The 144179-nt window shown below is 38.7% G+C and overlaps 2 protein-coding genes and 2 non-coding genes across 5 annotated transcripts; 2 read left to right on the top strand and 2 right to left on the bottom strand.

Moving 5' to 3' along the window:
• Positions 1–9080: 9080 nt before the first annotated feature.
• Positions 9081–88347, bottom strand: MSH2 (mutS homolog 2). Its single transcript, XM_061155464.1, has 16 exons — positions 88070–88347; positions 81560–81714; positions 77966–78244; positions 76948–77094; positions 74374–74523; positions 73635–73768; positions 63657–63856; positions 43866–43975; positions 24425–24548; positions 22595–22745; positions 19869–19966; positions 16091–16336; positions 14609–14813; positions 13103–13350; positions 11330–11505; positions 9081–9532 (listed from the first exon to the last, which is right to left on the bottom strand). The coding sequence occupies exons 1-16, from the start codon at positions 88278–88280 to the stop codon at positions 9362–9364; spliced, it is 2805 nt and encodes a 934-aa protein (XP_061011447.1). The 5' UTR covers positions 88281–88347; the 3' UTR covers positions 9081–9361.
• On the top strand, positions 59132–59238 carry LOC133065664 (U6 spliceosomal RNA). Its single transcript, XR_009694935.1, has one exon. It is a non-coding gene; the product is annotated as a U6 spliceosomal RNA (small nuclear RNA).
• A 5886-nt stretch (positions 88348–94233) lies between the features above and the next one.
• LOC133065774 (U6 spliceosomal RNA) lies at positions 94234–94340 on the top strand. The gene has a single exon (XR_009695021.1). It is a non-coding gene; the product is annotated as a U6 spliceosomal RNA (small nuclear RNA).
• A 4371-nt stretch (positions 94341–98711) lies between these two features.
• On the bottom strand, positions 98712–109300 carry EPCAM (epithelial cell adhesion molecule). Of its 2 annotated transcripts, XM_061155465.1 has the most exons (9): positions 109002–109299; positions 106431–106538; positions 105913–106153; positions 104989–105054; positions 103885–103948; positions 102613–102714; positions 101566–101766; positions 99875–99919; positions 98712–99164 (listed from the first exon to the last, which is right to left on the bottom strand). In XM_061155465.1, the coding sequence occupies exons 1-9, from the start codon at positions 109075–109077 to the stop codon at positions 99123–99125; spliced, it is 945 nt and encodes a 314-aa protein (XP_061011448.1). In that variant the 5' UTR covers positions 109078–109299; the 3' UTR covers positions 98712–99122. The 2 variants fall into 2 exon arrangements, with proteins under 2 accessions (XP_061011448.1, XP_061011449.1); XM_061155466.1 differs by lacking the exon at positions 98712–99164 and having other exon boundaries at positions 99875–101390; positions 109002–109300.
• Positions 109301–144179: the final 34879 nt, after the last annotated feature.

A 144179-nucleotide genomic window follows, 5' to 3' on the forward strand; every position in this document is an offset into this window, starting at 1 on the left:
TAGACATTATCTTACAGATAGAGTGGTAGATTTATTCTCTTAACACCCTTTGTTCCAAACATAGGTTTTTTAAAACAATTTTTCCTTAAATCACTTATTGGTGTTTAACTTATTATAACTAAATGATGTAAATTCAGTTAAGGTAGGCAGTGTACTGTCATGATAGTTTTGGTATTTCTGGAGTTACCCTTTCTTCTCAATTGTTTTCCTATCATTAATATTAGCTATTATTAATTCGCCCCCACACTCCCTTCATTGCACTCAAACACAACAGGTCCATTTCTTCCTTGCATCCATCCTTCTGGGGATTCCTGTCCTTGATCTGGTTGCTGTCTGGGTTTGCTTCAATCCTGAAAGTTACTTCAGTCATAGTGAATTCTGAAGGAAACAGCCTGCTTTATCTTCTTAACCCCACTCTCCGTAAAACCTAGACTTAAGCTCATGGAGCTGAAAGAGGCTTGGAAGTGCCACTTTGGCCTGACTACCTTGCCTTTCCCTTCTCAGATAACCTGACATCCTCACCCCACTCTCTCTGCTTGGAATTCATTGGGCCTTTTCTCTCCATGTCTGATTCAAGTTAAAGGACCACCAGAAGGTTTCAGGGAGGAGCGTTATCAATGAATATTCTCAAGCCCCAACAAACTTGGGTGCTAAGATCATAGCTAATAATACAAAATAAAGCAGAAAAGTGCTCTGTTGCTGATTAGAGAATGAGCTAGATTACTGACATGGCCCTCTGAGGAGAAAGGAGGGTGGGTACCACCTCGGGGTGGCTCTCTGGATGCTGGCTTAGATCAAGTGCAACCAAGGCTTATACCCTTTCACAGCACCTATGAAACAAACTATTCATGTAATCAAGAAACATTAGTGGCCACCCAGAGTGTACCAACTGGCAGTCCTAGGACCAAATCAGACCTGCAGACATTTTCACGGCCTATAGGGTTTTAAACTTCTCAATGTTTTTAGGTTGGGGCATTCACCTTAACCCTCCAGTCTCTGTATTCTGCACCTGCCTGGCCTTCAAGGTGTGGCCTTTGAGATCTGTAACAACCCAACCCCACTAAATTACTGAAGAGGTGAAATCCAGAGGGGCTGTTTCTAGTCCCACAGCTCGGTGGCAAATCAGGGGCTAATCCAGCGCAAGCAAGCTTTCTGATGATCCTCTGCTGCTCAGTTTAACACACCCAGATCCTGACCTGTGAAGGTCAGCCCTTTACCCACTTACCAGCCCTTCACCCACTAAGCACGAATTCAGAGCTCAGCAACGGAGCAAACTTTCAGGGTTATTCCCCAGAAGCTGGATAAAACACTCCTGGCTCAACACAACATATACAATCTCCAAGTCAAGTGATCAAAATATCTAAGTGTACCAGATTTGGTGTCCTGCTCCAAACCTGATGACATTTAATTCCACCTCCTCATTTTGCAAGCCTCTGGCTGACTGTCTCTCTTCTCATTTAAACCTAATCCTGTGTCCAAACAGGGTTCAATGCAATCCTTTGGGCTGGATGTCAGCATTTGGTGACTGGTGAACTTGTGAAAGGATGCAGTTGCTGAACTGCTGTTTCTTTTGGGTGATCAAGCCCCAGAGAGCAGCCCAGTAAGTTGCCATGAGTCAGATAGACAGCAGTGTGCTCGTGGATTCCTCTTGCTGTGTCCACAGCACCGAGAGAAGCCTCCTGTAGGAGAACCAGCTTCCACTAGAGAACTAGAAATAGTACTTCCTAACATCTATAGCACATCTCCTATTTTCCTTAACTCCTGCTATGCTGCCTACATCACTCATTCTGACACTAAATAATATTTTCAGTTCAATTGCTCAGTCGTGTCCAACTCTTTGCAATCCCATGGACTGCAGCACACCAGGCTTCCCTGTCCATCACCGACTCATGGAGCACCAACTTGATCAAACTCATGTCCATCGAGTCAGTGATGCCATCCAACCATCTCATCCTCTGTCGTCCCCTTCTCCTCCTGCCTTCAATCTTTCCCAGCATCAGGATCTTTTCCAATGAGTCAATTCTTCACATTAGGTGGCCAAAGTATTGGAGCTTCAACTTCAGCATCAGTCCTTCCAATGAATATTTAGGACTGATTTCTTTTATGATTGACTGGCTTCATCTCCTTGCAGCCCCAGGGACTCTCAAGAGTCTTCTCCAACACTACAGTTCAAAAGCATCACTTCTTTGGTGCTCAATTTTCTTTATGATCCAACTCTCACATCCATACATGACTAGTGAAAAAACCATAGCTTTGACTAGACAGATCTTTGTCTGTGATGTCTCTGCTTTTTAATATGCTGTCTAGGTTGATCATAGCTTTCCTTCCAAGGAGTAAGCGTCTTTTAATTTCATGGCTGCAGTCACCATCTGCAGTGATTTTGGAGCCCAAGAAAATAAAGTCTGTCACTATTTCCATTTTTTCCCCATGAAGTGATGAGATCAGATGCCACGATCTTCATTTTTTGAATTTTGAATGTTGAGTTTTAAGCCAGCTTTTTCACTCTCTTCTTTCACTTTCATCAAGAGGCTCTTTAGTTCCTCTTCACTTTCTGCCATAAGGGTGGTATCATCTGCATATCTGAGGTTACTGATATTCCTCCTGGAAATCTTGATTCCAGCTTGTGCTTCATCCAGCCTGGTATTTCGCAAGATGTATTCTGCATATAAGTTAAATAAGCAAGGTGACAATATACAGCCTTGACATATTCCGTTTCCTATTTGGAAGCAGTCTGTTGTTAAATTTATCACATGTGCACATCTCAGATTCCGAACACTATTTTAAGGCTTTAAAGGGAAAGAAAAACAGTACAGATTTTGGAGACAAGCTGCTTAGAGTTCAGATCCCAGTTCTGCCACTGACTGTGTGGCTGGGGTAAGTCACTGAACCTGAGCCTCAGTGTTCTCACCTGTGAAAAGCAGTACCCACCTTTCAGTACTGCTGAAAAGGATGAATCTTTTGAGGTACCCAGCACCACACTTTGCCTTCTTCAGATGTCCATAAAGTATTTAATACTGCCCAATCACTCACTGATGGAAAGCCCTGGTGGCTGAGTGGTAAAGAATCTGCCTGCAATGCAGAAAACTAAGGTTCGATCCCTGCGTTGGGAAGATCCCTGTAGCAGGAAATGGCAACCCACTCCAGTATTCTTGCCTGGGAAATCCCAAGGACAGAGGAGCCTGGCAGGTCATAGTTCATGGAGTCACAAAGAGTCGGACACGACTTAGCGACTAGACAACATCAATCACTTACCTATTTTGTAATATTAAGGATTCAATGTGAAACTCACTTTCATGGTGGATTTAGCTGAGTCAGACCATGTTTAGCAATAAAATGTTACATTAGAATTGATAATAAAGTCCTGATCATTATGTGAAAAAAAAATTGATAAACCACGTCTTGCTAGATAGGCAGTGCACCATAAAATTTCAGATCAGTGGCTGAACTGAAATTAGTTCATTGTCTTAGATTTAACTAAACTTTGTTTGGTTTTAAACTATCTCCATTCAAGATTATTCATAAAATTAAGCTGACTGCTAATTATAACAGATAAGTGTCAACAAAATTCTAGGAAATAAATGCAATAGTAATAGTGTGATAACACAGATGTTAATCCTTATAGTCGGTTTCATTTACTGGTTGATTTTAAACACTGAAAAATTCACTGCCATTGTTCTTTTGTTAGAATAAAAAATTATCCAGACAGAATTATCCTTCTTTCTAAATTTAACACTTCTAGGGAGTTTATAATTTCTCTTTACCTCTTTGAAGTAAAGCAAGGCAGCAGCAGCCTGGCCCTCTATTTACCAAGTCTAGAAATAGGATTGTGATGGTCCAGTGAAAGCCGCCTAACACCTTGTAGTGTTCATGCCTGCTGAGTTGCCCACAAAGCTGGATCAAAGCTGTGCGTGGGCACTTCTATTTGGGCAAACCACACGCTGAAACAAAAATATGCTAACATACATTGAATTTGGATCATGTTCTGAATGTTGTCTGTCACATGACACGCTGTTGCTTCTAGGACAGCGGGGAAACTGCTGTGTCAAAGGCAAGACGAGGGCTCCCCATTTTCCTCCTCAAAGAACAGGAGGCATTGTTACCTACAGTGAGGTGCTCTGCTAGGGACTATTTCCTGTGGATACCCTGGCTCTCTACCACAATGTTCACAGATACCTTAACGCTGGCCAAATAGGTAAACTCTAGAGCAGAATACAGGAGAAACCAGCAGCTCTATCAAGGGGAGGGGAGTGGGGAATGAACACATCAGGCAGAAAACTACTGTTTTAGGGACATCCCTGGTGGTCCAGTGGCTAAGACTCTGCACACAATGCAGAAGACTGGGATTCCATCCCTGGTTAGGGAACTAGATCTTACACGTTGCAATTAAAGATCCCACGTGCTGCAACTAAGACCAGGTGCAGCCAAAGAAATATGTGCAGTATTCTGGGTGCTTTCACCCACTTTCCCTGGCTACACCCTATTCCCTTATTCCAAACACACTGACTCTAGGAAGGCAATAATAGAAATTTTCTTTGTATATGAAAATTCTCTTTACTCATTTGTTCTTCTCCATAAGCTGATTAACATTAATTTATTTCAGACCAGGCACTGGTTTTCCTTCTGACTATTTTGCACACCATCTTAATCAACAGAATATACCAAGCTTAAAGAGCCACTCAGTACTGAATCAGCAGCTCATACCATATGTCGTGGGTAAAAACATACTTCCCAAAAAAGCTAAATGCAGAAAGACCAAGGATAGAATATATATTTAATACTCATGAAGTCTAACAGGATGTGCTTAGTATGTGGAACACTGAGATTTTACAGGGAAAAAGTTAGTCTTTAAATATATCCTAAAACATCTTTCTTCTGTTCTGTTACAGTTTTTGCCCTCAAAAGAGTATTTTAAGGGAAAAAGTCTAATTACAAAAACAATTGCATCTTGGATGGATTCTTAGTGCTAACTTTTTTAAAATGTAAAAAAGCTATGTATTTTCTCAGAAATGTGGTTATGTGGCCAACAGATTTCATGGTAACAGTATGGCTGAGTTCTAAATCTTGGATAATATTTATAGATTCAGCTTTATTCTGGCATTATCCAAGTTCGCGCTTGAGTGGAGAAAGAAAACCAAACCACACTGCAATTAGAATTTTAAAATGCAACTGTCTTTTCTCAGGTCAGAAATTAGTTTATCTTTTGCTTTACATCTCCTATTCCAAAAGGAAGGAGACTGGCTGCTTCATTAGCATATTCATGTAATAAGCACAGCTTAAGTCTGAAACATCTTAAACTACAGGTCTATTATGAGCTTTCTCATTTTTCAAAAACATCTTAGAACTAAAACATTAAGTCTCTTTTAGAAAAATGAAAGCACCCTGATTTATCAGAGCTTGAGAGACTACATGTTTTCTTAGAATCAACACCTCACCCCTCGCCCCATTTCCTGTAGCCCTAACTAAAACCACAGACTGATTTCCATTTTATACATGCTTTTTTGTACAGCAATCTAAAAACACCTGATCACAGCTTACCAAGGGATGAAATGTTTCACTGGAATTTAAAAACTGCCTTTTGAATTGTATCAAAAAGTCCTCCACTTATAAGTAGCCACAAGATTTTGTAGACCAATAAAAATGTACACATCTGAAGTTTTTCTCTGTAAGTCTGCCTTCTCTCCAAGCATTTGATAGCCATAAAAGAAAAACTAATGTAACTCACTCCAAATTATCAATGATGATGAGCAAGAGCATGGTAAATTAAGATGAACATTTTAAAGGGCTTATTGGTATTAAATTTTCACGTGCTCTCATATCAAACAGAAAGTGCTTAAAACATAATTGCATAGCTTGACAATAATCATAAATCAAGCACCTGCATAACCACCACTCCGGTCAAAAAACAGAATACTGTAGCACCTCAGAAGTCCTCTAAAAGCCCCTTCCCATCAGCATCCCCAACCACTCTCCTGACTTACACAGTCACATTCTTGCTCTTCTTCAGTCTCATCCCCTTAAGTGCACCATTAAATGGTATTCTATTAATAGTTTTCAACTTCGTATGATTGGGAGAAAAACTGTATTACTTGTTATCTGTCATTTCTTTTGCTTACTGTTTTAAAGATTCCGTTTATTTTGTGTAGCAGCAGTTTGTTTTCACAGCTGGGTCATTTCCAGTTTGGGTCTATCACAAACATTCTTTTATACCCATCACTGCACAATATGTACAAGTATCTCTTGTACAGAGTATGCACCGAGGAACAGAACTGCTGGGTCACATGCAAATTTTCTACTTAACTAGATAATTATTCTCACTGGCAGTGCTGTGCCACATCCTTATCAATAATTGGTACTGTCACATTTTAAAGGATTATCAGTCTGGTGAGGAGAGAGGAGTTGGGAGGGTGTAACCTGGAATAGTTTTCATCTTCATTTTTCTGACTAGTGATTGAAGATCTTTTCATGTATAAGATTTCCTCTTGGGTAAAGTGCCAGAACTTCCTTTAAAATGAGTGTTACTGGAGAAAAGGGTTGGTGGGAATGTAAACTGGTGCAGCCATTATGGAAAACAGTATGGATGTTCCTTAAAAAACTAAAAATAGATTTGCCACATGATCCAGCAATCCCACTCCTGGGCATATATCCAGAGAAAACTATAATTCGAAAACTTACATGCACCCAAATGTTCACCGAAGCACTATTTACAATAACCAAGACACGGAAGCAACCTGCATCCACCAACATATGAATGAATAAAGAAAATGTGGTACATGTATATACAATGGAATATTACTCAGCCATAAAAAGAATGAAATAATGCCATTTGCAGCAAAACGGATGGACCTAGAGATTACCATCCTAAATGAAGTCAAAGATAAATACCACGGTATCATTTATATGTAAAATCTAAGATACAATACAAATAAACTTATTTATAAAACAGAAACAGACTCACAGACATAGAAAACGAACATGGTTATCAAAGGAGAAAGGGGATGAGGGAGTGAAAATTACAAGCTACTATATGTAAAATTGACAAATAAGATCCTACTGTATGTAACAGGGAAGTAAATTAAATACCCTGCAATAAGTCATAATGGAAAAGAATATGAAACAGAATCCATATATATGTATAATGAATCACTATACTGTACACTAGGAACAAACACAACATTGTAAATCAACTATACTTCAATACAAAATTTTAAACTTAGAAAAGGTTTTATTGAGATATAATTGACATCATACAATGCACCCATTTAAAGTATATGATTCAATGGTTTTTAGACATATTCACAGATATATGCAACCATTACCATTTAGAACATTTTCATCTCAAAAAGAAACCCCAAATCTTTAAGCTGTCACCTCCCTAGCCATCCATTCCCAGCCCCCCAGCTCTATGCTAATCTGTATTAATACTTTTCTTTCTATAGCTTTCCCTATTCTGGACTTTCACATGAACTGAATCACTTATTATGTAGGCTCTTGAGACTAGCTTCTTCACTAATGTTGCCAAGGCTTATCCTAGCTTTAGCATGTATCAGTCCTTCATTCCTTTTATAGTCAATTAATAGTCTATTGTATGGATATCCTACATTTTGTATATCCATTCATTAATCCCTTGATGGACATTTGCGTACTTTCTACTTTTAGCTATTATAAATAACTCTGCTATAAGTATTTGTGTACAAGTTTTTGTGCAGACATGTTTTTCTTAGATATATACCTAGAAATGGAAATACTGGGTCATCTGGTAACTCTTGTTTAACCGTTAAAGGAAAAACTGTTTTCCAAAAGTGACTACACCATTTTACACTTTCATAGCAGTGCAGGAGAGTTTCAATCTCCCCACATCCTCATCACTGTTTATCTGGTTGATTTTAGCTATCCTAGTGGTAGCTCACTGTGGTTTTAGTGTGTGTTTCCCTGATAACATTTTGCATCTTTTCATGTGCTTATTGGCCATTTGCATATCTTCCTTGGAAAATTATCTATTCAGACCTTTGCCTTTTAACTGGGCTGCCTTTTTGTTAATGGGCGGTATTGAGTCATGTCTGTTTAGTGATTTTTATAGTTCTTTGTATATGCTGAATACAAATATTTTATGTGGTACTAATATGTTCTCCATTATGGATCTATAGCTGACCCTTGAACAACACTGATTTGAACTGTGTGGGTCTGTTTATACTTGGATTTTTTTCAATACATACTGCAATACCATATGATACACAGCTGGCTCAATCTATGGAGGCACAACTGTGGATATGGAGGGACTGTAAAGTCCTATGTGGATTTTTAACTGCACGGGGGCGGGGGGAGGGGGCGGAGTTACTGTCCCTAACCCCCATGTTGTTCAATAGTCACCTGGTCACCTGTAGTCTTTTCACTTTGTGACATCTTTTAATGAAAATCATTTCCCAATTTCAATATAGCTAAGTGTATCAAACTTAATGGAACGTATTTGACTTAAGAAATCCTTTCCAAAGCAATTTTCATATTTCCCAAATAGTCATAAAAATATTTCCCCATATCATTTTCTATAGAACTACAACGTAAAAAACTTGGTTGTGTTTCTATAGACATTTAGGTAGAAATTTCACTGAAGTTAATTCTTATATAAGATATGGAATAGAGATCTGATTTCATTTTGTTCCTATATGAATACCCGATCATCCTATCACCATTTATTAAAAAGGCTGTCCTTCCTGTGTTCAGCAGGACCAGCAGTTAAACTCTATTAACCTCTCCCTTAAATCAGGGTTCAATCCGAAATATTTTGTTAAAATCCAGGTTTCTAAGTCTCATCACAGACTGGGGGTGGGAGAATGCCAGATGGGATGGAGGATCACACCAGGACTCTGGATTTATAAGTTCCTTAGCTGAGGTGCGAGCAGCCAATCTGGCTCCTGCCAATAGACGGACACTGCGGAAACATTGGAAATGAGTTCCAGGAGTTCCTTCCAGCTTTAAGATCCCTTGCTTTTTTACAAGTCTCCAGCCTACTTGTTTCTTACCATTCAGGAATATGGAAAAATGTGTAAAAGTCTTATTACAAAGGAATACAACACATTATCAAATTCTAAAAACTAATACATGATTTTATTTATAATATTCAACATATTTGCCTACTATTGCTCATGTCCATTTACGTATTCCTCAGTTACAGCTTTCATTTTTCAAAATAAACATTTTTGAAAATATACTCAGGGAGCGCAAAGTATACTAAATATTTTACTAATTTGATACCCCATGGGCATCAATTGCCAACAGCATGGAAAAGGGGTTAATATAAAACAATACAAAAGCATTACAAACAATAGCTTATCAATATTATCTTCATTCCATTAGTGGAATTGACTCACGCAGTTACCTTTATTCGGGAAATGATTTCATTTACAAAACTATTATTCTTTGCGATCACCTCAGCTTTTAGCTGTTTTAACTTTCTTGTGATGCTTTCTTCTGACATTTCAGTAAAGGGCACTTGCTTTACCTTGGATAGAAACTCTTGAATAATTTTTTCACCTTGCTGAAAAAACATGTGAACATTTCATTAGTCTTTTAAAAATGACTTTTCTAGAAGTCACATTAAATAGTCATGACTTGTTTCATTACAATTTCAATCTAAACATACCACCCAATATTTAAACAACATTCTTTAAAATGCACACCATTTAGAATTTATAGCAAAGCCCTCAGTTGACTGTATTTCTTCATGGCAAGTCATTAAAAGGATATTTATATTTTCAGCTGCTAATGACAAAGGGACTGAATATTTTAGTAGTTTCCAAATCCCTCAGGTTTTGTAATTGATACATAACTTAGCCTTCTGGGGAAAAAAGAACTCAAGGTTTACAAATACTGTGAGGCATAAACAGTCACTGAAAATTTAGTAATCATACACACACACACGGGATGTTTCTTCTTTGTTTATTTTACTGCCTAGTTATTGCCACTCTAAAGAACACGGTTATTACTTGCTCTGTGAACCACGGGCAAATTCCTTAACACATAGTCCTCATCCATAAAATAGGGACAATAATATTATGAATACAGGGCTGCTGCGTGAATTAGAGTTAGTATGTGCACGATGCTAAGAACGGTGCCTGGCAAAAGGTATAATGTTTATCACTACGTATGAAACAGAACTAAAGTCTGCTTCTTACCAGGCAGCCAGTTGGCCATATATACCTTAAAGGTGAAAGGTAGATAATCCAAATGAAAAGATAAAGAAGAACTCTATCTCTGTTAAATAAAAAGTGCCTTTCCCCCCAATAAAGTAAAATCTAGACTGAGTAACATTGATAATTCTGTGTTATATGTCTCCATTAGCTTAAGAATTTTTAAAAAATTCATTGTAAGTAACGTTATCAAATCTATGATTTCTGTTCTAATTGGAACCAATTACATAAAGGAGTCTACCTAATCCTGGATCGTGGATAGCTGTGGGGCTGATACTAAGACCATTTCACATCCAGGATGGCAATCTTCCCTAGGTAAAACTATTAACAAGTTATAATACATTTCTCCTGCTGTACAGACACAACAGATATAAACCTTATCTTTTAAGTTCAAAAACCATACACATCATCTGTTATTGTAACATCTATCCAAATAAGAACAAAAATTTCACTGGGTAAAAGCTAACAATGTGACAAGAAGTTGTCACAATGCATTATCACAGCAAATGCTGCCTGAAATAAATTAAGATTCTTTTATTTTTGTTATTATAGAAAACTATTAAAAATAATCCTTCAATTTTTAAAAAATACACTGGGCAAATAAATGCTTATACCTTTCTGTGTGGACATCTCAATTTCACCCACCACTCAGAAGGTCCAACCTAAGATCCACTTCTCCCACAAGAACTGGAAAGCCCGCCCACAGAGAGCTTTCCTGAGTAAACACCTGTCGCATTCTCTATGACATGTTCACTATTACTACATCCCCAACGAGTTTCTAAACAACTGGAGGGCAGGAACTGTGTTTATTTATTATCTTAACTAGTAAGCATTTGAGTAAATATGTAATTTAACGGGACTTGATCTATTTGTTTATAGGTAAGTCAAAGATGTGTGTGGGCTTCTGTAACTCCTCTGAATTACATATTTTAAACCTACACTAATATTCCTATCCTCCTACTTTTGAAATCTGGAACTAGAAATGATATTTTTATTTATGCTGATATGTGTAGTGATGAAACCAAAATGATACAGATGGATTCTTTGACATGCAAAGAAATGCAAGTAGAAACCAATAATGAATGATCAATAATTAAATAGAATCATACAGGGGAAAAAATAACTACAAGAACAATCTGACAAACCTCTCTTTCCAGATAGCACCTCTTTGCTGCTGGTTCCAGTCCATCACATTCTTGTGGTTTCCCAATATTCTGAAACTCCTCCAACTCCAGGGCTTTCTGTTTAGCACACTCTATTACATGCCTGGGGAAATTAGCAAGCTCAGCAACATGAATCCCAAAACTTTGATCACAGACACCTACAAGAAATTTGGGGAGTAGGAAGAGAGGGCAATTTATGTAAATGGAATTTATTTTTCTCACTCTGTCAATCAGGAAACTTACTCTTGCATTATTTCAAATGCATTAGCCAAATGTTTCAGTGTTACTTAAAGGAATTTTATTTAAGCCTCCAATGAAAAATGATTATGACTTGGCATACAGCACTACATTTTATCCTTGACAAATGGGAATAGGAAAAATTACAAAAACAGAGAAAAGGCTTGATAGATAATCCTCAAAGGTCTAGACAAATAACTGAAACTGAAGAAAAATTAATCAACACAATATCTCTGAGGTTTTCTTATTTCAAAAGGGAGGAACTAAAGTACTATGAAAAAAAAAAAAGAGATAAATATAAAGTGTCTCTAATTAGGAGCAACATTTATTTCAAAATATACTTCATATGACAATGAAATTTTTGACCCAAAAGTAGACTAGTAAGTTTACAGACGAGGCATGTTATCTTCACCCCTGTGGGCAGAAAATAACTGACTTAAGAGATTCCTTCCAAATGTTTAATATCAATGATGCTCACAGGGTTATCATGGAGCTCCCATTTTTGCCTCAACTGTAAATTTTCTTTTGGCCTAGTAGACATGCCAAGCATTCTGGAGCTGGATATTTTACACAACTTAGAGAAACAAAAATAAAATAGAAGCAAATGTTTGATAAACATCCACAGTGAAGGACAAACCCATTCCTATCTTCACCTGATTTTCTTCAATATTTTGAACCCATTTCTTTATCACACAAAAAGACTTTTTAAAACCCAAACCTCAACTTCATGCTATATGCCAGGTCTAACCAAGAGTATCTATATTCTCTATCAACAATAATGATGCAAATAGTAACTCAAAAGGATTCCTACAAACATAAGCAAAAAAGAATTAAAAATAGTACCTCATTTATGTACAACCAACAGGTAACAGAAAAAACACGTTCACGGAAAATCAAAAAGCCATCTGAAAAAGCTATTCTGATATCTAATGAAATGTTAAAGCAATAAAAACTTGTATAGTACGTTCATCTCATCAATGTCAGTCATCTGATTAGTTGCCAGACCCACTAACGACGAACTTTTCTGAAAGGTTGAAATACCAACACATAAGTCGAAACTACCAATAATTTCAAGACCTCTGGAAACCCCAACTTTGAGCTGCTTATATAAAAAGGAGTAGGAAATGTCAACCCACTCCAGCATTCTTGCCTGGGAAACCCCATGGAGAGAGGTGGGCTACAGGCCATGGGGTTGCAAAAGTTGGATACAACTTAGTGATTAAACCACTACCACAGCTATTTTGACAAGAAAATATGGTGACCTGAGAAGTAGTACAAAATCCCTGACAATGTTCAAGAGTATAGACCATGCTTTTGGTGACTGCTTTAAAATGAATGGTTCCATTATGAGACATAGAAATGTAAATAATGTACCCATGTCCCTGTCCCTACACTGTAAAGAGGTAAACGTGTTCTGTAAAAACATTGATAATTCATCCTACCGTAGAATAAAGCAATTACTAATGATTCCAAGGGCAGGAACACTGGATTTACAGTATACCAGTGGAACATGCTCACCTTTCTTCACCTGATATAGCATAGTTAACGTCTCTTCAGTAGTTAGCGCTGTGACATGTAGATTATTAACAGTTGGTATCTGATTGGCCAAGGCTGTAAGTTCATGAAAATGGGTTGCAAACATGCAAAAAGCACCGATCTTTGTTGCAATGTACTCTGATATAGCCCACGCTAATCCAAATCCATCATAGGTAGAGGTTCCTCTTCCCAATTCATCTATGATTATTAAGGAATCTTTGGTTGCAGACCTGAAACATAAAATTACATGAAAATTTCCCATGACATAGCATGTGGTAATGCAAGAAAAAAAAAATTAAGGCAATACAATGAAAAAAGTGTGCCACAAACGTTAACAAATTATAAAAGGAAACAAATAGTGAATAAGTGTTTTTTAAATTACCAATCCCACTAGTTCTAATCTAAGAATTTCCAGATAAAGCACTTCTTAACAATCAAATCAGTCAAGATTTAAAAAAATAATGCCCAAAGAATATGGGACAAGGCTATGGTGATACTCACATACACAGCTGATGGTCACATAAATTCTGTGTGCCTGCTACAGCCCTGCCAACACCATGTATTAGCATTTTCTTTTCTCTTTAACCAAATGTAAGAAGGGGAACTTTACCAATTACTATACTGAATGTCTGTACTGCTTTTGTAATTCCCCACAAAGAATAATCAATACATAATTTATTAAGGATCTACTATATGCAGAGTACTTCAGAAGACTCCAAAAAACAGAAGGCATAGCCTCCCTGTCTTCAAAGAAGCTCCTAAAAATAAAATAAAGAAAAGAGATTTCATAACCTCTCAAATAAAAAGCTAATAAATTACAGGCATGTCAAAGAGTCTGAAGAAACACTTGTGACCTTAGGCACATGAGACAAAGAAAGTCAGCGAAGAAGTGGAATTTCTGTTAAGGGCATGTAAAGATTAGAAAAGGAAACAGCAAGGAAGGACCTGTCCAGGCAGTGTGGCCAATGTAAGCAAAAGCATGGCAGTGGGGAGACTTGTAAGGTGAACAACTACTAGAAACCTAAAGAAGACAACTTTAAAAATCAAAGACAGGCCTTCCCGGGCGGTCCAGTGGTTAAGACTGTGCTTCCACTGCAGGGGGCATGGGTTCAGTCCTGGGCTGGGGAACAAAGATCCTGCATGCCACACGGTACAGCCAAAAAATAAAAAATAATAAAAGAAGCTTTCCACAACCATCTCCCTTTTAAGATAATATAAAGTGGGACTTCCCTGGTTGCCCCAGCGGTAAGGAATCCACTTTGCATGCAGGGGTTGCAGGTTTGATCCCTCATGTGGGAAGATTCCTCATACCGCAGGGCAACTAAGACCCAACACAGAAAAATAAATAAATAAAGAGTTTAAAAAAAAAAGACAATATAAAGTGCATAAAGCTCACAGGAAAACTATTAAACTAAATAAAAGACTGCAGATGTTTCAAAGGACAGAGACATCCATATCTACTTTCAAGAGCCTGGGAACTGTACTCACCTGAGGATAGAAGCAGTTTCTAACATTTCAGCCATAAACGTGGAGACTCCTTTCAACTGACTGTCACCAGCCCCTACGCGGGCCAAGATGCAGTCCACAATGGACACTTCTGCCCACTCACACGGCACGAAACACCCAATCTGGGCCATGAGAACTACCACCCCAGTCTGGCGAATATATGTTGATTTCCCTCCCATATTGGGACCTATAAAACAAATTATATCACAACAAGAAGGTTATTAACTTATTTTTGCTAATAATAATAATTGACTATTAGCCCTAAGTTGCACATTGATGACTCTCTTGTGATATAACACATGAAAAGCAGACCACAGGCTGCCCAAAGGCATGAACAAAGTCCCTGCCTTACACTAGTCTCTGAAACTATGCCATTTTCTGTTCAGACAAACCTACGCTGTGCCCTTCTTCAAAAGGACCCATGAAAAATATATCTTATCTATAATCTGACTATGGTCTAGGAAGACCATATAGATACTGCCCCACAGCTCACAAAGCTGCCTGCAGGATAACTTTATGACATTCAGGAAAGCAGTACTGGCCTAATTGATTAATTAACTAAACACTATTAATTCATTAATAATGGATCTATTAGAGAATGAATCAGTGTGATCAAATCCTTCAAATCGAGTAAACTCCACACTAAAACCCAAGGACATGACCCACTTTTGGAAAATGTGAAATTTACCAGTCAATGGGTTAGACCATAGGTCCCCAACCTCCGGAAACTAATGCCTGGTGATCTGAGGTGGAGCTGATGTAACAACAGAAATAAAGGGCACCATAAATGTATTGGGCTTGAATCACCCCCAAACCATCCCTTCCCCCACCCTGGTCCGTAGAAAAATCGTCTTCCGTGAAACTGGTCCCTGGTGCCAAAAAGGCTGGAGATGATGGGTTAAGTTATAAGAACAACTCAAAAATCCAATTAGGGGAATAAAATATAATCATTGACTGTTTCCGAAACATATTTACCCAAAGACTCCTACCACCCCCACACCCTAACACTTCTGTTTTCTAGAATCTGGTTAAGATCTCTCAAAATGATTTAGTCTGAGACATGCTACATTGGTCTACACACAAGTCCAATTTTTTTAGTTTCACTTGAATATAGTATTGTGTCTTTAAAAGAACTGCTATCTGAAGCTGAAGACATTCCAGCAGCTAATTCTGCTTGACCTTCAATGACCTCACTACTGAAAGGTCTGGCCCAAAGGTGCACTTTGAGGATGAAGAGATGTTTATTTTTAAATGCACTGAACCCCTGGAACAGCAGTTTCATTCTTGTTCATTCATATATTCACTCACTCACATATTATTAATATATTACTAACTAGTAAGAAAAAGCATTGTTTTTCTACCATCAAAGACTAGGATTTTCTACATCAACCTAAAATAAACATCTGCTCCAACATAAACAAGGGGAAACACTATTCCCCAAAAGCCCATAAACAAGGTTTTTACCAGTAATGATGTGGAACATCTGTTTATCTTTTTCAAAGTGAACATCATTAGGAATAAATGCGACTTCATCTTGAACTTCAACACAAGCATGTCTGGATGCTTTCAGTGTAATTCTCCCTCGTCCTTTTTCCAAAATGACTGGCCGTACATAGGGAACAGGTGCTGCATTGGACACATGAGCAAAGCTGACAACAGCATCCAGCTGAGCTAACACATCGTTGAGTGTCTGCATCGGTTCTACATAGCCTATGTGGAAGATGGAATAAGAAAAAATACAGATAAGCAGCTTTAAGAATAAGCTCAACCTGACTCCACTTGTGAATTCAAAGTCCATTTCCTAATTTATATGCTTCTAAAAAATTAACAGAGGTTTTTGCTATAACTAAACATGAAAGAACACCTAAAATTCAACAAGAGGTTAAAACGTCTTGTCACATTTTTCTCCCTACTATCAACAGATTTCAAAAATCCCTTACCAAAATCCATTAAAATACAAAAGCACATGGCTGCTTATATAAAGAAATGAGGCAGAGGTTTAAAAAAAATAAGAAAAAGTTTTCATGGAAGCACGTTCATGATATATTGCAAGTAAGAAAAGCAGGGTGAGGCACACTTCTAAATTTTAAGAGTCTGAAACCAGGATGGCATTTCACAATTGCCTAAGAAACCTGCAAACACCAGGTAATAAGATATAATGGGACTGTCAAGATTGTTACTTGAGGTTTTTTCCTGCCTTGCAATTAAATTTTAGCATCAACTTAGATCAATAATTGTCACCTAAAACACTTTCAATAAGATTCCACTCTGCTACAGCAGTAAAACTAAAAGTTATTACATACATTAAACAGTCCCTCACACATGCTAGGCAAAGCATGATTAGCCAATAAAAACGGTCCAAATTTTTAGAACAGATTCTAAAATTTTAATAGGTTGGAGGGGTTGGTATAACAGGCGCCTGGGTCATGTGGAACTATCACACGGATATCAACATGTCCAGAGCCTTAAGAGACATTCAAGAGAACACTGTCTCATTTTAGAAAAATACAACATTATGAGCTTAATCAAATGGCAGGAAATCTGATTCATCTTTGATTCCCTTATCCCCCATAAAAGTGAGAAAATAAAAATTCATGTATAAGTGGCCAAATACAAATAATTCTTAATGTTTCACTTTATTTACTCCTGTTTTACCTAACGTATAAAACAGGGGGGAAGGGGGGAGTTCTCATTACCCTACCATACAGCAATAGGAGCTTTTGAGAATTCCTTAAATATTAGTGGAGTACTTATATAATTCTCACAAAATTTCTAGCATACTAACATGAATAGGTTTATAATAAAAGAAAACAAGTCTCTCAATCAAGAGTAAGTATTTGGTATCTCACATCAACTGGTTCTTACAGCATCACCTTTTCTGGTTTAAGAGTATGATAGAAAATTAGAAAAATGATCTATTATTTTTATTTATTTTTATAAATTTATTTTTATTTATTTATTTGGCTGTGCCAAGTCTTGGTTGTGCCATGTGAACTCTTAGTTGCAGCATGTGGAATCTAGTTCCCTGACCAGGGATCGAACCCAGGCCCCCTGCATTGGGAGCACAGTCCCAGCCACTGGATCACCAGGGAAGTCCCTATTATATTTTTAATAAAGATAGTTTACAATGTATATATTAGACCAAGAAGAGATTTCATTTCAATTCAAGGTGACTCCAAATACAAAACCTTCTTTTCAAACGTTACAATCTAACAGGTTTAACCTACTAGGTGCTTAACGAATATTAGTTAATATTATTTTGGGGGAAGACTTCCAGTTTGAATTTATGCAGTGTATTTTTAGGGCCCTTACAAGTGTCATCTAGGAAGGAACATAATTCAACTAGAAGAAGATAACCATGCTACAGTGATCTGATTAACACCAAACAAAAATGTAATCTTTACAGATCTCATTCATCTCAACACAAATATAAGGTATAATAAAACCCTTTAAAAGTATTATGCTTCTTTCTAATTCACTATAAAAATTTATAATAGTAAAAGAATTTACAAAATTATACATGCTTATACTTTTAAAATGACCTATTACTCCTAAATAACTCAGTACCCATATCCTGAGAACAAGTAGGAGGACATCCTCCTACTTAATCATAGTACATACCCAAGAAGTATGACACCAATACCTTATTATCTTAAACTTTGCCAAGTTGTCCCAATGGTGTCCTTATAGCTAGTCCCCAGGTCCAACCCCTAGTCCCAGATTCAATCAAGGATCATCTTCATGTCTTTGACTGTCCTGTTGCTTTAAGTCTCCTTTAATCTGCAGCACAATCTGCTAATCCCTTCTTTGCTTCCACGAAACTGACACGCTTTTTGTTTGCTATGTTTTGGCCAAGCTACATGGCACATGAGATCTTAGTTCCCTGACCAGGGATAGAACCCTTGCCTCCTGCACTGGAAGCATGGAGCCTTAACCACTGGGGAAGTCCTGACACTGACATTTTTAAAGAGTGCAGGCCTTAAAAAGTTTGTCCCACGATCTAAATTTATCCAACATTTTCTTCTTGTTACTATTCAGATTAAATTTTTTTTTTTTTTTTGGTCAGGAACACTACAGGCCTATCTTGGAGATATTGTAGGTTCAGTTCCAGACCACTGCAATAAAAGGAATACCACAATAAAGCGAGTCACACAACTGTTTTGGTTTCACAGTGCATACAGAAGTTATATTTACACTATACATTGCTAAAGAATGCTAACCATCATCTGACAAGGCAGAGTTGCCACACACCTTCAATTTGTAAGACAAAATAAGACAATACCTGTGAATACAACGGGGTATACCTGTACACAAGTGATATCATATCTTTTCCTCGACATCACATCAGGAAGCACATACATATAAAGTCATTTGTCAAAAAAAAAGTCATTTGTCATTGGTGATGCCAACCTCGATCAGTTGGCTAAGGTAATTCTTCGGTGTGTTTTTTTTAAGGCACAATAAAAGTTATGCTCAATATACACACACGATGATAGGCAAAGGCTTCCAGCTTAACACATCACTACCTACCCTGTGCTATATACATTCATTCCACACTAACGGCAATATCATAGAGCCAAGTCAGGCTGTCCTTTCAATTATATGACAATCATCTTGGGAGCTCCCTGGCAGTCCAGTGGATGGGATTCAGCACTTCTAACTGTTGTGGTCTTGGTTCAATCCCTGTTCAGGGAATTAAGATGCCGCAAGCCACAAAACATGGCCGGGAAAAAAAATAAAGACAATCATTTCTAACAGGTGTCCTCAAGAACAGACTCTGAAAATCTATGAAATGGCACACAGAACTCAAAAAAGCTTGCTGTCTATGCAATTTCTATTTGCTTTTCAGTGATCTGTATCTCCATAACCTACAGCATGAGCCCCTAGATCTAAGGTATTAGTGCCTTACAGTCCCTAGTGCTTCTTTTCCTTGTTATAACTACAAGTTTTGTGCTTTTCTGCCTTTGTTTTACAGAATATTACAGAATATTCCCATTCCTTAGCCTGCACTAGTTCATCTTTCTAAGTACGAGAGCAACTTCCAGTTAATTTTCCTAATGCAACACAGCATGCATTCCTTCAGAGGAAGCGTAACACAATAGTCACAGTGTGCCGTAGCTTTAAAAACAACAACAACAACAAAACAACAAAAACCCACTCTTCAAACAGCCCAATATTATTTCTGTTACCAAAATCTAGGTCATTTTCCGAACATCTAATGTATCAGTTCTATTAAATTTACCTGAAGAAATATTGACAATTTCTTTAACAATGGCATTCTGGGCTTCCTCATATTCGGTTTTATTTTTGGTATACTCTTCATTGAGAGAAGTCAGTTTACTGCAAATCAAGATAATGGTATTATTAGAAATATTAAAACATCCACTGGAGGTAATGTGCACTACCTCTGAAATATATCCAGATTATTCTATAAAGCATCAAAACAATAATTAAAATGGAAACATCAGTAGAAATTGGACAACTCATTAGGCGTGGATGTGACTGGAATTCAGTGTGTTAACATTTATGTTGTTTGGAATGGCCCACTGGCACAATTCTTGCTATAAAAATTATTCCCTTGAGTAAAATTCTGATCTGTAATCTTTTCTAAAATATTTAAATGGAGTAAGTCTTCATCCCTATTAGGATAGAGGCCATCTTCCCTTTTAAAATACACACACAAGCTGCACTATTTACAACACCCAAGATATGGAAGCAAATCAACTGCTCATCAACATATGAATGGATAAAGATGTGGTATGTGTGTGTATTACTCAGCCATTAAAAATAATGAACCACTTGCAGAAATGTGAATGGATCTCAAGAATATTAGGCTTAGAGAAATAAGTCAGAGAAAGACAAATACTGTATGATATCACTTATATGTGGAACCTAAAAAATAAAACGAATGTATACAGAAAAACAGAAACAGATTCACAGATAGAGAAAACAAACTATTGATTACAGTAGTGAGAAGGAAGAGGGGAGGGACAAATTAGGGGTGTAGGATTAAGAAATAGAAATTACTATTTTAATAGATAAGGAACAAGGATATATTGTACAGCACAGGGAATTAGAGCTATTACCTCATAATAACTTGTAATGGAGTGCAGAACTATAAAAATATTGAATCACCTGTACTGCTGAAACTAATATAATATTGTAAATCAACTATACCCCAATTAAAAAACAACACACACACACTCCACACAGTTTCTCTTATTACTGTAGGAAACTGTCTTTTCATACTGAAAGTTGTCAAAGTAAGGAAAATGTCTTGAAAACAATCTTACTGAGTGGTTTAAAGAGAAAATAAAAATTTCAGGTTGAAACAAAAAATGAAGAAAAATGAGAATAGAGAAAAAATATTCACTGGTATCAATGGAAGGGAATTAAGTTAAAAACAAAAAAACAAGGTGAGGGGCTCACAGTAGATTCAAGAAAGAGGCGAAGTTCTTATAAGAAGGAGGAAATTAGTCAATCAAGGCAGGAATTGTGAGCATGATGCAATCAGCCAATGACATAACACACATATACAGCTCAAGAACAGTACAGGAGCACTAAAAGGCTACTGTGAAACAGGCAAGTGGAAAGAATTAAAGGAAAAAAGAGAGAAGCAAAGACACTATAAAAGTGAGATTGCTGTGTGAAGGGAAGAGCTGCCAGAGAGAAAAGGGGTGGGCAGGGATCAGACTGTATAGGCTACGGTACAGATTTTAGATTTTTCCTGATGACAGACATCAGAGGTTTCTAAGAAAGACAACTGTATGATCACAAAGTCAGACCCACGGCAGCATTCAATCTGCGGACACAAATCAATGAACGAATAAACAAATGAACTTCTCACAGCTTTTGGAACCACCGCTGCCATTCAGTTCAACTTCTGGTATTTATATTTTGGTTTGGGTAAGACAGAATTTCTTCAAATCACTCACTGGTCAGTTATAACATATATACATTTCTTGAATCAGGAATACAGTGTGATCAACAAATAGCAACTAATAAATCTAGCAACAGAAGATCTAGGTCTGAGTATCTATGGTTGCTAGTTGTCCGGTCCTGGGGAACTGGAGTTTCAGTTTCTCCATCTAAAGTTGAGAACTATAACCTGTCCTATTTATTTCAGAGAGTTGTTATGAGAAACAAACTAAACAGACACACTGTTTTTCATTACTAGGTTGTTTGAACACCTAGAATAATGTCTGCATATAAGAGACACCCAAAAACACTAAATAAATGGGTAAAAGAGGGGTATATATACAAAAGCTAACTGGAAATACTAAGAATACCCAAGAAGGGCGGGAGTGAGGCTGGCCATAAGTTCTAAAATAATACAGAAGAGAAAGGATATAATGACCTTACTCTCCCAATTACTTTATTTTTAAATAATTCTTTTTCACTTGTAATTTGCCTCAGGAGCTTCCTAACATCAGCAGGAGAAAACACATAAAAAACTACTAAGATTTTTTCCAACATTAACATGATTAAAAAAAAAAAAAACTTATAGTCTAATGAATGGCCTCATTAAAGTTGGTAGCATCTCCCTAAACTAAATGACACATCAATTGATATACCAGAATGACAAAGTTTTCTTAGAAAAAAATAAATATGTGAAAATAACTAACAGAGATACGAAGGGAACTAACTCTAACAGATATGGAAACACACAAAAATGTAATATAATCTATTTCATATTGATAAAAGGATAAGAGAAATACATGAAAGAATAATCTTAAAAACTAACCCAAAGTGCCATTTCAGTGAATGAGGAAAAGCTGAATTATTCAACAAGTAGTGTTAGGATGCCTGACCAACCTCTCGTTAGGAAAAAAACAAAAAAGCTTCAATCTTATTTTATGCCTTGTATCAATAAATAAAATAAAACTTCCTTATCATGCAACATTCACATTTCATCAAAGAATAGTTTATGGAACTAGTAAAGATTTCATTTAACATAGGCTTACAAACCTGTTTGTAAATTTAACACCATTCTTCTGGATATCTACGGTACTGAAATTTTTATTATTACGAAGGACTTTTTCTTCCTTGCACGTTACTCGGAAATAATAGCCAAACTGTGTGCTGGAATCCAGTTTAATCTGTTTGCCAGGATCTAAGCCTTCATGATCAGGAAAAAAAGAAAGAGTATGTCATAGATATGTACAGCCATTTTAAATATAAGTGTTTAAAATAGTTAAATCTAAATAGTGAAAAATATACTTTTATCATTTACATGACAGCATACTGGAAATTATTAATACTATCTGACTGGGAAAGATGAAAATCCTACTTCACTCAAAAAACTACATGAATTAAGGATATCTATAAAATATTTAAATCCCCCTTTTAATGTTAGCCTGTGATGTGGAGCCCGTTCTGGGTAAACCCATCCAAGGATGCAGGGCACCAGCAGTGGAGTAGCTCAGTGTTTCAGATGCTGTGGGCACGAGGGTAGGTAAGGTATGGTGGTTACCCTTGAGGAGTTCTGCTGAAGGTTCTTTAGTTAACCAAAGCCTTTCCCTGGAACTAATGTAGAGTATAATTAAAGAAAACAAATACACTTTCCAAAGAAAAATGTGAGACTCTGAGACTGACAACGAAGCTCTAGAAAAACACTAGGCCACGTACTCTGTTAAGTGTAGGGAGCATCACAAAAAAGGCAATGATCAATCAGCTAGACTAGGCACCTAAGATTTTTTAATTTTTACATTTGTCCTCTCCTCATTCGATCATCAATGTGATCTTTAGACCCAAACCAGGAGAGATAGTATCTTAAAACTTAAATAAATTTATTTGCTGAAGCACGACTATGGAGTACTAGAAACAGCAAACAACTAAAGCCAGATCTCACCTGACCAGGGAGGACAGACATAAAGAGACCATGGAGAGATCCATACAATGAGGATGGTAAATTTCAATATCTTCAAGCCAAAGATTAAATCTAGGATCAAGTTCATATATAAACTCTCCATGGAAACCATTTTTTAAAAAATTTTTATGTGTTGGTATGGGCATATACAAGGGGCTTCCCAGGTGGCACAGTGGTAAAGAATCTGCCTGCCAATGCAGGAGACGCAAGAGATGCAGGTTTGATCCCTGGGTCAGAAGATTCTCTGGAGAAAGAAATGGCAACCCCCTCCATTATTTCTGCCTGGAAAATTCCAAGGACTGAGGAGCCTGGTGGACTATAGCCCACGGGGTCGCAAAGAGTCAGACACGACTGAGCACACACGGGCATATACTGGAGTGATACTGCTCGGAGGGGTCTTCTAATATGCTAAGATTTACTCATTTAACATAAAAGTCAAAGATGCTCATTACAAAGAGGTTTATACACTCAGAGCAAGACAGAACAAAACAGTGTGAGACTAATTAGGGAATAAGCAAGGGAATTTAAAACAATTAATTTTTAAAGTTGATATTAATGAAGTGCTTGGGAACCCCAAAGCCCAATCAATGAACTATTCCTAATAGAATCAGGCTTACAGAGGGACTGTCATTTAAAACAGGTCTTACTTAAAAGATGCTGCAAGGGCAATATGGGGTCATTCGTTTGGCAGGGATGTGGGGTCATCCTGGGATTAGAGACATTGGTTAAGAGATGAATCTGAAGGAGAGGCCAGGCCCCAGATGTAAAGAATCTTCTATGTAAACTTTACATGACTGTAATTTTAGTCAGTAGAAAACAGGGCTTGCACTTTAAACAAGAAAGTGGCATGATCAACTGTGTCTTCTAGCTCCAGTGTGGATACTATGTAGACAAAAGAATTATTCAAACTTTCAAGGACCCATTCTTACCTAGATCTCTGGCTGCACTTATTAATGTTGACTGCATCTTCTTTTCTAAGTCATCCATTATTTCTCTTAATTCACTCAAGTTAGGATCAAATGAAGGTTTTACAAGGAATTCATGGTTTTCCACCTATAAACAGAACAAAGAGTAGCCAAATTTTATCAGTGATGGATAAAGATGGAAGTGATGAAATTCTTTGCTTATTTAAAATTCACTAATGTTTTGAGTTAAATGATTCACTATCTATAAGTTATTCAGTCACAACTGTAAAGGAGTTTTTATTGATTAACAGATGTAAAGAGTTCTATTTATTAGGAGCTGAGACCTCTAGATACACAAAGAATTATTCATATGAAACAGCCTAGTGCTAATGATGCTTTTACCACTAACAGTATACATTATTTTTATCTATATTTTTCCCTAAACAATGTTTAGACTGTAACAGAATGCTTTTTGCCCAAACCAAGGATCTATCTTAGGAATTTCGGAAAGTTAGCCTCTTGAAATCCTTTTTAGAAACAAAACAAAATGACTAAAATTTGAACAGACAAAATTATGAAAGACTATTTTTTTTAAAAAAGAATGAAGTCTATCCACACATATAATAACTATTAAAAAGACCTAATTTCATATAAAAATATGAGTCAGTTTTCTAAAATGAGGAAATTTTTAAAAACTCAGTATGTGAGATTGATATAAATTCCTAATTACTATCCATTTAATCAGAGCATACCTTCTTCACATACCAAAATTGAACACAAGAACGAGGAAATAAAATATTACAGAAAACTAGCAAAAAAGAGAATAAAACATTTATCAAATAACTTTCTCCAATTTAAACCAACAAAAGACTTTATTATATACCAAAATTTTAAATTTCAAACAAAACTAACTTTTTTAAAGGCAAAAGATTTGTAAAAATAGCTTTGCAAAACATAAAAATGTAAAGGTTGACATTTTCTTTTATAAAAAGGCACTCGTTTGCATGTATGAGAAAAACATCAAGTCATTAACTGGGCAAGTATAAAATATACAACTCACAGATGAGAAAATAAGTAGTAAACTAAAGTCATAGAAAAATGCTAAAGCTCCATAAAAATAAAACGCATGAATACTTAAGCACCCTTAAGATATTATTCTACAGCTTTTTTTTTTTTTTTAAGAAAAAGAAACCTACTTCCAAATACTAATGAGGCTACAGTGAAATTAGTATACTCATTCGTTTCTGGTAAGAATCTAAATTGCTATAACCTTAAAAAAACAAAAAAAGCAATATGCAACAAGACTCAAGAGATATTTGTTATCCTCTGACATAGCAATTCTACTCCTAGAAATTCAATCTAAGGAAATAATGCAACAGAAGCAAACAACACATGGATGAATAAGATCTCTACAGATTTATGTTATAAGGCCTGGAAATAATAGAACTCACAATATTTGCACAATGGTACATCAATAGAATATTATACAGATATTAAATAGACAATGGAGATGATTTAGAAACAAGGACCAAGACTTATGATAACTCCAAGGGAAAAATTAATGCTACAATGGTGGATTGACAGTGTTACAGAACTGCCTTCTTCCAACAAAACTTAAGAGAAGTGATGCTGAGCCAGGCTAAATTCCTATCCTCATTCCCACCTTTCAGAAATCCATTGGTGAGTCAACAAAACCCTGAGAAAGCTCACTTAATAATCCCAATCTGGAGAGAAGACCCAAATGAAGCAAGGGAAAGTAATCACTGAGCTCTAACTTACTAAACAGTATTAGGCCACACCCCAGATGGAGTGCCCTTTGGTAATGCTGTACTCCTCTCAAACAATGGTTAAGAAAATATACCACCGAACTAAGTGTTCTAACTTAGAACTGAAGTATTCCAACGAACATGACACAATGACTTCTATGAGTTGTTTTCATATCATCAGCCACTTAGTACCAGAAACACACAGCTATTGCCCTAGACTACACAACAGGAAATATTAATAGAACAAAATAAACCCAGGCTTAGAACTCCAAAATGGTATAAAAAATCAAGAAAAAAGATTAAAAAAAAAAGGAAAGGAAAATCAGATCCTAGCAGTATCACTAAAGTAAAAATAAATACAAATAATACACAAATAAATATACAAATAAAAAAAACTGGCTTAAGACTCAACATTCAAAAAATGAAGATCATAGCATCTGGTCCCATCACTTCATGGCAAGTAGAAGAGGGAAAAAGTGGAAACAGTGGCAGATTTTATTTTCTTGGGCTCCAAAATCACTATAGATGGTGACGGCAGCCATGAAATTAAAAGACGCTTGCTCCTTGGAAGAAAAGCTATGACAAACCTAGACAGCATATTAAAGAGCAGAGACAACACTTTGCCGACAAAGGTCCATAGAGTCAAAGCTATGGTTTCTCCAGTAGTCATGTATGGATGTGAGAGTCGGACCATTAAGAAGGCTGAGTGCCAAAGAATTGATGCTTTTGAATTGTGGTGCTGGAGAAGATTCTTGACAGTCCCTTGGATAGCAAGATCAAACCAGTCAATCCTAAAGGAAATGAACCCTGAATATTCATTGGAAGGACTGATGCTGAAGCTGAAGTTCCAGCACTTTGGCCACCTGATGTGAGGAGCTGACTCAGTGGAAAGACTCTGATACTGAGAAAGATTGAGAGCAAGAGGAGAAGAGGACAAGAGAGAATTAGATAGTTGGATGGCAGCACTGACCCAATGAACCTGAGTCTGAACAAACTCTGGGAGATAGTGATGGACAGGGTAGCCTGGCGTGCTGCAGTCCATGCAGTTGTAAAGAGTTGGACATGACTTAAGGACTTAACAACAAATAGATATAACACAACAGCGAAGAGATACTGTTGAATCAAATTACCTGTACTGACATAGAGGAAAAGACTTGACATAATCAGAGACAATTCACAAGACAGAGATTAAAGTAATTAGAGAGGAGGAAAAAAATATAAGGAAGATACTAGAAATCTTCAAAAACAAAAGCAAAAACTCCACTATCCTAGAAATACTAGATAAAATATTACAAGCATTTTTTTCAAATACGTTTATAGTTAAGAGAAAACTAGATACCTGAGCTCCTACAAAGTAGAGTCAGTCCCCAGCATAAAGCAGGCCACAGGGCCATTTTAAAAACTTACCTCATGAGAAATGGTAACAATTAGAGAAACCTGCCTCCAGCAGCTTGGGCCCTGCCTTTACTATATACAGAGTAGGTGAAGTGAAGTCACTCAGTCATGTCTGACTCTTTGTGACCCCATGGACTGTAGCCTACCAGGCTCCTCCATCCATGGATTTTCCAGGCAGTAGGTAACTGTTAATAGTTTGAACCTACTGTATACAGCACAGGGAACTCTACTCAATGCTCTGTGATGACCTACATGGGAAAAGAACCTGTCGAAGACTGGATACATGTATGAAGTGAAGTGAAAGTTGCTCAGTGGGATCTGACTCTTTGTGACCCCATGGACTATACAGTTCATGGAATTCTCCAGGCCAGAATACTGGAGTGGGTAGCCTTTCCCTTCTCCAGGGGATCTTCCCAACCCAGGAATCGAACTGGGTCTCCAGAATTGCAGGAGGATGCTCTACCAGCTAAGCCACAAGGGAAGCCCAGGAATACTGGAGTGGGTAGCCTATCCCTTTCTCCAGTGGATCTTCCCGACCTAGGAATCCAACCAGGGTCTCCTGCATTGCAGGCAGATTCTTTACCAACTGAGCCATCAGGGAAGCCCAGATATATGTATATGCAGAACTAATTCACTTTGCTGCAGAGCAGAAATTAACACAACACTGTACATCAACTATGCTCCAATTCAAACTAATTTAAATAAACAAATAAATGCCTTCACTTGGATTGGGATCTCAAATGTCTGCTATTTATCTTAGCAATGCAAAAGGCTGCTGGTTGTGGCCATTTCTGTGATCCCCTCCTTCTACAGTGATAGAACTGACAATTTTTCATAAGACATGTTAACTACTAAGAACAAACACTACATTTTCCAGTTTCCCTTGCAGCTGGTTTGAGCATATAATTAAATTCTGACCAAAAGACTGAGCAGAAATGATGTGTACCATTTCCAGAACGTGACCTCCTCTTCCCTCTTTGTCCTTTGCCATTGGCTGGAATAAAGATAAGGAAGTAAGCAATCCTGGATCTTGAAGGAGAAGTAAAGGAGAAGACAGGCTACAGAGATAGTGAGCCTGCCCTGCCAACCCTGTGTTGCTATGCCCACACAGTCATGATAGAAAATTAAACCCCTATCCTATTAAAGCCATTGTTATTTATTTGAGGTTTCTTTTTCAGCAGCTAAGTCTTTGCCAGCAGCCTAATCTTTGCCCAAACAAATGTAGAAAGCTCCAGACTGAGAAATTAACTTAAAAGTGTTCCTGGGCTAATTACATTTGTAGGGTATAAAGCAAAAGCAAATTTTATCTGAGGGGATATATGATTTGCCTGTATAACTTGGACAGGAGGAAGCCAGATAAATGAGTACTATCTAAACATACATAACAGACAAGGAAACAAGACACCATGAGTAAGAGACTCAAAACAATAACAACAAATGACAGCAGAAAGAAGACAAGGAGAAGATTTAAACCCAAGAAATTTTAGAGATGGAATATTAAATATATTTAAAACATTTAAAGAATGAGAATAGAACATGTGAGCAAAGAACAAGATATTACTTAATAAAAGAGTAGACAGACTTAGAAGTGAACCAAACAACTTTTATAAATGAAAAATATAATGATTATTTTTTTTAAATGGACTGTTAAACTACACACCAGAGTTGACAAATTAGATTATCTGAAGTAATCACAAAGCAAGCAGCACAGACACATGCAGAAAAAGAATATAAAAGGCCAACACATTTCTAGTCATAGCATTAGAAAAAGAGAATGAAGAAATACAGTATTTGAGGAGATAATGACTAATAACTTTTCAGACCTGACAAAAGACAAGAATTTTCTGATTAAGAAAATGCAGCAAATCCAAACAGGAAAAAAGAAAGAAACCCACTTTTGGACACAGAGTAGTAAAAGGAGCCAACATCTGGAAACAAGATGGGTAAACAACACAATGGTGCAAGCCAAAGGACAGTGCAACACAATTTCACAGAAACTGAAGAAAAGCAGCTGTCAGTGTGAAATTGTACACTCAGTTAAAATATACTTCAAGAACAACTTAACCCTGTATTTCACCCTTGCTCTTGCACTGTCCTTTGGCTTGCACTATTTTGTTGTTTATCCATTTGTTTCCAGATATTGGCTCCCTTAACTACACTGTGTCTAAAACTGGGTTCCAACAAACAAAATCTGACTAACAGCCCCCCAGCCAATAAAGGAACGCCTAAAGAATATCCAGGAAGAAGGAATGAACAGCAATGAAAATGATAAGCATACAGGTAAATCTAAACCTAACACTGACTACAAACAGTGGAAATCTAAGGAGCATAAAGATAGAAATAAAATATCAGCCAATAATGAAGATATGTAATCTGATCTAAGGTAGTCTAAGGTCCTGATATTTGAGGGGAGATTTAAGAAGATGCTGACAGGTTTTTCACTTTGATGAGCTATGTATACACACCAAAAAAAAAAAAAAAAAAGTTTGTGAATAACTTCAAACCAGTACATGTTTGATAGAATGGAGGAGGAGCATGAGAGGAAACAAATGGGAATTTTTAAAATCCAATCAATATAAAAGAAAGAGTGGGTAAGGGGAACCAGGAAGAATAGGGATCACAAAATAATTTGGTAGAAATAAATCCAAACTGCCCCTTAAAAAAGAGATCATCAAATTAAACTTTGAAATAAATGCATCTATAAGTTTTACCTAAACCAAAAGAACTCACAAAGGATTGAAAAAGATATACTATGTAAAAAAACAAAAAATAAGGACGCGCATTGCTTTATTATCAGACAAAATATATCTAAGGCAAAAAACATTACATAATAATAGGATTACTATTATCAAAGTGTCCCTAAAGATTCAATTCACTGCAAAAAAAAAAATAACAGCTCTGTGCCTTGAAAACGTAAGAAGCAAAATTTCTTCACATTTCTCTTAGTAACTCAGTAGATTAAAAGTGAGCAAGTATCCAATGGTGAAACAGATCACCAGCCCAGGCGGGATGCACGAGACAGGTGCTCCGGCCTGGTGCACTGGGAGGACCCAGGGGGATCGGGTGGAGAGGGAGGTGGGAGGGGGGATCGGGATTGGGAATACGTGTAAATCCATGGCTGATTCATATCAATGTATGACAAAACCCACTGGAAAAAAAAAATAATAATAATAATAAAAATAATAAAATAAAATACATAAACCTAAAAAAAAAAAAAGTGAGCAAGTATCCAGACAATGTGAACCAAACAACTAAAGTTTTATTTAATGGACATATAGAGAACTCTGCAACCAAATTAGGGAGCATTTATAATCCACGAATACATGGAGAATTTTATGAAATTCACACATACCAAGCTTATAAATTTAAAAACTATTTCCAAGCAAATGACAAATCAAAGAACAAGTGATGATGGGAATAAAAGACTCAAAACTGAGTAAGAAATTATACCTCTCAAAACATATGGGATGCATTCAGCTAAAACAACACATAGAAAAGTATAATCTTAATTGCTTACTAAAAAAGGCTGGAAAAACAGAGGCTGAAAGACATCAAAAATAGATGACATATATACGTAAGACTGGAAATTAATGAAAAACAAAACAACCCAAAGGAACAAGGAGGATTTAAATGCCAAAAGTTGGTCCTCTAAAATAAATAGGCTATGCAAAGGATGGAATATCAGAGGCACAAATTATATTAGAAATAAACAGGAACTCTACCTGCAAATACAGCAGTGCTTTTAAAAATAATATAGCAATAGTTTTGGAAGTTTTGGCCACAGCAATCAGAGCAGAAAAAGAAGTAAAAAGAATCCAGACAGGCAAAGAAGTGAAACTCTCGCTGTTTGCAGATGACATGATCCTCTACATAGAAAACCCTAAAGACTCTACCAGAAAATTACTAGACCTACTCAATGAATATAGTAAAGTTGCAGGATATAAAATTAACACACAGAAATCCCTTGCATTCCTATACACTAACAATGAGAAAACAGAAAGAGAAATTAAGGAAACAATACCATTCACCACTGCAACAAAAAGAATAAAATACTTAGGAGTATATCTACCTAAAGAAACAAAAAACTTATACATAGAAAACTATAAAACATTGATGAAAGAAATCAAAGAGGACACAAACAAATGGAGAAATATACCATGTTCATGGATTGGAAGAATCAATATTGTGAAAATGAGTATACTATCCAAAGCAATCTATAGATTCAATGCAATCCCTATCAAGCTACCAACGGTATTTTTCACAGAACTAGAACAAATAATTTCACAATTTGTATGGAAATACAAAAAACTTCAAATAGCCAAAGCAATCTTGAGAAAGAAGAATGGAACTGGAGGAATAAACCTGCCTGACTTCAGGCTCTACTACAAAGCCACAGTCATCAAGACAGTATGGTACTGGCACAAAGCCAAAATATAGATCAATGGAACAAAATAGAAAGCCCAGAGATAAATCCACGTACCTACAGACACCTTATCTTCGACAAAGGAGGCAAGAAAATGCAATGGAAAAAAGACTACCTCTTTAACAAGTGGTGCTGGGAAAACTGGTCAACCACTTGTGAAAGAATGAAACTAGAACACTTTCTAACACCATACACAAAAATAAACTCAAAATGGATTAAAGATCTATTTGTAAGACCAGAAACTATAAAACTCCTAGAGGAGAACACAGGCAAAACCTTCTCCGACATAAATCACAGCAGGATCCTCTATGACCCACCTCCCAGAATATTGGAAATAAAAGCAAAAATAAACAAATGGGACCTAATGAAACTTAAAAGCTTTTGCACTACAAAGGAAACTATAAGCAAGGTAAAAAGACAGCCTTCAGAATGGGAGAAAATAACAGCAAATGAAGAAACAGACAAGGACTAATCTCAAAAATATACAAGCAACTCCTGAAGCTCAATTCCAGAAAAATCAATGACCCAATCAAAAAATAGGCCAAAGAACTAAACAGACATTTCTCCAAAGAAGACATACAGATGGCTAACAAACACATGAAAAGATGCTCAACATCACTCATTATCAGAGAAATGCAAATCAAAACCTCAATGAGGTACCATTACATGCCAGTCAGAATGGCTGCTATCCAAAAAGTCTACAAGCAATAAATGCTGGAGAGGGTGTGGATAAAAGGGAACCCTCTTACACTGTTGGTGGGAATGCAAACTAGTACAGCCACTATGGAGAACAGTATGGAGATTCCTTAAAATACTGGAAATCGAACTGCCATATGACCCAGCAATCCCACTCCTGGGCATACACACCAAGAAAACCAGATCTGAAAGAGGCACGTGTACCCCAGTGTTCATCGCAGCACTGTTTATAATAGCCAGGACATGGAAGCAACCTAGATGCCCATCAGCAGACGAATGGATAAGGAAGCTGTGGTACATATACACTATGGAATATTACTCAGCCATTAAAAAGAATTCATTTGAATCAGTTCTAATGAGATGGATGAAACTGGAGCCCATTATACAGAGTGAAGTAAGCCAGAAAGATAAAGACCAATACAGTATACTAACGCATATATATGGAATTTAAAAAGATGGTAACGATAACCCTATATGCAAAACAGAAAAAGAGACACAGATGTACAGAACAGACTTTTAGACTCTGTGGGAGAAGGCAAGGGTGGGATGTTCAGAGAGAACAGCATTGAAACAAGTATACTATCAAGGGTGAAACAGATCACCAGCCCAGGATGGATGCATGAGACAAGTGCTCAGGGCTGGTACACTGGGAAGACCCAGAGGGATGGGATGGAGAGGGAGGTGGGAGGGGGGATCGGGATGGGGAACACATGTAAATCCATGGCTGATTCATGTCAATGTATGGCAAAAACCACTGCAATATTGTAAAGTAATTAGCCTCCAACTAATAAAAATAAATGGAAAAAATAAATAAATAAAGCAAAAAAATAATAATAAAAAATGAAAATAATAAGCAATCACTATGAACAACTTTTGGCAATTGAAAAACTCAGAAACATATATCTCCTAGAAAAAGGTTTTAGTATTCAGAATATAAATAGAATTCATAACTCAATGAGCTTCCCTGGTGGCTCAGATGGTAAAGAGTCTGCCTGCAGTGCAGGAGACCCGGGTTCAATCCCTGGGTTGGGAATATCCCCTGGAGAAGGAAATGGCAACCCACTTCAGTATTCTTGCCTGGAAAATCCCATGGACAGAGGAGCCTGGCAGGCTACAGACCATGGGGTCGCAAAGAGTTGGACACAACTGAGGGAACATGTCCCATCCATAATTCAACAACAGAAAGACAAATATCCCAATTTAAAAATGAGCAAAAAATAAATAAATAAAATAAATAAATAAAAATGAGCAAAAAATCTGAATAGACATTTCTCCAAAGATACAAAATGGTCAACAAATATCTGAAAAGATGTTTACCTTCAGATACTAGGGAAATGCAAATCAAAACCATGATGAAATATAACTTCATACTAACTAGGATGGCTATTACAACAATAAAGAAAAAACAAAAAACCCACAAGTGTTAGAAAGAATGTGCAAAAACTGAAATCCTCATATATTGCTGGTGGGAATTTTAAGTGATAAAGGGACCAGGGAGAACAGTGCACTGATTCCTTAAAAAGTTAAACATAAAGTTACCATATGACTCAGCAATTTCACTCCTAGCTATATATCTAAAAGAACAGAACAAATAGTCGTACACGACTATTCAAAGGCGTACTATTTATACTAGCCAAAAAGTAGAAGCAACCCACATGTCCATCCACAAGAGACTAGATAAATGAAACACGGTATACCCATCCAATGGTCTATTACTGATCACAAAAGAAGCCAGTCACAAAAGGTTACATATCGTATGATTCCATGTATAAATGTCTAGAATTGGCAAGACAGTAGAGATGAAAAGTAGGTTAGTGGTTGCCAGCAACTGAGGAAACTGGGAAAGAGAGTAGCTGCTAATGGGTATGGGTTTTCTTTTGGTAGTAGTGGAAAATATTTTAGAACTAAGTGGTAGTGACTGTACAACAATGAAAATGTACTAAATACCAATGAATAATATGCTTTTAAAATTTTTATGTAAATTACCCTCCAAAAATGTAATCATTGGAAAGAAAAAAAAGGGAAAAATAAAATATTCATGGATAGAAAGACTCAACATTGTAATGATGTTGATTCTCTCCAAAGTTAATCATTAAATGCAATTTTAATCAAAATATTGGCAAGACAATATTATTTATAAAGTTTAGAAATAACCAATAGTACCTATTATAGTAATAAAATGCATGAAAATTATAACAATAAACACCAGTTCCAGGATAGCAGGAAGGATGTATGAAACAGGACTTTGTCGTGAGCATACTACTATTATGACAAGTATTTCCTAATTAAATGTTAAGATTTTTAAACACCTCAACAAGAAGGAAAGTGGATGGAAAAATTAACAGGAGAAAGGATGTGGACAGAAAGAGGGGGAAGGAAGGACAGGGGTTGGAAGAGAAAAGGAAGGAAACAGGGGTTGAGGCAGGGAGGATGGTGAAAGAATGGAAGTTAAGGGGTGAAGAAAAGAGAAGAGAAAAAAAAAAAAGAAAAGAGAACAGGAATGAGGAATTTTTCAGACATCTAGGCAGGAAGAGCAGATCACCTGAAATGTGGGCATGGAGAGGTGGGTGGGGAGGAGGAGGCAGTTGTAAATCAAAGTAGTAACAGACATTTCATTAGTACTGAATGTCAGAAGATATAGTGATGCATCCTGGAAGTTTTAAGAAAGCATTAATTATAATAAGAAAGATCTGTTTGAGAATAAAGCTAAAAGACAGATATGTTTATCAAGCATGGGGTAATTCAAGGCCTATAATAATATTTATCAACCTTTTTAAAAAAAAACAAAACAAAATACCTGAAAAACAAATCTGGCCAAATAAAAGTCGAATTAAGCATTTTAAACCCAGGAGTGAAGAAGCCATGGTAAAAGAACATGATGAGCACCGAATTCATTTACAAATAAAAAGGAACGTTAAACAGCCTGGAAATTGGAATTAAGGTTACAGACATATGCATATTTTAGACCTGGCCAGTGCAAAAATAGAACTATTTTTGTATGAAGGGAGTTCTGTAGAAGCACATATGAGTGAGTGGTTAATTGCTCAACTTTCAGGGCACGTAATTAATACTCCAAAACTGAAACATGTTTGTCAAAGAATCTTTAATCTTTTCATATTTTTCTAATTTAAGTTTCTTTAACCTATGTTTTAGATTATTTTCCCTCTCTTATGGTGAAAAATCATTCATCTGAAGTTAAACAATTCCCTCCAGTAATTTTTTTTTGTTACACTGAAAACCATTAGGTTAGACCCTTTTAAAATTAAAAGATACATCTACAGTATGAGTTTCCTGCTCTAATTTATCTATGCATCTGCCTGCACATAACCATAAAAAGACCATTAGCTATGTCTCAATGGGGGCACTACTAGGATATTGAATAGGACAGCACTTTATTGTAAGGGACTAAAATGCAAACTTTCAATGTCTGTTCTCTAAACCTTCAATCCTCGCCTTCTCCCACAGAGTCTAAAAGTCTGTTCTGTACATCTGTCAAGGGTGAAACAGATCACCAGCCCAGGTTAGATGCATGAGACAAGTGCTCAGGGATGGTGCACTGGGAAGACCCAGAGGGATGGGGTCGAGAGGGAGGCGGGAGGGGGGAGGGGGGATCGAGATGGGGAACACATGTAAATCCTTAGCCTCCAACTAATAAAAATAAATGGAAAAAAAAAAAAAATAAACCTTCAATCCTGCTCATGCTTGAGAACAAACTAATTTTAGTAACAGTCATTTCTGGGTGCTCGATATGGGGGATATTTCTAACTTCCATCGCTCTACCTTTCTGCACTGTGTGAATGCTTTATATAGGTATCGGTTTTACAAAACCAGTGTTTTATTTTTATTTTTTGGCCATGAGGCATTAGGGATATTAGCTCCCTGACCAGGAATCAAACCTGCGCCCCCAGCATTGGAAACAGGGAGTCTTAACCACTGGACAAAGAGGGACATACCCTAGTCCTGTGTTTTTTAAAGTACAACTATAAGAAAAAATGCCAATAGGTTCTGACAGTTAATTCTAGGTGGGAGAATAATACTTCCCTTTTTTGTATTTCTTTCTCATTTCCAAGTATAAAAACTTTAAAGTATACTGCATATAAATGCAGTATCTTTATAACTTCTATATACTCTACAATGATATAGCTGTATCAGGACTATTCAACTGTGGCTTATTAAAAATGATTTCAATTTTTTGTCCCAGTATTTTCAATAAAAATTTATCTAAAGTCATTACTTTTCCAACAGTAGATGAAATATCAGTAAAGAGTATATGTGAAAACTAAGATTTAAAGATAAAATGGTCCAAATACATATAGACAGGTTTAAAAATTTCATACATCCCACTCAATCATACATTGTTTACTTTTTGTGAAAAATCATTGTTATTTTTGAACCCTGCTTTATAGTGGTTTTGCTCTACATTTACTTCAAAAACAGGAAATCATTTCATAAAATTTATGGAAAGCAGCCACAAAAACAACTGATGCATTTATATAAAAAGCTAAGCCTAGGCAAAGATAAAAAGTAACCCAACCATTCACATAAATGACTGCTCCCCTCATCACATGAATTCCTAAGTGCACAGCTAGAAAATGTGAAATCATACATAATACGACTGATATTCTCTTGAGGTTTTCTCAAAGTGGTTCTGAGTCATGTAATTGAAATGCCTAAACTCATCACAAATATCCACAATGACAGTGAAGGGTTGAAATCACCTTATAACCCAAGCTAAGTTTAAAAGTTTGTAACTGAGAATAAAGAAGATATTATACTAAGTCACCTCCCTAGAGACTCTAGACAGGCTTTAACTAGGAATCTGATTTATTTGAAAGACAGTATCATACTATAAAACAGTAAAGTCTACAGATACAGGGCAGAATCTTAGGAGACACTCCTGGTGGTCTTACAACAGTAACTCCGCTTCTTCCTCCTCCCAGCAGAGCTCTTACTTTGTGAACCTCCAGCTAGAGAAATAACGTACCCTTGGTTACCTTAGACCCATCATCACATTCTGTTTCTCTGGCCACACTCACTGCTTAAACAGTCCCATCAAGGCAAACTGCAGGACTCTTTCTTGGAATATGGCATGAACTTCTACGGGTAGGTAGCCATCTTAGAGCCAAAAGAGAAACCAGCCTTAGGTTAAAATTTAAATCATAAAAAAATAGGAAAGATCAAGAAATGAGGTTCTTTGGATGGGCTCACAGAGCTTCTGAATAAAAGCAACTCTTATGAGCCAAGATGTACTGAGTTTAGATTACCTGCAAAAAAAATAGGAGTCCTAACTGATATTAAGTTTAACCTCAAATTATTTACTCAGAAAAAAAAAAAAAGGAAATCCACAACTCACATCTTACTGGCAAAGAACTTAATGTTGAAAGGGTTCACAATATGTCACTGTGGCATAAAAATTATACTGAGACAAAAGTACAAGAGCAGACCTTGTTGCTGAGCCCCGTTATTTCCGTAACAGCAGAGCACCCCCAAAGAACTCAATTGTTGTTAAGTCCTCTCTTAGAGAGTTTCACAGCCAGGGAAATCAAAACTATTGTATCTTCCATCTGTTCTCCAAAGAGCTCACTCATCTTCCCTAAAAGCCATTTGTTTTCCAGTAAGTGCCATTTCTCCCTCTCCTCCTTCCCTATTAAGATAGGATATAAGTCCCAAATCCTAACAGTTTCCTTGATTAATATTTTTCTGTGAACTCAAAATCTGTGCTCTTGCTCATCTGGTATTGCAGTACTTGGATGCAATCTCAAAACCGACAGAATGATCTTGGTTTGCTTCCAAGGCACACCGTTCAGTATCACAATAATCCAAGTCTATGTCCCAACCACTAATGCTGAAGAAGCTGAAGTTGAATGGTTCTATGAAGACCTACAAGAACTTCTAGAAGTAATACCAAAAAATGATATCCTTTTCATCACAGGGGACTGGACTGCAAAAGTAGGAAGTCAAGAGATACCTGGAGTAACAGGCAAGTTTGGCCTTGTAGTACAAAATGAAGTAGGGCATAGGCTAACAGAGTTTTGCCAAGAGAACGCACTGGTCATAGCAAACACCCTCTTCCAACAACACAAGAGTCGACTCTACACATGGACATCACCAAATAGTCAATACCAAAATCAGATTGATTCTTTGCAGCTAAAGATGGAGATGCTCTATACAGTCAGGAAAAACAAGACCAGGAGCTGACTGTGGCTCAGATCATGAGCTCCTTATTGCCAAATTCAGACTTAAATTGAAGAAAGTAGGGAAAACCACCAGACCATTCAGGTATGACCTAAATCTAATCCTTTACAATTGATCATACAGTGGAAGTGACAAATAGATTCAAGGGACTAGATCTGATAGACAGAGTGCCTGAAGAATTATGGACAGAGGTTCGTAACACTGTTCAGGAGATGGTGATCAAAACCATCCCAAAGAAAAAAAAATGCAAAAAGGCAGAATGGTTGTCTGAGGAGGGCTTACAAATAGCCAAGAAAAGAAGAGAAGTGAAAGGGAAAGGAGAAAAGGAAAGATATCCATCTGAATGCAGAGTTCTAAAGAATAGCAAATAGAGATAAGAAAGCCTTTCCAAGTGAACAATGCAAATAAATAGAGGAAAACAATAGAATGAGAAAGACTAGAGATCGCTTCAAGAAAATTAGAGATACCAAGGGAAAATTTCATACAAAGATGGGCACAATTAAGGACAGAAACAGTATGGACTTAGAAGCAGAAGATATGAAGAAGAGGCGGCAAGATACACAGGACTACACAAAAAGATATGAATGACCCAGATAACCACGGTGGTGTGCTCACTCACTTCTGCCAGACATCCTGGAATGCGAAGTCAGGTGGGCCTTAGAAAGAAGCATCACTACAAACAAAGCTAGTGAGGGTGATGAGATTCCAGCTGTTTCAAATGATAAAAGATGATGCTGTTAAAGTGCTTCATTCAATATGACAAAAATCTAGAAAACTCAGCAGTGGCCACAGGACTGGAAAAGGACAGACTTTATTTTTGGGGGCTCCAAGATCACTGCAGATGGTGACTGCAGCCATGAAATTAAAAGATGCTTGTGCCTTGGAAGAAAAGTTATGAGCAACCTAGACAGCATATTAAAAAGCAGAGACATTACCTTGCAGACAAAGGTCCATCTAGTCAAAGCTATGGTTTTTCCAGAAGTCATGTATGGATGTGAGAGTTGGACTATAAAGAAAGCTAAGCACCGAAACATTGACGGTTTTGAACTGTGGTGTTGGAGAAGACTTGGACTGCAAGGAGATCCAACCAGTCCATCCTAAAGGAAATCAGTCCTGAACATTCATTGGAAGGCCTGATGCTGAAGCTCCAATACTTTGGCCACCTGATGCAAAAAACTGACTCATTACAAAAGACCCTGATGCTGGGAAAGATTGAAGGCGGGAGGAGAAGGTGACAACAGAGGATGAGATGGTTGGATGGCATCACTGACTCAATGGACATGAGTTTGAGTAAATTCCAGGAGATGGTGATGGACAGGGAGGCCTGGCGTGCCGCAGTCCATGGGGTTGCAAAGAGTAGGACACAACTGAGCGACTGAACTGAACTGAACCAAGAACTTCCAGATGTTTAAGCTGGATTTAGAAAAGGCAGAGGAACCAGAGATGAAATTGCCAATATCCGTTGGATCATAGAAAAAACAATTTCAGATAAATATCTACTTCTGCTTCACTGACTACACTAAAGCCTTTGATGGTGTGGATCACAACAAACTGTGGAAAATCCTGAAAGAGGTGGGAATACCAGAGCACCTTATTTGCCTCCTGCAAAACCTGTGTGCAGGTCAAGAAGCATCAGATAGAACCAGAAATGGAACAACAGACTGGTTCAAAATTGGGAAAGGAATATGTTTTCCTTTCCTAAGGCTGTATATTGTCACTTTGCTTATTTAACTTACATGTAGAGTACACCATACGAAATGCCAGGCTGAATGAAGCACAAGCTGGAATCAAGACTGCCAGGAGAAAAATCAGTAACTTCAGATATGCAAGTGACACCACCTTTATGGCAGAAAGCGAAGAAGAATTAAAGAGCCTCCTGATGAAAGTGAAACAGGAGAGTGAAAAAGCTGGTTTAATACTCAACATTCAAAAAACTAAGATCATGGCATCCAGTCCTATCACTTCATGGCAAATAGATGGGGAGACAATGGAAACAATGACAGACTATTTTCTTGAGCTCCAAAATCACTGCAGATGGTGATTGCAGCCATGAAATTAAAAGATGCTTGCTCCTTGGAAGAAAAGCTATGACAAACCTAGACAATGTATTAAAAAGCAAAGACAATAGTTTTGCCAAGGTCCATATAATCAAAGCTATGGTTTTATCAGTAGTCATGTATGGATGTGCGAGTTGGACCATAAAGAAGGCTGAGCGCCGAAGAATTGATACTTTTGAATTTCTGAACTGTGGTGTTGGAGAAGACTCTTAGTCCCTTGGACTGCAAGGAGATCAAACTAGTCAATCCTAAAAGAAATCAATCCTGAATATTCATTGGAAGGACTGATGCTGAGGCTGAAGTTCCAATACTTTGGCCACCTGATGTGAAGAGCCAACTCATCGGAAAAGCCCTGATGCTGGGAAAGACTGAAGGCAGGAGAAGGGGACGACAGAGGACAAGATGGTTGGATGGTATCACCGACTCAATGGACGTGAGTTTGAGCAAGCTCTGGGAAATGGTGAAAGACAGAGAAGCCCGGAGTACTGTAGTCCATGGGGTTGCAAAGAGTTGGACAGGACGGAGAGACTGAACGACAACCACAAACGGTGAACCCTTTAAAAGAAGACAAGTTTTTCTTCCCCTACAAAGTTAACTACTTAATATTCTATCTTCAGATTTAAAAACTGGGCTTGTCATATCTGAAGTATCAGCAATGAAATTAGGACAAATGACCTCTCTTTTTCCAGTCTATACCCAATTATTGTACTGTTTTCCTTTCTGACTCACTCTTCCAGACATTTATAAAATCTTTAAATGCTCTTCTGGCAGCATCATTCAAGAACTGACACTGACTACTATTTTACAGTCACAGCAAATTCAAGTTTAACAGGTTATGTGTCAAGTATGTCAGATCAAAGTAAAAATCCTTAACCCACAATAAGGAAAATATAATGGAGCCAAAGAAAGAACACCAGCTATTAACACTGTTCATCTGAAAGGAGGGAAGGAGAAAGATCAAAGATGGTAATTTTTGCCTTTGTATTTCCCTGTATCATTTTGTTTCACTTGTTCTAATATTATATGTTCCATTTATAAGGAGAAAAACATAAAATAAAGAAAAGCACTTTACAAATTTGTATCCTGGTACTTTAAATATCTTTCTGGAAAACTATCCTCAAGAACACTAACCCCCAAATAAATGGAAAACATTGCCCTGTCACTAAGAAATTATTCCAGAAAAGAAGCATTTATGCCTACACAGACACATGTACAAACACACACAGTCTCACACACTCACATGCTCCTAAAATCCTCCTTCTCCCCCACACCTAAGGATGTGGCCTCACCTGTGACTGGGGAGAGTTGGATATTTGTAAACATTCCTTTAAATGAAAGAAAGTAAATGTGTAGATCTTGATGATCATCAACACTGACTAAAACAGAGAGATGGGAAAGCAAGAATTGAGCCTTTCCGTGTTATTATAGAGGTTTCCATACTTGAAAAAACCCTGAGGTCAGGCAAAGCTCTGCTGAAATACTACAGTTGATTCTGCCCTTTGTGGCCACCTTTATTAGAAACTTCTAAGCCACTACCTCCATGCATTAAAAATATTGTGGGTCTCAAACTTAAGCATGTATCAGAATCACCTGGTGGGCTTGTTAAAGCAGACTGCTAGGCTCCCAATGACCTAAAAATTGTGTACCTAAAATCATTCCACTAAAAGTGATATTACAGAGAAAACAACAACTAAAACACAAGTCTTCTAAACAAAGGATGAAAATGATGCAAGTTTTCTAACTGCTCAACCTACAAGTCAATGGAAAAGACTGCCCTATTACTGACAAAATATTACCAGAAAAGAAGCATTTATACCTATACACACACACACACTCCTTCTCTTTAGCTTCTAAAATCTAAAAAGCATAGAGTAAATGTGGTTTAAATATTTTAATTCTCAGTTAATTATCCAATAAAAAATTAAATCAGCATCACATATGTCACATGTTAACTCCAGTTAATCTAATTATTAAGAAGAACACAAAGAATCTATCATTTACTAAGAATAATGTAAGCACATATTCTTTACCAACTGAGCTATTCAATCTCCTTGCAGTTCCTTGGACTGCAAGGAGATCGAACCAGTCAATCCTAAAGGAAATCAGTCCTGAATATTCATTGGAAGAATTGATGCTGAAGCTCTGATACTTTGGCCACCTGATGCAAAAAACTGACTCATTTGAAAAGACCCTGATGCCGGGATAGATTGAAGGCGGGAGGAGAAGGGGATGACAGAGGATGAGATGGTACGATGGCACCACCAACTTGATAGATATGAGCTTGAGTAAACTCCGGGAGTTGGTGATGGACAGGGAAGCCTGGCGTGCTGCCGTCCATGGGGTCGCAAGAAGTCGAACACAACTGAGCGACTGAACTGGAACTGAAGCATGTAATCCTTGCATGATCATGTTTAACAGGAAATTCAGTGTAGAAAAATTTCACAGTATTAGTATGCAGAGTCATGGTTAACTTTTCAGTATATAATGACTACTAGAGATACACTCACTCTAACCTCCTCCCCTAAAGACCTTCCATACATGGAAATAAATAAGAGAAGCTGACATTTCTTATTTTCCATATTTACCTCTATACCCTGTCCCTTTTCAATGACTATAACTTTTCTTCTTTCTTGGAATTAAAACTCAGCTTGCAAATGTGAAATCCTTATGAAATTTCCTTTAAACAGGGCAGTCATGCCCAATATTCACTTCCTTTGTTAACCTTTCTTAATTTTTATCCACTGAAATGCTTTTTATTAAGAAAATAAATTTTAAAAACCTTTTCTCATCAATCATTCTTACATCCACTGTCTCAAAAGTGCCCTGCAAGTGCTATAATTCAACACTAATAAGAGAAATCTGGAGATGTTTTCTGATGTGCCTTTGCTTTTCAAAATTATCTTGGTGCCTGTTTTAAAGAGTATACTGCATACCTGATCCATATCTAAAGTTGTTTCTATCATTTCCTGAAACTTGGAGAAGTCAGAACGAAGGTCAATAAGAGGAGTCACAAAAACTGCCAGCAACAATGCCTGATGTTTTCCTAAAAGAAAGAAAAAGAAAAGTAAATTAGTAGGTCCTATTTTTAAAATACAAATCTACAAATCATAAAAACCTGATGATAATGAGCAGCATTTGATCCCAAAAAGCACAAACTGTACAGCAGATCTCGCAAGTTACTACTTAGTAGGATACCTTAATTCAAACATGTTTAGGACATATATGGAAAGGGAGATGGTCTGGCATTCAAAACTCCTTACAAATAAAACAGTGCCTCCCTCACAAGTCTGTGAGTGAGTGAGTCAAAGTCACTCAGTCGTGTCCGACTCTTTGTGACCCCATGGACTATAGAGTTCATGGGATTCTCTAGGCCAGAATACTAGAATGGGTAGCCTTTCCCTTCTCCAGGGGATCTTCCCAACCCAGGGATCGAACCCAGGTCTCCTACACTGGAGGTGGATTCTTTACCAGCTGAGCCATAAGGGAAGCCCCCACATGTCTGTAATCTCCATAAGCGGTACTATATACAGAAACGTGACATTAATTACAACCAAATGAACTGTGTTTCCTTGCAGATTTAATAATCCCAAGTCAAAGTTATTAAAATAAAATATCTCTAACTTACCTTATAAATCCTTAATTTCCATTAGTAATACAGTGTTCCAGTTGACAGAGGCTAAATCAAGTCACGCATTTACACTGGAACTTTGCTTGATGTTGTTTAAGAGCACATGTTGGGGGATCATGTGAGGAGGAGTAAGTGAAGCAACAGAATCTACAGCTTGAAAGGCCTGAGTAGAGATCTGGGAGCCAATCCCTGCTCTCATACTTACTGGCTCTGTGATCTGAAGCAGCCTTTTCCTTGTCTATTGCAAAGGAAATAGTAACAACAGCTACCCAGAAGATAAAAGAGTAAGACAACTATACACAACACTTAGTATATATAGTACTTGAGACTTAATAGAAGCTCAGCAATGGTTATCATGTATTATTATTGGTTGTAACACAGAATTTTTTTTTCTAATATCCAATAAACTCCCTTAAAAGAACTCTGCAAGGGATCTCTAGCATACTGCAGTAGTTATCAGCCTTTACAGAAGTAGAGGAAGCTCTTGGGAAGATGATGAAAAAGCTATCGATGGCAGTCAAACAATTATGAGAATTCATTTATTATTATTAATCACAACAGTCTCTAGACATATTTAGAAAATAGTACATATGTGTGAAACATTATTTAGACAGTCTATAAACAACACTTTGCCCACATAATGTCTGTTGTGCTACAATGTCTGGTTCTTTATTCTGAATTAGCTCACATGCGATCGGTTAAAGGGGAACGATGGCAGCAAAACACGGCGGGGGCACGGCTTCACAAATGATGTCTCCTCCAGACCACTGATGTTTTGAAGTGATCAAGGCAAGCTTTCCCACAATTAAAGAGTAAGCTTGGCAACACACAACAACCTCAGAGTAGCTGGCTTAACCATTATCCTTTCCACTATGTTAAGATATGTAGAAAGGCTGAATATAGATGAAGAGTACAAAAACATCCACCAGTGTTTAAAACAAATTTTTTCCTAACTGAATTGCATATTCCCTAGTACAGATTTTTAACTTTGTTGAAACTGACCTTTATTTGAAGTAAATGCCTCTGAAGGGCATCTCAAAGGAGGAAAACAAGAGTCCCAGACTTAAAAGCTTCAAGTCACTTGATGCTGATATTGGGTACAAATGCAATGGAGATTTTTGTAGGCTACAATTTTTGTTTTAATTAGTTTTTATTGGAGTATAGTTGTTTTACAATAGGCTTCTGTTTTTATTAAAGTTTGTTAACGCTTTTGTTAGTAATCATTTAAAATTTTTCATATATTTTGAGGTCTACCTTATCACTATTTTTTCTGTAAGTTCTTTTCTACCATATGACTTTGAAGAAGGTTAAGGTTTCCCAAGAAAACACAAGTAGTATCACTGTAGCAACACCTGTACAAACTTCAGAATACGTCCTCTAGTCCCTCACACACAGCACTTGCTGCAGCTCTTCTCAGAGTTAATGTCCCTTCTCTGCGTGCTTGCTCCCTATCCTGCAAGCCTTAACTAGCATCTTTTTAAATAAATTAATTGATATCAGAGTCTAATTGCTTCACAATGTTAAGTTGGTTTCTGTTGTACAGTAAAACAAATCAGTTAGACACACGTATGTATCCCCTCTTTTTTGGATTTCCTCCCCATTTAGCTCATCCCAGAGCACTGAGGAGAGTTCCCTGTGCTGTATAATAGATTCTTGTTAGTTATCTGCTTTAAATACAGTTGTGTATATATGTCAATCCCAACCTACCAGCTCCTCCCGCCCTGCCCTGCTCCTTCTTGCTAAGTTTGTTTTCTATGTTTGTGACTCTACTGCTCTGCCATAAGTTCACCAGTGCCACTCTTCCAGATTTCACATGTAAGTGATATTATACAATATTTTTCTTTCTCTTTATGACTTACTTCACTCTATATGACAGTCTCTAGGTCCATCTGTATCATTGCAAATGGAATTATTTTATTTCTTTTCATGGCTGAGTAATACTCCACCATGTCTAAGTACCACATCTTCTTCTCTATCAGTTTTTCTATCTATTGGCTGCACCACGTGGCTAGGGAGATATTAGTTCCCTGACCAGGGATCAAACCTGGGCCCTCGGCAGCAAAAAGCTCGAAGTCCTAACCACTGGACTGCCAAGGAATTCCCTAGCATCTTGAATTCCTTTCCCTACTTGTAATTTGTACTGAGCCCTAGTTGCCAATTTCAGCTGGTTCTCCCCCATCAATTGGTTATGGTTTCAATTAAAAAGTAACAGCTCTATTGAGATATGATTCATATACCAAACAATTCTTCATTTTAAAGTATACAATTCAATGGTTTTCAGTATATTCACAGATCTATGCAATCACTACCACAATCAATTTTCAAACTGTCACTGCTCTCAAAAGAAACAAGGAACCCTGTACCCATCAGCAATAACTTAAAATTTTCCTACAACCCCCTGCCACGCCTTCAAGCCTAGGCAACCACTACTCCACTCTATGGATTTGCTTCTTCTGGTCTTTTCATATAAATGGATATTACACTGTGACTGCCTTTTTTCACTTAGCATAATGCTTTCAAGGTTCATCCATGTTGTATCATGCATCAGTACTTCATTCCTTTTGACTGAAGAACAATATTCCATTGTATGGATATGCCACATCTTATTTATTTATTCATCAACTGATGGGCACCATTGAGTTTTTTGATATACTCCATTTTCAACTAGCTACCACAATCTGAAAAACTCTACATGATCTATCCTAGGGTCTTAAACAAAGGTCCACAGATCCTTGAATTCAAGGTAGTACATAAACAAAGAGAAATTAATCTCATCTTTATTTTCTATAACCTCTAACTGGGACCGAGCATTTTCTTCCAATGTTAATGTAAGTAATGAATCACAGTAGTATTATCAGTACCTTCCAATGTTAATATAAGTAATAAATCACATAGTATTATTGTCTTTGTAATCAACTAAAATTCCAAACATTTTCATATCACAGTTTTTGGAAATAACTAGATAGCTTTAAGTAACATTTAAACTCATTAGTTCAAAGTTAAAATAGAACTTCATCCAAATCACGTTTTTTAATACATTAATAAAAAGCACATATTTCTCAAGAATATTTTATATTTTGATAAGTGTGTTTCAGTATAATTGGCTTCCTGTTTAACTCTATGTGTTTTATTTTATACATTTAAAAACATTATTCTGAGAAGTGGTTCACAGGCTTTATTGGAAGTCAAAAGGGTCCAAGCATAAAAAATGTTAAGAACCTCAGAAAGGCCTTACCTCCTAACAGTGCTCTTATTCTCCATCTCTATGGCTGACAACTCTAGCTTCTCTTCACTCCTTTAACAAGTCAAGCTGTAGGCAGTTATACTGGCTAACCCCTCCCGTCCCCCCTATATCTTAACAGTCAGCTCTCTGTCATCATTTGAGATTTACCTGAGATAGCAATTCCATGGAGAGGCCATCTTCAACCACCATATCTAGCGTCTTCCTGGTCTAGCCAAGTTATTCTATCACATGAAAATATTATGCTTTCTTTGTTGCACTTATTACTGTTTGAGGTTCTTGCTCATTTATTTGTCTGTCTTCACTCTTCCACAGTTACAGAACCTCCATAGAGACTATCTGTCATGTCTGCCGCTGTACTTCCCAGAACATGCCCAGTACAAAGCAGGCAACTGACAACCATCTGCTCAATGAATGACTTTATGAAGGGAGCAAAGGACTGATGAAGCAGTCACTGGTCCTCAGTTCTGATACACACAATACTCATCTAGCAAGGATAACAAAGATCGCACAGGGAAATAATGGTTAGCTTCTTAAATGTATCAAAATGTGGAATGTCTTAAGTAATCAAATTCAATAATGTCTCTAAGAACTCCAGATTCATTGTCAGCCCCTAAAGATTCATTCATGACTCAAAGATTTCATTTTCAAGAATGCAGCTACATATTCAATAATGTAGCTTCAATACAGCCTTCAATAAACAGTCCTGGGGAGACTGGATATTCACACATAAAAGAATGAAATTAGACCCTTAAGTGCACCACTCACAAAAGTTAACTCAAAATGGATTAAATACTTAAATAGGATAAGACCTGAAAACACAAAACTTCTAAAAGAAAACAAGAGGGGAACCTCCTTGACGTGGGTCTTGGCAATGATTTTTTTGGATAGAACACCCAAAGCACAAGTAATAAAATTAAAAATAAATAAGAGGGACTACATCAAACCGAAAAGCTTCTGCATAATAAAAGAAACAATCAACATATGAAAAGGCAACACATGGAAGGAGAGAAAATATCTGCAAACCATTTATGTGATAAGGTGTTAATATCCAAAATAGATAAAGAACACAACTCAATAGCAAATAGAAAACCCAATTAATCCAATTTAAAAATGGGCAAAAGTCATGACTAGACATTTGACTAAAGTATATATATGAATGGCCAACAGGTACATGAAGAGAAGCTCAAAATCAGGGAAATGAAAATTAAAACCACAATGAGATAACACTTCAGGCTCATTAGAATGGCCATCTTCAAAAAAGACAAGAGATAACAAATAACAAAGGTAAGGATGAGAGAAAAGGAAACACTTTGAGCACTCTTGGTGAGATTGTAAATTGGTGCAGCCACTATGTAAAACAATATGGAGGAGGCCTCAAAAATTAAAAACAGAACTACCATGGGACTTCCCTCATGGTCCAGTGGCTAAGACTCCGAGCTCCTAATGCAGTGGGGCCCGGGTTCGATCCTTGGTCAGGGAACGAAATCCCACATGTCTCAAATAAGACACAGTGCAGCCAAATAAAAAAAAAAAAAAAAATTGAAAAAAAAAAGAACTACCATATGATCTAGCAATTTCACTCCTGGGAATATAACCAAAGCAAACAAAAACACTGATTTGAAAAGATATGTGCACCTCCATGTTTGTAGCAGCATTATTCACAATAGCCAAAATGTGGAAACAACCTACGTATCTGCTAATGGGTAAAGGGTTAAAGAAAATGTGATTATATACACACACATACAGATACACACACAGAACTATTATTCTACCATTAAAAAAACAAAACAAGGAAATACTGCTATTTGTGACATGAATGGAACTTGAGGGCATTATGCTAAGTGAAATGAGTCAAAAAAGACAAATACTCTGTGATCTCACTTATCTGTGAAATCTTAAAACAACAAGAACAACAACAAAAATAATGCATAGATAAAAGGATCAGATTTGTGGCTCAGAGTAGAGGAGAACTGGAAAAAGGAGGTCCAAAGGCACAAATTTGTAGATACAAGATAATTAAACAGTATGAATATAATGTACAGCATGATGACCATAGTCAACACTGCTATTAGACGTATATAAAAACTATTAAGGAGTAGGTAAATCTTAAGAGTTCTCATCACGAGGAAAAATTTTAGAAGAGTGTGGTTGTGTGCCTCAGAAAGTGCTGCAATGTTTAGGTCAATAAGCCTAAGTACTTACATTTCTGTAACAACCCAAACAAAGCATAATTTAATCTCTATCAAACATTTCACCACCATTTACTATGATAAAAATTACAACAAATTTCAGGATAGACTGAAAGCTCCTAAGTCTATCAAGAGAAAGTGGTTCATTAAGATGTACTCTGGAATAATACCCAAGCCAGCTTCTAAATCTAAATCTTAACTGCTGTATTAACACCAGTTCTGGGACTTCTCTCCATCTCGCCTATGTTCATGTCACTGATTAAGAGAAGTACTAAGGAGACAATCCTTAGTGAATTTAGAGAAGTTAATTTTCAGGGGACTTCCCTGGCGCTTCAGTGGTTAGGACTCAGGGCTTTCATTGAACCCAGGGCCTGTGTCAATCCCTGGTCCAGGAACAAGGATCTCATAAGGCAGACGGCATGGCCCAAACAAAAAAAAGTTAATTTTCCACTGGCAAAAACACTAATGAAAACTACTTTGACATGTGCATTGCCCCAAAATAAAATGTTGGTACTTTTCTGATAAACTCATCACAAAGGATGATAAGCATGATAACAACAGGGAAATACAGGAAGGTTCTGGAAACAAAACCAGGACAGGAGTGTACCCAAAGGTAGGAACAAGGTCGGCTTCCCCAAAGAAATGACTGTAAAGGTGAGAATCTAAGAGGAAGAGAACAGGGCTTCCCCGGCGGTTCAGTGATAAAAGAATCCGCCTGCCAATGCAGGAGATGCCTGCGTGCCGCAACTACTGAGCCTGTGCTCTAGAGCCCAGGGGGCCGAAACCACTGAGGCCCCCTCGTTCTAGAGTCCGTTCTCCACAACAAGAGAAGCCCTGCACCAAAATGAAGAGTAGCCCCCACTGTCACAACTAGAGAAAAGCCGCCACCACAGCAATGAAGACCTAGCACAGCCAAAAGCAAAAAATTATTTTTTAAAAAAAGGTTTAAAGTACATTTTAAAAAAAAGATGAAGAGAACAAAGCCAAGTGAGACAGGAAGGGGAAAATGTCTGAATCTAAAGGAATAGCACATACAAAGGCTGATGATTGTGCAGTATATGTGAGGTCCAGAGGATGTTCAAGTTCACTTGAATGGACAAAAAACAAATACAATTTGTGTTTTCAAACTGCAGACCTTTCTCCAACATAAAATTTTAAAATCTTAGCATTTTTCAAAGGAAAAAAAAAAGTCAAAGTACATTGCATTTGTTTCAAGTTTTATATATTATTTCGGTTAGTACTATTTATTACAATAATAACTTCAGTTTTTATAGACACTGCATACAGTGTCTATGTGTTGTTACAAACAAGACAACGGGCCCCAAATGGAGTTGCTTATACTAAGTCCCAGGTCATCAAATCAAGGCTTATCTTAATTATAGTTTCGTCTCTCCCAGAAATGAAATCTTAAGCCAGTCAATCGGGAATCACCTGATCAGCACCAGTTAGATAATGTGCTTGATAGGCCCCTACAATCCCCCTAAAGGAAAGAAACCTTACCATAACCAGTTAGCTGTGTTGCCAAGACTAACTTCCTTGTTTCTACTCCCTTCTGCCTATGAAAGTCTTTCATTTTGTACAGATAGAGGTCTTTTCTATCTCCTGCCCAGTTTCTGAATTGTTGAATAAGGCCAGTAAGATCTTTAAAATTTACTCAGTTGAATTTTGTTTCTTAACAGTGAGTGCATAGACACACCCACAGGAGTGCACTGAGTCAAATGAAAATGTATATCTTACTGTGAAAAGTGGAAGTGTTAGGGGCTTAGTCGTGTCCAACTCTGCAACCCCATGAACTGTAGCCCACCAGGCTCCTCCATGGGGTTTCCCAAGCAAGAATACTGGAGTGGGTTGCCATTTCCTTCTCCAATCTTACTTTGAGTCATAGTCAAAAAGTGTAAGAAACACTGGCAATGAGTACTAGCAGAGAAAGGAAAGACAGAGATAGGCAGAGGCAACAACCTATGAGGAGCCTTTCAAACCAGCTCATACTCTAATCCTAAAGGCAGTGAAAAACCCCTGAAGGGCTAACGACATTTATATTTTTACATAAAAATATATTTACATATTAAGCAAGACAGCTGGCTGAAGCAGATAATGGATTAGAGAGCGCTAAGACAAAAGACAGCAAAAGCATTAGGAGGCTGACAGTAGTTCAGATGAGAAAGGATTATAGCCTGGACTAGGCAGCTGGCCTCAGTGGGATGGAAAAGCGTCTGAGGTGAAGAATACATGCGATGCAATACCAACAGGACTTGGTAACTGAGTGAATGCAACAAGAGAGGTGCAAGAGTCAAGGCTGAGTCCCAAGGCTGAGGCTACTGGGCAGATGACTGGGGCCATTTTACAGAGAGAACACCAAAGACGCATTTAGAGAGAAGTCACAGTAGACACTGCAACACAGGCCCTTATGGGAAATCCTGTCAGAGTTCCCATTCAGTGACCATCAGTGGTCTGACTAGCAGTGGTCACGTCAGTCAGACCACGACTCCCCCAGCTTATCAGCTCATCAGCCCACCATTCTGCACCATTTACCCGTAACCTGCCAGGCCCCTTTAAGCACCTATGCTTGCATTGCCTGGTCTCGTCCACCACAGGCAGATGCCAACCACACCACAGGCCCCCAACCTCCCACCACAAGAAGACGTTCCTAGATCAGTGTGTGGCAAAGTTGAGGCTGCTGGGTAAATTGGCTGCAGTTGCACCAAAATTATTGGTAAACATCTTTCTCAAATCATTTACAGTTTATTTAATGTAACCAAGAAATAACTGGAAATGGCTGGCAAAATAATTAAGAAAAAGACACTAAGATGCTCTAATCAAGTTAAATGAGTACCACTAAAATCAAAATGAACTATAGGAAAGTTCTGGATAACATGAGGTGCTTCTTTACACGTGTCCTGACACTAACTCAGGTCCAAGGCCTGCCACTGGTCATATATCTGCTCAGTCTTTCCAAAATAGTTTAATACCAGAAAAACCAACCTAAAGTCTAAATTAATTATAAAGTTAGTATTAGGGACTTCCCTGGTGGCCCAGTGGATACGAATCTACCTGCCAACACAGGGAACGTGGGTTCAATCCCTGTTCCTAGAAGATCCACATGCTATGGAGCAACTGGGTCCGTGTGCCGTAACTACTGAGCCCACATGCTACAACTACTGAAGCCTCCACACCTAGAGCCTGTGCTCAGCAACAAGAGAAGCCACTGCATGAGAAGCCCATTGCACGGCAATGAAGAGTAGCCCCCACTTGCAGCAGCTAGAGAGAGCCCGTGTAACAGAAACAAAGATCAGCCAAAAAAAAAACATTTAATAAATTAAAAAAATAATAATAAAGTAAGTATTAGCATTCTTGTTTCAGTAAATATTTTGGTATGTGGTAGTAAAGAGACATGAGTTTCAACTAACAAAGATTTAAAAATTTATTCTATGTCCACCTTCCCATGACTAATTTAACATAACTTTCTTGTGTTTTTAATTCCAGTCTAGAAGTTTTATTAAGTACAATTAAACTTTATCTCACCCTTTAAATATATTTATGAAATGGATTTAAAAATTCATGCAAGTGGAAAAAAGGTTGGCAAGATGCTGCTAATTAAAGTTTACAGTATTCACACAAATATGAGGTTGGAGTCAAAATATTACCAAATTAGTAAAGAAACCAAGAGTTGAAGTGCAGTGAATCATAGTAAACAAAATAATTCAATCACTCTGAGTAACAGCCTTCAACACAAGGGCATCTCTGTTATTCCTTCACTGCCAGCAGTCACCCTATTAGTTTTTTTAAAATTTATTTTATGAAGAATAGTTGATATACAAAGCTGTGTTAATTTCTGCCAAACAGCAAAGTGATTCAGTCATACATACATATACTTTTCCTCATATTCTTTCCCACTGTGGTTTATCACAAGACATTTTTGACCTCTTATCCTCCCTCATCACCCTTGCCCTCTCTTTTCAGATTCTCTGGTCATGTCATCCCCTTTGCTAATCACAGCCACCTGTCCCCATTCCTTTATTTGCAAGTAACACTTTCTCTGACAACATACCTTGTTTCCCTTTATCACTACTGTCATTTTGACAAAATAGTAATTTTCTTTTCTAAGCCAACTTTCTCTTTTGATTTCACTGACTAGTTATGAGTATCATTTTACATTGTGCTAGTCTCTGTGAGGTAACAGAAAATATATGCTGGTCTCTGCCCCTGGTTCCTGGTAGAGGTCCTAAACCCTTGTAATTTCCTAGTGAGAAGAGCAACAGGAGCATCTCATATTCTATTAAGGTGACCTGAGGTGGGCTGCTCACCAGAAAGACCAAGCTATGATTAGGAGTTTGGAATGTTTAGCTCTACCCCCACTCCTGTCATCCAAGGAGGGGAGAGCGGCTGGAAATGGAGTTAATAATTGATCATGGCTGCATGAGGAAGCCTCCAGATCCCAGTAGTGGGGGGAAGGGGTCAGAGAACTTTCAGGTGGGCAAACACATCTATACCAGAATGACATGCTCCCACCTCAAAGGACAAGTCCCTATGTTTAGGACCCTCCCAGACTTGTCATATCTCTTCATTTGGCTGTTCATCCGCATCCTTTATCAGTAAGTATAACCAAGTGTTCCCCTGAGTTCTGTGAGCTGCTCAAGCAAATTAACCCCCAAGGGAGGGGTGGTCATCGGGACCAGTTGGTCAGAAGCACAGGTGATACCTGGGTTTTAGGCTGGGTGGAGAGGTTGGAGGCACCCGTCTTGTGGGATTGAGCCCTTAACCTGTGGGATCTGATGCTACCTCTAGGGGATAGTGTGTCAGTATTGAGTTAAATTGTAATTAATTGTAGTCAGTCAGTGTCACAGAAAGTTGCTTGGTGTGGGAGGGGGGGAAACCTCCACACATTTGGTGACGAGAGTGTCACTAATGAAGTTTCAGAGTGTTGTATCTCGACCTCTTTTATCTTATAAACTGGTTTTTATTAAAGTTTTGTGTAGGGATGCATATGTCAAATTATAACAAAACTGGCTGTATGAAGAAGTGCAACAATATACTGGTGGGATAAAAATGTACTAATTGTACACTTAATTAAAAAAATAGTACCAATTTTACAATAGTAAAAATAGTACCAACTGTGAGTTGCTATAAGTTAACCTTTACTGTTTGATATGATAATTTTTATTATTTTAAAATCTTTATAATGTATAAATTATATTTAGCTAACATCTATTTTAAAGTTCTAGGAAATTACTATGCATAGACTTAAAAGTCTGAGTACCTCTCTGGTGTTTCTGCCTCCCTGGGGTTTTGTTTTTCCATTAAGTAAATTCCTGAAACTACTACTGCTCTAGGCTCTGTGTTTATTTCTTTTAATAATAAAAGTAATAATGTAAAAATGTCAACTTCCAACTTAACTCTAGAAGAACAACCTGTTCAATTTTTTTTATCCTTCTAGACTTTTGCCCTCTTGTCTGCATTTGGATGGCAAATAATTATACATTGACAGGTTATTTTTCCAGGAAGGCTTTACTGATTTATGGTTTTGGTCACAAGGTCTACAAGAAAATTTCTCTGCATCCTCACCAAAGTTGTTTGCTTTTTATTATGGTGATTAGTTAGTGTATTTTGGTGATTGGTTAGTGTATTTGGTTCAGAAATGTTCAGTGAGATTTGGGGGCAAGGTCATTTGAATGAAAGAATAGAAATGCAGAGATAATATGAACATGAACTCAGGAATGTGAAAGCTTTTATTATTGAAGATAAGACTGAAGATACTCAAGGTCATGATCTAAGTAGCAATGGGAAGACAAGAAAGAAGACATTTAAATTATACTCTAATAAAAGATGAGAAAATTGCTATAGGAATTGATGTGTGAGAGGAAGGAAAAAATAATCTTAAGAGGTTACGACTGTAAAGGAAAACTCAGTATCCCCCCTGCTTTCCTTCCCATCTGTGAGTCTTCCTCCTCTGTCTCCTTTACACACAATAGTTCATTTCTGGTCACCAACTGTGTGGAGGGTCCCCCCACACCAAGCGATTTTCTGTGACACTAACTGGATAAGTCAACTATACTTCCAGAAAAAAATAAAGAAAAAATTCATTAAAAAATTTTTTTCTTAATAATAGGAACAATTGTACAATTTTACACAATGTTAAATTAAGTAGATAGGAACTATATAAATATTACAATAAATAACGCATTTTACCTCACAAAAGACAAAGTTTGCTTGTTGAGATGGACTTCCAAAAGGCAGCAGCTCATGAGTGAAATGGTGAGTCATCTAAAGGGAGTGCAGCTGTAACACCAGACACAAATAAGTGTGGCTCACAACACACACGGTAAACTGAGACCACAGCAGATGTGTGAGGGGTGGGAGTGTGTGTGTGTAAATTTTGTGTATTCCTACATTGCTCAATTCAGCTGGGTGCAATTTTTTGCATTCACCTAGTGTTTCCCATCGGAGAAGGCAATGGCACCCCATTCCAGTACTCTTGCCTGGAAAATCCCATGGACAGAGGAGCCTGGTAGGCTACAGTCCATGGGGTCGCTAGGAGCCAGACACCACTGACCAACTTCACTTTCACTCTTCACTTTCATGCACTGGAGAAAGAAATGGCAGCCCACTCCAGTGTTCTTGCCTGGAGAATCCCAGGGACGGCGGAGCCTGGTGGGCTGCCGTCTATGGGGTCGCAGAGTCGGACACGACTGAAGCGACTTAGCAGCAGCAACAAGTCTTCACTGTCAAAGCAAGTGTTAAACAGAACTAACCTTCTCTAATTTTGTTTAAAGAATGAAACAACATATACCAAAATATTAATAATGATTACCTCTGGATGGTAGAATAATTACTACAAAGAGTTTACCTTGCTTTTATAAACTGACAAAAACCAAATTTAAAGAAAATATCTCCAAAACACAAAAACCAATCAGATCTTAAACTACAGCTTTATTTAAAGCTAAGGTTTAAAAAAAGTGCTACATTAGTAAACCAGGTTCCTTTTCAGAAATGCCAAATAAATTGCTTTCATATTTTTATCTCCCATTTAGAAGGAAGCTAAGCAATCAGGTTAAAAGGAGGGATTATTATTAAACTAACTTACTATGCCTCGTGAGAAATCTGTATGCAGGTCAAGAAGCAACAGTTAGAACTGGACATGGAACAAAAGACTGGTTCCAAATTGGGAAAGGATTATGTCAAGGCTATATATCATCACCCTGCTTATTTAACTTATATGCAGAGTACATCATGAGAAATGCTGGGCTGAATGAAACACAAGCTGGAATTAAGATTGCTGGGAGAAATATCAATAAATTCAGATACGCAGATGACACCACCCTTGTGGCACAAAGCAAAGAGGAACTAAAGAGCCTCTTGATGAAGGTGAAAGAGGAGAGTGAAAAAGTTGGCTTAAAACTCAACATTCAGAAAACTAAGATCATGGAATCCAGTCCCATCACTTCATCACAAATAGATGGGGAAAAAACAGAAACAGTGAGACTTTATTTTCTTGGGCTCCAAAATCACTGCAGATGGTGACTGCAGCCATGAAATTAAAAGACACTTGTTCCTTGGAAGAAAAGTTATGACCAACCTAGACAGCATATTAAAAAGCAGAGACATTACTTTTCCAACAAAGGTCCATCTAGTCAACGCTATGGTTTTTCCAGTAGTCATGTATGGATGTGAAAATTGGACTACAAAGAAAGCTGAGCCCCAAAAAATTGATGCTTTTGAACTGTGGTGTTGGAGAAGACTCTTGAAGAGTCCCGTGAACAACAAGATCCAAGCAGTCCATCCTAAAGGAAATCAGTCCTGAATATTCATTGGAAAGACTGATGCTGAAGCTGAAACTACAATACTTTGGCCACCTGATGTAAAGAGCTGACTCATTTGAAAAGACCCTGATGCTGGGAAAGATTGAAGGCTGGAGGAGAAACAGACAAGAGAGGATGAGATGGTTTGATGGCATCACCGACTTGACAGACATGAGTTTGAGTAAACTCTGGGAGTTGGTGATGGACAGGGAGGCCTGGCATGCTGCAGTGCATGGGGTCTCAATGAGTTGGACACGACTGAGCAACTGAACTGAACTACGGTCATTTAGGGTTAAAAAGCAATGGAGATAAGCAGAAGGTGCTATGGAAACCAGAAAAATGAGGAGGGCAGAAGAAGCTTCATAGAAAGAGTGAGGTTTGAGCTCAATCTTACATATTAGTGGGGTCCATCACGTAGATAAGGTAGTAAAGTGCATTCAAGACAAAGTAAAAACTTACGTGCAGTAAAAAGCGTATGTAAGCAGAGCAGTCTGGAGAAACAATCTAGTGAGCAGAGCGGTGATGTGAGGGAGAATGAGGGAGCCTGACTGAGCAACAGCAGCCAGCCAGGCATAGGAATGGAGCTACTTCTGGAAGGCTACAGGAAGCAAATTAACGTGTTCAGAAACAAAAGGAAAGAAATGACATGATCAGACATGCTAAAAAAAGATTACTACGGGTTCACTGAGGAGGATGTACAGACCATGGAAAGGAAAATAGCACATGTAAGGTTTGTAATTTGGACATGGACAGGGGAAGGGTTACACACCTCAGTATGATAGCTGTTAAAATAAAATTCATCAACAAAGTAATCTTGATACTTACAGTTGTTTTAAGCACTGTCAGCAATTTGTTCCAAATGCAGAATACCATTGTTTTAGGTTGTGCCTCAGCTTTTTAAAAAATTTTATTCAAGTATAATTGATTTACAGTGTTGTGCTAATTTCTGTTGTACAACCAAATGACTCAGTTATACATATTTTTTCACATTCCTTTGCATTATGGTTTACCACAAGACATTGAATATACTTCCGTGTACTGTACAGTAGGATCTTGTTTTTTATCTACTCAATATATAATACTTTGCATCTGCTAACCCCAAGTGCCCGATCCTTCCCTCACCCTCCCTTCTCTTCCCTCCTGGCAACCACAAGTCTGTTGTCTACAAGTCTATTTCTGTTTCATACCCATGATCATTTGTGTCATACTTTAGATTCCATACATAAATGATATCATAAGGTATTTGTCTTTCTCTTCTGACTTTATTTAGTATGATAATCTCTGGATCCATCCATGTTGTAAATGTGTGCCTCAACTTTTTAATCTTAAAAGACACGAGGAAGTACTCGCTTTGGCAGCACATATACTAAAATTGGAACGATACAGAGTAGATTAGCATGGCCCCTGCGCAAGGATGACACGCAAATTCGTGAAGCGTTCCATATTTAAAAAAAAAAAAAGACACGAGGAATAACGGAGGCCAAGTATACTTTTAAAATAGCCTCTTCTTTTTTAAAGAGGAGAAAGATAATTTAGAGTAGAGCTTTCATCACTCAATGCAAATCTACTTTCTAAACTGTTGCTGCCCTCTGCTGTCTCTGAGTTTATTTTCATTTTTTCCAGGAATAACATTAAAATAACATTAAACCTAGAGTTAGTCAAAATTAAGACATCACATGATGGCAGAACATACTCAATTTCTAGTAATATACAAATATATCTTTTTAAAACTTTTAATGACTTTACTTTTAAAGAGCGCATTTGAGTTTTCCTCATAAATTAGCCTGTTTTGGCTTTCTCCGTGAAATCAGTACGCTAACAAGCTATACTGAACTCTGTGAAAAGGCATTCTACTGTGTTTTTTTAAAAACTCAAGAGAGGCACATGAAAAGATGCTCAACACTGCTAATCATCAGAAAAATGCAGATCAAAACCACAATGAGACATCACCTCACACTTGTCAGAATAGCTATTATCAAAAAGACCACAAATTAAAAAAGAAAGAAAAAAAAAAAAAGACAAGTAAGAAATTGTTGGTGAGGCTGTAGAGAAAAGGGAACCCTTGTACTGTGGGAATGCAAACTGGTGTAGCCACTGTGAAAAACAGTATGATCAGAGAACTAAGGACCCACATGCCACAGAGCAACCTAGCCCGCATGATGCAACTACTGAGCCCACGCACTTTGGAGCCCCCATGCCACAACTGGAGAGTCCATGCACCGCATCAAAAGACCCCTTGTGACATAGCAAAGATCCCATATACTGCAACCAAGACTTGATGCAGCCAAATAAACAAATATTTAACAACAACAACAAAAAGAAGTTAGAGAAAGCCAACTACTGCATGTTATTACTCACATGTAGCATCTAAAAAATAGAACGAATATAACAAAACAGAAACAGACTCACAGATACAGAGAACATTGTTCTCTATATGCTGTTGTTCAGTCGCTCAACCACCAGGAGAAAGAAGGAGGAGAGGCAATTGAATGATAGGAAATTAAGAGGCACAAACTACAATGGGTAAAATAAGTGAGCTATAAGGATAATTTATACAGCATAAGCATATAGCCAATATTTTACAATAAATTTAAATGGAGTATAATCTATAAAAATATTGAATCACTATGTTGTACATCTGAAACTAACACAATATTGTAAATCAACTATACTTCAATTAAAATAAACTCAAGACAGGTCAGTTAGTCTCTCAGTGACTAGGATACGCCTCAGTTCTCCAACATTCCATATTACAGAAAAAGAAAAGCATAGCTCTTAGCATCACAAAACTTGGAACCATCTTCCTCCTCTAATACTTTCTATGCTGGGTGATTACAAATATTTTAACTGGACATCAATTAACAAACTGACAATATGAAGCATTAAATTTTCATAATGTTATGATCTCATAACTGCCTTGTTGAAAACCCTCAAGTACATTTTATTGTTGTTGTTTAGTTGCTCAAGGACATTAAGCCACGCATATGCAGGAATATTGATAAAGAGAGCCACTTTCAAGTCCAATTTAAAACTTCTGTGCATATACCAAGGAATGAGAAAGAGTCCCCAAATAATGTGCAAATCACATTATTTGCACTTTTTTTGGGGGGGAGGAGGTTACATATGCTTTCAAATATCTGATGAAAATTACAGATCCTCCCTCCCCCTCAAAATACATATACACAAAATTTTGCATGAAATATCAAGATACTTTCAAGAATGCATTCAAGAATCCCAGCTTTAAAGTTTCAGGTACTGAGTGAAAAGAGGGTCAAAAATAGAACTGGGTTGGGGGGTGGATAAACTTAAGGGGAAGGCAAAAAAAATAGAAGGCTTCAGCAATTCCAGTTCTAGGTATATATTTAAAGAAAACAAAATCATTATCTTTAAGAAACATCTGCCCTCCCGTTCACTGAAGCATTATTTACAATAGCCAAGACGTGGTAACAACCTAAGTGTCCACCAATGAAGGAATGGATAAAGAAAATTTGATACATACATACAAGGGAGTAACATTCAACCATAAAGAAAGATATCCTGCCATCTGCAGCAACGTGGACGGAACTTGAGAGCATATGTCACGTAAGAAGAGACAGGAAAGTTAAATGCTGTATGATCTCACTTATATGTGAAATCTAATAAGACCAAACTCAAAAACAGAACAGACGTCATGGCTGCCAGAGGCAGCTGGGGGAGGAAATGGGTGAAGGTAGTCAAAAGGTACAAATTTCAAGTTGTAAGATTTAAAAGTCCTGGCAATGTAATGTATAGCATGGTGACTGTAGTTAAAAAAAAACAAAGCAAAACTGTACTGTATATATGAAAGTTGCTAAGAGATTACATCTTAAAAGTTCTCATCGCAAGAAAAAAAATAACTACATGAGGTGAGGTGACATGTTAACTAAACTTATTGTGGTGATTTACACAGTATATATAAATATCAAATCATCGTGTTGTAATCCTAAACTTATACAATGGTATGTGTCAATTATATCTAAATAAAACTAGGAGGAAAAAAAAGACCATCACACATACCAGTGAAACCTGGTTAGGTAAGACTAGACCATGTTCACTGAATTTAGCAACAAGGAAGTTTCAGCAAATGCCATTTCAATACTATGGGTAGGGCTGAAGGCAATGGAGTCAATGCAAGAAGAAAATGTAGGCTTTCAGAAACTTCACTGAGTACAGGCATAAGAAGAGGACGCAGGGACAGGACGCCTTTTTTACCTTATGAAGGAAGAGATGAGAGGAATGTTTAAAACATCTGATATTAAGTGGTAAGAGTGAATTGTTTAGACAGCCTATCTCCATGATCATACCCCGATTACATTCCTAACACTCGTCAGTTCCCTGGCACTTCCAGCTGATCCTGCAGAAATAAAGCCAGAGGACACGCAATCAGGAAATCAAAACAGTAGAAGATATTCATTTATAGGGTGAAGAAATAGAGGCACAAGAAGGGAAATTAAGCCACAATAAGAAATGTGAAAAAAAAAAAAAAAAAAAAAAGAAATGTGAAACAGAAAAGACCCGTCTCCTCTAATTCTACTTTGGTGGCACTAAATACAAGAGCATTTAAGCCTCACTGGTCTAATGAGAAGCCCTGACTAGAACAGGATTACTTCATATACAGTGGTACTCTGAAAAGACAAGCAGTTAGCTCTTCTTTAACATTCTGCTAGATAAATAAGAGGAAAGGTTATCACAAAATTTAAGTTAAATCTATACTTATTTTGTACCAGTCATCATTGTTCTAAGTCCACCTCCAAAAAAGTTCAACAAGGTTTTTACATAATATTGCAAGTTTTGTTTTTAATAGTTCTAAAAGATATTGATTTTTAACTCTGAAACTTAAAATGCTTTTTATATTAGACATATACCTTTGTACTTATTCACTGTAGAAACTTATGTTCACTTAAAATTAAAAACTATGCTCATAAGAGCAATCTGATTTTATCCACTAATATATTAACTGTTATATGAGTCTGCTTACTTTATTCTAGTAACTTCCCTCTGACTTCAACTGTTACCACCAAGACCTTCTGTCTTAACTTTCTTTCATAGGTGTACTGGAAAGGTTCATTCCAGCAGGCCTGGAATTAGCCTGCGGTGTTTTCTTAAAGTTCTACGTGGCAGCCTCCTGGTCGAGGCATGAAACATACTAATTGTGTTATTTTGTAATCACTAGTCCAAGGAGATTCAAGGTGGTTCATTCAGCTTAGTAGCATTGTGATTGATGATTTGCACCTGGTCTCAGTGAGGCCCCAAGAGGGCTCTGCTGTGGAAGCTAGTTACAAAACAAGAAACCGTCCACACAACCAGCAAAATATTAAAAAGCCCAACAAAACTGTTTAAAGCTCCCTGGTTTCAGGGTGTTCTCCTTTATATTAGCGGTCCCTGATCTGAGAAGGTGCACCTACCTCATCAAGGACCTTTCCATAAATACCAGAACCTAAGCTCCCTGGCCCCACTGCTCTGACAGCTTTTGGCTTTGACACATTATCATTACTCTAGTGTGGCTGCCAGACTGCATCCTTTCCCTGTAACAAACCAAACATTCATAAGCACTGTCATTTTGGGTCTTGTTAATCATCTTCATCAATCAAATCCTGTTGAGCCACCCCTGTTAGTGCAAGAGACCTATTAATAAACCTTGTAATCCTAATATTCATTTCTAAAAAACAAAAATTCTAAACTAAAAAAAAAAAATTATAAACTGTCTCACAACTTCTGGCTTCTGCAATGTAGCCATAGGGCAATACAAACCTGTTACTAGAAAAACTTAAAGATGAGTTACCAGAACCAACTTTAAAAAGGACAGCACATCTGGAGTGAAGGAAAACAGAAACAAAATAATTTTTTACCTTCATATTTTTCCAAAGCCTGAATAACATTAGGGAGTTGATTTACACCCTGATAGAGTCGGTAACAATCTTGTAAATTTGCTGCTTGTCTTTGAAATTTCTTGGCAAGTCGGTTAAGATCTGGAAATCGACGAAGTAAATCTTCTTGTAAACTCTGCCTCAATTCTGCATCTTCTACAAAAGCTTCTACCAAATTTAATCTAAAATAAATATTAGAATTAATCTTTTAATATTTTGGTTTAGTTTTCTATTACTTAATATACTTAATATTTTATTTAATTCTAATAAATTACATTTGCACTAATCTTTAATATTTTAATCTTCAGAATTAATATTTAATATGAAATTAAAATTTGTCAACTAGGTGCATGTCTCAACTCAAAAACTCTATGTAAGAAGTTCGAATTTATTCTGAAATGTTAGCTTTTTGTAGATGATGGAAAAGTTCCGTAACACTGTGATGTAAGCAGCTTCTAATCAGTTAATATCCAAATCTCATTATTGGGACTCCATTGATATTGACACATTACTGCATATGTAAACAATAATCTTTAATGAAACAAAATTACAATTCAAGAATGCTGCCAAAACCAGTATTTATCAGAAAATCTTATAAATTCAAAATGCACTCTAAAATTACCATGATAGTACAAAGCCAAAATTTTCTAATTAAAAACTGAACTAAGTTTACTGCTTCCCAAAATCAATAAATTAAATCTTAGTTTCCAGAACTATAAAACATGCAGCTAATATTGCTTCTATAATTAATTGGAGTTAGTGGCTTTCCACTTTTTTCCCAGCAAGAAATATACTTTTACATCATGACCCAGAACACCCATGTACAGATGCTATAGTGGGCAAAAGACGCTACCTCAAAACATGCCATGCTAGTGTCTGTAAGGACTACTTTGGTCTTTAAGGACTATTTTAAGTTAAGAACAACTGAGAAGAAGCAAAAAGAAAGAACGCTCTTTGCCTGTCCTTATATGCCCAAAAGCAGGACACGAATTTACATAGGTGCCCCTCCCCTACACTTCTTCTTTACCAGGAAGGACAACAATTAAACTCAAGTTTAGACCCTTACCACCCTGGAGATGGCACCACAGGAACCTATGTAACCCTACCAACTATCTTTTATTGATCATTAGCTTCCCACACATTTACCTTCCCAGTTTGTAGCCCTAGAAACTCAAAGTCCTTTTCCTTTGTCTTGTCACTTCTTTGAAAATTAATTGTTCCTTTGCTAAGATGCTATATAAGCTCAAGTTCTAGCTAACCCTAGAGCTACTCATCCCTGAGTTCTCCCACATGTAAGCATAAACTTCTGTTTGTTTTCTTATTAATCGGTCTTTTGTCAGTCTAATTCATAGGGTCACAGCCAAATTAGGAGAGCAGGAAACTAGGAAAGAGAGTAATTAATTAGGAAGAATTAGGAAAAAGGAATTTTCCTCCCTGACAATATATAATTAAAATAGGTTTCACAAGACAAAACCTACTCTTGCTAGATATGGTGCACTCTTTTATTTTGTATTTAACCTTTCAAAAATGCTGGTTATCACCTGCTATACTAATTTCACAACCTACCAGTGGGTCACAATATGCAGTTTGAAAAACTATATTGTAGATAGTATTGAAGTATTAATAACAGCTGAAAGGTAAACTTCAAAAGGTAGGCCGTGGGCACAGCCAATGATCCTAGGTTTAGAACACTATCAGAGGAACAACCATTTTCCTTTAATCCTCAAATTACACAGAAACAGCAAAAGGAACCAAATGAGTTTTCTAAATTTCTTTTTTCTGATCTCTCCATCAGCATTTACAATTCCTGCATCATCATCATGTTCACCGAGCATGTCATATAAAGGAAAAAATACACTGCTCCTGGAGTAGCCATATAATGACTACAGATATTAAAGCAAGACTTCACAACCGTGGTGATGTTGACATTTAAGCTGGATAACCCCTCTGTTGTGAGGTGTTGTTATTCTGTGCAGTTTAACAGCATCCCTGAATTTTACCCACTACCCTTTTCCCAGACTAGCAATTCAGAAACGTCTCCAGACACTGCTAAACTTCCCAGAGGAGGTAGGTCGGGGGAGAGCCCCTAGCTATCAGGAGTCACAGGATTAAAAGATTTTGAAGTGGGGAAAAAAAAAAAAATCAGCTTTTAAAAGATGAAAATAAAGAGAAAAAACAACAAACTCTACAGAATGTCAAGATAGTGGCGAGGGAGTTGGTAGTAGATATATTCGCTGGAGCAAATGCCAAATTAGTGGGAACATGATTGCTACCAAACTTGTACTGTGAACCAGTCACAGCCTATATGTACAAACAGAATAATTCGGGCACTTACTGCTCCAGAAAAGATTTCTCTGGCTTGTTTGTACTCTAGATTTTAACAAATAAAACAAACTAAACTGAGTAAGGGATGCAACCAGATCACACAGTCCAATAAGGCAAACTTGAGCCTATCCCAGCTAGTTCTCTGGCTCTGGCTGGGCTTCTCCAAGTCTGGTCCAAGATCACACACATCAAAATCACTTGGAGGTGGGCCCAAGGTGGGGCCCACCTGTGACACTGCAATGAATGAGTTTCTCAGGTGATTCTTCTGCAGGCAAACTGTTTGAAAAAAAGTCTGAGTCATAAAAGTCACAAGAAATTTCTGAATTCTCATGATAAAGCAGGAAGAGAAGTTTAAGGGGGTCAGAAAAAGGATGAAAGTAACCTGATGCTGGATGACCTACCTCATGTTTCTTTTTCTCTTCTCTCTCTAAAACTTGTGTATCCTTAGGCTACTCTCCGTAAATAATAAGAATACTCTTGGAGAAGATATTTCCTTTTTTGTAATTTTTTTTTGCCACACCAAACAGCATGTGGGATCTTACTTCCCCAACTAGGGATCCCCAATCCGCATCCCCTGAAGTGGAAGCATGGAGTTTTAACCCCTAGATTACCAGGGAAGTCCTATATAGAGAAGATATTTCTGATCAAGACTCTCCCTATGATTCTTTCCTGTTCCATGAAATATCTTATCACTGTTTCCTCTAAACCTGATCACAGAATCTTCAGTAATCAACTCTGCTCAAGAGCATAAAACCCCACAGAAGAGAGAGCCCAGAAATAAACCCACACACCTCCGGTAAATTAATCTCTGACAAAAGAAGCAAGAATATACAAAGGGAAAAAGAAAGTCTCCTAAGCAAATGGTGCTGGGAAAGTTGGACAGCTGCATGTAAATCAATAAAATTAGAACACACTGTCACACCATACACAAAAATAAACTCAAAATAGCTTAAAGACTCAAATACATGACATGAACCATTAAACTCCTACAGGAGACTGTAAGTAATAACATTCTCTGACATAAATCCTCCAATGTTTTCTTAGGTCAGTCTCCCAAGGCAACAAAAACAAAAACAAACGAATGGGACTTAATCAATCTTACAGACTTTTGTGTGGCAAAGGAAACCATAAACAAAATGAAAAGACAACCACAGACTGGGTGAAAACTTTGCCAACAATGTGACCAACAAGCGCTTAATTTTCAAAATTTACAAACAGCCCATATACAACTAAATAACAAAAAAACCAAACAACCCAATCGAAAAATGAGCAGAAGACCGAAGTATACATTTCTCCAAAGAAGACATACAGACAGATGGCCAACAGGGACATGAAAAGATGCTCAATATCACTAATTATTAGAGAAATGCAAATCAAAACTACAGTGAGGTACTACCTCACACACCAGTCAGAATGTCCGTCACTAAAAAGTCTACAAACAAATGCTGGAGAGAAAAGGGAACCCTTCTACACTGTTGGTGGGGATACAAGTTGGTGCAGCCACTTGGAAAATAGTCTGTAGATTCCCCAGAAAATAAAAAATAGAATTACCACATGATTCAGCAATCCCATTCCTGAGCACATAACCAGACAGAACTAAATAATTCAAAAAGACCCACGCGCCCTTGTTTTCACAGCAGCACTATTCTCAATAGCCAAGACATGGAAGCAACCTAAAGGTCCATCAACAGATGAATGGGTAAAGATGATGTGGTGTGTGCGTACTTGTGTACACACACACACGCAATGGAATACTACTCAGGCATTAAAAAAGAACAAAATAAAGCAACATGGATGCAACTAGAAATTAACATACTAAGTCAGTCAGAAAGAGAAAGACAAATACCATATGATATCACTTATATGTAGAGTCTAAAATACGGCACAAATGAACCTATCTACCAAACACAGACTCATGGACACAGAGAACTGACTTGTGGTGGCCTGGGGAAGAGGTGTTGGCAGATGTAAGTTATTACAAATAAAACAAGGTCCTATTGTATAGCAAAGGGAGCTGTATTCACTATCTGATAATAAACCATAATGGAAAAGAATATAAAGAAATATAAAACTGAATCACCTTGCTGTACAACAGAAATGAACACATCATAAATCAAGTGTACTGCAATAAAAAAAAAAAAAAAAGGAGCATAAAGTTCCAGTAAGAGTATTAAGAAGTAAAACAGCAAGAATGAAAAAGCTTCTAAAACACATAGCACAAGGCAAGATATACAGTCCCCTCAGTCTTTGGTCTGGGTATCATTAAAAGTCTAATAAATTGCTAGTTTCACAAGTCTATTCAATAAGCCATTTCAGAAATAATTATAGTATTAGTTTATGTTCTGGCTAACAGAGGTTTTTTTTAAGAAAGATTGCTCTACTGTTTCCATGACAATGCCATTTTCAAATCACAATTTCAGAAGTACCAAAGTTACTGTTGGCAAAACAAAGTATACCTGTCAATCCTACTCAAAATTACTCAGCTGTCTCAATTTGATACATTAATTTTCAAACTAACTAGAATATAAGATCATTTGTGGGGTCAGTTCATCTCTAAAATTTCAAAAGAATAAATTATAAAATTAGTTGTGAAATTTTTGATATTTTAAATTCACCATTCTTTCCATTCTTTAAAACCAGCATTTCTGATCTCACTGTAAGAATAATTGGCTGGAATTTCACAACAGTATATTTATATGGCTGAGAATAAATTTGGTACCTAAAGAACTACAAGATTTTGAGTCTCTTCTTTATCTGTTCTTCACATGGTTTAATGCAGACAGCACCACTCATGTGATACATTAAATAGATAATCTGCGAGGTAGGGTTGAGAAAATTAAAAAAGAAAAAAAAGGCCAAACATATAAGAGAGGAACATGCTTTCAAAGAACATTCAATCTAGTGAAGAAGGACATGTGTATTCTTACAATTAGTGCTGAATAACAAATGAGATATAAAATGCAACAAAATGTGATACAAGAAAGCAGAGAACTCCCATGGGAGCTGGGGAACCACATTTTGACCTCCACTATCTCCCAGAGTTTGCCCAAACTCATGTCCATTGACAGATTGAAGCTATCTTATCTCATCCTCTGCTACCCCCTTCTCCTTTTGCCTTAAATCTTTCCCAGCATCAAGATCTTTTCCAATATTCTGAACAGTTGGGATTTAAAGAGATAGGATTTTGAGAAAAATACTTGGGAAAGAATGGTGGAGCAGCAACAGCAGAGACTTGATAGGAGAAGAATATAGGACACAATAGAAAACTGAAGGAAAACTTCAGAAGGAGTTTCTCTCCTTCAGAAAACTGAAGGAGAGAATAGGAAAAAAAAAAACTGTAACCAAAAGCAAAATGGAAATGTCGCCTTTGGAAAGGAAAGAGTACTATCTCCTCTTGTGAGACAGAACCAGGGAATAGAACACTGTATAGATACATTTTGAGACTAAGAATCAAGGAGGAGATCATCTGTTTAAGCGTAGGAGAAGCTGAATGGAAAAGCAAAATGCTGCACTGGTCACTGTAATAAGTCATGTAACAAAAGTAACACCAGGTAGCAATGAAAGCTAGATGGCTTGAAAAGTACAGCGGATCCAATCTGCATTGTGTGACCTCTCCAGCAAGTTTTAATAGAGAAAGAGAGGGCAGTTTGACAAAGTGCTAATGGGGAAAGAAATTCTATGTCCCCCATGAAGGCACTGGAAAAAGGGTTGCCTTTGTGGTACAGACTGGATAGGAAGGCAAACAAAATTCAAAGGGACTAGCAGATCAGTCCAGAAAGCAGAATAGGGGTTTCACTAAACTTGATTTGGAATCAGAGAAAACAATGGTAGGAAAGCAATGGAGTGACAATCCTCCTGTTTGTCCTCTGAGGCCAGAGCAAAGCTTTGCTGTTTTAAAGAAACTGCACTCACTGTATGACCTCCAGACCTCTGTTTCCGCAGAACACTCACTACTAACTAAAGACATCCTTGCACAAAAGGATACTTAACATAACCTGGAAAGAAATGTAGGTCTAAGTCTGAATATAACCCCGGAAGTACACTGCCTCAAGAAGCATGATATACTATCACATAAGCACCACTACTATTTCTACATTTATAGGAACTACTTTTACTTGGAGACATATTTCAAATAAAACTACTATTAAATGTCATATAAAAATAATTTTAAACTAGAAAGCAATAAGAATACCAAATGCAACATGTGCAAATGGTATCATCAGCAACTTCATGAGTGAACTATGTCATATGCTAACATATATTCAATGTTCTTTAAAGAAGTCTAACAACAACAACAACAAAAAAGGATAATTCATTAAGGCTTCACATAAATCTGTGGAAAGACAAAAAGCAAAAAAGGTCTAAAAAATTAAAACTAATGGTAACAGTCCTAGTGCCATGTGCAAATCTGAGGATTCTTAATAGTAATATGGACGGCATTCTTGTTATAATTCCTAATTTGACTGTTAGGTAAAGCACAAAAGGAAGAAATACCCAGAAACTCACTTCTTAAAGGTAGTAACTATCAATTCTCACTGGAGATTAAAGTACTTAAGCCATTAGCTAGCTATAAAGTATTGCCAACGCAAACAGGTTTTAATGAATGGAAAAATGAGCGTTACCACACATAAAGTGATTTCACAGGTATAACTTAAAAGCCAAAATAGTAATTTCATTTCTGATGTTAAAATTCAACTTGGATCAAATTAAACACAACTGATAGAAGCAAGAAATACAGTACAAAGATGAAAGGAATGGGCTCTGGAATCAGGCCAGACAGCAGCTAGTCTCCACCACCTCTCAGCTAATGAATGTGAGATACTTAGCAAAGTGCCAGGCAACCAGTCTTCTCTTCCTCCTAAGAGCCTGACAATGACTTAAAAGCAATCCTATCTTCATTATTATTCCTGAACCTATCACTGGGCTATAGCTCCGGAATAGATGTATCCATCAAACTCAAAGATCTAGTCACAACTGTTCCTCTGTCTGCTCTAGTAAAAATAGAAAACAGAGAAATCTTTGCTTTCCTTTAACAGAATTCCCTGCACAACCACACACCTGAACTCCTCACTTAGTTTTAAAAGGGTGGAGTAGAGATTTCCACCACCTCTCTGCTAGAAAATCACCACGAAACAGGGACAGGAAGAACAAAAGCTTGATTCGATATGCAGCTCTGAAAAATAATCCATCTTAATCTTAAATGCTTACAGAGGAAGACAATGAGAACCCCAGCAAGGCATAAACTAGAAGCATGATGTATCACAGCAGGTGGAAGTGAGAAAGGGTATTTAAAAAAAGGAGACTGTCCAAACAGCCCAAAAAAGGTCTGCCTGAACGAGTGAAACTTTGTCTTCCTGCTCTGTGGAATTTCAGCACTGGGCCTTGAAAACCACAGACCTTTCTAATTGCTGGTTTAAAAAAAATTCTCCCCAAGATAGAAAGGAGAAAATATTTCCTCATCCTACAGGTGCAGAAAAGCAGATCATGATCTGACTCAGAAAGCCATTCTCGCAAATCGTATTCCCAATTAGTCAGTCTTGTAAGGGTATCAGATTTGGGAAATTATTGCTATGTCCTATGAAAATAACCTTTAATTATACCCAAAAAATTAATTTTGGTATCTTGCCTTCTAAATAACTTGCTATTCTGATAACAGTAAGTGATGTCTCAGGTTTTTGAAGGGTCCAAATGCATGCACGCTCTCACTGTTAAACCAGAAAAGGACCATTGACATGTGCTCTGTTCTTACAAGCCCAACCAATGACCTAGAGCATGAGAATTAAGTTACCTATCATTTCTTTCAAGAAACAACAAAAAGATGAGGGAGAATGGATATAAACTTCTACTTGTGCAGGCAGACTTTCCATGGAAGGCAACTCAAGGATCTGATTAAGACCAGTTGCTCCCAGGGCAAGTGCTGGCGATTCACACAGAGTACAATCAGAAATGTGCCCTGCTGCTGTGCAGAGGCCCTGAGGAAGGGAGTCCCGGGAAACCGGGAGATGAGAGCAAGAAACTCAGCACTGTATATCCTTCTGTTCTGTTTGACATTTGACTTATGTAAACGTAGTTAGTCACAAATAATTAAAATAAAAACCTGTAAACTGCCTTAATTACTTGCAAATATCCAATCCTTCCTATTTCTTATTTTGTTACTAAATCCCACTTGTCTTCTCCAACAAACCTGGCTTCAGGAAGTTACCTTAGCATTTCAACTTCCATATTTTTAATGATATATCAACATACCCACAGTTTGCTGACTTCTTGAGTTATTTTTATTGCAAGACCCTTTAGAATCCACAGGATCAATGCTTAGCTTGGTAATTATCTGCAGGGTGTCTTATGATACTGATCAACTATTTTATGTTTGCCTGGCATATATATAGTCCCAAATAGTCAAGGGATCATCATGCTTTTGGTATACCATCAGAATTCAGTAGGTATTCAATAATTCTTGAACAATTTGACATCAAATCCATAAAAATATTGACTTCTACCTATTCTGGCAATATATCTTAATTTACCAAACTGAAAATGTTAGGTATACAATAAGGTCACTGAAATAACCTACTTATTGAAAAGGGTAAAGTATATCCAGTCAATAAAATATTATGAATTTATTAAAAATGGTGAATATGAACATAAAACAGCAACCCTAAAAAATGCTTATGATAATATAAGCACAAGTGGGAAAAAACCAGGACACAAAACTATATTAGGATTACAACTATGTTTTTAAAAAACTATCAAACATTAAGAGTGAACTATAGAAAAGTATTTTACTTATATGCAGTTCAAAAACAGGTAAAACTAATTAATCTATGAGGCTAGAAGGACAGTTATTACCCTTGAAGTGAGGAGAGGCAGTAACTATAACTGAGATGAGTTTTGAGGATGCTAGTTATGTTGTTTCCTGACTTATGTGTTGTTACCAAGGTATTCACTTTGTGAAAATCCATCAAACTGCACCTTTAGGATTTGCGCTTTTATGTGTATTATACTTCATTTAAGTTATAAAACTTATATCTAAAACAAAAGATAAAAATAAAACATACTTCAATGCTACTCACATTATATGCAGCAGCATTATACAGCTTTTTCTTTTATTTCCTCAATTTTAAAGATTTTCTGAAATATGTTTAGGCTGCCTTAAATTTTTTCTAGAATAATAAAGAGTAAGTACTTCCTTTGTGCCAGACCTTATTCAAAGTACTTTAAATACATTAAATCATCTAATCCTCATAGCAACCCTAAGGAGGTGTGTTATTACTGTCATTTTGAAAGGGAAGAAACTGCCACCCAGAGGTTCAATACCCAATACAACACAGCACCTAAGTGGAAGAGCTCACTATGAACCAAGGTAAACTAGCTCCAAAGCTCAAATGCTCTGAGACCTTATACCTACATCTCTAATAAAAGTTCACCTTTTTATAGTGAAGGGTAAAAAAACATAATTAAGAAAATAAGTTAATCAATCTAAATCACCACTACTCTACTACTGTATTAACTTTCTGTGCAGTTAGATGCTAAAATATAGGTGCAAAATTGCATGCTGTAATAAGTGGTATAAGCATATGAAGTGACTGGAAGTTACTTAAGAGTTTACAAAAGTGCACACTTTTTTTTTTAATATACCTCTCTTCTATTCTGTTCTTGTCCATAAGAGGCTGCTTAATCCACTGGTTAACCAGTCTTTGTCCTTGAGGGGTTTTACATTTATTCAGCAATGCAGCCAGAGACTGAGAGCCAGAAGTATCTTCAACAGAACCCTAGTAAACAGAAATAAAATAGGGAAGTGGCAGGCTCGTTAGTGACCTTACTATGCCATGAAAAAGGATTACTTAATTTTGGGAACAAGAACACTTAACATTGAGTACTCCCTGGTATCCAGTTGTTAGGAGTCTAAGCTTTCACTGCCAAAGGCCTGGGTTCGATCCTTGCTTGGGGAATTAAAATCCCACAAGACTCATGGGAAAAAAAAAAAATAACCAACCCGTTCAATCTCCAAACTTGTGACAACAACACAAAACTTAACTTTCTTCAAATATTGAAATGTACACAAAAGCTTCTTATCTGAAAGTCAGACTTTTAATGTATTAATCTGATTTTCTGCTGTATACTGTTCCCCAAAACAACACTACTTTGTAATTATTGCAGTTTTAGACATAAAACTTCTTAAAATATAATTTTTAAAAACTGTTGTTAATACACAATTTATTCATAAAGTCAGGACAAATTATACAGTTTGCAATTAGAAAAATATAGTAATTCAAAACTATTTAAGTATAATATTTCAAAATATTTAAGCTCCTTATTAAGTCTTATATTCTATATATAAAAGGAAATATTTTAAACTGATGTATGTTTTTTTTACCTGGAAAAGGTTAAGGGCTCTCACTGCTGCAATATCTAATTTCATGTACTGGCTGAAGTCAAAAGTAGTCAGTTCAAACTGTCCAAAGTTTGAGTCATCTGATAAGAGTTCTAAAAATTTGATTACTGCAGACAAGGAAGAAACTGCAACCTAAGATTAAGAATATAAAACAAAAGATGGCTATCACTAGAATTCTAGAGATTTTTTTAAAAAAACAAATGGTAATATGAAAATAAATTTCAAACACTCATTTTTCCTGGTATTTTTTCCCAATTCAAACCAAGAAAATCAGACAAAGTTTAAATAAACCTTTTTAAGACTAGAAAATGATTTTTAGGAAGTGAAAATTTACTGTAACAGCAACACTAAAATAGTCAAAAGGAGAAATTATGCTATTGTCCACCAAGAGTAAAAAGGGTAAAGCCTGGCACGTTCACACTGCAGAATACTACATACAACAATTAGATATAAGCACAAACAATCCACCAAAAAACATGACAATACAGATTATCTCACAAACATAATACTGAATAAAGGAAATCACAAGAGTATGATCTTTATGAGTCCATTTATATAAACTACAAAAATAGATCAAACTAATTCATACTGTCAGAGGTACTAATGGAGGTTAACAACTGGAAGAAAACATAAAAAGGGTCTTATGATCCCGGTACTATTCTGTTTCATGGGTGCTGGTTATGTGGGTACTTACAATTCATAAAAATTTAGCTATACACTTATGATATATATACTTCCTTGTATGCATATTTAAATAAGAAATAACTGCCTATTTTACTACTATAACATAACATAAAAAAGCTAAGGACATTAAACTGATAGCCCGATGAAAATTCTACTTATACTTGGTACCAAATTCATTGTGAATGTGCACGTTTCCTAATTGATAACATAGTCATCTATCTGCCTCTGCCAAATATATATGAATCTCCTGTTATGTTATCATGAGGGACAGATGGTAACAATTTTTAGTAGCCCTAAGAGGCTTGTGTGCTTGCTCAGTCACTTAGTCATGTCTGACTCTGCAACCCCACAGACTGTAGCCCACGAGGCTCCTCTGGCCATGGGATTATCCTGGCAGGAACACTAGAGTGGGTTGCCCTTTCCTCCTCCAGGGGCTCTTCCCAACCCAGGGATCAAACCTGAGTCTCCTGCATTGGCAAATGGATTCTTTACCACTGAGCCACCTGGGAAGCCCTCAGTAGCCCTGGAAGCGTCTTCCAATTTTCAACACTAAAGTAATTTTCTCTAATACAGCTTTTCCTTTACTTACGAGGTTACATGCCAATTAGCCTATCATAAACGGAAAATGCATTTAATACAGTTAACCTACTGAACATCACAGCTTAGCTTCATCTGCCTTAAATGTGCTCAGAACACATTAGCCTATAGTTGGGCAAAATCATCTAACACAAAGCCAACTTTATAATATAGTTTAATAACTCAAAATTTATTGACCACTGTACTGAAAGCAAAAAACAAAATGGTTCTACAGGTACAGCATGGTTACTGTACTGGCTATTAAACCCTTGTGGTCCCACGGCTGACCGAGAGCTGCTGCTGCTGCCCAACATCACCAGAAAGCTGCACCAAATATTGCTAGTCCAGGAAAAGGTCAAAATTCAAAGTATAGTTTCTACTGAATAAATATCACGTTTGCACCATTGTAAAGTTAAAAAAAAATCATTAGTTGAACTGTAAGTCAGGGAATGTCTGTACTGGGATTATTACTCATACACAATGGCTCTTCATTCTGTCACACAAAGAAAGTAAAACAGATAAACTTAGTTGATAAGGATCAAACGATTATGTGCTAAGTAATCTCTGTAAAATCATGAGGGTAATAACAGTCTCAGTTTATTCTAGTTTGAAGTTAATTTTGAAAATTATAAGTAGCTATAACTTACTCTTATTTAAATATACAAATTTTTATTTTACTTGTCAGTGATCCACAAATAACCATTCAAAGAGGTTTCTAATATTTTACATAAAAATATAACTCCCAAACCATACTTTCTTCAAAGATTTGAAAAATTGAAAATAAATTTCAACCATTGTTTGCATATTCATGTCTAACACTGAACACAATCAGTGCCAATTTTTGAGCCAAACTGTTTAAATGTAACGTTTATTTTGCAATTATTATGCACTGTGTATATTTCCATCCTTATTACTTTCTAATCTCCACAACAATCCTTTAAGACATAATGAAGCTGAAGTTAATTTATTAAAAACCTCACAGCTCCTATATTATAAAACTTTAATAGTACCAACTATGCTACCTCACCTACTAAGCTGACAGTAATCAGGCTCTTTCTGATGAAACCAGTAAAACAATAATCTCTTCCTCACCCCAAGGATATATATTGTATAAATATAATGAAGTTAAATTTAAGATTATGTTTGAATTTTTCTAGTCATTTTCACAAACTTCATCACAGATTAAAATAAGCTTAAAAATCAGTGATTCATTTTAGGCTTTGAGATATAGATGACAGAAGCAGCCTTCTAAAATGTCACTATTTAGGGGTAAATTCACATTTGTAATCCACATACCTGGTTCTCCATTTCTGGCAACACAGCACTATTCATCTGTTCTCCCTTTTTGCCTTTCAACAACCGGTTGAGGTCCTGATAAATATCTTTTGTGGAAAAGTCAGCTCTTTTTCTTTCTGTGATCAAAATTCCTCCTCTCTGAATAACCTATTTTACAGGAAATATTTTAAATTACTAGGAGAAAAGCAATACAGAAAGTTGTGCCACTGACAAATATAAAAATAACAACATTTTAACAAACAGCTTATTAACCCACATTATATTGTTACACAACAATACATGCAATAAAACATTAGTAATATGTATTAACATGTATTTTAAAAATCGATAAATAAAATTTTCGTGGAAATTTAAAATTAGGCTTACATGAAGCTTTCAAAAAATAGTCTCAGAGGTAAAAACTAAGAGAATAATACTTGGGGAAAGTTGCCTAGATACTATTTACACTAAAAATGCCCATCACAGATTTGCTAACTCTCAACCAGTTCTTATTGTGTTTGCGGCTCATAGGAAGAAAAGAATCCTTAAAAATCTAAAATAATAAACCAGATACCTATACAAACAACAAAATCAGAACTTTGTTAAAATAAAAGAATCAGAAAAATAAAAGAGGCTAAAGTTCTACTCAGTCTATTTAAAAAAAAAATAATCCTGAAGAACTGGATCTTATTTGCTACATCCATGCTAAATACAGGCATAGTTTTTTTATTTTTAAAGGCCCTACATCACTTCTTCCCCACCCTGCATCCCTCAACTGTGAAAGCACTTCTTTCCATCAACTGTGATCCCTTTAAGATGACATTCAGTTCAGGAGAGAGGAAGCGGGGAAGGGGAAATGATCTGAGGGAGAACAAGTCTTAAACAAGGAAGAGCTGGAAAGTCCTAATAAAGATAAAAAGTTTCTGTCAAAATAGATTGAAATGGTTCTAACTTTTAAAATCTTTCTTAAAACAGTATCATGTTACTTTTAGAGGCATTCCTAGCCTTGGATTCTCTATCATGGACTCCATTCCCTTACCTGCCTCAGTTTTCCCACGTCTCCAGCAGTCTCCCCTCCTGGCATAACACACTCCTTTGGTCCAATCTGAATCAGGAGAGCCTCCAGATTGGAGAACTGATCATTATCGGGGAACTCACACAGTCCTAGCTTCCTCTGTGTGGAGTCAACATACCCAACTCCGATCTGTCTTTGACCATCGACTGTAGACATTTTAACACCCACAACACCAATGGAAGCGGACATATCGTTGTTACCAAAGAGAATATCTTCAAACTGAGAAAGATTACCTGGAGAGGCCTAAGCAAAAATAAAGAGAAATTTTAAGAAACTGTTCAATGTACTTCAATATTTCACTAGCAAACAAAAATTACCCAACCTAGATGAATTTTATTAACAAAACATTTTCTTACCAAACAATTACTTATAACCATGTATTCCAATTAATATTACCATATTTTCTATAAAGTATCCTCCCTAATTTTCCAGAAAAACACTTGGGCACATCTCAAAACAGCAGTATCAAAGGTGATTTTCAAAAAAAAGTGATTTTCAGTTTGAAATGTGGCAGCTAGGTTTATACTCATTCATTCATCAAGGAACCCAAAGGGATAACCCTCTCAGTGGTATGCTTACATTTCCACACTCTGCCAAACTACCTATTGGTTGCACGTATTAGAATTTTCACTGAGTAGTTATATCACATATCACATTATTAGCTTAAATATTAACCTTGGATAGTCATCTCTCTATATCAATATTTGTAAAACACAGATTGTTCTAGATCAATGACTTCCAAATAAAGGGTCCTTGACCTATTTTTCAATATTTCAAAAAGATTAGAAATCTCTTTAAGCATATACAAGGTAGCTAAAGGGTTAAGTTTCTTTGCTTTTGGCTCTACTTGTGTAAAGTCAGTGGGCTACAGCAGTTCAACACAATCAGAAGCTGACAGCTGCCTGTTAACACGAGGCATTTCTGGGGCAACTGATGGACCACAGTACGAAAATTGACATAGTCAAAAATAGTACAAATGAGGAGTGACAGCCAAACTGAGGCAACCAGTAGCCATCAATAGTTCTTGGATGTCTTTAGCATCATAACAGTATCTTTTCACAATATGGTTCTGAATATACTGTAACTCTGTATGAACTGATTAAAATCTGCATCAAAAATGAAATGGAGGGACTTCCCCAGTAGTCAAGTGGTTAAGACTCTGAGCTTCCACCACAGGGGGCTTGAGTTCAACCCCTAGCCAGGGATCCTGAATGCCTCATAGCTCAGCCCAAAAAAAGAAAACGTTATGGAAAACTGTCATCTGATACTCAAATTTAAAAAGCACTGATTCACTCACAAACATAAACATCATATTTTCACATACACGCTTCAGCTTTACACACACAGGTATGAAGCATATCTTTAAAAAACCTTCCAAAGTAAACTAGTAGCTAATAAAATTCAGTTTTTGACGGTCCTTGAAAATTGTAAGACTGGTAATCCCTGAACTAGATGGTACTAAGGTGCCTTCCTGCTCTGAACACACTACTGAGAACACGGGAGAAAAAAGTCATTCACAGGGACTTCCCTGATGGTCCAGTGGTTAAGACTCCAAGCTTCCACTGCAGGTGACACCGGTCTGATCCCTAATCAGGGAAATAAGATCACACATGCCACTTGGTGTGGCCAAAAGTTAAAAAAAAGAAGTCATAGAAGTCAACTACCCTAAATATCACTAATACTTTACAACAGAATCAATAAGCTAAAAATTAAGATGTATCAACTTTAGCAGCTTGTATATCTGAACTTCGTAAAATGTCAGAATGAAGATACTACGTTTTAACCTCATCAAGATACGTACTTAATGTTTTTCCCCCCCTGATCTAAAAGCTAGGAGTTAAAAACAATTCATCTAAAAGGATTCTGATGACACAAAGGAGTGAGGTGTGATGAGCTGATAAAATAATTAATCACCTAAATTCATGATTCCACATTTTGGTGGTGTTACTGAGCTCTGTGAAGAGATAGAAAAACATCATGTTTTGCTATCCTCAATTTTCTATTAAAATCTTTCAAGATGTAGGATAATACTGTAAGTCCCACTTTTCTCAGGAAAGTAGCAATGAAAATCCTGAGGAAACGCCATCATGATGTGTGTGTGCGTGTGTGTGCGCACTCATGCTCAGTCATGTTCAACTCTTGCTGACACTATGGACTGTAGCCCACCAGGCTCCTCATCTATGGGATTTTCCAGGCAAGAATACTGGAGTAGGTTGCAATTTCCTCCTCCAGGGGATCCTCCCGACCCAGGGATCAAACCCGATTCTCCCACATTGGTAGGCAGATTCTTTACTGCTGAGCCATTGGGGATAATACTCTCAGTCCCACTTTTCTCAGTAAAGTATCATTGAAAATTCTGAAGAAACTCCGTAACACAGGATGCTAAATTCTCTCAGATGTAATCTTCAGGAAATGTCTACATTTTCAAAGGCGGGGGGAGCGGGGGGGCAGTGGTGGAAGGCAACATGGAAGGGATATTGAAGAATATTATACTTGGGGAAGCACCAACATCACATGTTTAAATATTGCACACACAAAAACTTTCATAGGCCTTTCAGGTCAGAAAACATCTTGAAAACCTTCTCATTTTACTTTTATAAAGAAACAGATACAGGAGAACGCTGGGAAATTTGCCAAGATCACCCAGAGGGACAGAGGAGAAAAGAAAAGAGATGCGCCAACTACAAGCCCAGAGCATTGTCCCCTCACTTACGAGGTTTATTCCCTTGCAAGGACAAATCTCAATTCCCCAACATTTTAACCTTTGTCCAGTATTTATGTGCATGTACTGATTTAGTCTCTAAATTGTGTCCGACTCTTACAACCTCATGTACGGTAGCCTGCAAGCCTTCTCTGTCCATAAAATTCTCCAGGCAAGAATACTGGAGTGGGTTGCCATTTCCTTCTCCAGGGGATCTTCCTGATCCAGGAAGTGAACCAGGGTCTCCTGCATTGCAGGCAGATTCTTTACTGACTGAGAGAATGTATTGTGTGTGAACAAAAACATGACTTTACAGACTAAAAATACAGTCCTTAAATAAAACGAGCTAGCACAATCATCTCCATGAAGGCATTAGAAGCACATCAACAAGCGCTTCCAGACACACCTAGGAATATGATCAGCATTAAAGAAAGTTCCAGACTTTTAAAAAATTACAGTCTAATGAAAGAGAAAGGAATACACAAAGAGCCAAATACATTACAAATGTGTATAAATGAGTTTCCCAGAACATGTTAATTTGTGTGATATTACTTCAAAAACAGTAAAAATCAAATTTTCTTTAATGCTGGCATTCAACTTTACGTAAAAGCTATTAATTACTTGGGTTTCAGTGATAGTGACAAAGCTCAGAGTATTCATACTCATAAGGATTTATTGAATTTCTGAATTGCTATTAAACTGTGATTTAAAAAACCACATGCTAAAGAATATTAAAGTCTCTCAAAGGATTTTACTATCACAACCTGGCTAAAATATTAAAGCAACACAGAATTCTCTTGCATTTTTATTTTTTCTATTCTTAAAAACACAACTAAATTTAAAAGGAAGATAATTACCTTAAATGCCAAATACCAATCATTCTCCTTGGAGGCCTTATTTCCAGCTCTGTTCTTATAAACTTCAACTCTGTACTGACGAACTAGAAGAAGATCTTTTACAAAAGACTCAAAATTCATTTTACTAAGCACAACACTCTCCAGAGTTTTTGCTCCTAAAGAAAAATATTAAAAATACAGGTTACAGATTTCAGGATTTAAAGTTATAAGCGTTCAAGACCTAACACAATGCCTCCCCCCAAGCTATGTTGTTTTCCCAGTAATTCATTCACTCAATAAACTATCAAGCACCTATTTCATGTCCCAAGGATTCTAGTAGATGAAGGGTACAATATGGTGGATAAATATAGCCACCTACATATCAAAATAAGAAATTAAGATTAAAAAAATGAATATATATATATACAGCTGATGCTACTTATCCTTTTTCATCATCTGTTTTTAACAAGTTTGGATAAAAGTCTTATTACATAAGATTACTTATTACAATAGTTATATTTATATAATAATAATACAATAGTATTTATATAATTTTTTCAGAAGGTCCATAAAATAAATTACTAATTATGATAAAGTGTTCTAGGTAACATAGTTCAAAAGTTGAAGGTTCAAAAGGTACATCAAAAAGGAGACCTTCCTTTTCACCACTGTCCCCTACACATTCAGTTTACCACCCAAGTGTTACCAGTTTCATAGAATATATTTCCAAACACAGTCTACGCACGCACACACAGGCAAATAAAGCATTGTTTTTTCTTTTCTATAACTCCACACTATACATACTGTACTATATCTTTTTTTTTTAACTTTGATATAGTATTCTGAAAAGTTGTTCCACCAGTACATAATCAGATTCTTTCTGTCACAGCTGCAATGTTTCAATGACCCTCAGGAAGTTCTATAATTAATCTCTTAGTAATAGGCATATAGGTTTTTCCAATTTTTGTTATTACAACAGGTTACATGAATAATCTTGCATGTGCTTCATTCTCTAAACATCAGAGTGTAACTCCGAAATAAAGTTCTAAAACTGGACTTTGTCAAAGGATGATACGTGTGATTTTTATAAATATTGCCAGACTATCCCCCTTGGTTGGCTGTACCAATTAACACCACCATCTGTAAAGTATTAATGTCATTTATTTTCACTATCCAGTCAACAGAGTCCTAAAACTTACTGGTCTTCATCTCATATCACCGGTTCTCAATTGGGGAAGATCTTGCTCCCCTAGTGGACACGATCACTGTCTGGGGGCATCTAAGTTGTCACAACTGGGACAAGGGAGTAATAATGGAATCTAGTAGGTAGAGGAGGGGATGCTGTTAACCATGAACAGCCTAGCCCCTCACAGCAACAGATTAACTTTTTGGTCAAAAATATCAATAGCGCCAAAGTGAAGTGAAAGTGAAAGCCACTCAGTCCTGTCCGACTCTTTGGGACCCCATGGGCTGCATGCCCATGGAACTCTCCAGGCCAGAATACTGGAGTGGGTAGCTGTTCCCTTCTCCAGGGGATCTTCCCAACCCAGGGATTGAACCCAGGTCTCCTGCATTGCAGGTGGATTCTTTACCAGCTGAGCCACATATTACCTAATAGTCTTAAATGTATAGTCTTAGATGGACTACAGGGTCTCATCTTAGGTTTGATTCATAAATAACAATTTCTTTACAAAATAAATAAAATCACCCACACCATCAAATGGAATTATAACTCAATTTTCAAATAATACAGATAATATCAATTATTCACTTAAAGGTAATTCAGAATATACTTATAGGGACTTCCCTGGTGGTCCAGTGGCTAAGACTCCACGTTCCCAATGCAGGGGGCCCAAGTTCATTCCCTGGTCAGGTAATTAGATCCCACATGCTGCAACTAAAAAAATCGCACATGCTGCAATAAAAATCACCATTAAGACCCAGTGCAGTCAAGTAAATTTCAAAAATAAAACTACAGAATACACGTGCAGATTATTCTGACAAGTCTGGATCTTATGAGAGACTTAACCTAAATTTAACAATAGATTGTATCAAGCACAAATATCAAATACAAATACAAATTAATTAAATGACATAATACAATTATTTTGTACAGCAAGACACAGCTGATACTTTCAATATTATTTCACTAGTTACATAAGCAGTGGACAAGCACCCCCGCTGTCACAGACACCCTGAAAACAGGCTCAAATCTTGCCTCTCTCAAGTTATTCCCTAGAACATTTCTTATGATCTAATCCAGGACCAGGTACAAGGACCAGGCGGGTATCAAATGAACAGAGAAAGTCAAAGGAAGAACACAAGTGACAGATGACAAACAACTTCAATTGTGGGAACCATGAGAAAATGAGGAAAGTACAAGGTAAAAGAAAAAGCTAGACTCACTAGGTCAGAGGGAGCAGCCACTTGACTCAAGCCACTGCTAATCTGCCCAGTTTCCAACTATGCAGAATTTTCAAAATCTGAATGTTTTCATGAAACCACCCAATCTTTAAAATATAGGCAATTAATTCAAACTTTTAAGAAAACATTATTTAGGTTTCCAGTTTTCAACTCAGCAAGTAAAAGACAGCCACATTGTTACAGACTTGAATAAACTACCTTTCTTTACCTTGCATTTAGAAAGCAAGCTGCATGAAAATTATGTCCACTCTGAATGTTACTCCTTCAGCAAAGCCTGTACTCACATTCTCAAGAGGCATATGAGATCTAAGGTCTATCCAGGCGCAACAGTCTCACTTCTCCCAAATAAGACTCACTCAGGACCAGAACCTCAGTGGAATGGTAGGCCCCATTTAAACTATTTCCTGTTTTTGCCTAGCACATAGGGTAACTATCTAATCCCACTTTGCCTAAGACTCTCCAACTTTTAGCACTGAAAGTTCAGCACCCCAGGAGCCCTCTTAGTCCCCACGCAAACCAGAACTATTGGACAACCTATTAGCTCATCCAGTTGAATACATGAGAAACATTATTTATGGACTTCCCTGGTGGCTCAGACGGTAAAGAATCTGCCTGCAAAGTGGGAGACCTGGGTTTGATGCCTGGATCAGGAAGATTCCCCTGGAGAAGGGAATGAGTTATCACTCCAGTATTCCTGCCTGAAGAATTCCATGGACAGAGGAGCCTGGTGGGTTACAGTCCATGGGGTGGCAAAGAGTGGGACATGACTGAGCAACTAACACTACACTGAATATTATTCATATGATGAAATATTATCATAAAAAAATTTGCTTGTGGAAAGCACTAAACCACAGTCAATACAAAATTAGAGAGGAATTTCTCCCAGAGATGTTTATAAATGCCACTGCAATTATCGGTCAACAACTTCCAATAAATAGAGCAATGAGCTTCAAAACACTGTTATATCATCCTTTAATTTAGAAGGCAAAAACATAAAGTCCAACTCAGCAAAAACAATTCTGGAGAGAGAGGAAAAAAACACTGGTCTGGCACATAATTCAGAAACAATTCTTAAATCAGCCTAGCAGGATGTACCAGCATACTTGCCTAACCAGCAGTGATTTGGAATCTGAATGCTTAGCACACAAGAACAGGCACTCTCAGATCCACAAGCTCCAACACTATTATTTACATCTATTTGCACATCAAAGGTATCTGCCTGGCCAAGGGCGGAGGGATCCAGAGCAATCCTGTCTTTCTATAGACACACTCAACAGGAAAACACATTCACAACAGCACTCTTATTTAGGCTGTACCAAGGAGCATGAGGGATCTTAGCTCCCTGACCAGGGCTTAAACCTGTGTCCTCTGCAGTGGAAGCACAGAGTTCTAACCACTGGACCATCAGGAAAGTCCCCAGTGCAGATTTCTTAAAAGTGGTGGGTGAAGAGGCAAATGAGGTGATTCCCCTCCCCCCAAGGCCTCTCGCACTTCCTCCATTACTAATCTCCAGATATGCTGGCAAACCATCTCCAAAGATACTGTTATCCTCCAAAGATACTATTTCTCTCAAACAAGTGACACGCTGATGTGGCAATGCATTTTGTCTTGTTTACAGATAAGCACCAGATGTATAGTTACTCTATGCTTCTGGTGAAGAGTTTGGCTATATGCTTTAAGTCTGAAAGCCAGGAAGAAAAACTGAAGGGAAGCTGGAAGAGAAAGCTACCCAGCCTCCATCTGGCACAGAAGAAAAAACCTCAGGTTGGTATAAGATTCTCTGCCTCAAGAATAACTTGGAACCCCCATCTTCATTCAGCTGATGATGTGTCTGCTACCGCCTGCAAGGCGGGAGACTTGGGTTCAATCCCTGGGTTGGGAAGATCCCCTGGAGAAGGGAAAGGCTACCCACTCCAGTATTCTGGCTTGGAGAATTCCATGGACTGTATAGTCCATAGGGTTGCAAAGAGTCAGACATGACTGAGCAACTTTCACTCACATGTGGGCACTGTACCAGGGGCTGGGATTCAGAGGCAGAGACTGGTAAGGAGAAGGTCCTAGGGCAGGGAACACCTAAGAGGGGCAGCTAACCAGGCAGCCTTAAGATGGGAGTCAAGAAAGGTTTCCAAGAGGAGATGCCTTCTAAGCTGAGTCCTGACAGCAACAGAGACAAAGGATAAGGAACTTCATTTTCTAAGGAATCAGATTTCTCATCAATAAATTGAAGCTAGGTACTAACCCAACTAGCAGGGCTTTATTATAATAATGTATCACTAGTTGTTTTAGAGTCAGAGAAAAGCAGCCAAAAGGATATGAAGACAAAATGCCAATAGAATGAACCAGACAAAGAGAAGAAATGATCAACAGAAAGCCATCTATGAGAAGAGATGGGATCCAGACCACAACAAAAGGTTCATCTCTTCACTGGCACAATAGGGAAGGAGAGAATGGATCCAGATGGCATTAAAAGTATAGGTTCAGAAAATAATCCAAATATGGATCAACTAACAAATGGATTAAATGAAGTGTGGTACATCCATACAACTGGAATATTTGGCAATAAAAAGTAATGAAGGACTGGTAACACAGATGAAATTTGAAAATGTTAAGTGAAAGAGTCACTCAACACCAATATTTCCAGAGAGAGAGAGCAGATTTGTGGCTGCCTGTGTTTGGGAGCACTGAGGGGAAAGGGAAAGTTCCTGCTGACGGGTACAGGGTTTCTCAAGACTCAAGGGAAATTTAGCCTCTCTTGTAATGCCTCTTCTGCCGGCTACAGTCTTTGGCAGTCCTGTCTCCGCCTCTTCTGCAACTTGTTCTGCAGCATCCTCCACAGGTCTTCAAATGGAATTAGATTTCTGCCTTGCTCTCCTCTAGAGGGGGGCTTCCCTGGTAGCTCAGAGGAATCCGCCTGCAATGAGGGAGACCTGGGTTCGATCCCTGGATTGGGAAGATCCCCTGGGAGGGCATGGCAACCCACTCCAGTTTTCTTGCCTGGACAAACCCCATGGACAGAGGAGATTGGCGGGCTTCAGTCCACGGGGTCGCAGAGAGTCCCCAACACGACTGAGCGACAAAGCCTAGCACATTCAGAGGCTAAGCACAAACACATCCACTAGAGGGAGCTCTGTGAAGGTGGGGATACTGCCTTTTGATCTGTGTACTCCCAGTGTCCAGAACCCTTCCTGACAAGGTAGCATCCAATAAATGTCTATCTGCTGAATTAAACATCTGTCGTCAGTAACATCTCATCTGCACATGGCAAAGGCAGGTCTAAAACCTGCAACTCCTTACTCCTCCTAGAATGTTCATTCACAAAAGAGCCAGGGATAAGAGATTAAAATAAAACAAGATGTTTAGAACATCTAACTCGCAAGAGGTTGAGAAGTTTGTAGTAGTTTTCCAGGGAGAGATAATGCTAGAGAAATGGGGATGAGTTACCGAGGGCGCTGAAAGCCGAGCGGAGTCACAGACATCCGTGACTAACTCAAGGACACACAGCTGGTAAGAGGAGGGGCTAAGACTTGAATCCACGCAATCTGGCTCGAGTTCAAGGTCCCGACCACCACCAATACTGCCTAGCAACTGTAGACACTGTAAGTCCCTGCGCTGAACAGCGATATAAATCACGTTCGGCCAACAGGTAAAAACACGTTGGTGACATAAAACGGTCTCCCTAAATCCCTTCTATTCTAAATTTCAATCCTGGACTGGCATTTGTGATAACGAGGACTGGCAGCGTTTGTGATGAGATCCACAGCGCCAAGGCGGGGGCTGAGAAGCAGACACCCACGCGGACTGCGAAAAAAAAAAAAAAAAAACACAACAGAACAATGTGTTCAAACGCCTCGCATGAAGCCAGGCACATAACGATCGCTATTAGTTCTGATCCTGGGCAACTGCCGAGGGACAGACTTAGGGCGGAGGCAGGGCAGGGGGCGGATGGCGCCCCTCTCGGCCAGGCAGGGACCGGAGCACGCGCAGCGCCCCGGCGAGACACCAGCGTCCCCGCCCCCGGGCCTCCCGGCCTGACACCCTACCACTTCCTAAGAGGAGCCACTCTGCGGGGTCCCCCCAGCCCCGAGCCCGCGCCGTCCCCGCCCTCACCTGCCGGTCCCATATACTTGACCACCCCCTGGGTCTTGAACACTTCGCGGGCGGCCAGCAGCGCGTCCTCCCGGTGCGCGGTGTAGAAGTCACCCCGGTCAAAAAGGCGCACTGTGGTGGTCGGCTTCTCCGGCATGCCTTGGAAGAAGCGCACAAAGCCGACCTCGGCCGCGCTCTCCAGCTGCAGCGTGTCCTTCGGCTGCACCGCCATTTCGAAACCTCTCCGCCAGCCGCCCGAGAGAACTGCACGACCCCGCACCCACTAAGATGTTTCCCGCCTCCCCTCCCTCGCCCCCCAAGCGCGTCCGGCCTCTGAGGAGACAACCAATCATCATCCAGCACTGCGACTCGGTGGGTGGGAGTGCGCCCCGACAGCCAATCATAATCGGACGCGGCCCAGCTTCCCGCGCACGCTGGTGACTCTGTCTAATGCGCATGCGTGAGCCTAGGTCGCGCGCCGACCCTGGCAGACGCCCATCCTTGAAAGAGTTAGCTCTCCGGGTTTTCTGAGCTGCACAGGCGTGGGCACCAGGTGGAGGAATAGCTAGATTAAGAGGTCAGCTGGGAGGTTCCGGTTGGTTTTGAGTTTATTATGTACCCGTAAGCAAGAGAGTGAAATTAAATAAAAAAAACTTGAAAGCAAGGAAAAACTAGCCTTCCTATCACAGTACTTTTTTTTAACCTACGCCCCTCTCCCTCCAGCTGCCTCCGTTTTCTTTTTTACGCAAACTCCATCCTAGCCAAGACTTCACTCCTTGATTGATTCATTCATTCAAAAACAGAAAACTTGCTATGCTCCAGACATAGGATCTGAGGATTAGTAAAGATAAGAGAAAAATCACAGTCTTTGTTGAGTTTACATTCTAATGAATGGATTCAGATAATATACTAAGTAAACACGTAGTAGGGCTTCCCTGGCGGCCCAGTGGTAAAAGAATCCGCCTGGTGATGTAGGAGACGTTGGTTCGATCCGTGGGTGGGGAAGGAAATGGCAACCCACTCCGGTATTCTTGCTTGGGAAATCCAGTGACAGAGGATCCATGGGGTCGTAAAAGAGTTGCACACGACTTAGCAACTAAAACAGCAGCAAACTTATAGTAAGCTGTTAGAAGTTAAGTGCTTAGGTATAAAGGACAGGGTGGGGAGGGTTGGATTTTTTTTTTTTTTTTTTTTTAATATTAAGCAAAGACTTGAAGGAAGGAGGTCAGGATACATCCTGCACAGTTACCTGCCTAACAAAAGGTATTGCACTCTCCTGTTTGATCACCCTTCCCCCATGAAAACTGCCCCAAACCCTGTTTCAAAGCTGCAGAATTACCCTCGGGGGCTTTTCGAAGTTGTTCCTGGGCCCCACCCCCACCTAATGGATTGGAATTTCTGAAGGTGGGTTATTGGGATCTTTTAAGAAAGCTTCTTGGAAATTCCTGACAATCAGCTCGGTTTAGAAACCACTGACCTACGTGTTAAAATTCAAATAGTTTCAGAAGTAGAGAAAGTTTGAGCTATCAGACTGCTGACGACATCTCCTCCTTGGTGCAGTGTTCCCTCCTTTCACACCAGCTCTTCCAGCTGCAGTAATAAATGTCCCCTTACCTTTCAATACCTAACACAAACTTGTTCCTCTGCTCTGGAATGGTCCTTCCCTGCCCTTTGTGTAGCCAACTATTGGTCATTCTTCAGTGCCCAGTCTTGAAAGAAGCCCATTCTCTCCAGGTGTAATTAGTTATCTTCTGAAGTATCATCTTTTTCATCAGTTCAGTTCAGCCCCTCAGTCTTGTCCGACTATTTGTGACCCAAGGGACTGCAGCACACCAGGCTTCCCTGTCCATCACCAACTCCCGGAGCTTGCTCAGACTCATGTCCATTCAGTTGGTGATGCCATCCAACCATCTCATCTGCCGTCCCCTTCTCCTCCTGCCTTCAATCTTTCCCTTATTCATATTCATACCCATATTATATTTGCTGCATTGTTTTAGAAATATCTGTTTACCTGTCTCTCTTACCAAACACCTGGAAAGAACACAGATGAGTATTATATGTATTTATAGTTAATGATAATTGCCAATGTTGTCAGCATTTATTAACTTTTCTTTATTTTTACGTTTTAATTTTTGCAACTCTAAGCGTTAAGAACTATTGTTATTCTTATTTTAGGAAACTGAAACTAGGAAATGTGAAGTAGCTTACCCCAAAATCCAGAGCTAATAGTAAGTGATTGAGCTAGAATTCAGTCTCCAGATTCTGTAAGTTTAACTATATGTGTGCCAGAGAGCCTGGCACATATGAGGAACACAGGAAATGTCTGTAAATGAATGAGCTGTGTATCACAATAACCACTCCTTTTTGATAACCTTAGCCTAAGTGCCATCCATCTCTCCCCTTTCCCCATACACATTATAAATAGTGAGTGCAGAGGAAGGCAACACGATAATAATAACAACCTCCAAGGGTGATTAAATCATGATTAAATGAGATAATAGCTTTGAAAATATTTTTTTAAAGCCTTTATACTGTTTATCATCACATTTCCCCCCACCCAGACTATGTCTTTCACTTATTCATTGAATTATGTATTTGTTTATCAGTTGAGGGCTTCCCTTGTAGCTCAGTCAGTAAAGAATCTGCCTGCAGTGCAGGAGACCGGGGTTCGATCTGTGGGTTGGGAAGATCTCCTGGAAAAAGAAATGGCAACCCATTCCAGTATCCTTGCCTGGAAAATCTCATGGACAGAGGAGCCTGGTGGGCTGCAGTCCATGGGGTCACAAAGAGTCGGCACAACTGAGCGACTGACACTTACTTACTTACCTGCTGGTTGACTTTAATGGGCATAAAGTCTAGAAATTAATCTACAAGGCTATCAGCCTTGGCAGAGGATGATAATCTTTCACCAGACTTTAAAGATAGCTAATGATTTCAGAGACTCTTAGTATCCAGACTAGTAACAATGACCCAGAGGACTTTTTTCCCTCCAAATTGTCTGCAAGAAGAGGGACCTTTAAATTACCCTGCCTAGAGACCAGTTTGAAGTAAAACTTTGAAATGTGATTGTAACCAATTTGCCTAATAGATTGTTTTTTTTGTTTTGGTATGTTGGGGTTTTTTGGTTTGTTTTTTATGGCCATGCCATGTGGCTTGCAGGATCTCAGTTCCCTGAGCAGGGACTAAACCCCAGGCCATGGCAGTGAAAGCCCAGAATTCGAACCATTAGGCCACTGGTAAACTCTCGAAGGGAGAAGGCAATGACACCCCACTCCAGTACTCTTGCCTGGAAAATCCCGTGGGCGGAGGAGCCTGGTAGGCTGCAGTCCATGGGGTTGCGAAGAGTCGGACATGACTGAGCAACTTCACTTTTATGCATTGGAGAAGGAAATGGCAACCCACTCCAGTGTTCTTGCCTGGAGAATCCCAGGGATGGGGTCGCACAGAGTCGGACACGACTGAAGTGATTTAGCAGTAGCAAACTCTCTAAGAGGTTGTTTTAACAGTATCTTTTCTTTAAAGCTATGTGCACAGATTAAATATTTATGATAATTTTGAAAAGTGAAAATGAAAGTCACGTCCGACTCTTTGCATGGATTATACAGTCCATGGAATTCTCCAGCCTAGAATACTAGAGTGGGTAGCCTTTCCCTTCTCCAGGGGATCTTCCCAACCCAGGGATCCAACCCAGGTCTCCCGCATTGAAGGCAGATTCTTTACCAGCTGAGCCACAGGGAAGCCCAAGAATACTAGAGTGGGTAGCCTATCCCTTCTCCAGGGAATCTTCCTGACCCAGGAATTAAACCGGGTCTCCTGCATTGCAGGCCGATTCTTTACCAACTGAGCTATGAGGGAAGCTGATAATTTTGAAAGTTATGTGAAATAGTGTATCTTACAGAAATTTTATATATTTTCTAGCCCCACTTAGGAAACTATGAGTTTCTGAAAATAACAGATGAGGGATTTTGCAGAAGTATAACTGGAAGATATCATATGCTTGATAGGGTGCAGTACTGTTGGCTCGGAGGGTAAAGAATCTGCCTGTAATGCAGGAGACCTGGATTTGATCCCTGGGTCGGGAAGATCCCCTGGAGAAGGAAATGGCAACCCACTCCAATATTTTTGCCTGGAAAATCCCATGGATAGAGGAGCTAGCAAGCTACAGTCCATGGGGTCACAAGTGTCGGACACGACTAAGCAACTAACATACACAATAAAACCATTACCCCCAAATGGTTTTTACTTTTCTCATATTTATCAAATTCATAATGACTATTACTTATTTATAATCAGAATAAGTGTTGGGCAAAAAAGTACATACACCTAACAAAGAGGCTCTTCAAAGAAGTAGTAACATTTTTAAACAACCAAAAATAGAGAAATGTTTAGTAAATTTTGACGTGTTTAACTTAAAATTAAATTATTGTCAGTTCAGTTTTCTATGATAATATGCCCATGAGAAATTCATCACCAATTTTTCCACCACTCTAGTTTCTAAAATTTTTGTAATTTGGTTGTATTATTCCATTATTAAAAAGAGACAGTAAGTGAAGTGCTGTCAACCATGTCGCTGCAGTTTCAGAGAAAGGAGTATTAAAAAGGGCGCTTGAAGCTGAGTATTAAGACATCTTTTTCTTTTTTAAACAGCTTTATGAAAACATAATTTACATACTGCACAATTCATCCATTTAAAGTAAATAACTCAATGAAAGTATTGGGCACTCAGTTGTGTTCGACTCTTTGCAACTCCATGGACTGTAGCCCTTGAGGTGTCTCTGTCCGTGGAATTCTCGAGGCAAGAATACTAGAGTGGATCGTCATTCCCTTCTCCAGGGGATCATCCTGACCCATGGATCGAACTGGGGTCTCCTGCATTGCAGGCAGATTCTTTACCATCCGAGCCACCAGGAAAGCCCTGCCCTGGTGGCTCAATGACTTGGGGTATACTAACAGGGTTGTATAACCGGAACTGGACTTCCCAGGTGGTGCTAGTGGTAAAGAACCCGCCTGCCAGTGCAGGAGACACAGGAGACGCGGGTTGAATCCCTGGGTAGGGAAGATCCCCTGGAGGAGGGCGTGGCAACCTACTCCAGGATTCTTGTCTGGAGAACTCCATAGACAGAGGAGCCTGATGGGGCTATAATCCATAGGGTCACAAAGAGTCGGACACAACTCTAGCAATTTAGCACACAGGCAGGCATAACCATAATTACAATCTAATTTTAGAATATTTTGTCCCTCCAAAAAGGAACTCCATACCAATTAGCAGTCACTCCGTATTGCCCTTCTAGCTCCTGGCAACCACAGATCAACTTTCTGTCTCTATAATTTTGCCTTTTCTGGGCATTGCATGTAAATGGAATCATACAAGACAGGATGTTTAGTGACTGGCTCCTTTCACTAAGCATAATGTTTGAAGTTCATTCACATCCTATGTGTCACTCCTTTTTATTACCAAATAATATATCATTGTATGACTATACCACATTTTTTCTATTTATTCATCAGTTGGTGGACATTTGGATTGTTTCCACATTTTGGTCATCACGAATAATGCTGCTATGCTATGAATGTTCATTTACAGGTTCTTATGTGGGTGTATGTCTGTTTTTATTTCTCTTGGATATATACCAAGAAGTGGGATTACTGGATCACACTTTTTAATGTATGTTTAATTGTAGTCCTCATGGTAAACTATAACCCGTATGTTTAACCTGCTATGTTTAACATTTTGAGGCATTGCAAAACTATTTTCCAAAATGCCTGAAACATTTTACATTCTCTTCAGCAATGTGTAAGGGTTCTAATTTTACCACATCCTCACCCACACTTGTTCCCATCTGTCTTTTTGATGCTAGCCATCTTAGTGCGTATGAATGGTATCTTATTGTGGATTTGATTTTCATTTCCTTAATGCCTAATGATATTGAGCATCTTTTCATGTGCTCTGTATCTTCTTCTGAGAAAACATTTGGAAGTTATATGTATGACAAAGGATTTGTATCCAGAACATATAGCAAAATCTTACATCTCAATAATAGAAAAATAAATAACCCAATGTAAAAGTAGGCAAAGAATTTGAAGAAGTCTATTTTTCAGAAAGCTCTTTGGTTGGTTGATGTAGGCAACAGAGACTCTGTGGTTTGAAAACACAATGTACTAGTTCTATTTAAAAAGCTTGATTAGTGCTCGCTTCGGCAGCACTTATACTAAAATTGGAACGATACAGAGAAGATTAGCATGGCCCCTGCGCAAGGATGACACGCAAATTCGTGAAGCGTTCCATATTTTTCCTGGTGCACTGGGAAGACCCAGAGGAATCGGGTGGAGAGGGAGGTGGGAGGGGGGATCGGGATGGGGAATACGTGTAAATCTATGGCTGATTCATATCAATGTATGACAAAACCCACTGAAATGTTGTGAAGTAAGTAGCCTCCAACTAATAAAAAAAAAAAAGAAAAAAAAAAAAAAAACCCAAGAGAAAAAATAAATAAATAAACAAACAAAAAATAAAAAGCTTGATTAAAAAAAGGAAAAGAGGAATGGCAACTTCAGGGTCAGTGGGAATTGTTAGCAGGTGGGGGCATGTTTTAGGATGATTGGAAATAACTGAAATTATGTTGTATCTACAGAATGTGTTGTTTATTGAGGAGGGAAAACTTTACTCTCTTCAGTTCAGTGACTGGGAGTATGTGAGTTTGAGTTAAACTAACAACAGACAGATTAACAGGGGGAAAGGCACAATTTTTATTAATATATACATGCACAGCAGTTCACAGAAAAGCAAATATCAAAGAATCGGTTGTATATATATATCCTCAAGGTCTTATATATTCTTTTAACAAAGGTTAGAGGATTTGCCCTTCCAGAGATGATACATTTTCAGGAAGTAACCACGAAATACATGGGAGAACTAATGGAGGATAGTGCTACTGTAGTAGGGTCTGGTGATGCAAACTCATCTCAGTGTCAACTCTCCATCTCTGGTTCAAAGGATGATTCAAGGGGAAGCACCTTCACAAAGGGAAATTTATGCCCTGATTTCAGGCAGATAAGAGGTGGGTGAAGAATTCTTTCTGCATCTGTTGATTGTCATTTGCCTTTGGCAAAAGGAAACCTTATGCCAAAGTGGCATATTTGGGGGTAGCATATCCTAACCCCCTTTGTGTTGAAAGAAGTAGAAAGAGCTGAGGCTAAAGTGTTAAGTAAGCCGTCCTGAAAGGGGATCTTAAGCTGGGCCTTGGCTAAGTAGAGGATACTGCAGATGGAAGAAACGACGTAAGAATATAATCTTTAACAATTGTGAATCAGAAATAAATTTAAAAAATAAAAGTTGTGAATCACTGTGGTACACCTGAAACTTAGGTAACATTGTACATCAGCTATACCTCAATTAAAAAAAAAAGAAAGAAAGATATGGTCAAGCCCAAGCAAAGTATAAAAGGACCTGGGAACAGGAACATTTGAGGAATGGAAAGAAAAATTATGCATATAGCAAAGTTGGATATATTGCAGTATAATGGGAAATAAAATAGATTTTGACTGTGTTGTTCTGGGGATAATACACAGAAAGACAGAGTGAAGACAGCTTGGTATTAAGTAAAATTACATCTAGGCAAGTGGTCAAGTTGTGGAAAGGAGACAAAGGAGGAACCAAGGGAGGCCAGGCAGAGTAGCTAGAGGACTGGATGCCATCCAGGGACCACTCCTCTGTATGCCATTGGTCTCACCCCACCACTGCCCATGAGTTTTCTCAACTGTTCTCCCTTTTTGTCACAAGATTTCAAGTGCCAGGTAGGGATGCCTGTGCCTTGGATGCTCAGGGCAGAGGGAACATCACTGCTCTTAAACTTCTGCAGAGGGAGGTGAAGAGCTGGCTCCCACCAATACCATACACAGGAGACTTCTCCCCAAATGGAAGAGGGGATGGGATGCTGGGCAGCCAAAAGGGGAAGGAGCGCCCAGTGCAGGGCCAGACTGGAGGAGGAAGGGGTAGAAAAATGCTGTGATCAACTTTAGGCAAATCGTTCTGGGAGCAATGTAGCATTTGGGCTAGAGAGGGAATAGACTGGTGGTAAAGTGCATGTGTGTTAGTCACTCAGTCATGTCTGCCTCTTTGTGACCCCATGGATTGGGGCCTGTCAGGCTCCTCCATCTTTGGGATTTTCCAGACAAGAATATTGGAGTGGGTTGCCATTCTATTCTCCAGGGGGATATTCCTGACCCAGGGATCGAACCCGGGTCTCCCACATTGCAGGCAGACTCTTTACCATTTGAGTCACTGATCTGGGCTAGAGAGGGAATAGACTAGTGGCAAAGAGATCAGTGTAAATGTGTTAAGGGAAGGCAGATTGGAAGTAGACTTATTCCTGAGGGAGAATCTCAGGGACTGATGACCAAAACGATGGAGAAGGTAAGAGAGAAAAAAGAATTTAGGACTTGTTACATGGTGACAATGTCACTAACTGATTCTGAGGATATAATTGATGGACTGTTTTTGGAGGAAGGTGATGAGGTCATTGGGCGCCCCAAGTGGCACTAGTGGAAAAGAATCTGCCTGCCAATGCAGGAGATAGAAGAGACCTGGAATCCATCCCTGAGTCGGGAAGATCCCCTGGAGAAGGAAATGGCAACCCATTCCAGCATTCTTGCCTGGGAAATCCCATGGACAGAGGAGCCTGGTGGGCTACAGTCCATGGGGTTGCAAAAGAGTTGGACACAACTGAGCAACTAAACAAGCTCAATTCGCCCTTTGTGCCTGCTCTGAAGCTTTGTCAGAAGAGGGCACTGGAGCGACACTGCAAGAGCAAACGGTATTGTTTCCCTTGTGGCACCGGCACTTCCCCCCAGTGCCCAGCTGTGGCAGCACCCAGGGGTTCTGCAGCTCTGGGCAGCTGATGGCAGCTTCCCTGAGCACCGCCCCCACACCCCAACTGTAAGGCAGCTTTGTACAGTGCCTTAGGTATCAGATCTTTCCCTTAGCACCCTAGAACAGGGGTCAGCAAACTTTTTCTGTAAAGGACCAGAGTAGTGAGGCTTTACTTCCCATTTCTGTCACAATTAGCTGCCCTGGTAGTGAAAAACAGCCACACTCAACACATGAACAAATGAGTGTAGCAGTGCTCCAGTAAAACTTTATGGACACTGAAACTTTTATTCCATGTGATATTTTACACTATTTTACATATACTGAAATATCCTTTCCATTTTTTTTCAACTGGTTAAAAATGCAAAAACCATTTCTAGTTCCCAGTTTTGAAAACAGGTGGTAGACCAGGCTGCAGGCTGTGGTTTGATGACTCCTGTTCTTGAGGGCAAATTTTTCCAGTAAATTCCAGAAGAGATTTTCGACAAGTTCTGCTAGTGCAGTACCACAGAGTACTAGTGCTAGTGCTAGTGCTCTTCATCGAGGCACAGGTCTCTTCATCAGCCCTCTCCCAGGTCTGAACTCCAGCCCAGGGTGTATAGCGATTCTTCTCTGGGTGCTGTCTCAGGCCTGGGGTAATGGCTGTTCCTTTTATCTGCTATTTTCATATTTGTCTGCTATTTGTCTTTAAAAGGTTCTCATTACTTTCAAGGACTGATTTTTGTTGCTGCATAACAAATTATGACAAATTTAGCATCTTAATAAACATTTATCATTTCACTTTCTGAGAAAGGAGTCCAAGCATAGGGTCTTTTCATCAGGGTCTCAAGACTGCAGTGAAAATGTCACTGGGGTGCAATCTCATCAAGAGCTGAAGTCCTCTTCTGAGCTCATTTTTTGAGAATTCACTTCCACAGTTGAGTGATTGAGGCCCTCAGCAACCAGGGTTGCCCAGACATTTCCTGATAGATGACTCTCTCCAAAACATGGCAGTCTGCTTTATAGTTAACGAGAATACATCTATTTCTGCTTTTTGTCTCCTACTTTTAGGCACTCTTTTGTAATCTCCAGTTTGAGTCAAGTGAAGAGGGATCATAACTGCATCTGGAAAATCCCTTCGCCTTTGCCATGTAACTGAATCTCAGGGGTTATCACCTTATCATATTCACAGATCCTGCCCACACTCTAAGGGAAGGAATTATATAGAGCATATATATCACGGGTAAGAAATCTTAGGGGCCATCCTAGAATTCTGCCTACTACGGAAGGGATAAAAATCGTAGGTAAATGCTTAAATACAGCTTTTTAAATTTTCTTTAACATTCTTTTCATAGTATTTTTTAAAGTTTCTTATCAAAAGCAAAATATTTCAGGATATTTTAACTTCATATAAAATGTGTTTGTACCATAATTATTCAGTTGAAAAACTGATGCTTCTAATACAGCCAACCATGGAATTCACATTTCAGAACACTGTCCATCAATTCAGCCTTAAGGTATTAGTCTGCCAATACAGGACACCTTGTCTGAAATAGAATCTTAGATGGATTCAGAATAAAATTGCTTGTTTTTTCTCTGTAGAAGTTATACATTACATTATTAATTTTATATTGAGTATACATGATTATCTGGAGGAGGAAATGACAACCCACTTAACATGCATACACACACACACATACATGATTATAAGGACTCATGCAAATTCTATTTGTAGCTAACATTCAGAGCATTTCTTAACCTATTATCTTACGTGTATACTATGAAATTTGATTCAATGTGATTCAAAAGTTAGGAAACTCATTTTTTAAATGTTTATTTCATAGTTCATAAAAAAAGTTTATATGTACAAGACTCAAATAGCAAAGCAGCTATTTAATCACAAATGGACAAGACAGTAGTCATTCAGACTACTGCGGAAGCATATTTAATGCATGCCCTTCAATGTTAGGCATAAATAATTCAAACTATCAGTCCAAATTCTGGATTTTAGATCTGTATCTATAGGACACTTGTAGTCAAATTTTAAGATTGGTAAAGTCAATTTCAAACTGTTTATATTTTGAGTACAGGTTTAACTAGTACAAACATATGATGTTAACTAACAACACAACAATGATCTTCAAAGATCTTCTCTTTGCCCCATGTGCGTGTCTATAATCTGAGTCTGTTTACTAATTTCCCTTCTTGTAGTTATTCTTCAAATTAGTGTTATGCATTGAGTTCCCTATGCATCTCACCCATCTCCTTTATCTGAAATAGAGGGGAAAAGAGAAAAAAATTTAAAATAGTTTTTCAATCTCTTGTACATTCTGGAAATAGCTTAAAAAACAAAAAGCAAGAAAATTCTCTTCCACATTTATGACATTTAATTTTTTAAAAAAGTGTACTACAAGGAAACATACATTGAATACATGATCCAAATTGCTTTTTAGTGATAAGATGGCCAGTGATAGAGAGAAATAGAAGGTAAGCTAAATATTTAAGGAAGAACCATTTTCTATTATCAGTCTTTTTTATGAGTGAGGGAATTGAAGTTTAAAATTAAATGATTTTTATCTCAGGTTGCAAAATTGATTGTAGACAGAACCAAGACAAGGTAATGACAACTACTCCAGATGGCAAACATCCTGCTGTGTGGCAAGCGTGGGACTGACACTTTACACAGATTACTCTGTTTAATCCTTACAAAAGGTCTGTACTATCATCCTCATCTTACAGATAAAGGAAACATGGAGGCTTAAAGGAGGTTAAACAACTCACCCAGCTATTAAGTGGTCAGAATTTACATTGAATTCTGATTATATAGATCTGGTCTGTACTGTGAGACTCTCCCTAAGATCCTAAGGTCTACACTGTAAAGGGACTCAAGTGTAGTTGAGATCCATTAGTGTCTGGAAGGTATAGTGATTATGAGGAATAAGAGATTAAACAAGGGCCTTTTAACTAAATAACCCACCTACCTCAGCTTTTTCATACTTTGCCATTCTTTTCTTTCTGGAAACAACCTAAGTAGAAGAAAAATGATTACTATTTGAGGACTGCTACCCAAACAAAAAGTTAGTCTAAACTGACATACATACTTTTAAGGAACACAATTCTGATCTGAACAAATTTACTTTTAAAATCCATAGATATATAACATGTATGCATGTAAGTTTTGGGGGTCTAAAAATGGGATCATGCAATATAATTTCTCTCTTTACATAGCCTATATCCACATCAAGGGATTCTTCCAGACAGAAAGCTATGGATAGAACTCTTTCTCTTTAGTAGCCATTTTATTCCACAGCATGGATGCCCCAGAGTTTACTTATCCATTCTCCGCTGGATGTACACTCAGGCTGCTTCCAGATTCATCCTTCCTAGCAACACAATACATGACCTTGACCATGCTTCCTTATTACTTGTGCTTTTATTTCTGTAGGACAATTAGATTTCTTTCTTTCTTTTTTTTTTTTAAGGACAATTAGATTTCTATGATCAACCTTTCGTGTATTTATTTGCCGTCTGGAATTCCTTTTCTGTAAATTGTCTACTCACACCTATTGCCATTTCTTTCTTTAGTTTCCTCATCAGTTTATAAGAACTCTTTATATATTATGCATAATAACCTTTTTTTGTTTTATTCATAGTGAATATTTCCCCCAAGCCTATCATTGATATACATATATATATATATTTTCACTTTACAGCATCTCTGCCACACAAAATATTTAATTTCAATGAAGTCAACTGTATGACTTCCTTCATGGACTCCAGATTTCCCACTTTAATTGGTTTCTTTTACTACAAGGTTGTACAAACATTTCATAATTTTGAGACTTATTTTACTCTTTAACATTTTGAACTATAACCCATCCAGAATCTGTGTTTGAACATGGGTCAACTGGTCCACTCCTTTTGTGCTGCTGTGCTTTAGAAGGTGCTATTCACACACAGCTGAGCAATGTGGCCAGCTCTGGTGGGGTGAAATAGAAATCCATCTTTTGTTCTTCTCCAGATGGATAGCAAAAAAATGTAAGCTGTGGTATACCCTCAAATCTGTCTTTATTCTGTCATGTTGGTAAGATTTCCTGATGCTGAAGATGCTTCTTATGTATCTTATGTATCTACAACAAACCCTGCTTCTTCAGGTGATATGGTCTTCTTCTGAAGCACTGCTAAGTTCAATTTACTACTTCTATTGAAACTGTGGTTTCATGTTTATCCCTTTTAACTCTTTTTTATGCTAACATTGTGTTTCAATGTTAACATGTGTTCACAATGTGTTCAATGAAATGTAGTTTCATCTCACTGAGTGGTTTGGAAATTCAAATTACTTTGCACTTATCCTGGCAAGAGTGTTGAATTGTACTCTTGTGTGCAGTGAGGACAACTAAAGGACAGTGGCTATTCAATGGCAACATAACCGACCTGTGAAGTGCTCAGCTACAAGCTTTTCTCGGATCAGCATCCTTTCTTGCTTCGTAAGGTTGACTATTTTACAAAAAGGGGCCAGAAATGCAATAGATTCATTCAGCATAAAGGAGTACAAAAAATGAAGATTTTGTTTCATTAACTTATTTTGGAACATGGTAGGGGCTCTTTCGTATTATCACCATTTCTTGAAAGAAAAGATCCTTAAATGAAATTTTACTTGTTCCAAACTCACCAAGACAATGATTCCAGCAATAATTGCTACGACCACAACCACGATGACAGCAATTATACCAGCTTGTAGACCCTGCATTGAAAATTCAGGTGGTTTTTCATCAACATAGTAAATTGAAGTTCGACTGGGATCCAGATCCAGTAGTTCGCCATTTACTTTCAGGTCCATCCTTTTGGACTGGAACAAGGATTCATCTTTAACCTATATTGAGGAAAAAAGCAATTTAACATAGTTAAGAAAAACCTACCACGGCCATGAATTATGTGCCAATTATGTACCAAAAGAACTGCTGCCAAGAATCTTTACGGTTTTGGTGATACCAGTCTCATCCATTGAAATTAAAAAAAAAACTTTATGACAGGAAATTTTCAAACATACATAAAAGTAAAAATTATAGTATAATGAGCTCCATGTCCCTATTACTCAGGTTTAATTATATAAACACATGGCCAATCTTATCTATTCTTCCTTTTCTCCAACCCCCTAGCCTCCCCTTGGCCTGGGTACTTTTTTGGTTTTTTTGGCTACACTGCACAGTTTGTGAGATCTTAGTTCCATGACCATAGATTGAACTTGGGCCCTTGGCAGTGAAAGCACAGAGTCCTAACCACTGGATGGCCAGGTAATTCCCTAGCCTGGTTATTTTGAAGTGAATCCCAAATTTCATCAGAAAATAGCTCACTTTAGTATATTAAAGCTTAAACACACATTTTAATCCCACCAGTTAAATAGCAATTTTTACAGTCTCTTATTCATGGAAATTATAGTACAGAAGACTAGACTCACAAGCTAAATAACTGCCAAGGAGGTAACAAGAATCATAAAAGAGAAGATATTCTAGGCATAACAATTTGATAAAGAGGCATAAATATATGAACAAGTAAAAAAGTGTATAAGAAAGGTGCATGTGAATGAAAAGGAGGACAAAGTTAATTGCCACATGAGACCCACTTGGAGAATATTTATTCATAATGGTTGATCTAAAAGTAGAGAAACAGAAGAAAGACATTTCTAAAACAGTAATAAAATAAGAAAGATTATACTCACATCTTTTTCAAAATAATAAGCCACATCAGCAATATCCACATCATTCTGAGTTTTCTGAGTAGAATTTTGTACCAGATCAATAGTGATAACATCGTTCTCATACTGGGGGGGAGTAAAAAACACAAATTAATATTACTATAACAAAAACTGTATGAAAACATGAAAATATCATTGTTCAACAATCAGAATATTCAGTGTTTGATTGTCTGTAACCTGCATGTGCTGGTGTTTCTTGACAGTAGTGGATAATTTGGTTTATCACTAACAATAACATCAAAATCTTTGGAAGGTTTTAAATCAATCCAAGGGATAGAATAAAATAGCAATGCAAATAAAGATAATTATAATTTTTTTTTCAAAAGAGAATTTTCTTTTCCTGAAAAGATTCTGAACAAGATATTAAAGTACCTCATTTACTAAGATGCTAAAGAAATGCAATCCAAAAGCATTTACCATGTTCTGCTTTTAGGAAGGAAAAAAGCATATCCCTACCAAAGTCTTTTAAAAAATGATGTCAATTTTTTGCCTTGCAAGAATTCCATCACACTATTCAAGCATTTTTCAAGCAGAGTTGAAAGAGTTAAGGAAGGGCTAACTGGTTAAAGATTAGCTCCTGAAACCAAAGACAACAGGACCAAGTAGCATCCTAAAGTAAGTAGTCAATCCTAAAGCAACCAGTCACTCCTAAAGGAAATCAACCCTGAATATTCATTGGAAGGACTGATGCTAAAGCTGAAGCTCTAATACTTTGGCCACCTGATGTGAAGAACTGACTCACTGGAAAAGACCCTGATGCTGGGAAAGATTGAGGGCAGGAGAAGGGGGTGACAGAGGATGAGATGGTTGGATGGCATCACCGACTCAACAGACGTGAGTGTGAGCAGACTCCAGTCGATAATGAAGGACAGGAAAGCCTGGCCTGCTGCAGTCTAAGGGGTCGCAGAGAGTCAGACACAACTGAGCAACTGAATAACAACAAAAGTAAATATTGTTAAAAGCAACCAGAGAGAGAGAGATTTTCCAAGGTAAGAAGACTGGCATGTGCCTGGGAAACTAAGAGACACTACCTTTTCTGTAAGGGTAAACTGAGGCTTTTCAAGAGTATGGAGGGAAAGCAGCAACAGGGGATTCTTTAGATTAAGAGCCCAGGGCTTAAAGTGTTACTCAAATACAGTTCAACCACTATCAAAAATCACACCCAAACCAAACTGTCCAACCAACTCTCTGTTAAAGCCCATCTGCTTCAAAAAAAAAAAAAACAAAAAATCTTACCAGAATATTTGTGATATATTTTGGATCCAGTTGATAACGACTTGTGATTACCTCCTTGAGTGCACTGTAAATAAAAAAATTACGCCGTTTTGCAACTATCATCAAAATAATTCATATTCCAAAAATAATAATTAATATTAATGCACAACTGTTGAGTTCTAGTTTTACTAGAAACAGGACATTTACACAGTATCCAAGTACCTGCCCACAGATTATATTAATTACAAAGAGAGAAATGATAACTCCACAGTGGAGAAACCTGGTGGACAACACCCTGACCACAGTTAACATCACTAGTGAAGGCACAAGCTGACCTTGTGTGCCTCCCAGTGTGAGGTACTAAGAGGGACACAGGTCACTGTAAGTAGTTTTTTTGTCAAAAATGCATTACTTGTATTTAATTATGAGGAAACATGAGACCAATCCAAAATTGAAGGACAGTCTATAAAATAATTTGCCCATACTCTTCAAAAAATATCAATGTCATGGTTTATAATTTAAATATTAATTAACTTTTTCAATTTTATTGGAAACACAAAGAAAGGCCAAAGCAGTGTTTCATATTTAAAGAGACTGAACAGTCATAACAACTAAATGCATGATCATAGTCTGGGTTCTAGGTTAGAGGGGAAAAATTTGCCACAAAAAATATTGGGAAAACCGGAACAATGTGGTTTAATGTTGAATTTGATAACTGTACAGTGATTATGTAAGAGAATGCCTTTTTTTTCTAGGAAAAGATACACTATAGTATTTAGGGATCAGGATGCATGTTATCTAGAACTTGCTCTCAAATGGTTCTGCAGAAATAATATTGATACATGCTCAGATAGATACAGAAAGTACACACACACATGCATACTCATATAAAATATGGCAAAATCTTCACTGGTGAATCTGAGCAAAGGTTACTGTATAGGAATCTGTACAATTCTTGTACCTCTATCTTTTAAAGTTAAAAAATATTATTTATCTTATTTTTCAGAAATATGAAAAAGTGATGAGACTTTAATTTATCTAATGGTGTAAGATGGAAGATTTGAGTGCCAACTGTACAAATATAATGCATTTTTTTTTTTAAATAATGCATTTAATAGCACTTACGACTGCAAACTTTGAAGATCATAAGGTTTTTCCCTTGTTTTGTGTTTTAGTTCAATGATGATCCAGCTATAAAGTAAAGAGACAGTATTGATTAAACATAACAACTCTACCTTTTATTATTACCTATTATTATTTTCTTAATAAACTAATATCAAAATTCCCAAGGGAATTACAAGGAAATTAACAGAAAAAGGATCTATACTATAGATATGCCTTCCATTTCTTCCTTGGCCCTCAGATATTGTTTATAAAGAACTCAGCCATTCTAACATGGACCTTCTGGCCACCACAGTCAAGATCACATAAAGCCAAGGCTTAGCTGGTCATGCTGGGCCACATTCAAGTGAAAAGACAAAAAGGCACTGAGAGAAAAAGAAAAGTGGCCACAGGCCTCCAGAAGACAGAAGTGGAGAGAGTGCCTGCCATGGCTGTGATAACTTTTTAGTCTCAGTCTCTTCCAATAAAATCTTTTTGGCTTAAACTAGCTGGAGTGTGTTTCCATTCCTCTTCATTACATAACCCCTAAAACAGTATCTCACTTTAAAATACAATAAATAAGCAAATATGTGAGTAGCTTAAATTGTTCATGTACACTGAACAGCAATCCAACTTTAAAATACTGAACAGTGTTAAGTAAAAATATACAAGCAAAAGGAAAAACATTTAAAAATAAGATATAATACACTGCTAGTAAATTCACAGAAGATCTCTGGAAGGTTATGGCATGTGACATCAATTCTACAGAAGTAAACCGAGCAACTAGGGGGCTGAGACGGAATAGGATTGAGATGGGATTGTCACTGTCCACTCTTTTCTATCTTTTGAATTCTAAATCACAAAATCATGTTACATATTCAAAAGTACATTTAATTAAATGAATTCAAAAAGCATGAAAACAAGTAATATAGAGGCAGCCCAACTCACTAGGTCCTCACTGGCTCGGAGCAGGAGATTTCACTGTCCTTATCGGTTCTTCGGACCCCAGCAGTGTTCACACACCAGCATGTGGAGGTGCCGTTGCACTGCTTGGCTTTAAAGAGCCCCTTGTCGTCACACTCAGGATCATAGAGCCCGTCATTATTCTGGATGGCGCCCTCTGGTTTCCGTCTTCTCCCGGACTTTGAGTGACTCATTTCTGCCTTCATCACCAAGCATTTAGCAGCCACTGAAAGGAAAGTGTCATGCAAACTGAAAAATAACTGCAGTTTTGTGTTTAAGGAAAAAATTTAATTTACTCCAAATTCCCAGGGCCAAAGATTATTACAGATTTTATAAGTTTTCATGTTCACTTTCTAAATCATAAGAAACTTCAAAGATGAGATAATGTTGACAAAATAGCATGATTCAGATTTGAGCCAATTAAACACTTCCAACTCAAGATTTATCAATTAAAGAAGTATAAATCAAATAAAACTTAAAGGCAATGAGGATATTCTACTCACATTTTGTGCAAATGACGGAATGTTGTGTACCGACTGAAATACACTGGCACTGACCATACGCATTCATAGAGCAGTTTGTGGTCAGTTTGTAGTTTTCACACACACATCCTGGTGGGGGGAAAAATCCACTTTAAAAATGAGGATGCAACTATCAACTCTGATGCTGAATCAACTAAATTATGTTTTGACAATCATCCCCAAGTTACAGGACACACAGCCTTAAACAGTGGTCCTGAATGATCAACTTTTCAGCTACAACTGAAGTGGCTGACACAATGCTAAATAGGCAGTCTAATTTGCATGCTTTCCTATGTTTCTTTTTTAAACCAAGAATAAACCCTTCAAACACCAGATTCAGCTTTGCCTTCATGATACTCCCGGACTCAGCTTCTTCCCTCCTGTCCTGCTGAACACTCACCTGCCGGTCATGACTCTCTGCCTCAAAATCAACAACACGCTATTATATATAAAATAATCAATAAGGACCTACTGTATAGCACAGGAACTCTACTCAGAATTTTTTAATAACCTATATGGGAAAAGAATCTGAAAAAATGGATATATGTACCTGTATAACTGAACCACTTTGCTATATACCTGAAACTAATATATTATAAATCAACTAGATCCCAATATAAAATAAAAATTAAGTTAAAAATGCCAATTCTAGGATCTGTGAATAACTCACATTTCTTCCCTCTTCCCACCCCTTAATTAATAAGAGATACTTCTTTTGAGACTTAATGGAAACGTACTCAATCCTTGGACAATTTTGTGTCTTGGAAAAATTATACTTTCAATTGAATTGGGAGGTACCTCTTTCCTAACTAAATTAAATCCTAGTACCTGATTTTGAAAGTGCTATTAAGCAGCCCATCCGGGATATTGATGTCAGTTTAATAGTTATATCTTTGACTATCTCAAAAGTTCATTTTAACTTCAAATTGACAAGTCCATTTAATTTCTTTTATTAGTCTAGATAAGAGTGCAAGCATTATAAACACTAACTTTAACAGGCTGAAAAACTGATACATTGAAACTTCATATCTCAAGTTGGCCTTAATTTTTCCCTGTTTAAATTATAATCAATATGAACCACCTATATAATCTGTCCATCACTAAACTCAGTATTAGGGTCACAAAAAGAAAAAGTCTAGTGACTGTCCTCAAGGAGTTAAAAATCTTACGCTGCACTATGCTATATACCTGCTCAGAGAACAAAGTTATGCCTAAACATCGTGAAATTTAAAACTGACAATCAGGTACACACTTTCTGAACATACTCCTACAGCAGCTATTAATCACTTTAAAGCAATCTGTTTTGGTCCTGCCGCAGGGCATGCGGAATCTTAGTTCCCCAACCAGAGGTCCTACCCAGTGCCTTCTGCAGTGGAAGCACTGAGTCTTAAATCGCTGGACCGCCAGGGAATTCCCACTTTGCATAAGCAATTTAAAATTAAATATTTAGCCTCAGACTGAAGTTGAAATAACATGAGCTGATTAAACTGCATCATTTTGAAACTGTAATGAATTAGGCCGAACCCTGTTGGTGAGACTATAAAAATAAAAGCCTTTCCAGAAAGCTGGTTAAAGGACACCTCACTGCTAGCCACCACCTCACAAATAAATCAAAAGATGGCGGCCAAGATGTTTATTCCAGAGTAAGAAAACCTGGAATCAAATTACACGTCCAAGATTAGAATAATGATGCGACCTTCCAGGCTGCAGATTGTTTTATATCATTTAAATCGTGTTTTTCAAGACTAAAGGAAACGGAAAACTGAATACAATGTGGGGGGTGAGGATGGCGGGGATCAAGACCTAAAACAACGTGTTTAGGTTTAGGGTAATGTTTTGAGCAAAGTCTGAAAGAAAAATATATCTAATTATTAATTACAGGATTCTTTTAAAATAGTGGCATTATTGTTGTTTTTTAAAAACTCTTTACGGTTATCGATATAACTGGGTTTCCTACAATAAACTTGGCCTTACCTATATAATCCTTAAAGAGAAAATATCCATACACCGGGTAGTCAAGGCCCAGGAGGACGTCCCGTCCCCCTCCTCCTGCGCCCCCCCGCACAGGTGCATAGCGGCCCCAGAGACCTCGGCGCAGTCACCGGTCCCCGCCAGAGACACATCCGGGGCCCGCCGCAGGTGCCCAGGGAGGGGCGGGGCCGAAGGTCGCCGTCGCAGAGTCCCCTCCCGGCCCGGGCAGGTTTCCGCCTCGGCAAAATCTCCAGGGCGCAGGGGCCGTAGGAGGTGGGCGCGCCGAGGCGGCGGCTAAAGCGGCTCCTCAGTTCCCTACCCGTCCCTCCGCCCCTGCCCTGGGCCATTTTCCCACAGAGGCGAGTAGAGCGCCAAGCGAGGCCGCTCCCTCCCGCCGAGCGAGTGGGCGCCTTCCCGCCACCTCCCAGCCTCAGGGGGCCTGGGCAGCCCCGCGCCGTCCATCTCCAGGCTGGAAAGCGCGGCTCCTTCCCCGCAGTCTACATCTAGGGCACCGAGGACCGCCACCACCACCGCCCCCGCCCCGCCCCCCGGTCCTCCTCACCCCACGACTCCGCTCCTCACCTTGCTGGGCTGCGGCCACCGCCGCCATCGCCGCGGCGACCAGGAGCCAGAAAGCGAGGGCCTGGCGGAGCGCCATGCTGCGCGCGCCGAGGACTAGGGCGCTAGAGCGCGAGGGCGCCAGGCGGGTCGAGGGCTGGCGCGAGGACGAGCTGACAGAGTAGGTCGTCGCTAGCCCACTGACCGGCCGGACGGCGTGAGGCGTGGGACGCGCGGCTTCGCGTCGAGAGGACTACAGCGAGGTGTTCGGAGATGCGACGATTGTGCTAGCTGGCCGACGGACTGCGCGATTTGGGCGCGCGGTAGAGCGGAGCAGACCTGCTCGACCTGGCGGCCCCGCCCCCGGCCCCGCCCCGGTCCCTGCCGGCGGCCGCTCACCTCCGCAGGCCGGTTCTCCGCGTCGTCCCCGCCGGGGGGGCGGGGGCAGGGAACAGGATCCCCTCCCCCACCCGGGACGCGGCCGTTGGGATACCACCCCCCTCCCCGATACGCGCCCAGTCCTCCCGGTCCCCGCCGCCTCCAGGTGCCTCCTCCCGCCGCGGCCGGTGAGGTGGGACGGGTGGGACCCTGGAGGAAGTTGGAAAATACCCTTCTTTTTCACCAGTGAGAGCACCACTCTGAAACCTCGAAGAAATGGGGTCTGGAGGAAAGAGTCGGGGGCAGGGAGGAGGAAGGTGGACGGTGAAATGGAATACAAAGAGAAGCGGGCCAACTGTCCCAACCTCCGTAAAAATAGACCTCTGACTTTACCTGGCGGTTTAATTGTAGGCCTGTGAAACGAAAAAAAGAAAAACAAATCTCCCTAGCTCCCTAGCATGACAAACTCGTGTTCCTTATCATTATTCTCAATGTCTTTTCCATTTCTTATAAGCCTTTTTTAGCATTTGAAGGTTTAAGAGAAGGTGTTCCCATAGAGGGGAATGCTGGAAACTGAAATTATCTGGGTTGATTAATATTAGAGAACAATGCTGATAAGTATTGCGAAAATATAAAGTAGAAACAAAAAACGATTATTTCAGCGCAAATGAATTCAAATTACAACAGGCAAAATACACTGAAAATAATTGCTGTGACGTGAAACTTTTAATAACTATTAAAGTATTAAGTGTATTTAATGTTATTTTTGTTAGCTGCAATATCATTATGACCTATTTTTAAGTCTTTTTTCCAGCTTAAATTATCGAAGAGTTCAAAAGAGGAAAGTGAAAAGGCAATTTAAAGATTCAGCTAATTTTGATTAATTTTTAAAATTTTGATTAATTTTTACAAATATATATAAAATCATGGATTATGCTTTTATTGAGCAATAATTTAACTGTGTTGTGAGCCTGGTGGGCTACAGTCCTTAAGGTCACAAAAGAGTTGGACAAGGCTTAGGGACTAAACAATAATCGTAACTCTCCCAATGTAAATAATTACATTGTTGAAGTAAATACCAATATAATGTGAATTTTACTGGGATATTTTTATTTAATTATTTGATTATTGACATCTTAAGGAAATCCTATCAGTGTTTTAAATCTGAAAATCTGAACTAGACCTGAGTTCTGGAACTCTGTGATCTTTCAAAAATTTCTTAAAATGAAGCCTATTAGTATCAAATCAGGAACAACTGTCAACCAGATTTTTGTTATCTTCTGCATTTGGGATGTTTCAGGAAGTTACACACTGCCAGCCCCCAAACTAGACACACACTTTTCCCAAGAATAACTGGTTATTGTGGCTTTATTTGCAAAATAATCCATTGCCAAGTCTGAATCTGTTACTCTACCTAATCCAGAAAAATCAAATCTTTTAATAACTTGACAGTTCTTTATTAAATGTTCCTTAATGTGAATTGAGTAAACATGACTATTAAATAAATGACAGTAATCTACAGTAATCTAACTTGTAGTATTTGAGTATACATCCAAGATATTGTTTCTTTTTATGACTCTTTAACACATTCTCAATTTGTCACTGCTCAAAATTGCTCTCATTTTATACTTTTTGAATCTTTGGTAGCTTCAGTGCTGTATTTAAGAACATTTCTTAATAGTTTCATACACAAGTATACTCTTTAAATTGTTCTTAAGTTTTACAGGTGTTGCTTTTTAATTTTCACAGTAGTCAGTTTGATACCTAATACTTGACTAAGAAAAATATGACTATTAAAATTTGTATCTAAACTTTTCTGACAAAACTCACAGCCCATCAGTTAAGAATCCAATTAAAAGACCAAGGTCAAAGACAAAGAATGGATAGAAAAAGAAACTGATTAAGGAAGATATAGTGGGTAGTGCAAAATATTGCTATGATAGGGATTTGGGTTGTGACTTTCCCCTAAAATCAAAAAGATAATGTTAAATATAGTTTTGGAGAAAAATTAGTATCCTGTTCTTTAAAAACAAGGGAAAGAAAATTAAGAAAATTACTCATTTTATAAGAAAATTACTCATTTTATACTTAATATTCTATAGTACAGTTTCTTCACAGAGATTTTAAAGTGTGTGTGAGTAAAATTTAATGAAACCTAAAATGGGATGAATTTTCCTTGTAGATGGCTAGTGCAGGGGTCCCCAACCTCCAGGATCTCATGCCTGGTGATCTAAGGTGCAGCTGATGTAATAATAATAGAAATAAAGTGCACAATAAATGTAATGCACTTGAATCATCGTGAAACTACACCCCCACCCCTGTCGGTGGAAAAATTATCTTTCATGAAACCAGTGTCTGGTGCCAAAGAGGTTAGGGACTGCTGAGCTAGAGGAAAGTATAATGTGTAGATATTTGCTATAAAGGGCTATTAATTCTAAAAATTTTAATTATTTCATGAGCAATACATTAGTAGAAAGCAAAAATACATGACATAGAATGAAGAATGAAAAAAATGAAAAAAAAAAAGAATGAAGAATGAAAGCTTTTTCTGACCACTCATCAGCAAATCCCTCCTAGATAATAATCATTAACAGTCTGGTAGTCATATAACTGAACACAGCAATTCATACAACTGTATTCTTTATACATTACTTCTCACATATACTAAAGAACCTGGTTTCATAGAATGTACTCTGCAGAATAGAGGATATTATTTAGTTTGGTTTAGGTTTATAAAAATAGTCTGTATAGTTCAGAGTCCACCTTAATACATATAATTATTTGTGTATAATTTTGATCAAGCGTCATTATATTTGTCATTTAAAAAATTGACTTTGTCACCAAAGCAGAACACTTGACCCCTAGTCATAAAGCCCTTTCCATGTCTTTCTACCCTTGAAATCCTTTTATAAAATATAAAACACTACATGATAAGTACTTAGTACACTATTTAGTGGGCTACCCAGGTGGAGCAGTAGTAAAGAATCTGCCTGCCACTGCAGGAGATGAGGGTTTGATCCTTGGGTCGGAAAGATACCCTGGAAAAGGAAATAGCAACCCTCTCCAGTATTCTTGTCTGGGAAATCCTGTGGACAGAGGAGCCTGGCTGGCTATAGTCCAGGGGATCGCAAAGAGTTGGACGTGACTGAGTATACATGCCTGCTATTGAGTACATTAATATGTAGATGTTTATTAAGTGGTATGTGACTTCAGCCAGGAATTCACTGGCTGTCCAGTGTTTATGACTCCATGCTTCCACTGCAGAGGGCACGAGTTCAATCCCTGGTCAGAGAACTAAGATTCCACAAGCTGCATGGCACAGCCAAAAAATATAAAATACAATAAAATAAAATATAATCCCTGCTCCCTCCAAATGAAATCTCAACTCTGACTTTTTCTAGGATAAATTAGTTTGCCTAGTCTAGCACTCAAGGCCAGTTTCATGGACATGCAACCTGCACAGTCACATAGGACCCCATGCTTACTTAGAAGGGCCCTACACTTGGTATAGTGCCCTACCATAACAGTCTTGAAATTCTTAATATTTTAATAAAGTATCCATATTTTCATTTTGTACTGGGCTCTGGAAGTTATATAGTCAACACAATGTGAGAAATAGGGTAGTAAAATGAGAGACATGAGGGTTCAAGGAAAGATCTTATAAATGTGAAGGATAATACAACATGTTTATGTTGTGATGGAAATGATCCAGAAGAAGGGAAGATTGATGAAGCAGAGGAGATGAGAAATTAACTGGAGGAGGGACAACGTTGAGAAAGGGAGAGAAGAGGGAGGATGGCACCCCAAGTGGAGGGTGAACCCTTGAGACCAGCAGGGACAGGCTTCCTACTGTAACAGAAGAATAGAGAGTAGAAAGTGCAGTCGCTCAGTCGTGACCAACTCTTTGCGACCCCATGGACTGTAGCCTACCAGCCTCCTCCGTCCATGGGATTTTCCAGGCAAGAGTACTGGAGTGGGTTACCATTTCATTCTCCAGGGGATCTTCCCGATCCAGGGATTGAACTTGAGTCTCCCGCATTTCAGGCAGACGCTTTACCATCTGCGCCACCAGGGAGGCCCAACAGAAGGATAGAAGCAGATGCTAATGAGGTAGGGGAGAATGAAACAGTTCTGACACTTTTATGTTATCAAAGATGTATGAAGTGAGGTCACCATCTGCAAGAAGAGTGTGAGGGTGAGGAAATATGAATTATTTTTTAAAATATTTATTTATTTAGCTGGGTCAGGCCTTAGTTGCAGCACAGCAGATCTTTGATCTTCCTTGTGGCATGCAGAATCAGCATGTGGGATCTAGTTCCCTCACCAGGGATCCAACTCAAGCCCTCTGCATTGGGAGTGTGGAGTTTCAGCCACTGGGCCACCAGGAAGCTCCCCCAAGAGTTATTATTTTAAATTTTATTCTGAAACTTTAGATTTTACAGAAGGGTTGAAAATATGGTATAAAGTTCTCATATGTCCTTTACCCGATATCCTCTAGTGTTAGCATCTGACATAACCATACGAACTTAATGGTGATACAACATATTGACTAAGCTGTTGACTTTACCGGGAATTTCCCAGTTTTCCCACTAGTGATCTTTCACTGTTCCAGGATTCAATCCAAGATTCCGTATTGCATTTAGGCATCGTATCTCCTTAGTGTCCACCAATCTATGATAATTTCTCAGTCTTCCCTATTCACTCATGACCTTGACACTTTTGAAAAGTATTTTGAACAGTATAGTTTTGGTGGAATGTCCCTCAGTTGGGGTTTGTCGGATGTTTTCTTGTGAGTGGATAGAGTTATGCATTTGGGGAGGTAAAATGTCACAGAAGTGTTACACCCTTCTCATTGAATCATGTCAGAGGGTATATGATATCAATATGATTTATCACTTGGATACCTTATTACTTGAATTCGTTGTATCACTTGTATATGGTGGTGTTGCCAGGTTTTCCCACTGTGAAGTTGTTTTATTTCCATTTTCATAATCTTCGTTTGAGTCTGTCACTATATTCAGCCAACACTCAAGGGGAGGGAAGTTAAGTATCACCTCTTGAATAATGAAATATAAAAAGAAACTGGGATTTCCCTTGTGGTCCAGTGGTTTACAATCTGCCTGCCAATGCAGGAGACATGATTTGATCCCTGGCCAGGGAAGATCCCACATGCCTCAAAGCAACTAAGCCCATGCACAACGACTGAGCCCATCTTTAGAGCCCAAGAGCCACAACTACTGAAGCCCGAGGGCCCTAGAGCCTGTGCGCTACAACAAGTTAAGCCACTGCAGTAAGAAGCCCTCAAACTACTAGAGAGTAGCCCCTGCTCTTGGCAACTAGAGGAAAGTACAGAGCAACAAAGACTGAACACAGCCAAAAAATAAGTAAAATTTTTAAAATAAATAAATGAAATTGTGGATATATGTTAAGCCCATCAGAGTTTTAATAAATATCCTGGGGGAGATACTTTGAGGCTATGTAAACATTCTATTTCTCCTTAAATCTTTGCAGATTTTGAGGAGGAAAAAAAAAGAAAAATGGAGGAAGTCATTTTAGAATGGGCAGAAAACTTGATAATATTTGCTGGGCAATATGCAGTGTTCCTTTGAGGTTCAGGATCACCAACTCAAAGTGAAATCCATCAACTGCATAGACTATCCTGCCAGGCCCTCAGGTGCTCAGGATGTGAGTGCCTTCTACCTGAGTGGGCTGCTTGGGAGATGGGATAATCAAGGGCCGTCAGGTTCACTTAGTGCCATTAGATTGAGGGAACGTTCAAAGGAGAGGTGGCTAGCCGCATGTTTGATGGTGATGGCCTGGAGTTGCAGAGGGCACAGTGGAAGAGTTTGGGGAGAGCAGAGAGTGGTTGGATCAGATTAGGTCATGAACTCAGGAATTCTGGGATGAGTGTCCAGTGTTTTGGGGTTGTTTTTTTATTATTTATTTATTTGGCTTCCCCGGGTCTTAGTTGTAGCACTCGGTGTATTTAGTTGTAGTATATGGTATCTGAGTTTCCCTGGTGGCTCAGCTGGTAAAGAATCTGCCAGGAGACCTGGGTTCGATCCCTTGGTTGGGAGGATCCCTTGGAGAAGGGCATGGCAACCCACACCAGTATTCTTGCCTGGCGAATCACTACAAACAGAGGAGCCTAGTGTCCCTGGGGTCACAAAGAGTCAGACACGACTGAGCAACTAAGCTCAGAACAGCATGTGGGGTCTAGCCCCCCAACTAGGGATCGAACTGGGGCCCCTTGCATTGAATGAGGAATCTTAGCCACTGAACTACCAGGGAAGCCCCAAGTGTCCTGTGCTGGGTCACTAGAGAGCTTGTTTTTCTGGCAGTGACTGAGGCAAATGAGATATAAAGCACGACAGGATTAGCCTGACAAGCGCTTGGAGGGAGATGGGAAATCAGCCTGAGCTTGTGGATTTTGAATAGTTAGTGGAAGGTCCAGGAGCTTCAGGATGACTGCCCACACCCGCAGAGTGTAATGGTGGTGGCAGTCTTGTGGGGTGGGGTGGCCTTGGTCTCTCTGAGAGGTATGGTAATGTAGGGGCTATGGGGTGGCCATCTTAGCAAAAAGCCACCTGAATGATTAAGTCATGACCATTAATAAATATTGGGCATCTATTTTGTGTATGACTTCCCTGGTGGCTCAGACGGTAAAGCGTCTGCCTACAGTGCGGGAGACCCGGGTTCAATCCCTGGGTTGGGAAGATCTCCTGGAAAAGGAAATGGTAACCCACTCCAGTATTCTTGCCTGGAAAATCCCATGGACAGAGAAGCCTGGTAGGCTACAGTCCATGGGGTTGCAAAGAATCGGACATGACTGAACATGAGTTAATTCAACAGTGTAAAAAGAATAGTGTTCTTTTTAAAGACAACTGAGAGAGGAATTAGGTGGTTCCAGAAATTGTATTCTGGCCTAGACAGAAGGAAATAAGGGTGTAGCAAACACAGATGGACCTTAACCTTAGCCTTATCGGTATCAGAGAGGGGTGAGGTCTTTATGATGGCTCATTTACCGTGTTGGCAACAGCCCTGATGCAACCTGAGAGCTTTTTTTTCAAACAGTATTCATGTTTAGTGGCATCTCTGAGGCAACCAAGTATACGTACAGAATTACGAGGAACTTCTTTATCCTGGTAACTGGACAAGGTCCAACAGGACTGTGGCCTTGGGTTCTCATGTGGCTGGTTGCGAACAAATGCACTGGCAGCTTGCAAGGCATGATAAAGAAACAACAAAGGAAAAGAAAAATTCACACTTAGATTTTCTGTCCTTTCTGGAATTATCTTTATGTCCCAATAGGGACTCTTGAGATGTCCCTAGAAAATCAAGATGTGTGATAAGAATGAACTAAATGTCACAAACTTAATTTCATTGGTACTCCTACTCAGGATGAATGAATTATCAAGTGTCATAGTCTAGATGAACTATACACAATACACATCAATACATTGAATACTGACTCAGAATGTACTCGGTTTGATAATGTTCCAGGAAGTCTGGGCTGTCTTGTATCCTAGTGCTAAGGATCAGTAGTCACTGAGGACTGAGTGAGGAAGGGGGGAGAATGATTGTCGTGAATTGGTGGAAGGAAGTGAAAGAAGGAAATAACAAATGTGGATAGAGGAGGAGGGAGGGAGGACATGATGCATCTTCGTTGGTTCCCTGTTTGTAAAAAAAAAAAAAAAAAGAAGAGGAACTTCCAGGAGTTTGCAGGGAAATTTTGTGATGAAGTAATGACCACATTTCCGTTTCCACACAGGATTTATTAGGTGATCTAGCAGCAGGTTGTAATAGGAGTGGTGGTTATGATGATGATGATGATACAAAGTCCTATAGAGAGCAAATCTACAGTTAGCATTTTCCCCCATGGTTAGCAACTGACTGAACCTGCCAGAATATAGCTAGGAGCTAATGTGTTGTGAGTTGAGTCACTTAACACAGTTGGAGCACTGTTAGGGACCAATTTCTATCTCCTCTTTGGTCAAAAAGACAGCCCAGAAAAAAACAGCTTGTGGGTCTAAATGCTGCAAGTTCAAAGAATATCTCAGACTCATGAAGGTTTAGTAAGCCATCTGGACATGAAGGACATCACATTTTGCTTCTATCCTTAGGAAGAGAAGCCTTTGTAGGAGAAAGTTGCAGGTGCGTGGGATGGAGATTGCTAACCAGTGGAATTTCACAAGTATAGATAAGTAGCTCTGTTTCACAAGTAGCTCAGTTTGTATGTTACCCCAGCTAGTTCACCCCAATAGAAACAGTCCATCTGAAAGCAGAGGTAAATTCATTTGGGGGCTTAAAATAGGGGCAAAGAAGGTGAAAGTTGGCCTATGAGTAAGCCTTAAGAGGATCCAAAATTATGATATTTCAGAATCAATTGGAGGGTAGAGGAGATAAAATGATTCTGTTTTAATCAATAGTCAAACTGTGGGGCTCCATTCTGGTTCTGTGGATACTCAGTTTCAATAAGTCAGAATTCTTAAGGTTCTCAGCTGATGAGCTTCCAGGTTCAGCAGCAAGACAGATACTGACACAGAAACTCTAGCGTGTAGAATTAATAGGATCAGGGTTGGACTGGCCTCTATGCAATTCTACATCATTGTAAATGTTAATGAAACAGGCTGCTTTCTCTTTTTCAGCTTTTTTTTTTTTTTTTTTTTTTGCTTTTTGATTCTTCTTACCCTCAAAGGTTTTCAGAGCCTTATTTGGCTACTGATCAGAAATCTTCCTTAGTGGTTTGTTAATTCAGCTGACCATTTAGAAAGGGAGAGAAGAGAAAATGAACATTTAGTAAGAACTCACAAGGTGCATTCTTCACATTATCTTGTGTAATCTTCACAGAGACTGGATCATTTATTTCCATTTTACAATCAGAGAACTGTTTAAGCAAAGTTGAGTTAACACCCACAATCCCATTAGTGAACGGTGGTGCTAAGGTTTGGCCCTAGGAATATGTGACACCAAAACCTATACTCTTTCCCCGTGGAGCTCCAGTGTAGCTTCAGTGCTATCAGCCCTAAAGCTTATTGTCTTAGTTGTCAAAACTTAGAGAAATTAGATGAGCTCTGGCAGTTAATAACTTTGGACTGATTCCTAAAGGAGCTTGTAGTTAGATGCTTATCTTTACAGGGGCCCTTCATTCTTCAAAGTGAGATGTCATACTTTCTAACACAGAGACTACACAATATTTTGTACTTTGCTTACTTCCTGTAAAAACGCCCATGAGAATGAGAGTAATAAAGCAGCCAAGCCCTTACAACCATAAGGAACCCTCCCTGTCTTCTTCCTGCTGGGGGTTGGTAGAAGAGAGAGGACCCTATCTGGTGGCCACTCAGTCTGGGATGCCGCTAACCCTAGCAGCATCACCCTAGCAGACAATTTATAGAAAAAAATTTTGGAATTATATATGCAGAGGCACGTAAGCATAGGTATGTTATGTACACACAACACAGAATTCAGAAGCTATATTGGTTGTGGGTCAAGGACCTTACCACATCGGCCCGTCTCCCCATGATTTTTGAGGCTTGGGGTAATAAAGCCCTCTGATTCCCTCCCAAGTCGTTTCTCCTCTCCTCCCCTGGTTTGATTTTCATTGCAATTGCAATGAAATCAGCACTCATTTCTGAAAGTAGAACAGGTGGCAAAGAACATTGACCTAACAGTTAGTTACCACTCAGACAATGCTCTGAGTGTAAACTTGGACCAGTAATTTGCCCCCCTGGTCAGATGAGAATTCACTCTAATGCTTGGTTCATACCCAGCAGTGCTGGGTTAGTTTTCGAAGGCTCTAGGCTATAGCTTATTTCAAGATAAGCCCTCTGGCTCAATTAGGCATTCCTAGTCCCACCCCATAGGTGCCCAGCCCAGTGGACTCCTGCTCTATGCTCCACCCCTCATTTGTCACAGCCACAGTTGGGGTGTTCCATGTAATCTGTACCCCAAAGTAGGATGCTAGGTTCTGTGGTTGTTTCCCTGGACACAGTCTTAAACCCAGCTCCCTGCTATGAAACTGTTAACAACAATGTGCTAGTGAGTGACAGCTCCCAGGTTAGAAATTTACGTTACATTAAAAACAATTTTTTTTAAAAAATCTCTCTTCAACTTTTTTGCCATGCTACATGGCAAGTGGGATCTTAGTTCCTTAACCAGGAATCAAACCTGTGCCCACTGCAGAAGTGTGGAGGCTTAACCATTGGACCACCAGGGAAATCCCTAGATATTTACATTTTAATTCAGGCCTTCTGGGGATAATTTGTATCCAGAAGAGGCAAGTGATGGTAGGAATCTTAGCCACAAAAGCATGTCTTTGAGGGAGGTGTTTGAGGTAGCATGGTTTTTCAGTACCTATCAAATCACTGATTAATTTGTTGTAACTTGTTTACTTAATACACATATACTAAGTTCTTAAATTATTTAAGTTATACAACATTGTCCTAAGCATTACTGGCATCCAGGGAGTAATTAATGGCATCCAGGAACTAAAGGACATGAAGCCTGTTCTCAAGAACCTCCAGAACCGTTGGGAGAGATTTGACACAAATGAAATTAAAAAATGAAGATCTGCATATTAACACCAGGCAATAATACTAGGATACAACATTAAACTTTAAATGGATCATGAGACTGAGTTCTGGGAGTTTGTAAACTAATTCCCAGAAGAATCTCTCAGGGGAAGTTAAGTGCTTTTCTTTCAGGACTCCAAAGTTCAGCCTGGATACTGATCATCTCCTTAACAGCAGAGAATGATCATTATTTGAACACATTCATTACAGCCTCTTTGTGGGGAAGATTCTAAGACTTTGGGTCTTTTCAGATGAGGATCCACAAGCAACTCGTTGACGTGCACAGTTCTTCTGAGATTGTTAAGCAGATCACTTCCATTGTATTCAGCCAGGAATCGAGACTGAAAAGCAACATTTTCAATAAATTGATAATCAGATGTCCTTAAAAAATCTGAAACTGATTTATAACTGTAAAATTAACACAAGCTTGGAGAAATATAGAAAAGTATAAAGAAACAAATCATATAAAAAGAAAGAAAACCACAATCACCCATAAATCCACATATAACTTACTTATTTTTCTAGAATATTTGTTTGTATTCATATTTAGAATGCTACAGAACATTTGATTTTAAAATATTGGATCACTGGGACTTCCCTGGTGGTCCAGTGGTTAAGAATCTACCTTCCACTGTAGGGAATGTGGTTTTGATCCCTGGTCGGGAAAGTAAGATCCAACATGCAGTAAGGTACAGCCAAAAAAGAAATTTGAATCACATGGTATATAGTTTTATATGCTGAATATTTAACATTATATCATATTTTCCATACCATTAGTTATCCCTGAAAAACATGATTTAAATTTACATGATTTACAATTTACTGCATAAATTTCATTGTATGAATATGCTATAATTAAGCAATAATTTCCTTAATCTTTCCAACATTTAGGTTGTTTCTGTTTTTTCAGTGTTACATGAGATGGAAAAGACAACGTGTTTTCTTCATTGGATGAGTTTTTGAAATGGAATTAGTGAGTAAGATGATGAGAGGATTTTTAGCTCCTTTATACTTATTTATAAATTGCTTTCCAGAAAATTACTCTATTTAAGCTTCTCTCTGTTAGGCATGAGTGTGTGATTCATTGGATCCTCATTTTCACTTACTGTTACCGTATTTTAAATCTTTGTCAATCTGCTAGACAAAAAAAAATAATATCTAACCACTTTTAATTTGTATTTCTTTGATAACTAATGATGTTAATTTATTAACCATTGCACTTTCTTTTCTTTATATTATATCTAGGTGTCTTTTGAATATTTTCTATTGAAATCTCAGTGGTTTTAAAAATAAATTTTATCAGCACTGGATGGGAAGAGGGGGAATTTGACAAAGGTGATCAAAAGGTACAGACTTCCAGTTATGAAACAGCAGGATCCTGAGGGGTCTTCCTGGGGAAAGACACCCTACTCTGTGTCCCTACTTCTCATTTGTAGAAAAGCTTTAGTGTCCTAGTCTTTCCCCAAATTCTAAGGAGCAAATATAATCGGAGAAGTGAGAAAAATGAAGAAACAAAGGAAAACAGGCAAGCAAGACAAAATAACAGTTTGGCTGTAAACCAAAGTCGAGGGCCTTTAGTTCCTCATCAAGGACCAGTTCCATCTGGCCCCATCACCTCATGGCAAATAGATGGGGAAACAGGGGAAACAGTGGCTGACTTTATTTTGGGGGGCTCCAAGATCACTGCAGATGGTGACTGCATCCATGATATTAAAAAACGCTTGCTGCTTGGAAGAAAAGTTATGACCAACCTAGACAACACACTAAAAAGCAGAGACATCACTTTGCCAACAAAGGTCCGTCTAGTCAAGGCTATGGTTTTTCCAGTAGTCATGTATGAATGTAAGAGTTGGACTATAAAGAAAGCTGAGCGCCAAAGAATTGATACTTTTGAACTGTGGTGTTGGAGAAGACTCTTGAGAGTCCCTTGGACAGCAAGGAGATCCAACCAATCCTATCTAAAGGAAATCAGTCCTGAATATTCATTGGAAGGACTGAAGCTGAAACTCCAATAATTTGGCCACTTGATGTGAAGAACTGACTCATTAGAAAAGACCCTGATGCTGAGAAAGATTGAAGGTGGGAGGAGAAGGGGACAACAGAGGATGAGATGGTCGGATGGCATCACTGACTCAATGGACATGAGTTTGAGTAAGCTCCGGGAGTTGGTGATGGCCAGGGAGGCCTGGTGTACTGCAGTCCATGGGGTTGCAGAGAGTCAGACATGACTGAGCAACTGAACTGAACCAAACTGAGGGATACAATGAACAACATGATTAATGTAATTAACACTGCTGTATGTTGTATATGAAGGCTAAGAGAGTTAATTCTAAGATTTATCATCACAAGGAAAATATTTTTTCTTTTTCTTTTATTTTGTATTAAATAAGACGATGGATGTTCATTAAACTTATTGTGGTAATCATTTCATGATATATGTAAGTCAAATCATGCTGTACACAAGTATAATGCTGTAGGTCAGTTATATTTCAATAAAACTGGAAGAAAAAATGTATAAGCACTTAGGTGAAAACTTTTTATCATACTTATAGACAAGTGTTTTTCCTAGTTTGTTGTTTGACTTGTAATTTTATGATTTTTTTATTTACAGAAGATTTATATTTTCTTTCTTTTTTTCTTTGCACTCCCACCAAAGGCTTTATTTATTTATTTTTTCTTTTTCTTTTTATTTCCATTTATTTTTATTAGTTGGAGGCTAATTACTTTACAATATCGCAGTGGTTTTTGTCATACATTGACATGAATCAGCCATGGATTTACATGTGTTCCCCATCCTGTTCCCCTCTCCCACCTCCCTCTCCACCCGATCCCTCTGGGTCTTCCCAGTGCACCAGACCCAAGCACTTGTCTCATGCATCCAACCTGGGCTGGTGATCTGTTTCACCCTAGATAATATACATGTTTCGATGCTGTTCTCTTGAAACATCCCACCCTCTCCTTCTCCCACAGAGTCCAAAAGTCTGTTCTGTACATCTGTGTCTCTTTTTCTGTTTTGCATATAGGGTTATCATTACCATCTTTCTAAATTCCACATATATGTGTTAGTATACTGTATTGGTCTTTATCTTTCTGGCTTACTTCACTCTGTATAATGGACTCCAGTTTCATCCATCTCATTAGAACTGATTCAAATGAATTCTTTTTAATGGCTGAGTAATATTCCATGGTGTATATGTACCACAGCTTCCTTATCCATTCATCTGCTAATGGGCATCTAGGTTGCTTCCATGTCCTGGCTATTATAAACAGTGCTGTGATGAACATTGGGGTGCACATATCTCTTTCAGATCTGATTTCCTCAGTGTGTATGCCCAGAAGTGGGATTGCTGGGTCATATGGCAGTTCTATTTCCAGGTTTTTAAGAAATCTCCACACTGTTTTCCATAGTGGTTGTACTAGTTTGCATTCCCACCAACAGTGTAAGAGGGTTCCCTTTTATCCACACCCTCTCCAGCATTTATTGCTTGTAGACTTTTGGATAGCAGCCATCCTGACTGGTGTGTAATGGTACCTCATTGAGGTTTTGATTTGCATTTCTCTGATAATGAGTGATGTTGAGCATCTTTTCATGTGTTGGTTAGCCATCTGTATGTCTTCTTTGGAGAAATGTCTGTTTAGTTCTTTGGCCCATTTTTTGATTGGGTCATTGATTTTTCTGGAATTGAGCTTCAGGAGTTGCTTGTATATTTTTGAGATTAGTCCTTTGTCTGTTACTTCGTTTGCTATTATTTTCTCTCAATCTGAAGGTTGTCTTTTCACCTTGCTTATAGTTTCCTTTGTTGTGCAAAAGCTCTTAAGTATAATTAGGTCCCATTTGTTTATTTTTGCTTTTATTTCCAATATTCTGGGAGGTGGGTCATAGAGGATCCTGCTGTGATTTATGTCGGAGAGTGTTTTGCCTATGTTCTCCTCTAGGAGTTTTATAGTTTCTGGTCTTACATTTAGATATTTAATCCATTTTGAGTTTATTTTTGTGTATGGTGTTAGAAAGTGTTCTAGTTCCATTCTTTCACAAGTGGTTGACCAGTTTTCCCAGCACCACTTGTTAAAGAGGTAGTCTTTTTTCCATTGCATATTCTTGCCTCCTTTGTTGAAGATAAGGTGTCTGTAGGTACGTGGATTTATCTCTGGGCTTTCTATTTTGTTCCATTGACCTATATTTCTGTCTTTGTGCCAGTACCATACTGTCTTGATGACTGTGGCTTTGTAGTAGAGCCTGAAGTCAGGCAGGTTTATTCCTCCAGTTCCATTCTTCTTTCTCAAGATTGCTTTGGCTATTCGAGGTTTTTTGTATTTCCATACAAATTGTGAAATTATTTGTTCTAGTTCTGTGAAAAATACCGTTGGTAGCTTGATAGGGATTGCATTGAATCTATAGATTGCTTTGGGTAGTATACTCATTTTCACAATATTGATTCTTCCAACCCATGAACACAGTATATTTCTCCATTTGTTTGTGTCCTCTTTGATTTCTTTCATCAGTGTTTTATAGTTTTCTATGTATAGGTCTTTTGTTTCTTTAGGTAGATATACTCCTAAGTATTTTATTCTTTTTGTTGCAATGGTGAATGGTATTGTTTCCTTAATTTCTCTTTCTGTTTTCTCATTGTTAGTGTATAGGAATGCAAGGGATTTCTGTGTGTTAATTTTATATCCTGCAACTTTACTATATCCATTGATTAGGTCTAGTAATTTTCTGGTAGAGTCTTTAGGGTTTTCTATGTAGAGGATCATGTCATCTGCAAACAGCGAGAGTTTCACTTCTTTTCCTATCTGGATTCCTTTTACTTCTTTTTCTGCTCTGATTGCTGTGGCCAAAACTTCCAACACTATGTTGAATAGTAGTGGTGAGAGTGGGCACCCTTGTCTTGTTCCTGATTTTAGGGGAAATGCTTTCAGTTTTTCACCATTGAGGGTGATGCTTGCTGTGGGTTTGTCATATATAGCTTTTATTATGATGAGGTATGTTCCTTCTATTCCTGCTTTCTGGAGAGTTTTAATCATAAATGGATGTTGAATTTTGTCAAAGGCTTTCTCTGCATCTATTGAGATAATCATATGGTTTTTATCTTTCAATTTGTTAATGTGGTGTATTACATTGATTGATTTGCGGATATTAAAGAATCCTTGCATTCCTGGGATAAAGCCCACTTGGTCATGATGTATGATTTTTTTAATATGTTGTTGGATTCTGTTTGCTAGAATTTTGTTAAGGATTTTTGCATCTATGTTCATCAGTGATATTGGCCTGTAGTTTTCTTTTTTTGTGGCATCTTTGTCTGGTTTTGGAATTAGGGTGATGGTGGCCTCATAGAATGAGTTTGGAAGTTTACCTTCTGCAATTTTCTGGAAGAGTTTGAGTAAGATAGGTATTAGCTCTTCTCTAAATTTTTGGTAGAATTCAGCTGTGAAGCCATCTGGTCCTGGGCTTTTGTTTGCTGGAAGATTTTGGATTACAGTTTCCATTTCCGTGCTTGTGATGGGTCTGTTAAGATCTTCTATTTCTTTCTGGTTCAGTTTTGGAAAGTTATACTTTTCTAAGAATTTGTCCATTTCTTCCAAGTTGTCCATTTTATTGGCATAGAGCTGCTGGTAGTAGTCTCTTATGATTCTTTGTATTTCAGTGTTGTCTGTTGTGATCTCTCCATTTTCATTTCTAATTTTGTTATTTTGGTTCTTCTCCCTTTGTTTCTTAATGAGTCTTGCTAACGGTTTGTCAATTTTGTTTATTTTTTCAAAAAACCAGCTTCTAGCTTTGTTGATTTTTGCTATGGCCTCTTTAGTTTCTTTTGCATTTATTTCTGCCCTAATTTTTAAGATTTCTTTCCTTCTACTAACCCTGGGGTTCTTCACTTCTTCCTTCTCTAGTTGCTTTAGGTGTAGAGTTAGGTTATTTATTTGACTTTTTTCTTGTTTCTTGAGGTAAGCCTGTAATGCTATGAACCTTCCCCTTAGCACTGCTTTTACAGTGTCCCATAGGTTTTGGGTTCTTGTGTTTTCATTTTCATTCGTTTCTATGCATATTTTGATTTCTTTTTTGATTTCTTCTATGATTTGTTGGTTATTCAGAAGCGTGTTATTTAGCCTCCATATGTTTGAATTTTTAACAATTTTTTTCCTGTAATTGAGATCTAATCTTCCTGCACTGTGGTCAGAAAAGATGACTGGAATGATTTCCATTTTTTTTAATTTACCAAGGCTAGGTTTATGGCCCAGGATGTGATCTTTCTGGAGAAGGTTCTGTGTGCACTTGAGAAAAAGGTGAAGTTGATTGTTTTGGGCTAAAATGTCTTATAGATATCAATTAGGTTTAGCTGGTCCATTGTGTCATTTAAAGTTTGTGTTTCCTTGTTAATTTTCTGTTTAGTTGATCTATCCATAGTTGTGAGTGGGGTATTAAAACCTCCCACTATTATTGTGTTATTGTTAATTTCCCCTTTCATTCTTGTTAGCATTTGCCTTACATATTGTGGTGCTCCTATGTTGGGTGCATATATATTTATAATTGTAATATCTTCTTCTTGGATTGATCCTTTGATCATTATGTAGTGTCCTTATTTGTCTCTTTTCACAGCCTTTATTTGAAAGTCTATTTTATCTGATATGAGTATTGCGACTTCTGCTTTCTTTTGGTCTCCGTTTGTGTGAAATGTTTTTTTCCAGCCCTTCACTTTCAGTCTGTATGTGTCCCTTTTTTTGAGGTGGGTCTCTGTAGACAGCATATATAGGGGTCTTGCTTTTGTATCCATTCAGCCAGTCTTCGTCTTTTGGTTGGGGCATTCAACCCATTTACATTTAAGGTAATTATTGATAAGAATGGTCCCGTTGCCATTTACTTTGTTGTTTTGGGTTTGCGTCCATACAACCTTTCTGTATTTCCTGTCTAGAGAAGATCCTTTGGCATTTGTTAAAGAGCTGGTTTGGTGGTGCTGAATTCTCTCAGCTTTTGCTTGTCTGTAAAGCTTTTGAATTCTCCTTCATATCTGAATGAGATCCTTGCTGGGTACAGTAATCTAGGTTGTAGGTTATTCTCTTTCATTACTCTAAGTATGTCCTGCCATTCCCTTCTGGCCTGAAGGGTTTCTATTGATAGATCAGCTGTTATCCTTATGGGAATCCCTTTGTGTGTTATTTGTTGTTTCTCGCTTGCTGCTTTTAATATTTGTTCTTTGTGTTTGATCTTTGTTAATTTGATTAATATATGTCTTGGGGTGTTTTGCCTTGGGTTTATCCTGTTTGGGACTCTCTGGGTTTCTTGGACCTGTGTAACTATTTCCTTCCCCATTTTAGGGACGTTTTCAGCTACTATCTCCTTGAGTATTTTCTCATGGCCTTTCTTTTTGTCTTCTTCTTCTGGGACTCCTATGATTCGAATGTTGGGGCATTTCACATTGTCCCAGAGGTCCCTGACGTTGTCCTCATTTCTTTCGATTCTTTTTTTTTTTTTCTCTCTGCTTCATTTATTTCCACCATTTTATCTTCTACCTCATTTATCCTATCTTCTGTCTCCGTTATTCTACTGTTGGTTCCCTCCAGAGTGTTTTTGATCTCATTTATTGCATTATTCATTTTTAATTGACTCTTTTTTATTTCTTCTAGGTCCTTATTAAACATTTCTTGCATCTTCTCAGTCTTTGTCTCCAGGCTATTTATCTGTAATCCATTTTGTTTTCAAGATTTTGGATAATTTTTATTATCATTATTCTAAATTCTTTTTCAGGTAGATTCCCTGTCTCCTCCTCTTTTGTTTGACTTGGTGGGCATTTTTCATGTTCCTTTACCTGTTGGGTATTTCTCTGCCTTTTCATCTTGTTTAGATTGCTGTTTCTGAAGTGGGCTTTCTGTATTCTGGGGGTCTGTGGTTCCTTTTTATTGTGGAGGTTTCACCCAGTGGGTGGGGTTGGACGATTGGTTTGCCAAGGTTTCCTGTTTAGGGAAGCTTGTGTCAGTGTTCTGGTGCATGGAACTGGATTTCTTCTCTCTGGAGTGCAATGGAGTGTCCAGTAATGAGTTTTGAGATGGGTCTATGTGTTAGGTGTGACTTTGGGCATCCTGTATGTTGACGCTCAGGGCTATGTTCCTGCATTGCTGGAGAATTTGCGTGGTATGTCTTGCTCTGGAACTTATTGGCTCTTGGGTGGTGGTTGGTTTCAGTGTAGGAATGGAGGCTTTTGGATGGTCTCTTATTACTTAATGTTCCCTGTAGTCAGGAGTTTTCTGGTGTTCTCAGGTTTTGGGCTTAAGTCTCCTGCCTCTGAGTTTCAATTTTATTCTTCCAGTAGTCTCAAGACTTCTCCAACAATACAGCACTGATAATAAAACTTCTAGGTTAATGGTGAAAAGATTCTCCACCGTGAGGGACACCCAAAGAGTTCATAGAGTTACATGAAGAAGAGGAGAGGGAGGAGGGAGATAGAGCTGAGCAGGAGGAGAAAAAAGGGGGACTCAAGAGGAGAGAGACAGATCTATGCAGTTCTCTGTTCCCAAAGTGTTCTCCATAGCCCAGACACCCACAGAGATTCACAGAATTGGATTGGGAAGAGAGGGCGGAGGGAGGAAATGGAGGTGTTCTGAGGTAGAAAATGGAGAGTCAAAAGTGGGAGAGAGTAATCAACACACTCCTGAGTAAAAATGGGTACTAAATATTGGATTCTTAAATGTCCAAAATGGATACCAAATACTGAAAAACAAAGATTAAAAATTTAGAGTAGATGTTAGACTCTTAAAAATACAATAGTAAAGACAAAATAAAAAACTCAAAAAATTTTAGAAATATATATGAAGTTCGGTTTAAAAATAGGGCTTCTCCTTTTCTTTTCTTTCTTTTTTTTTTTTTTTTGGCAAGGTTATAGTGAAATGAAAATGAACATTAAGGAGTAATAGAGGACTTTAAAAGAAAATAAGAAAAAAATAAAACAAGAAAAAAATTTTTCCTAATTAAAAAAAAATAGTAAAAATATATGAAAATGAAAATGAAAGTTAAGGAGTAATGGAGGAGTAATAGGGAATTTTAAAAGAAAATAAAAGAGAAAAAATTAAAAAAGAAAAGAAAGAAGTTTTTTTTTTAATTAAAAATAAAAGTAAAAATATATCTAGGAATTTCTGTGGAGCTGTTGCGGTCAGTGTGGGTTCGGTTCAGTTTCAGATAGCTCCTCATTCCAGCTTACACTTCTCAATATCTATAGGCCCCTTCCAGTGTAGTCGGTGTTACCTACAGGGATTTTAATCTGTTGCACCAGTCACTTCTGAAGCAGTTCCCTTTGTTTATTTGGCTTCTGTTTGCCGGTCTCTTCAGTGTCTAATTTCTGCCCTGACACAGGCGGGCGGAGGTGGTCTCTTGTCTAGGTTCACTGGTTCAGTCGTACTGCGGGGAGGGAGGGGCGCTGCAGACAGATATCACTGTGTGTGGGGAGCACTCACAGTGTTCTGGCCACACTGGGTTTTCCCCGCTCACGGGTGTGTGCTTTCCCTGTCTACACTGCTCACACTCCCGGCTGCTCTATATGGAGCGGGCCCTGCATTGCATGTGGTTCCAATTTTCGGGTATTCCACAAAAGCACGGACTTGGTTGGGCCTGCGTTTTGTGCCTTCCCTGGCCAGAGCAGCTCAGGCAGCCAGGAGCTTGACGGGTGCACTCTCCCTGGGTGCAGTGTGCCTTCTCCCCTCTGCGGTCCCCGCCTCAGTTTCCACTCGCGCTCACACCAGTCGGGTGCATGCAGCTTGTGTCTGTTCTCGGGAGCTGGCCTCTAGCCATGACCCTCCCGGTGGATGTCGACCATCCAGAATCTCAGGAAGTCTTTGGTTAGAAACTGGAGGCCTGTTTTCAGTGTGGTAGGGGATGCCATCTCTGGGGCCGAGTTTGCCCCTTTCCCCTCCCTCCTGCCTCCTGCCTCCGGTGGGGGATGGGCTGGTCCGCCGCCGGCTAGCTCTTCTCTGGAATTGCTCAGTCCCTTTGTTCTGCGAACAGGCCGGTTAATTTTCTCTCTCTCTCGCTATCCCACAGTTTAAGTTGCTATCTCACGTTAGCTCCCTCCGATTGCCCTCAGGGCATTCGGCCCCAGTCCTTACCCTAAGCAATGCCGCCCGCTCCTCTCCTTTCCGCCCCTACTTGCTGGTGGCGGATGCGGATGCGGGTGTCTGGGGTACTTTTCTGCTGGGAGTTGCTTTTAGGCATGTAATCTGTGGGTTTTATTTATTTTTCCTCCCAGTTAGGTTGCCCTCTGAGATTCGAAAACTTACCCCAGACCCACCAGCGAGAGGGTTTCCTGGTGTTTGGGAACTTCCTCCACTTCGACTCCCTTCCCAGGATGGGTCTCCGTCCCCAGCTCTTTTGTCTCTCTTTTTATCTTTTATATTTTGTCCTACCTCCTTTCGAAGATGATGGACTGCTTTTCTGGGCGCCTGATGTCTTCTGCTAGCGGTCAGAAGTTGTTTTGTGAAGTTTGCTCAGCGTTCAAATGTTCTTTCGATGAATTTGTAGGGGAGAAAGTGGTCTCCCTGTCCTATTCCTCTGCCATCTTGGCTCCTCCCCCCGAAGATTTATATTTTCATGTGGTCACATCTGTCAACCTTTTCAGATTCTTTTTCTTCTATTACTGTTGTGCTTAGAAAGGGATTTCCCATTCAGTAAACAAAAAACTATTTGATGGATTTTTCTCCTAGTTTTAAAAAATGATTATGTTATTTGCAGTAATTCTTTTTAAAATTATTTTCCTCCATAAATATTTTTTAAAAATAATTTTTCTTTCTTTATTACTGTTGGCCATGCTGGGTCTTCACTACTGATCAGGCTTGGCTCTAGTTGAAGAGAGCAGGGCCTACTCTCTAGTTGTGTGTGGGTTTCTCACTGTGGTAGCTCCTCTTGTTCGAGAGCACAGGGTATGCAGGCTTTAGTAGTTGCAGTTCCTGGGCTCTAGAGCAGAGGCTCAATCATTTTGGTGCACTGGCTTCTTTGCCTCATGGCATGTATTGGCAGGCAGACTCTCCACCACTGAGCCACCAGGGAAGCCCTGCAGTAATTCTTTAACTCCTATGGACTTAATCTTGGGACATGACAAGAAGTCAAGACTTTAATACATTTTAAAATTAACACATTTCCCCAATCTCTTCAATGGATTACCCATTTCATTCTGGTAGACTCATGATTGCTTGCTTAGAGTAAGTTCTGGTCCTAGTCAAATGGTGTTTTACCAATTTCTTTTTTGTTGTTGTTGTTTCTGTTTTTTAAATATTTCTTTACTTTTTTATTTAGCTTCATCAGGTCTTAGTTGCATCATGGGAAAACAGCACATGGACTCTATAGTGGTGGAACATGGGCTTAGTTGCTCTGTAGCATGTGGGATCTTCCCAGACCAGGAATCGAACCTGTGTACCCTGCATTGCTAGGTGGATTCTTAACCATTGGACTACCAGGGAAAGCCACATTTTACTCATTTCTATTCACTTGAATACTGAATATAACTCTACATTCCTTTTGTATTTTCATTTATATAGTATCTTTATTTACCTGTTAGTAAAATCTTTCACTAAAGAGGCTATCATTTCACATAACCATCTGTTTCTCCAATCAACATTTACTGGTTAATCCACAATGCTGGGCACTGAGGATCTTAAGATGGACCAGAAAGGGTCAACCTGCTCAGGGAATTCACAGCTAGAACTCAGGCAGGTCAAGATAACTACAGTAGAGGGTAAGTAGTGTCATTTACAAACATCAGGGTGTCAAGGTGCTATGACAGCACAGAGGAGAAGACGCTCAAGCTGTGCTGAGGATGAATAGGAATTTGTCAGATCAACAAGTGGGGAAAGTGCCTTCAGAATAGAAGAAACAGCTTTACAAAGATCTAAAGATGGGCAAACTGTGTGGCAAGTTTGGGAAGCTAAAAGTAGTTGAACATAGCTGAGATCATGGCATCTGGTCCCATCACTTCATGACAAATAGATGGGGAAACAGTGGCTGACTTTACTTTGGGGGGCTCCAAAATCACTGCAGATGGTGAGTGCAGCCATGAAATTAGAAGATGCTTACTCCTTGGAAGGAAAGTTATGACCAACCTAGACAGCATATTAAAAAGCAGAGACATTACGTTGTCAACAAAGGTCTGTCTAGTCAAGGCTATGGTTTTTCCAGTAGTCATGAATGGATGTGAGAGTTGGACTATAAAGAAAGCTGAGTGCCGAAGAATTGATGCTTTTGAACTGTGGTGTTGGAGAAGACTCTTGAGAGTCCCTTGGACTGCAAGGAGATCCAACCAGTCCGTCCTAAAGGAGATAAGTCCTGGGTGTTCATTGGAAGGACTGATGCTGAAGCTGAAACTCCAATACCTTGGCCACCTGATGCAAAGAACTGACTCATTTGAAAAGACCCTGATGCTGGGAAAGACTGAAGGTGGGAGGAGAAGGGAATGACAGAGGATGAGATGGTTAGATGGCATCACTGACTCAATACGCATGAGTTTGGGTAAACTCTGGGATTTGGTGATGGACAGGGAGGCCTGGCATGCTGCGGTTCATGGGATCACAAAGAGTTGGACATGACTGAGCGACTGAACTGAACTGAAGTGAGTAAAGGGTGCACACAGGAAAATGACGGGAGATGGATGAAATAAAGGCCAGGTGTTAAGGAAATTTGATTTTATCTAAGTGATGACTAATCCAGAGAGTGATGAGGTCAGATGCATGTAAATTCCTTTGGTGGTGATACAGAAGATTGATTGGAGGGACAGAGGACTAAGGTAGGGAGACCATAAAAGGGAGAGTGCAAACAAGGGCTTGAACGACACTGATGGGGAGAAAGTCCCAAAGAAGATGGCACAGACCTATGAGGTGTGTGGGAGCTAAAGTCAACAGGATGTAGGAGATAAGAAAAAGAAAGCAATTTAGGATGAGTCTAGTTTCCTAGACTTGTTGACAAGGTTGCAAGGTTGTCATTTGCAGAGACAAGGAGTGAATGGTTGGAAGTAGGTTTGGAGGTGGGTTCTAGGAGAGGCTGAGTTCATATTTGAATCTGAGGTGCTTGTTGTACATCTAGGTACACCTATTTAGAGCACCGTTGACAACACATGTCTGGAGCTAAGAAGAAAGTTTTTGAATGTATATGTGGATGGATATTAGAGTCATCAATATCTAAGGTCAGAATTGAAATTGTACATGTGTATGAATTGTGAGAGTTGGACTATAGAGAAAGCTGAGTGCCAAAGAATTGATGCTTTTGAACTGTGGTGTTGGAGAAGACTCTTGAGAGTCCCTTGGACTGCAGGGAGATCCAACCGGTCCATCCTAAAGGAGATCAGTCCTGGGTATTCATTGGAAGGACTGATGTTGAAGCTGAAACTCTAATACTTTGGCCACCTGATACGAAAAGCTGACTCATTGGAAAAGACCCTGATGCTGGGAAAGATTGAGGGCAGGAGGAGAAGGGGACGACAGAGGATGAGATGGTTGGATGGCATCACCGACTCAATGGACATGAGTTTGGGTAAACTCTGGGATTTGGTGATGGACAGGGAGGCCTGGCGTGTTGTGGTTCATGGGGTCGCAAAGAGTCAGTCATGACTGAGAGACTGAACTGAACTGATGAATTTACCAGTCAGGAAGAGAAGAAAAGAAAACTGAGACTGGATCTCTGGGAACACCAATTTGAGGGACAGATGAAAGAACCAGAGTTCTTCAAAAGTTACTGTGAAGAGGGACTTCTCTGATGGTCCAGAGACTAAGACTCCATGCTCTCAATGCAGAGGGATAGGTTTTATGTTGGATGCACTGCCTACATGGATATTGACTTCTAGTTCTTCCTGAATCAGTTAGGATTTGAACAGAGAAGTTGAAATTTTATGAATGATACAGAATAGAGGATGTATCGTAAGGATTATATAGACGTACACAATTGTGGAAATTGGTGGAAGACAGCAAGGCTGTTGCCAGTACACCTAGTGTTTTCCCTTCAGTCTTTATGGGTCACCAGCCTGAGCTTCCCTGGTAGTTCGGCTGGTAAAGAATCTGTCTGCAATGCAGGAGACCCCGGTTTGATTCCTGGGTCAGGAAGATCTGCTGGAGAAGGGATAGGCTACCCACTCGAGTATTTTGGGGCTTCCCTGGTGACCCACATGGTAAAGAATCCCTCAAGAATATTATGCTAAGCAACAAAAGTCAGATAAAAAGAGGACATGCTATATGATTCCCATTATGTGGAATTCTAGAACAGGCACAATCTATCTAAAATGACAGAAATCAGAAGAAAGTTGCCTTGGACAGGGGTGGAGTTGGGAGGGGAGTGACTGGGAGAGGAAATTTGGGGGGTGGGGTGGGGGAGATAATAAAAAAATATCTTTATTTTGATAAGGGTATGAGTTATACTAGTATATGCATTTTTCAAAATTCTTTGAACCTTACCCCTTAGATGTGTGTATTTTATTGTTTGTAAATTTTATCTCAGTTTCAAAAAAATGGAAAGTAAACAAAAATGGTATCCTTAGAGCTAATCACAGACTAATAGGCCACTAAGGTACGTAGTGGTAAAGAATCTGCCGCCAATGCAGGAGATGTAGGAGATGGAGGTTCGATCCCTAGGTTGCAAGGTTACCCTGGAGTAGGAAATGGTAACCTACTCCAGTATTCTTGCCTTGAAAATTCCATGGACAGTGGAACCTGGGAGGCTACATGCAGTCCAGGTCACAAAGAGTTGGCCACCACTAAGCCGCATGCAGTAAGCCACCAAAGAAAATATATGATATGTTGTTTTCTTATGTCTGCTTACTGGGCAGCTTATGAGAAAGAAAATATATGACATGTTGTTTTCTTATGTCTGCTTACTGGGCAGCTTATGTCTCAGCAAGGGACACCCTCACTCTAAGGCTGGAAAAGAATCAGAAGAGCCTGAAACTCCAAGATTCCTCTCCTTTAGCCAGAAGAGAAATCAGAGGGTAAGAGAGCAGGTGGGAAACCGAGACAGAACAACTAATAAAAATACTAGGCAGATAAATTCAACATCAAGCTGGAGAACTGGGATTTTTATTTCTTTTCTCCAAAGTATAAATTCGTCGACTGTTCAGTAGAGATCTGATTTCTCAGTGTGTTGGGGAAGGGGCTGGGGAAGAAGAGAGTGAGAAGGAGAAACACACAAACCCTCCAAATACTGAGAATCATCACCAATTTGAAACTAGATGACACAATTTCACTGTATCCAGAGGAAACATTCCATAGCCATGCAGGGAACCTGACTCTCTGTCCGACTTTCCACAGGGGTTCTAGTCTGCCTCATCATCATGATGTTTTCGTTTTTCTTTTTTTTTGTTTTCGTTTTTCTAAACAGAATCAAATAACAAAAAAAGGTCTCCTTTTCCAGCACTTGGCGGTTTGGTGACACATTTTACGCAGTTTCTCTTTGGTAACGCAGTCAGCCTGTGCACTGGCAACTTTAGGCATGAACGCTCAGCTGGAGGCAGAGAGAGCTTTGCCCAGAGATGCCGGGCAGCTGGGAGGGAGACCCTGAGGGGAGGAGAGACCTGAAAGGAGGGGCTGGAGGCTTGAGCTTATCGGGAAAGCCTTTCTCCTGTGTTCTCTGGTCACAGCCCTGTGGAGACTGGAGGAGCAGGGGCCTGAAAGGTCCTCACAGCCTTTATAGACTTAAGTCCTCTAACAGGCTTGGGTTAATTTTTAACTTCCTTGGGGTGAGATCAAAAACAAAGGCAGGCGCTCTCACCCCAGGGCTGGTTCTACAGCTCTTTGTCCTCAAGTCTCCTTCCGTCTCCTTTGTCTCCAGGCACCGGGGAGGCTGAGAGAAGGGTCACGTGGGCACAAATGGGGCCCTGCGCCTGGCAGTCCCCTGGGTTTCCTGCAGACACCAGGCTTCCCAGTCTTTCAGGCGACAGCCTCGTTTTTTCATTTTTTGTTTCTGTTGTCAATGTGGCAGTGTGTCCACAACCTTGGGATTTCCTCATTCTCAAACTCCAGTATCCAATTTCTAAGATTTCAATGTTTTTAAGGTCAGTGGAAATTTTTAAAAAAGAAACATCAAGCTAATGTATTCTTACTGCAGAAAGGAAGCTTTGTTTTATTTTTCCATAAACCTGACATTCAGTAGGAGTTTTCAGATCTTGAAAGATAGACACACTATTTACCTGTAGAAAATGCACCAGGTCAGGTACTTTTCAAAACAACCAGTCACTCAGGATCCTTCCCTTTCTAGGATGATAGCATTATTTTTAGGAGGCGCTAGTGGTAGAGAACCCACCTGCCAATGCATGAGACTTAAGAGACACAGGTTTGATTCCCGGGTTGGGAAGATCACCTGGACGGCAACTCATTCCAGTATTCTCGCCTATAAAATCCAATGGGCAGAGGAGCCTGGCAGGCTGCAGTCCATGGTGTCATAGACAGTTGGACACGACTGAGCAACTATACACACATCAAATATCACCCAAATAACTGAAGTATAAAGAATTGTTTCCCTGGGATGTTGTTTTTACAAGGGTGAAATTGCACGGCATGTAATTCATTAACACTTTTTCTGTTTTTCATGACTGAGGTGTCAAATCTTGGAGTCAGCCTGGGTAATATTATATAGGAAAATTGCCCTTTACCACTGTACTTTCCTGTGCTAAGGGGCCTGGTAGATGTCAGATAAATATTTATGAATGAATAAAGAACAGTGGGACAAAAGAGGAAGCTGGTGATACCTAAAATGGGAGGATTCCTCCTAGAATAATCAAGAATTAACTGTGTCAAAGAAAAGGTACACCTTTCCTTTTTGCTTAATTAATTACTGGGGGAGTTTTCAGAGAAAATTGTTACTGGAAGTAGAGGAAGTTTTAGGAACCTGAAAAACCTTTAGACTCCAGAACTTCTGGGATCCCAGGCCTTACAATGCAGACAAGGATGTGATGTTGAACTTGGTCCATCCAGCTCACAGGCTCAGAATGGACACGGTGACTATTTTATGTCCAGAAGAATTAATTAAGTGGCTGCAGTATTCTCAGTTTAAAATGTTGTCATCAACCTGGGAAAGGGGTAGAGGAGTGTTTAGAATCCAATCAGTCCTGACTGCAAGTTTCTGCTCTGAGCAAGAGGGAAGACAGAAACATTTGGTAAAATGTTGCCCAAAGCATCTCTCCTAGACTCCTGGCTGCTCTGGGGAAATAGCACTGTTGCTCTGTTGATCTCACAGACCTAAGTTCAAACTCTGTCTGTGTCCTGAGGTACGTAGTCTGATAAAAGAAATGTAGATACTGTGAGGCACGGCGTTGAGCTCTAAAGAAAACTCGGCCAGTTAGTTTCAGTCTTGGAGATGCAGTTGAATGATAGCTGCTCCTGTGAAGATGAAAGACAGGGAGAATGTGGGGGTGGTGGCAAAATTGCACAAGAAAGTGGGACCTGTGGTTCAGAACTGGTTGGTCTTAGGGGAGCTTGGCATGGCTAATGGCTGGGCCTCAAGTCCACTTGTTGAGGCTGATACTACAGTCCCAAGTTCGCCATCAATTTGTTTTTCTGCTGGTACTGATGCATGTTTTTCTGGAAGCAGTCACTCTGGGTCCTTGTTTAGAAGCCCTGACTGCCTGGGACTTTATACTTTCCTGGATCAGCATCCTGCAGCAGGCAGGTCTAAGGGCACATGTTCGAGATGTTAAAATGCACGTATCAAATACTCAGCAGTACTGATATTTGGGGCTGGATCATTGTTCTGGGAAGGCTGTTCTTTGAGTTAATCAGTCAGTCACTAGTTGGTTAGTCATGTCCAACTCTTTGCCACCCCATGGACTGCAACGCACCAGGCTCCCCTGTCCATGTAATTCTCCTTGCAAGAATACTGGAGTAGGTTGCCATTACCTTCTCCAGAGGATCTTCCCAACCCAGAGATGGAATCCTGGTCTCCCATGTTGTAGGCAGATTCTTTACGGCCTGAGCCACCAGGAAGCCCAGGATTGTAGGGTACTAGGATACTTTGCAGCATCCTGGCCTTGTCCAACTGTGACAATCCAAATGTCTCCAGACATCACCAAATGTCCCTCAATGGCGAAATCATCCCCAGCTGAGAGCCACTGCCTCAGACAAGTTACCTTCAGTGAAATTCTTCATATAGGCTATTGTGATGACTCGTATTAATTCATTCAGTTGCCAGAACAAAACTGAGAAACTTAATGTCAGTTCATGTGGAGTTTACTCACTGCCACTTCTGCCTTAGACTTGAATAAATCTAAGGGTCAGTCAGCTTGGGGGTCCCAGGCTTTAGAGGGTTCTACTCTAGTCATGTCCCTTCCCATGGTGGCAGGGATCAAAAGGGCCAAGAGAAGGTGCCCACTGGACCCACTGCTTCCCTTCTGGACCACACTATATCACATCAAAATTCCTTTCTCTAAAGGGTCACGTCTGCTTTCAAAGCTGACGTAGTCACTTTTCTGGGTCCCTTTTCCAGACCTGTGGGCCATGCCACTGAAGAGGCCCAAGTGGGGCCAAGGAATGTCACCACTTATTGACTGTGTGGATGGAACTTGGACAAGCAGGCTGTATTCTTCACCTGGAAACTTCAAATGTCAGATGAGGGCCTGCCCCCTCCTTCTTACACCACCCGCCCAGAAACAGATTGTAGTTGATCGAGAATCATGAGCAGTTCCACATCCTGCCACCCCACCCCGCACTTTCTCCACACTGTCTGCGCAAAGTGGTGAGGAACACTGGCTTTAAGTGGAAAATCAAGAGGAAAAAGAAGAGATTCCAAGAGCCCAGAGAACGGCCCGCCTGCTCAAGCTTTATACTCTCCCCTGGGCGGAGAGCACTACCTAATTGTTGGTGACACACTCCCCAGAAAAACACCAGCATTCTTGGCAGAGTTGCTTTCCTCTGTTTGTCTCTCATCAACTCATAAAACGGGTTTCTCCTCTGGGCTGTGGACTCCACAGTCAGGCATTATTTGCTTGCCGGTCTCTCCTCCACCCCCGACCCCTTCCTCTGAGAAGCAGTCTGGCTGATCCTCATCCAGGTGGAATGAATCACTCTCTTGATTTTGAGTCCCTACGGCCTGTTAGTCACACCCTGACTAAGCACTCATGTATTCCATTACACCTTGCACTGAGGTGAGTCCTAGTAGAAAGCACTCCTCAAAGACAGAGGACAGCTGACTTCTCCAGCTTTTCCCCAGTGGGCCTGGAGCAGGGCCTCACACGCACCTCTCAGCTGCTCAGGCCCACTCACTGAATCAATTAACTTTAAAAGTCGACCTGGTTGGGATTAAAGTCACTGAGTTTTGTTTTTTTTTTTTAAAGTCACTGAGTTTTATGAGAAAACCAGTCCAACCAGTTTCCTCCTTCATGGCTCTTAGATCCTGAGCCTGGTTTATTTTGCCAACTTAGATCCCTTCTTTCAACATTCACTTCACAACTGGGCCCCCAGAGCTTTTTAACCTTGTAAAGACTGGCGATGTCAGGGAAAAGAAAGTTTTAGGGGTTATATTAGTTTCCTAGGACTGCTATACAAAGTACCACAAACTTGGAGCTTAAAATAATAGAAATGCAGAGAAAGACAAATATATCATATCACTGATAGGTGGAACCAAAAAAAAAAAAATGATACAAATGAACTTATTTACAAAACAGAAGTAGACTCAGGCATAGAAAACTCGTCTCATAGAAAACTCAGACATAGAAACTCATGGTTCCCAAGGAAAAACAGGGGGGAGGGAAAATTGGGAATTTGGGATTAGCAGATACATACTACTATATATAAAATAATCAACAAGGACCTTCTGTACAGCAGAGGGAACTATATTCCGTATCTTATAATAACCTGTAATGAAAAAGAATCTGAAAAATAATACATATACAGTATTACAACTGAATCACTTTGTTCTACAACTGAAACATTGTAAATCAGCTTTATATCAATTAAAAAAAAAAGAAAAAAAAATAAATGTATTTTCTCATGGTTCTGGAGGTTAGAAGTCCAAAATCAAGGCGTGGGCAGGGCCACGCTCCCTCTGAGGATCACAGTGGATGGTCCTTCCTTCCGTCTTCCAGCTTCTTGTTGTTATGGCAAACCTTACTGTTCCTTGGCTTACAGATGTGACTTCTCCATTCTCTGCCTCCATTATCACATTGGTGTTTTCCCAGTGTGTCTTCTTTATATGTATTCAAATTTCCCTCTTTTTATAAGGACACTAGTCATTGGATTTATGGCCCACCTAATCCAGTCTGACCTCATTTTAACTTTCAAGTAAGGTCACATTAACAGGTACAGAGGATTAGGACTTGAACCCAAACCCTAATTAAGGGAATATGAAAAGTGAAAGTGAAAGTTGCTCAGTCCTGTCTGACTCTGAGATCCCGTGGGCTATACAGTCCAAGGAATTCTCCAGGCCAGAATACTGGAGTGGGTAGCCTTTCCCTTCTCCAGGGGATCTTCCTAACCCAGCGATAGAACCCAATTCTTCCACATTGCAGGTGGATTCGTTACTGTCTGAGAACAGTACTGGGAAGTCTTTAAGATAATGCGATCACACATTTTATTGTACTTTGATGATATATGTTATAAACTTCATAAGACATCATTATTATTTTTTACTTCAAATAACATCAAACGGGAAAATTTTGGTGAATCTTTACTTTAAATTTTGTTTTATACTGGAATATAGTTGACTTACAATGTTGTGTTAGCTTCAGGTGTACAACAAAGTAGTTCAGTTACACATATTTCCATTCTTCTTCAGGTTCTTTTCCCAAATAGGTATCATAGAATATTGAGTGGAGTTCTGCATGCTATACAGTAGGTCTTTGTTGATTATTTGTTTTATATATCATAGTTTGTTATTTTTACACTTTATTTGGTATTAGAGTATAGTTGATTTATAGTGGTGATTCTTCCTTTAATTTTTTCTGCCTTCCCTTATTTTGGAGTGGCTTCCATTATGTTCGATCACTTGATATTGTCCCACAGATCACTGAAGGTTTGTTCAGTTTTTAAAGTCTTTTTTTTCCCCCCTCTTCCCCACTTTGGCTGGTTTCTCTTGCTGCATCTCAAGTTCAGTAATCTTTTTTTCTTTTTTGGCATCTAGTCTGCAGTTAGCTTCATCTCTAATTCCATTTGGGTTTATAAAAAATACCTTCCATTTCTCTTCTGTGTGTTCATGTTTTTATAGAGTTTCATTCTATTCATGTATATCGTGTGTGTGTGTGTGTGTGTGTGTGTGTGTGTGTGTGTGTGTGCATGTGTGCCAACTTGCTTTGGTTGTGTCACTTCAGTTTCTCTCTGAACCTCAATTTCTTCTTTCATAAGACAGAGCCAATACTTTGTATATCTCAGAGATAATGTGAGGATTAAATGAGATAATACATGCTTATAGTTTTAGCCGCCTTTTGCAGGGTGTTTGGGGGCTTCCACAGTGGCTCAGTGGTAAAGAATCCGCCTGCCAATGCAGGAGACCTGGGTTAGACCACTGGGTCGAGAAGATCCTCTGGAGGAAGACATGGCAACCCACTCCAGTATTCTTGCCTGGAGAATCCCATGGACAGAGGAGACTGGCGGACCACTGTCCAATAGGGTAGCAAGGAGTCAGACACGACTGAAGTGCTGAGCGCACACATGAGCACACTAAGTGTTTAGATGTACCAGGCCTCATCCTAAGTCCTTTATGTTAAATATCTCACATATATTTGAACTTCACAACACCTCTGAATGGAAGACATTATTAATCCCATTATACAGATGAGAGTGTTTAAGTAGATTGTCCATGGTCAAATAAGTGATAAAGGCAGAGCTGGAACCCTTCTTATTTCAAAGTCATATAAAATTGTGGGTTATAAGAGCTTGGGGCAGTGCCTGGGGCTCATGGTAGGAATCTGAGAATTCAAATGTTAGATTCCCCCTTTATTATCCTTCCTGATACCAGGCAGCTCAAAAGATACAGAACTAAAACAGATGACAAAGTTTATATTGGGAAATCCAATTTCTAGTCTCAAATTCTTTCTCTCCACATCTCCCTTGGGATATTCTCTCTTAAATGGATCTCAAATCCATCAGCTTTCTTTGCTCTGCCTCTACCTTTCAAGTCCAGGGCACTGTCCCTTGCCTGGATTCCCTGCACCTACTCTAGCCTTTCTAACTCGTAGTGAGTGACTCTTTCAAAACACAAACCAAATCAGGTCTCTTTCCCGTTCAAACTCTTTAGAGAACCATTAGATAAATCAAAGTCTGAAACCCACAGAATGTGCGCGGTTTGGCCTCCACCTGGTTCTTCAGCTACTTCTCACACTGAACTTGCCCTCGGTCTCCTGGACACTCATTGTCTTATTTCCCTAAATATGCTATCACACATCTGAGTTCTTACCTGTCTTCCGTCATGTGTCTTTATGGTAACAAATTGTCTCCCTGACTCCTGCACCCCATCCCCCCATTCCCGCTGCTCTTAGTTACCTGATGAGGGATGGAACCCACGACCCCTGTGGTGGAAGCGCAGAGTCTTCGCCACTGGACCACCAGAGAAGTCATTTCAATAAAAATGCCTGCTGCTGCTACCGCTGCTAAGGTTGTTCTAATTTCTGTTTTTTACCCAAGACTCTCTGATAATCCCCTACAGTTTGCAAGGCTTAGGTTTGGATGGCTATCCAGGCAAGCTATGAAGCCTTGGTCTTCATGCTGATCCTAGACACAGAATTCACCGTTCTAATTTGCCTCCTTAACTCAGTAAGAAAACCCTCTCTGCTGAGTGAGGATTATCATCCTGCATATGCAAATTAAACAAAATGGCCCAAGAATTATTAACTCAAAATATTGTCTATGAAGCACAGATTCATGGCCATGACTAACTCTTTTCTTGTATCAGAGAAGGCCCAGAAGTTTCTTCCAGTCTGTTTGTTCCCAGATAGAATGAATCTTCTTTTCTACCTTAAGGGCTCCTGTGGGGGCGAATGAGACAGGCTACATAAATGGTTGAGTTCCTTGGTGAGGTTGAGTTCCTTGGTGTGTACATAAATATTACATGCCGAAGTTTGAATGGGAGTGTGTCATAAAGTCTGAAAGTCTGGCATCACCCTTTCAAGTATGCAGTGTTGCTCAATGGAGTGGCATTGTTGAAGTGACCCATTAAAAACACATGAGAAAAACAAGGGGAGGGAAGATAGTTCCTGGGAGGTGGGGAGTGGAAAGCTCCACGAGGGATCATGGGTTCTTTACCTGTACCCTCTCCAGAGTTTAGCCCAATGTGGAATATATAGGAGCTGCTCAGAATAGAATAAGCTCAGGATCACCTGCCAAAGTTATCAGAGGTGATTGTGTGCTCAGAACAGACAACAGAGAATTTAGCCTCCGTGATGAGATCACTGGGGTACTGTGAAAGAGACAATACTTGGCAGAGGCAGTTACTTCCCAAACCTGACTGGGTGTGTTTGGCCCCGTATTATCTGATTAGATGCAAAGCTGGCTTCAGTGAGGGGTTAAGAGGCAGTTCCCTGTGTGGTGGTCTGGACTCCTCCACTTAAATATGTCTCCACCCAAAGCTAGGAGTCCCATTTTCATTTATTTCTTTTCTTTAGGAGTCCCACTTTTAGACTTCAATTCCTTTGTATATTTTCCCCTGTTCAAATGTAAACACCTCGTCACCAATGGTGAACTGAGAGGTTTTTTTCTCCCAATAGAGCTTCCAGTGGAGAACCACACTCTACCAGGTAAGAGCTGCAGAAGGAAAATCTGAGGAAGGCAGATGAAGAGAGAACAATTTCCGATCTTTTCTGAGCCTGTGAAAGGGCATCAGTGCCCAGAAGGAGCCCAGAAGGCAGAGGAAAAGGCAAGGAGGAGGTCTCACAGCCAAACACTAGCCTGTAGCTTGGAGCAAGATGTGGCTAATTGCGGATGGGGATGGGGTGAATGAAAATATGTCCAGTGAAGGAAATTCTCTAGTACTCATGAGGCAAATTTACAGTATGTTTAGTTACAGGCATGATTAGGAATGAGTTTGGAAGCTATGGCTGTCACCACCATGGAAAACTGGATCCAGGTGCTTCAGGGACCAGAGATTCAGATTCGGATTCTACTTGGCTTGACCTGCCTTCAAGGTATGATTGATGTCAGGTGTGTTGGGAAGGCTCGCTACCCTCCTGGAATGTCTTCCCCACTGCTCACTGATGCCTGACATTCCTTTTAATAGGGAGCTAAGCCTCACATTGGGCTGTCCTGGTAACTCAGCAGTAAAGAATCCACGTGGCAAGGGCAGGAGACTCAGGTTCTATCTCTGGGTCGGGAAGATCCCGTG

This window comes from Dama dama, chromosome 11 (assembly GCF_033118175.1).
Source record: "Dama dama isolate Ldn47 chromosome 11, ASM3311817v1, whole genome shotgun sequence".
Lineage (NCBI taxonomy): Eukaryota > Metazoa > Chordata > Mammalia > Artiodactyla > Cervidae > Dama > Dama dama.

What these genes read in the sequence shown, in the direction of transcription:
- MSH2 (XM_061155464.1), bottom strand. Translation starts at nt 88,280, where the DNA reads ATGGCGGTGCAGCCGAAGGACACGCTGCAGCTGGAGAGCGCGGCCGAG. An exon ending in ATTGGTATTTGGCATTTAAG is followed by an intron (nt 78,245 to 81,559) that starts GTAATTATCTTC and finishes ATTTTTGCTTAG; the next exon opens with GCCTCTCCAGGTAATCTTTC. An exon ending in ACGTGGGAAAACTGAGGCAG is followed by an intron (nt 77,095 to 77,965) that starts GTAAGGGAATGG and finishes CCTGTAAAATAG; the next exon opens with GTTATTCAGAGAGGAGGAAT.
- EPCAM (XM_061155465.1), bottom strand. Translation starts at nt 109,077, where the DNA reads ATGGCGCTCCGCCAGGCCCTCGCTTTCTGGCTCCTGGTCGCCGCGGCG. An exon ending in TCCGAGCCAGTGAGGACCTA is followed by an intron (nt 105,055 to 105,912) that starts GTGAGTTGGGCT and finishes TTTACTTTATAG; the next exon opens with CTGGATCATCATTGAACTAA. An exon ending in GATCTTCAAAGTTTGCAGTC is followed by an intron (nt 103,949 to 104,988) that starts GTAAGTGCTATT and finishes TTTTATTTACAG; the next exon opens with TGCACTCAAGGAGGTAATCA.